Here is a 144,179-nt window from a genome sequence, read left to right on the forward strand (position 1 = left end):
GTTCAACTGCCCAAGGAAAGTTTACACAATGTTCAAGACACTTGTGGCAGCAGCAAAACTTTTCTGACCAGGAAAATAGCACAAAAGTATATAAAAATTAAAAGTAGAAGTACTCTTTCTGTGAAAGAATCTGCCTTTCACTTTTCTCTATATCCATATTGTAGGCAGTCCAAACACCTCATCTGAGAACCAGAGTTATGCACTTTTTAGATGTTTATTTTTCAATGTACAATAATATCTATAGAAGAATAGTAGTCCTGTTTACCTCATCACAAATACTAAATAAGACATAATACCATTCACAGAAAAGACTTGTCTTTTTTTTAACTTTTTAATATAAAATAACTTTATTGCAATAAACTAAGAAATAAAGCATCATGTGTCCAGTTTCAGGTAACCACTCAAAGCAACATTCTTCAGTCCTCAACAGCTCAGGGAGCTTCTATACAGCTGAAATAACCATTCTGAAATGCTGCAACTCTCCAGCCTCATCTAACACTTTTCTCAGGTGTTCACTCTCTAACTTCTTGGTTTGGCTTTCATTTCCCTTTCTCTCACTCTCTCTACCTCCTCTCTCCTGCACTCTTCCTCCTCCTCAGTCTATCTTCGTTTCAGTTTCTTTCCTCAAAATCCTTACTGGCAGAGTATCATTTTTTTAACTTTTTGGATGATTTCAATACTTTCTAAATATATGTCTGCCTAATCTCCAAATTATTGTAGGCTCTTTCAATAATTAGTTGTCATCATCTTTTTTTCCCTTTTCTCACTTTTTTTTATTGAGACAATGATAAAAAAGAAAACAAGTTTCCACCTCCCCCCAGTCTCCCATTTCCCTCCCCCTCCTCCCACCCTTCTCCCCCTCCTCCCACCCTTCTCCCCCTCCCTTCACTTCTTTCCCCTTCCCTCTCCAGTCCAGAGAGCACTCAGGGTTCCCTGCCCTGTGGTAAGTCCTAGGTCCTCCCCTCTCCGTCCATATCTAGGAAGGTGAACATCCAAACTGGCTAGGCTACCACAAAGCCAGCACATTACGTAAGATCAAAACCCCTTGCCATTGTCCCTGGCGTCTCATCAGCTCTCATTGTTCGCCATGTTCAGAGAGTCCAGTTTTATCCCATGCGTTTTCAGTCACAGTCCACCTGGCCTTGGTGAGCTCCCAATAGATCAGCTCCACTGTCTCAGTGGGTGGGTGGAAACAACCTAGATGCCCTTCAATGGAAGAATGGATGAAGAAAGTGTGGAATATCTACACATTAGAGTACTATGCTGCGGTAAAAATCAATGACTTCTCGAATTTTGCATACAAAAGACTTGTCTTATATTTCCTAAATTCTCTATAGGCATATCCACTGAAAGATGAGCATTGGCCCACACTCATAAAAACACTCTCCCATTATTGGAAGGAGTCTGCCTGGTGGTTTTGGTCACCTGGCTATCTTAGTCCTGAAATAATCACACAGAAAAAGTATTATTTAAATCACTGCTTGGCCCATTAGCTTTAGCTTCTTATTTGCTGACTCTTACATATTAATTTAGCATGTCTCCATTAATCTGTGTATCACCTTGTGACAGTGGCTTTCCAACAAAGTTCTCAGACCTCTGTCTCTGGTGGCAGCAGCTCCATGATGTTCTTCTGACTCTGCCTACTTCCTCCCAGCATTCTGTTCCATTTTCTCCTCCTACATAAGTTCTGACCTATCAACAAGTCAAGGGAGTTTCTTTATTCATTAATGGTAATCACAGTACATAGATAGGATTCCCACATCACCTGGTGTCAGAAGTGGGATACAAGCAGTTCCTTGCAATAATTAATTGATCTGCCAATCTTGTGGACTAAATCTATGTAAAACCTGAAAATGCTTTAACAAAAACCAAAAGAACAGCATTAAGCATGGTTTTGTAGTGGCATTTTTTTGGATGGGTTCTCTTTGCTAAAGCCAGGCAGAGGCATGGCTTCTTTGGGAAAGAATTTCCTGGTTTGGTCCATAGCAAGTAATAAAAGCCAAGCAGTTTTGAAGTGCAGCTTCCTGGGCCATGCTTCCAGCACAAACTCTGGCTTTGGAGCATTTCAACAGTATTTTGGGGCCTGGGTGTTTGTGTGCCCACTCAGAGTTGGAAGGCAAGTGGATGAGACTATGTCCGTGGCTCTGCGCTCTCTGCCTAGGCAGGTGGAAGTATCATGTTTACTAGACTTGTACAGGTGGGAGGGCAATTTTGACTATTATATATGATTATCTATTAATCTGTATCTCTTAATTATACATTACATATTTGATGAGCTATACAGACAGAATGCTTTAATCAAGATCAGAAATACATATACATACAACACTGTAGCAGGAGATGACTTATTAAATAAAACCCCATTCTATTTCAGTTATTATCATCCTAAGTGGGCCCAAGTAAATGCCATAGATTACAATAATTGATGGACATTCATCAATGTGTAGGTTCTAAAGCTTGTACTAGGGCAACTAATATTTGTAACACACCAAGCTGTGAAGAGTTTTCACATAGACAGACAGTTACTCTCTTGAATGATCTGATGTGGTTCCATTATCCTCAAACTGCATCAAGATTGGAAGCAAGAGACCTGTGCATTGTAAACATCATAAGTGTTCCTATTTCTCCATACTTCATTTACATACATTAAAATCACTGCCCTTTAATCTCAAAGTTCACTTCACTCTGGTTTTGCTAAAAAAGGAATTATGAACTGTGAAATATATGCTTTCATTCTTTGAAAGGTGTGATTGACTCTTTCATTTTCTCTTCCTTGATTGACAGCCCTGGTGTGTGATGGTTAGCAACACATTAGAGAGGGAATAGGGCAGTTACATACTAACACATCTTTGCCATAATTTTAAAAACAAAGGTATTGTCTCTCTGTATCTAAATTGTTTATTTTCTGACACTTATTTCCCATGTATCTCTTAAATTTGTTTTCAGTAATTTTGCTAATTATAACTCTTTATTTTACCAATGTGGAGACTACACACATTTTAATTTTTCGTATTGTTAATAGTTGTTATCAAACACAGAAATTTAGTGCACTGGGAACTCTAACTGCTCAAGGGATTTATATTTCTTAATGTTTGGGAGACAGGAATTGGTGTTTGGGCTTCACAAGATCTAGTCTCAAATGCCTCTTGTGTGTTACTAAAATTTTCAATGACACTTTTTCTGAGTGGTAATAAAAATATTCAAAAATAATTTTGAAAATATATATGTAAATACATAAAGAAATTATAGTAGTACAATATTTAAGTGGGAAATAGGTTCATTTTACTCTGTTTGAATCATTTAGAATGAAGAAGTATGATTAATGTTCATTGGTCAGATTATATGAAATGACTAGGAAGAGACAGAAGTTACTGCTCTTCCAAAAAAAATAAACACAAATTGGTGTTATTCACTCCCAACTTACTTATTACCCACTTATATTACAGAAAGCCTCATAAACATTTTCCTCAGATTTTATTACTTATCATCTTCTGTTTTACAAAGATGTTAAACTGGCATATACAAATTAATGTAGGATGCTATTGTTGTGTTAGTGTAACTGTAAATGTAGTCAAAGAAGGTTTGTAGTATAAAAAACAATTGGTCAGAAGTCTCCAGTTGGAATATATGACATTCTGTGTAAACATAAATTAGGTGGAGAGTACTTAGAAAGTAGTACATGGCCTTAATCTCTGCAAGAAGAACCTGGAGCTGGTGTATCTTTGTACTTTTGAGGCCAGTCTAAGCTGTGGCAAATTGTTGTTCAAAATCTTGGAATCCATTCTCTATTAATTAACCACATTAACATTAATACTGTCTATATACATGGTGAACACATACATACGGCGTTACAAAATACATCTTTGGTATTTAAATTTTACACCTCCATTAGATAAATTAGTAAAAAAAGAATAACACAAAGATCAAGGGCATATATTAACTATAATGCCCAGTGCTTATAAAGAATTGAAAGCATAAGAGCCAAATGTTTCCCATACTATTGTACACTCAACAGGCATTATTTGACAGTTTTATCAAATTTAGTTAATTTCATAAGAAAATATGATAAACTCATAGGCTCACATGTCTCTTCATTTTTTTTTTTTGCTTTTTTCTAGACAGTGTTTCTCTATGGTTTGGAGCCTGTCCTGGAACTAGCTCTTGTAGACCAGGCTGGTGTAGAACTCAGAGATCCGCCTGCCTCTGCATCCCAAGTGCTGGGATTAAAGGCGTGCACCACCACGGCCCTGTGTCTCGTGAATTTTTCACATTGATCAATGATTTAAAAATGAATATATGAATAAGTTTATTGTTTGGTTAAAGCCTCCGCCATTGTCTTTATCTTAAAAGTAAGCATTTAAAAATAAGAAATTGAAATCACACTCTTTGAAAGGTGATGATGCCTCACTTTATTCATGGAAGATACACTCTAATGAACTTTTAAAGCTTTTCACAAGCTTCCAGCTACTTATATTATTCTAATCTCACAGCATAGGCCACTTGTAACATTATTGGCAGTGGTTGAGAATATGGTACAGTACATAATAATCCATCTATTGACTACTCAGGATCATCTGTAGATCTCTGTCCATATTAATCACCATACCATTTTACAGAACAACAACTAAAAACTTCCAGTTTATACTGGCCTTAGCTTTTTCCATGGATGAAGTCAACAGGAACCCTGATCTTCTACCAAATTCATCATTTGTATGTGAATGTTCAGAGGATGGTTGTGCAACTCGGACAAAATTACATAGTCACTCTCACTTGTCTGAAATAGTTCGTGATATCCCTCCTAATTATATGTGTCATAAACAGCCTGAGTGTATCGTGGTGCTTACAGGACCAAATTTGGCAATATCTGTGTTGACTGGGATCTTGGTCCACATCTTCAACCCTCAACAGGTGAGATTTTTGTTGTGACATCTGCAAGAAATTCTAACACTGCTCTTATAATCCTAGTTGCTAAGAAGATTCTGAGTAGGATACTACTGTTAAATTTGTGTTAAACGGTGTCATTCACAATTTTATTCATTTGTGACGGGTCTCATTTCCTTTTTTGAAATTGAAATGAGGGAAGAAGTAACAGATAAGGAGTTTTTGAAGGAAGTCTTGACCTAAAGTATGTTTACAAGTTCTTATGTACATGTGCTACCTCATGCTGCTCCCTGTGTTGTAGGTCCTTCAGATTACCTATGGACCTTTCCATCCCATCCTGAGCAATCGTGAACAATTTCCCTTTCTGTATCAGATGGCTGCCAAGGACACATCTTTAGCCCTGGCCATGATCTCTTTGATGCTTTACTTCAACTGGAACTGGATTGGACTGGCCATCTCAGACAATGATCAGGGCACTCAATTTCTCACACTATTAAGAGGAGAGATGGAAAAAATTACAGTCTGCTTTGCTTTTGTGAGTGTGATCCCAGTCAAGATGCATTTATTCTTGACAAGAGTTGAAGTTTATTATAACCAAATATTGACATCATCCACTAATGTGGTTATCATTTATGGTGACCCAGAGAGTTCTCTAGCTGTGGGCTTTAGAAGGTGGCAATCTCTAGGTTTACAGAGAATATGGGTCACCACCTCACAGTGGGATGGCACTGCACCTAAGAATGACTTCCCACTTGATTCATTCAATGGAAAAATAACTTTTGCACACCATCATGCTGAGATTTCTCATTTTAAAACATTTGTCCAGACATTGAACCCTCTCAAATACACAGACGAATTCCTGGCCAGGCTGGAGTGGATGAACTTGAACTGCAATGTCTCAGCTTCTATGTGTAAGACCCTGAAGAACTGCTTATCCAATGCCTCATTGCAATGGCTAAAAGCACAGACTTTTGACATGGCCTTTAGTGATGAGAGTTATAACATATATAATGCGGTGTATGCTGTGGCCCATGGCCTCCAGGAAATGCTTCTTCAGCATGTATATAATCAACCCATGGATAATGGAGGACATTATGCTCACTGCTTGAAGGTAGTGTTTCCTCTTTAATATCAAATTTGATGTCATCAATGTCAATGTCTTTAAATGTCTGTCAAAAGTCCCAATTTACTAAATTAGGGAATATTTCATACAATAGAAAGATCTATGGAAATTTTTCTCCATAATGATGTAAATCTGGATGCTGGTATAAATCTTAATGGTGTGGAAGGTACAATTTGTAAAAAATACACTGATTTTGTTAAAGAGTACCTGACTATCACCACAGCTATTCTAAAACTGTAAGCCCAAGTCCTTCCTTCTTAATCCTCTTCCTAATGAGAAGATGAATCCTTGCATATTTATTTTCAAATATGTGATAATCCGTTTATGAGATGATTTTCACAAGTGTTCGAAACTGAATCTGCTCACACTCTAGGCACTTGGGACCTCATTTCTCATCCTGAGTAAAAGTAATTACACAGTAAACAGTGTCATCCTTCAGTTAAGACATACATTTGTGTACATAAGTATGAATGCATGGTTCTTCTTGTATATGGTTTCACGTTTTTGTGTTTCCAGGTATCTCTTATTGTATCTGTGTTAGTGTGTGTGTATGTGTGTGTGTGTGTGTGTGCGTGTGTGTGTGGTTCTGTACATCCACATATCTATCTGTTTGAGGAACTGAAAATAAATTTCTTTTGTACCAATGTCTTTCTGTATGGGAGTTTGTTTCTGTTCATAACTTCTGTGTTTCTTCAGTGCATGTTTATATGTGTTGGGTTCATTGTGTATATTGCTTGAACATATGTATATCTTTGTTTTTGTTTGTCTGTCTGTCTGTTTCTCTCAATCTATCTGTGTATATGAGCATAAATCCATCAATATCAATAGCTCTCTATGTAGGTGTTTTTGTCTGTGAGTGTCTTCTTGTGTGTATTTGTAATTTAATTTGTGCATGTATTTGTGGCCCTCTTTATGTGTTTCACAGCTTTCTGTTATTATGTGTCTGTTTTGGTGCATATGTTTGACTGTGTGTATCATTGTTTTCATGTGTAAGTGTTGGCATTTGTGTGCATGTCTGTGTGAAATGTATGTAGATGCATTATGTATGTCTATATGGAAGTGAATCTCTGACTGGTTGTCTCCGTCTCTCTTTCTTATGGTGTGTGTGTATGTTTTCATATAGGTGTTTTGTATCTGCGTATATGTCTGTGATTCTGTTTGGTGCTTTTTTCTGAAAGAACTTAAATTCTAGGAACATTATGATAACTTTATTTGTCCACATGTTTTATTGTTATTTCTCCTCTGGACACCTTCAGTAATACTGCCTTTAAGATGAAATAAAATACATTTATGAATTCAAGAAAGGACACACACACTATAGAATGGTGTATCTTTTTCAGCTGCACTCCTTTCTGAGGAAAACACGCCTCACTAATCCAGTTGGAGACAGAATGATTATGAACCAGAAAGAAAATCTTCAGGAAGACTATGGCATTTTTCAGATTTGGAATTTCCCATATGGTCTTGGACTTAAGGTGAAAATAGGCGAGTTTAGCTCATATTTTCCATATGGTCAACAGCTGCATATATATGAAGACATGATAGAGCATGCAACAGGAAGTAGACAGGTGGGTCTGACTTAACTGCATTCTTTTGCATTACACAGCAGTAACACAGACAATGGGATTGATTTGTGCTGTCTTATAATGAACTAAAAATAATTAGTTACAAAGCATTTAAATTCCTCCTATTGTATGATTCTACATGTATATTAGATGTGACAATTTATTAGTACTTTAAGAATTTCAGATATGCATACAATGAATATTTATCATTCCAGAATATCTTTCTTTTCCTCTAATATATAATGTATAACGACTGTTACTACTGTGCTATGTTTTTATTGATTTTTATTGAGCTCTACATTTTTCTCTGCTTCCCTTTCTGCTCTTCCTCTCCCGTTCTTCCCTCCCCCCAAAAGTACCCATGCTTTCAATTTACTTAGGAGATATTGTCTTTTTCTACTTCCTGTGTAGATTAGATCTATGTATGTCTCTCCTATCATCCTCATTGTTGTCTAAGTTCTCTGGGATTGTGGTTTGTAAGCTGGTTTTCTTAGCTACTTGTTTAAAAACCACATCTAAGGGAGTACATATGATAACTGTCTTTTTGTGTCTGTGTTGCCACACTTAAAATGATGTTTCCTAGCTCCATCCATTTTCGTGAAAATTTTAAGATGTCGTTATCTTTTTCTGCTGTGTAGTACTGCAGTGTGTAAATGTACCACTTTTTTTAATCCATTTTTGGTAAGGGGCATTTAGGCTGTTTCCAGGTTCTGGTATGAGAAACAATGCTGCTATGGACATAGTTGATGATATATCCTTGTGGCACAATAAACATCTTTGGTTAAATACCCCAAAGTGGTATTACTGGGATTTAGGAAAGGTTTTATTTCCTACTTTTCGAGAAATCATCATACTGGCTTCTAAATGGGTTGTACCATCTTGCATTCCCACCAGCAATTCAAAAATGCTCGCTTTACCCCACACCTCTCCAGCATAAGTAGTCATCAGTGTTTTTGATCTTTGCCATTCTTACAATTGTAAGATGGACTCTCATCACAAAGCCTGACACACCTAACTTTATAGAAGAGGAAGTGAAAAGTACATTTGAACGCATTGGCAATGGAGACCACGTCCTAAATATAACCCCAGCAGCACAGACACTAAGAGAAAAAATAAATAAATGGGACCACCTTACACTGTATAGCTTCTGTAAAGCAAAGAACACTGTCAATAATATAAAACAGCCTACAGAATGGGGAAAAAAACTTCACTAATCCCACATCAGACAGAGATCTGGTCTCCCAAATATAAAAATCTCAAGAAAATATTCATCAAGAGAACAAATAATTCAAATCAAAGTTTTATTCAGGTTCCTCAAATATGTGGAGGATTTGTAAAGCATTTACTCCTCAGGAAACACCATTCTTTCCAGCTCAATAGATATCCGTTATGCCCTTTCTCACTCTGCCTATTTAGCTGTATTTTTCTTTATAATAAGTCAGGCTTTGCAGTGCTGTTTTTAGAGTTCATGTGTGCTATATGACGTTTTATGAGACATTCCCTCTATTTCAGATATCTGTTCACCTTTGTGTTCTGTGACGTTGCTGTGATTAAATATTGACCAAAATCTTATAGAGGAGAAGGTTTGATTGGGGTCATGAATTACAGCAAAGAAATGACAAGGCAGGCAGGTATAAGGAGACGGCTTCTAAATCACAGAATCTGAAGGAATATAGCTTACTGGTTTTCTCTGAATTCTCACACAGCCCTGACTAGGGACAGCACTGCCCACAGTGGGCTGGGTAGCCCTATATCAACTACCCATTAATAAAATGCTTAAATAATTTGACAGCATGCTAATGCAATAGAGAAAAATATTATAGTTAAGGTTCCCTCTAACTTATTAATGTGCTTTGTGTCACTGTGATGAATATTAAGTAGAAAAACCACTTTGAAAGCTCTACAGTGTTTGTTCATATAAAAAAAATTCTCCCTCCTGAATTTCTAGATATGGGAAGCTACTCAAATTTACATCAGTTTGTTTCCATACATTTGTATGCCTGGTATTATAAAATGTATTAAGCTTAATCTGATAACTCTTTTGGTGTATATAAAACTAGCTAATTGGTATATCAACATGATAATGAAATATATTTATAGAAGTAGGTAAAACTCCTGACACCAGCATGTATCTGATTTTTCACAGATGCCGCCCTCTGTGTGCAGTGCTGATTGTGGTCCTGGATTCAGAAAATTCTGGCAGGAGGGAATGGCAGCCTGCTGTTTTGATTGCAGTCCCTGCCCACAAAATGAAGTTTCTAATGAGACCAGTGAGTGTTTGCTATTTAGATAAATCCTTCACATCACATAGATCACCTTCTCTCAGTCATACTGAGTTGATCAATGGACCAAAAGATAATTGAAGAAATAAAATATATTGCTTTCCTAAGTTGATTCTTATTGTTCTATGATTATTAACAAATTCATTTTAAAAAACTTGTTATACTATTAGAGTGGCATTTCAATTGTATTTTAATAAATAAAAACTATCTGAAGATCTAAGCGTAAAACAGTCCCACCGGTCAGCCTTACAGACCACATTATGGTAACATACACCTTTAATCCCAGTAGCCACAATGGCATGTGCACATTTAATCCCAGTCACTACACTAGCTGATATAGAAATCAGGGGTGCATACCATTAGTTCCAGTGCTATATGCATTTACTCTGAGCCAAAGAGAGGGAGATGTAAAGTTCTCAGACATGATCTGTAATTTTTTATATATCACATTTGTTTTATTTTTGTATATCGTAGACAAATTTTGAATATTGATACCAATTTTGTATATTGATACACATTTCAGATTAATTTTGTTAAAACATATTGTACATGCATTCTGAATCTTGTTCAAGGTATTGAACCTATACACCTCATTTAACAATATAATGCTAATTTATAGTCCTTGAAAATTTGTATTATCAACTGTTTAGGAAAATAGAGCAGACCAATCTACTCCAGAGAATATAATGTATAGTGAAAAAACTCCACATGGAGTTTACTTTCTTTGTGGCAAAATTAAGTCATTGATGGAAAGTAAATTAGCTATAAGCCTTTGGACTCACCAAGATAAGCTACATACTAAATATTTTTCTCAATATGTCAAATGCAAATGGAATCCATATTTTGGATATATTTCTTCCCTATACATATTATATATAGTCATTGTACTTATTGTATATAGTTTTTATATTAATTATAGCCTTCTTTTTATTATTTTTTGACAAAAAAGGGAAATGTAGAGGCATTTCAATTGTACTTTAATAAATAAAGACTGTCTGAAGATCTGAGAGTAAAATTGTTTTACTTTTCAGCGTTATCAAAGAGATTATGGTAAACAAAACAACCATGTTTAATTCCGGTAGCCACCCTAGTTTATACAGAAATCTGGTGTTGCATGTTTTCATCCCAGTGTTGCATGCCTTTAATTCGAAACCTAGAAGCAAATATAAAATGGGGTGGGGAGACAGCTCTAAGACACAGTCTCTTTCTCAGATTCCAAGAGGCAAGATTGCCATTTCAGACTGAGGTCAAAGTAAGAACCAGTGACTGGGTGTTTTTCTTTCCAATCTTCAGGTTGAGATCCAATTTCTGACCCAAAGTTTTTACTAATTGTGCTTCATAGCATGACATACATCTTTGATTCCTTGAAAGTCTGAATTTGCTAGACTTCTCTCAAAGAAACAGTTTTGACAGTCATACAACATTGTGACTGAATTCTACCCAAGTGTGTAATGTTCTATAGATGTCTTTTAAATCCATTTGATTAATTACATGTGTTAGTTTTCTTATTTCTCTGTTAAGTTTCCATCTGGTTGTCCGGTGCATTGGTAAGAGAGGAGTCTTGAAATCTCCTGCTATTACTGTGTGGGGTTTGATGTGTGAATTGAGTTCTAGTAATGTTTCTTTTATATATATGGCTGCTTTTATATTAGGGACATAGATATTCAGGATTGAGACTTTATCTTGATAATGTTTTCCTGTTATGAGTATAAAGTGTCCTTCTCCATCTCTTCTGTCTGATTTTAGTTTGAAATCAATTTTGTTAGATATTAGAATAGCCACACGCACTTGTTTCCTAGATCTCTTTGATTAGAAAATCTTTTCCCAAACCTTTATTTGAAGTAGTGTCTCTTTGAAGTTGAGGTGTGTTTCTTGTAAACAGTAAAATGTTGGTTCCTGCTTTCCTTACCATTCTCTTAACCTGTGCCTTTTTATAGGTGAATTGAATCCTTTGCTATTAAATGATGTTAATGACCAGTGGTTGTGAACTATGGTTATTTATTTGGTGGTAGTGTTTGTGTGTTTCCCCTATTTGAGTTGTGTTGGTGGAGGGTTGTCAGATGTCTGCTATTGTGGGTGTTTCAGACTTCTTTGGGTTGAGGTTTTCCTTCTACTACTTTCTGTAAGGCTGAGTTTGTAGATACATATTATTTAAACCCGTTTTTTGTCATGGAATGTCTTCTTTTCTCTGTCGATGGTGAAAGAAAGCTGTACTGGGTATAGTAATCTGGGCTTGCATCCATGGTATGTTAAGGTCTGCATCACATCTATCCAAGATCTTCTGCTTTACGTGGTTTCCTTTGAGAAGTCAGGTGAAATTCTGATAGGTTTACCTATTTATGTTACTTGACCTTCTTCCTCTGCAGCTCTTAATATTCTTTCTGTATTTAGTATGTTTTTTTTGTTTTGATTAATATATGGCAAGGGGATTGTTTTGATCCAATCTATTTGGTGATCTCTAACCTTTATCTACCTTTGGAGGGAAGGAAATTCACAGTGAGATCATTTATTTTCCATTGCCTAGGAATCAAAGATATAGAATATTCAGCTCCCTCTCCTGCACCATGTCTTTCTCCATGACAGTTTGTCCCAGGATGATAATAATGGACTTAGCCCCCAAACTATAGGACATCCATTTAAATGTTATTGAAGTCTATTGAGCAAAAAAGTGTTTTATGACTGTCCAAATTAACCTGTTCAATCAAAATTAAATTATTTGTCCTATCAGAGGGTTCTGCTTTTACCTTTATAAACTGCTATTTTCCTACAGGCCACACCTTTCTCCTCTAACCAGAGGCAGTGCTATGTCCTCCCGGATCAAAACCCGTTCCCTCCTCCCTTGTTGACATACCCCTATTCATTCTCTATCTCCTGTGTTTGTTTCTTTTTCTCTACCAATTGTCCTCTTGGACACATAGAACCTTTTGGTTGAGAACTTGATCTTGAAGTGTGAAGACTCCAAGGGTCTCTACAGATTATGTTTCCTGTTTCTTGTATGTCAGTCTGTTTTGGCTGGTGAATTCATACAAGAAAATATCACATAACTTGTCCTGTAGAAGACATAATCTCCATCTATTTCAGGGAAATGATTCATAAAACAGAAAGACATCAAAAATCTCTCTAACAACGGGATCTGAGATATTAAATACACTCTGTGCAATACAGTGATTAATCATTTTAATCTCTGAAAACTCACTAGTTTCAGTCGATTCATCATAGCATTCAGAAAGGACTGAAAATATCTGCGTTTTCTGATAATATAAAATGATATCACCAAGACAAAGTTAAATAGACAACATATTATTATATTTCATTTCCCATATTTATAATGAATATTAAGAAATGAAAGTATTGCTATGCTGCAGTGTCTCTCAGCTACAGCATCAACAAACATTCAGATATCACAATGTTTACTCAACACAGTGAATTGAAATATTCTGTCAATAAAAGGCAGTAGTTGTAGTAATCATGCTTTTTTCTCTCCAGAAGATGTGGATAAATGTGTGAGGTGTCCTGAGGACCAGTATGCCAACAGAGAACAGAACCAATGTATTCAAAAGGCTGTGGTCTTTCTGAACTACAAAGACACCTTAGGGATGGTTCTTACCTTAATGGCCTTGTTCTTCTCTGCCTTCACAACTGTGGTTCTTGGGATATTTGTGAAGCATCATGACACTCCCATTGTGAAGGCCAACAACCAGAATCTCAGCTACATCTTGCTCATTTCACTCATCTTCTGTTTCCTGTGTCCCTTGCTTTTCATTGGGCATCCCAACTCAGCTACTTGTGTTCTGCAACATATTACATTTGGAGTTGTATTCACTGTGGCTGTTTCTACTGTGTTGGCCAAAACGGTGACTGTGCTGCTTGCTTTCAAAGTCACAGCCCCTGGAAGAAGGATGAGGTATTTTCTGGTTTCTGGTGTTCCCAACTACATCATTGCCATCTGTACGCTCATCCAAATTATTCTCTGTACAATCTGGTTGCAATTTTCTCCTCCTTTTATTGACAAAGATGTGCACTCTGAGCATGGCCAAATCATCATTGTGTGCAACAAGGGCTCAGTTACTGCATTCTACTGTGTCCTGGGATACCATGGCTCCCTTGCAATCATGAGCTTCATTGTTGCTTTCTTAGCCAGGAATCTCCCTGACACATTCAATGAAGCCAAGTTGCTAACCTTCAGCATGCTGTTGTTTTGCGGTGTCTGGATATCCTTCCTTCCCGTCTACCATAGCACCAAGGGCAAGATAATGGTGGCTGTGGAGGTCTTGTCCATCTTGGCTTCCAGTGCAGGCCTACTGGGATGCATTTTTATCCCCAAGTGCTACATAATTTTGTTAAGACCAGAGAGAAATTCTCTTCAAAAGATAAGGGAGAAAACATCTTCCTGAACACACATTTCATGAATTTATCTGACAACTACAAAACTGACACAGAATCACCAAATACAATACAATGGAAACTATATGAATGGCTAATGATTCTCATCATTTCTTCTAATGAGGAGGCACAGCAGTGTCATGTACACTACTTTTCTGTACAATTTTATCTATAATGATCCACACAGCCAATTATTTTATAAGATTCAATTTTTTACAATTAGTGTACAGAGATGTATTCCTTAATCCCTCAATCCCGGCAACATTAAAATAAATGCTAACTAATTCTACTGATAAAGAAGTGAATGTGGAACTTTGAATGCAAATGAAAACAGAGAAATCTTTTAGTAGAGTTAAGTACTGCTATGAGATGGTAAAACTAATAAGGTCCTTTTTGGAGCAAGAAAAGTGAATACCATTGCATCCTAGGAGTTAGGGGAGTAGAATATGATAAATAGATATAATGGATATTCAGGAAGATGAAATGTTTCTCGGCATTTAAATTCTTATGTGTTATTTCTCAGGAAATGAATTCACTATCCATTCCCCACAACTTGCAGTCCCTATAACAATAGCTCTAATGAAAGAGCTGCACTCTTCTGACTTCCAAGAACACCTACATTTTGAGGTGCACAAAATAACACACTCAAAAAACTAACATACTCCTAATTGATGTTAAAATAAATTTTAGAATTGAATTTATAAATCACTGAAATGGAACACTGGTTTATTTTTTCCCCTTCATTAAAAATATTATTCCCACAATATAGTCTCTGATTATGGCTTCTCCTGCCTTTATTTCTTTATTCTTCCATATTCCTTCCCATAACCCCTTTATGTTATTTTATCCACCGCTTCTATCTCTCACTGCAAAATAGTTTTCTATGGGAAAGTAAAAAATTAATACTAAGATTCAGAAAAGCTAACGCATTTTTAGGTCAAAATTAGAAACATGAGGAAATATCTAAAGAGAATCAATGCGAATCAGTCCCATGCATTTGCACACTCATGAATCCTATAAAATTTAACCTGAAACATATAATAAATATTCAAAGTATCAGTAGGTTAAAAAGAGGGAATTGTTATACATATGTACTACATATATATATGTATATATATATACATACACACATATATATAATGTATGTATTGGTTGATGTATATGTTATGACAAGCTAACAATTAGAGACAAGGGGGAAACTCTGACAAAACACTGGGAAACAAGGACATCCAAGAATTAGGTTGAGTGAATTTTCTGCTCACATCTCTTTCTGGGCATTCAAATTCTTTATTGAGACTTTTAGGAGGAAAGGCAATTATCATTAGTCAGTGATTATAAACTGGATTTTATTTCAGGATTAAGGATGAAGTCTGTGTTTACTTATAATTTCAGGTATGTAACCGCCACTGAGAAACACACATGTAAGAACTGTGCCTGCTGCTCCAGGTTCTGTGATTTCTTCATGTTTCAATCCTGTTTATATAGAAGGCCTGTTTTCTTTGGTGTCTTCCATCCAGCCTGGCTTTAATATACTGTATATCATCTTCCATACTATTTTCTGTGGCTTGCAGGAAGAAATGTGAAGGAAACGATTCTTTTAAATTTAGATTTACTTTTCTCACCACCATGTCCAGTTGTTGGTTTCTATATTTGTTTGTTTCTGATGCTGAAAGTTTCTCTGATGATGTCAAAGCAAGGCCTTGATCTATAATTGTAACACAATGCCAATGCAAGACACTTGTTCTTTTTTTTTACATTAGGATTTGATTTTAATGTAGATAACTAGACCATCTAGTCTGTGATTTTTCTTCACCCAAGTAGTTTCTGGTTGGTCAATTTAGTGGATCTGGTATTCAATCGAACCTGATATTGATTACTTACTCTTAGAAATTTTGTGCAACCATTCTTTCATCTATCTTGCGGGCAGGATATCTTTGTAGATCAAAAGGATTTGGGGTGAGTTTTCATCTACAGTTTATGTTTGGTACAGGATAAAGTGTATTTCAGTACCAAAGACACTAGAATGCTGGGTTAAAGCTCAATGAAAGCACCAGGTCAACTTCAGCATGTTCAATCTGTTGTGAAGTTGAAGTTGTTTAGGTTTTATTAAAAAGGTCTTGCCATTAATCTGTGGATGATCATCTATAATCTTGTCTGTAAATGGGGTGGTTGGTGACAGCCAGTGTATCACTTTTAGGCAATAACTCTATTGGATATAACCATATGATAAAAACTCTGCCTCACTTATTCATTAGTAAATTCATTTAGATCTCCTTCAGAGATGTATATCATTTAGGAAGGTTCATCGGTATATGCTTTCTACAGTACTAATCATTAATTTTAGCAGTCTTGACAGAAAGAACCAAAAGGTGAATGTCTGCACACATGGTTGGACACCCCACTTTCAAGTCCCCTCATACCTGGGAAAAACCCTGGGTCCCTTCTCCAGTTGTGATATAGCTGCCCTCATTCCCCTTGACTGACAGCAGAACTTCCTTGTGGTCTGTAATTGACAAGGATGTTTGTGTTCTTTCTGGCTGGTGGTTTTCCACAGAAGCTTTGTAAAGGTATAAAAGGCTTTAGCTTTGGAGAAATAAAGGTTGTTGTGATTTCACCTGAAAAGAAGCCTTCTTGTCTCAATCCTGTCACCACCCACCTGTCTATGCCTCCAGGCTACACTGGCGCAGACCCTCCCACCTGCGTCAGCTTCTCTAGCCAGCCATCAGGAAAAGTTCCTGCAGGTGGGCTGCTCAAATACCCCATCCCATCCATCAGAACCTGAAATCTACAAGTCCCACTCCACCCCAAAACTTCCTATTACCCCATCACAACCTCAGTGGAAGTCTGAAACACAGCCTGCTACTAGACACGGAGGACCAACAAGGAACAATTAAGCACAAATTGTGATTGCACAGAGTGGACCAAGAGAACAGGCCCAAGAATGAACGCCGTGGCTACCTGAGACTCAGAGAACAACAGTACAGAGCAGACTAAGAACAGTTTCAAAAGACACAGACAGCCACACCAAGGATTGGAATAACATACAAAGACACTGCTTGGACCAACTGGAGTAAGAGATTTGTAGGGGCCAATAGAAAAATTTATCAAAAGCCTAAAAAGCAACATGGGACATCAGAACTCAGTGATACAGAAAGACTTTATCATGCCAAACAAAAACAGGAGAAGAATATGATTTTAAAGATAACTTTATGGTGATGAAGGAGAACTTTAAAGAGGAGATAAAAAGTTCCCTTAAAATGGTGGAAAAGATAAAAAATCAAGAAATCGTTCAAATAGCAGAAAATGAGGACTGCTGAGAAGTCAAGAACAATGGCACTGGGTTTTGATCCTAGTGCACATACTGCCTTGTGGGAGCCTAGGCTGTTGGGATGCTCACCTTACTAGACCTGCAGGGAGGTGGGAGGTCCTTGGACTCCCCACAGGGCAGGGAAACTGGTAAGCTCTTCTGGCTTATGAGAGAGGGGGAGTTGATTGGACGGGGGGCAGAGATATGGGAGGCAATGGCCGGGAAGAGACAGAAATCTTTAATAAATAAATAAGTAATAATAATAAATAAAATTCTAAAAAAGAAATTGTTCAAAAAAAACCAATAAAAAGCAATTGGAGAAGCACACAGTTCATAAGTTTAAGACTTGAAGATTGAAGTACAAGTAATCAAGGAAACATGAACCAAAGAAATTCTGGACGTGGGAAATCTGGGTAAATGAACAGAAACAAAGAAGCAAGCTTAACCAACAAAATACATCAGATGGAAAATATAATCTCATGTTTTGAAGATACTATTGAGCAAATAGTATCACTGGTCAAATAAAACATTAAATACAATAAATTCTTACCACAGAACAGTCAGGAAATATGTGACGCCATAAAAAGACCAAACATAAGAATAATAGAGATAAAAGACTGAGAGCTCCAGCTCAAAGGCACAGAAAATACATTCAACAAAATCATAGAAGAAAACGTTTTCAACCTAAAGAAGGATATCCCTATGAAGGCTCAAGAAATATACAGAACAACAATAAACTTGACAAAAAAGTACTCTTGTCATGTAATAATCAAAACACAAAACATACAAACAAAGAAAAAATGTTCATAGTGTCAAAGGAAAAAGTTCAAGAAACATATAAAGTCAGACATGAAAGCCTGAAGGTCCTGGACACACAGACTGCAGACAAGACACTAAGAGACCATGGATGAAAGCCCAGACTAAGCTGTTTTCACTACTGAAGCTCTGTAATAGAGTTTGAAGTCAGGGATTGTAATGCCTCCAGAAGTTCCTTTATTGTATAAGATTGTTTTGGCTATCCTGTGCTTGTTTTCCATATAAAGTTGATTAATGTCCTTTCAAGATCTGTGAAGAATTTTGATGGTATTTTAATGGGTATTGCATTGAATCTATAAATTGCCCTTGGTAGAATTGCCATTTTTACTATGTTGATCCTCCCAATCCAAGAGCAAGGGAGATCCTTCCATTTTCTGGTATCCTCCTGTTGTAATAGGATCGGCGGGGCTGCACCCCCAGCATCCCAGCCGCCTGCTAGCTTATGCCCGAAATAACAAAACACAAACTGTATTCATTTAAACACTGCGTGGCCCATTTCTATCTAGCCTCTTCTAGGCTAATTCTCACATATTAATTTTGCCCATTTCTAATCATCTGTGTGTAGCACCCCAAGGTGCGCTTACCGGGAAGATTCTAGCCTACGTCCATCCTGGGTTGGAGCTTCACGTGAGTGCCTCAGAGAGCAGAGCTATCACGTCTACCCAGGAGAGGGGAGCATGGCGTCTCTGAGCTCACTTCCTCTTCCTCCCAGCATTCTGTTCTGATTACTCCTCCCACCTATGTTTTAACCTATGAGGCCAAGCAGATTCTTTATTACTTAACCAATGACCTTCCTCCATCTTCCTCCTCAATTTCTTTCTTCAAAGTCTTAAAGTGCTTGTCAAATAGATCTTCCACTTCCGGGTTTAGAGTTACCCCAAGATATTTTATGCTATTTCTGGCTATCGTGAACGGTGATGCTTCCCTGATTTCCCTCTCTGCTTCTTTATCCTTTGTGTTCAGGAGGGCAACTGATTTTTTTGGAGTTGATCTTGTGTCCTGCCACGCTACTAAAGGTGTTTATCAGCTGTAGGAGTTCTTTGGTGGAGTTTTTGGGGTCCGTTACGTACACTATCATATCATCTGCAAATAATGAAAGGTTAACTTCTTCCTTTCCATTTTGAATCCCTTGATCCCATTATGTCATCTTATTGCTATTGCTAGAACTTCAAGCAATATATTGTAGAGGTATGGAGAGAGTGGACAACCTTGGCGTGTTAGTGATTTTAGTGGGATGTCTTTGAGTTTCTCTCCATTTAATTTGATGTTAGCTGTTGCCTTGCTGTAAATAGCTTTTATTATATTTAGGTATGATCCTTGTATCGATAATCTCTCCAAGACTATTATCAGAAACGGATGTTGAATTTTGTCAAATGCTTTTTAAGCATCAAATAAACATAAGAAAACAATATAGAGGAAGCCAAAAGTCAAAATGAATTCAAATGGAGAGAAACTCAAAGTAATTATACTAAAATGAAGAACAAGATAAGGCTGTCCACTCTCTCTATAGCTATTCAACATGGTACTCGAAGTTCTTTTTTTTTAATTAATTAATTTATTTATTAAATATTTCTGTCTCTTCACTGCCACCACCTCCCATTTCCGTCCCCCTCCCCTAATCAAGTTCCCCTCCCGTGTCAGCCCAAAGAGCAATCAGGGTTCCCTGCCCTGTGGGAAGTCCAAGGACTACCCACCTCCATCCAGGTCTAGTAAGGTAAGCATCCGAACTGCCTAGGCTCCCAAAAAGCCAGTACGTGCAGTAGGATCAAAAACCCATTGCCATTGTTCTTGAGTTCTCAGTAGTCCTTGTTGTCCGCTCTGTTCAGCAAGTCCGGTTTTATCCCAGATTTTTGCAGACCCAGGCCAGCTGGCCTTGGTGAGTTCCTTATAGAACATCCCCATTGTCTCAGTGTGTGGGTGCACCCCTCGCGGTTCTAATTTCCTTGCTTGTGCTCTCTCTCCTTCTGCTCCTGATTTGGACCTTGAGATTTCTGTCCGGTGCTCCAATGTGGGTCTTTGTCTCTGTCTCCTTTCATCGCCTGATGAAGGTTCATATTCAGGAGGATGCCTATGTGTTTGTCTTTGGGTTCTCTTTCTTATTAGAATTCTCTAGGATCACTAATATAGGCTCAATGTCCTTTATTTATGGCTAGAAACCAAATATGATTGAATACATCCCATGTTCCTCTTTTTGGGTCTGTCTTACCTCACTCAGGATAGTGTTTTCTATTTCCATCCATTTGCATGCAAAATTCAAGAAGTCCTTGTTTTTTACTGCTGAGTAGTACTCTAATATGTATATATTCCATACTTTCTTCATCCATTCTTCCATTGAAGGGCATCTAGGTTGTTTCCAGGTTCTGGCTATTACAAACAATGCTTCTATGAACATAGTAGAGCATATACTTTTGTTGTATGATAAGGCGTCTCTTGGGTATATTCCCAAGAGTGGTATTGCTGGGTCCAGGGGTAGGTTGATCCCGAATTTCCTGAGAAACCGCCACACTGCTTTCCAAAATGGTTGCACAAGTTTGCATTCCCACCAGCAATGGATGAGTGTACCCCTTTCTCCAGAACCTCTCCAGCAAAGGCTATCATTGCTGTTTGTGATTTTAGCCATTCTAACAGGTGTAAGATGGAATCTTATAGTTGTCTTGATTTGCATTTCCCTGATCACTAAGAAAGTTGAGCATGAAGTTAAGTGTCTTTTGGCCATTTGAACTTCTTCTGTTGAGAATTCTCTTGTTCAGCTCAGTGCCCCATTTTATAACTGGGTTGAATAGCCTTTTGCGGTCTAGTTTTTGAGTTCTTTATATATTTTGGAGATCAGACCTTGGTCAGTTGTGGGGATGGTGAAGATTTTCTCCTAGTCAGTGGGTAGCCTTTTTATCTTAGTGACAATGTCCTTTGCTTTTCAGAAGCTTCGCAGTCTCAGAAGTTCCCATTTATTCAATGAGGCCCTTAATGTCTCTGCTGTTGGGGTTATACGTAGGAAGTGGTCTCCTGTGCCCATGTGTTGTAGAGTACTTCCCACTTTCTCTTTTATCAGGTTCAGTGTGTTTGGACTGATATTAGGTCTTTAATCCGTTTGACTTGAGTTTTGTGCATGGTAATAGATATGGATCTATTTTCATTCTTCTGCAGAGTGACATCCAGTTATGCCAGCACCATTTGTTGTAGATGCTCTCTTTTTTCCACTGTATACTTTTAGCTCCTTTATCGAAAATCATGTGTTCATAGGTTTGTGGGTTAAGGTCAGGGTCTTCTATTCGATTCCATTGGTTGACTTCTCTGTTTTTATGCCAATACCAAGCTGTTTTCATTACTGTACCTCTGTAAAAGAGTTTGAAGTCAGGGATGGTAATGCCTCCAGAAGATCCTTTATTGTATAAGAGTGTTCTGGCTATCCTGGGTTTTTTGTATTTCAATATAAAGTTAATTATTGTCTTCTCCAGATCTGTGAAGAATTTTGATGGGATTTTGATGGGGATTGCATTGAATCTATAGATTGCTTTTGGTAGAATTGCCATTGTTACTATGTTGATCCTCCCATTCCAAGAGCAGGGGAGATCCTTCCATTTTCTGGTGTCCTCTTCAATTTCTTTCTTCAAAGACTTAAAGTTCTTGTCAAAAAGATCTTTCACTTCCTTGGTCAGAGTTACTCCAAGATATTTTATGCTGTTTGTGGCTATCGTGAAATGTGATGTTTCTCTGATTTCCTTCTCAGATTCCTTATCCTTAGTGTATAGGAATAGAACTTATTTTTTGGCGTTGATCTTGTAACCTGCCACATTACTAAAGGTGTTTATCATTTATAGGAGTTCTTTGGTAGAGATCTCTTTAATCAGATTAATGACTACCTTCATTGTCATCATAGAACCTTCATCCAACAACAAATAGAAGCAGATACAGAGATCCACAGTAAAACATTGGGCCTAGCTTCTGAAGACCAATTCATGAGAGGGAGGAATGATAATGTGAGCAAAGGGGTCTGGTGTGTGATGTTGATACCCACAGAAAAAGCTGACATAAGCTCGTGATACCTCATTGAATCTGGACTGATTGTGAGGGAACCTGTATAGGATCAACCTAGGACCACATATGCACAGGAGAGCTGTGAGACTTAGAGAGTTTGTGGGATGATTGGCAATGAACAAGGATTATTCCCTTGAACTGGCTTCAACTGGCATCTTGGAGCACATTCATTTTGGAGGAATACCTTGCTCAGTCTCGATATAGAGCAGAGGGCCCTGGTCTTGCCTCAAAGTGAAGTCTCAGTTTTTATTGACTCGCCATGGGAAGCCTTGCCCATTGTGGGGATTAGATGGCAGCTTGGCAGGGAAGGGTGGAATACAAGGATTAGAAGAAACATTGTGTTAAAACATTCTTGATAGAAAAAAGAAAAGTAAATAAATAGGCACCATACAATTCAGTAACTATTGAAACCAATGATGAAATTAAACATATTTGATTGCTGGATTCACACTTCTCTTACATATATTGGAATAAGATTAAAGCTTCATGAGATTTAATTTCACATAAGGGGCTTCTCCTCAACCTGGAAGAATTCCATGATGTCATTAGAAGGAATGGGAGGGGCACCTAGTGAAACATCATTGTGGTGAGTGAGTGATGCGGCACTCGGGAACAGCCTGCCTACACTTCCTGGTCATCCTACAGGGGCTATACTGCCCAATACCTCCTCTATCTTCCTACACCATCCAGCTTACATCCAGATCCCCCCACCCCCTGTCTCCCTCCATCCCTCCCTTCTTTGGTGGCAGAGCGCCTCCCAGCCCAGCGTGCTTGGGCGCTGGGACCTAACCCGAAGCGGAGGGCAAAGGGGAGCGTGGTAGCTCCAATGTCCCCATAGCCTGCCTGTGGCAAGCAGGGTGGGCCCTTTGTTTGCGAGCTAACCAAGCAGAACGGAGTTTCGATCTGGGCACCTAGTGAAACATCATTGTGGTGAGTGAGTGCTGGGGCACTCGGGAACAGCCCGCCTACACTTCCTGGTCATCCTACAGGGGCTATACTGCCCAATACCTCCTCTCTCTTCCTACCCCATCCAGCTTACATCCAGATCCCCCCAACCCCTGTCTCCCTCCCTCCCTTCTTTGGCAGCATAGCACCTCCCTGCTCAGCCTGCTTGGGTGCTGGGACTGAACCCAAAGCGGAGGGCAATGGGGAAGGCGGTAGCTCCTTTGTCTCCATAGCCTGCCTGCAGCAAGCAGGGTGGGCCCGTTGTTTGCCAGCTAACCAAGCAGCAAGGAGATCCGATCTGGACACCAGGAGAAACATCACTGGGGAGTGACATCAATGGGAAGGTACATCAGTCGGCAAGAAGACCTGATCCTGTAAAAGAAGATCCATAGGAGAATATTGGGAGGAAGAGATGGGGAGACGCCAATGAAAGAATTCACCCAACAATCTGAAAAACAACATGAAACCACCAGAAGACAGCGACCTCACAACAGGAGGACATGAACACCTTAATCAAGAAGAAGTACAAAAATCTGACTTCATGATAGTGATTGACACCCTTAAACAGAATATAAAAAACGCCCTTGTAGAAATGGATGAGAAGTATAACAGAAAGTTCGAGGAATTGAGTAAATCAGTGAATGATACCATAGGAAACCAAGGAAAAACAATCAAGCAGATAATGGAAACAGTTCATGACTTGAAAACTGAAATGGAGGCAAAGAAGAAAACACAAACAGAGGGCCGGCTGGACATGGAAAATCTAGGTAAATGAATAGAGACTACAGAAACAAGCATAACCAGCAGAATACAAGAGATAGAAGAAAGAATCTCAGATTCTGAGGATAACATAGAGAAAATAAACGCACTGATCAAAGAAAACAGCAAGTCCAACAAACTCTCATCACAAAACATTCAGGAAATATGGGACACAATAAAAAGAACAAACCTAAGAATAATTGGAGTAGAAAAAGGAGAAGAAGTGCAGCTCAACGGTCCAGAAAATATACTTAACAAAATTATAGAAGAAAACTTTCCCAACCTGAAGAAGGATATACCTATGAAGGTTCAAGAAGAATACAGAACACCAAATAGGCTGGATCAAAAAAAAATCCCCTCGCCATATAATAATCAAAACACAAAATATACAGAATAAAGAAAGATTATTAAAAGCCGCAAAGGAAAAAGGCCAAGTTACTCATAATGGTAAACCTATCAGACTTACACCTGACTTCTCTATGGAAACCATGAAAGCCATAAGGTCCTGGATAGATGTACTGCAAAAAGTAAGAGACCATGGATGCAAGCCCAGACTACTATATCCAGCCAAGCTTTCATTCACTATAAATGGAGAAAACAAAATTTTCCAGGATAAAAACAAATTTAAGTAATACGTAGCCACAAATCCAGCCTTACAGAAAATAATAGAAGGAAAATCACTAACCAAGGAGTCCAACAATGATCACAATATCTCAAACATCTAGAGACCCTTCACCAGCACAACTCAAAGAAGGGAAACACACAAACCCTACTACTAAAAAAGTGACCGGAGTTAACAACCACTGGTCATTAATATCACTTAATGTCAATGGGCTCAACTCACCTATAAACAGGCACAGGCTAAGAGACTGGATACGAAAAGAGGATCCAACATTCTGCTGTCTACAAGAAACACACCTCAACCACAAAGACAGGCACCTACTCAGAGTAAAGGGCTGGGAAAAGGCTTATCAAGCAAATGGACCTAAGAAACAAGCAGGTGTGGCCATACTAATTTCTAACAAAGTTGACTTCAAACTTAAATCAATCAGAGGAGATGGAGAGGGACATTTTATACTCATAACAGAAACAATTCATCAGGAAGAAGTCTCAATCCTGAATATCTATGCCCCTAATATAAAAGCACACACTTACGTAAAAGAAACATTGCTAAAATTCAAGGCAGCCATCAAACCACACACACTAATAGTAGGAGACTTCAACACTCCTCTCTCACCATTGGACAGGTCAATCAGACAGAAACCTAACAGAGAAATTAGAGAATTAATGGAGGTAATGAAGCAAATGGACTTAACAGACACCTATAGATTATTCCACCCAAAGAGGCAAGAATATACCTTCTTCTCTGCAGCTCATGGAACCTTCTCGAAAATTGACCACATACTGTGTAACTTACACAGTTACAAAAATATATTGCTAACCACCTGTGTCTAATCAGATCACCATGGATTAAAGTTAGAATTCAACAACAATGCTACCCCCAGAAAGCTTACAAACTCATGGAAACAGAACAGTCAACTACTGAACCATACCTGGATTAAAGAAGAAATAAAGAAAGAAATTGAAGTCTTCCTTGAATTCAATAAAATAAAGAAACAACATACTCGAACTTATGGGACACTATGAAGGCAGTCCTAAGAGGAAAGTTCATAGCACTAAGTGCCCACTTAAAAAAACAGAGAAAGCACATATTGGAGACTTAACAGCCCACCTGAAAGCTCTAGAAAAAAAAGAAGCAGACTCACCTAGGAGGAGTAGAAGACTGGAGATAATCAAACTGAGGGCTGAAATCAACAAAATAGAAACACAGAAAACAATCCAAAGAATCAATGAATCAAGAAGCTGGTTCCTGGAGAAAATCAACAATATTGACAAACCCCTATCCAAACTAGTCAAACGGCAGAGAGAAAATTTGCAAATTAATAAGATCAGAAATGAAAAGGGGGAAATAATCACAAACACAGAGGAAATTCAGAGAGTCATTAGATCTTACTACAAAAGCCTGTATAACACAAAACTGGAAAGTGTAAAAGAAATGGACACGTTTTTAGATAAATACCATTTACCAAAATTAACCCAGGACCAGGTGAACAATCTAAACAGACCTGTCAGTCGCGAGAATTAGAAGCTGTTATCAAAAACCTCCCTACCAAAAAGAGCCCAGGGCCAGATGGTTTCAATGCGGAATTCTACCAGAACTTCCAAGAAGACCTAATACCTATACTCCTCAATGTATTCCACAATTTAGAAACAGAAGGGTCATTACCAAATTCCTTTTATGAAGCTACAGTTACTCTGATACCAAAACCACACAAAGACTCAACCAGGAAAGAGAATTACAGGCCAATCTCACTCATGAATATCGACGCAAAAAACCTCAAAAAAATACTGGCAACCCGAATCCAAGAACACATCCGAAAAATTATCCATTATGATCAAGTAGGCTTCATTCCTGAGATGCAGGGCTGGTTCAACATACGAAAATCTATCAATGTAATCCAGCATATAAATAAACTGAAAGAAAAAACCATATGATCGTTTCATTAGATGCTGAAAAAGCATTTGACAAAATTCAACATCCATTTATGTTAAAAGTCTTGGAGAGATTAGGGATACATGGGTCTTACCTAAATATAATAAAAGCTATATACAGCAAGCCGACAGCTAACATCAAATTAAACGGAGAAATGCAAAGCCGTCCCGCTTAACTCAGGAACACTACAAGGCTGTCCACTTTCGCCATACCTCTTCAATATAGTGCTTGAAGTTCTAGCAATAGCAATAAGACAACATAATGGGAACAAGGGGATTCAAAATGGAAAGGAAGAAATTAAACTTTCGTTATTTGCAGATGATATGATAGTGTACATAAGCGACCCCCAAAACTCCACCAAAGAACTCTTACAGCTGATAAACAGCTTTAGTCATGTGGCAGGATACAAGATCAACTCCAAAAAAGCAGTCGCCCTCTTATACACAAAGGATATGGAAGCAGAGAGGGAAATCAGAGAAGCTTCTCCATTCACGATAGCTACAAACAGCATAAAATATCTTGGGGTAAATCTAACCAAGGAAGTGAAAGATCTATTTGACAAGAACTTTAAGGCATTGAAGAAAGAAATTGAAAGGATACCAAAAAAAAAAAAATGGATGGACCTCCCTTGCTCTTGGATTGGGAGGATCAACATAGTAACAATGGCAATTCCACCAAAGGCAAAGTATAGATTCAATGCAATCCCGATCAAGATCCCATCAAAATTCTTCACAGATCTGGAGAGGACAATAATCAACTTTATATGGAAAAACAAAAAACCCAGGATAGGGAAAATAATCCTATACAATAAAGGATCTTCTGGAGGCATTACCATCCCTGACTTCAAACTCTATTACAGAGCTACAGTAATGAAAACAGGGTGGTACTGGCATAAAAACAGAGAAGTCGACCAATGGAATTGTATAGAAGACCCGGATTTTATCCCACAAACCTATGAACACCTCATTTTCGATAAAGGAGCTAAAAGTATACAATGGAAGAAAGAAAGCATATTCAACAAATGGTGCTGGCACAACTGGATGTCAACCTGTAGAAGAATGAAAATAGTCCCATATCTATCACCATGCAAAAACTCAAGTAAAAATGGATTAAAGACCTCAATATCAGCCCGAAAACACTGAACCTGATATAAGAGAAAGTTGGAAATACCCTACAACAGATGGGCACAGGTGATTGCTTCTTAGGTATAACCCCAGAAGCACAGACATTAAGGGCAACATTGAATAAATGGGACCTACTAAAACTGCGAAGCTTCTGTAAAGCAAAGGACACTGTCACTAAGACACAAAGGCAACCTACTGACTGGGAGAAGATCTTCACCAACCCCGCAACAGACAAAGGTCTGATCTCTAAAATATATAGAGAACTCAAGAAACTAGACTTTAAAATGCTAATTAACCCAATTAAAAAATGGGGCACAGAACTGAACAGAGAATTCTCAACAGAAGAAGTTCAAATGGCCAAAAGACACTTAAGGTCGTGCTCAATTTCCTTAGCAATCAGGGAAATGCAAATCAAAACAACTTTGAGATATCATCTTACACCTGTCATAATGGCTAAAGTCAAAAACACCAAGGATAGCCTTTGCTGGAGAGGCTGTGGAGGAAGGGGTACCCTCATCCATTGCTGGTGGGAATGCAATCTTGTGCAACCATTTTGGTAAGCAGTGTAGCAGTTTCTCAGGAAATTCGGGATCAACCTACCCCTGGACCCAGCAATACCACTCTTGGGAATATACCCAAGAGATGCTCTATCATATGACAAAAGCATTTGTTCAACTATGTTCATAGCAGTATTATTTGTCATACCCAGAACCTGGAAACAACCTAGATGCCCTTCAATGGAAAAATGGATGAAGAAAGTATGGAATATATACACACTAGAGTACTACGCTGCGGTAAAAAACAATGACTTCTCGAATTTTGCATGCAAATGGATGGATATAGAAAACACTATCCTGAGTGAGGTATCCCAGACCCAAAAAATGAACATGGGATGTACTCACTCATAATTGGGTTCTAGCCATAAATAGGGCTCACGGAGTCTACAATAGGTGAACCTAAAGAAGCTAAGTTAGAAGGTGAACCTAAGGAAAAGCATATAGTTATCCTCTTGGCTAAGGGAAGTAGACAAAATTGCCAGGGAGAAAATTGGGATCTTGGGAGTGGGGTGGGAGGGGGGTAAGGGGAGATGGGGAGAGAAAAGGTAGAAGGGAAGGAGGGGGGACTTGGGGAAAAAGGAGGATTGGGATAAAGGAAGGTTGGATAGGGGAGCACGGAACCACAATTCTTAGTTAAGGGAGCCACTTTAGGATGGGCAAGAGACTTGACCCTAGACGGGCTCCCAGGTGCCTAAGCTGAGGTCCCCAGTTAGTTCCTTGGGCAGCTGAGGATAGGGAACCTGAAATGACCCTATCCTAGAGCAATACTGACGAATATCTTGCATATCATCATAGAACCTTCATCTGGTGATGGATGGAGATAGAGACAGAGACACACACTAGAGCAACGGACTGAGCTCCCAAGGTCCCAATGAGGAGCAGAAGGAGGGAGAACATGAGCAAAGAAGTCGGGACCACGAGGGGTGCACCCACCCACTGAGACAGTGGAGCTGAGCTACTGGGAGCTCACCAAGGCCAGCTGGACTGTTACCGAGAAAGCATGGGATAAAACTGGACTCTCTGAACATGGCGAACAATGAGGGCTGATGAGACGCCAAGGACAAAGGCACAGGGTTTTGATCCTACTTAATGTGCTGGCTTTGTGGGAGCCTAGCCAGTTTGGATGTTCACCTTCCTAGATATGGACGGAGCAGGGAGGACCCTGACTGCTCTTTGGACTGGAGAGGGAGGAGGAGAGGAGTGGGGGGAAGGGGAGAGGGGTGGGAGGAAGGGGAGAAGAGTGGGAGGAGGGGGAGAAGAGTGTGAGGAGGGGGAGGGAAATGGGAGGCTGGGAGGAGGTGGAAATTTGTTGTTTTTTTTTTATTCTCCTTTTATCAATAAAAAAAAAGAAGAAGGAATGGGATCATCATATTATCTGACCAGACTCCAGAAATGCAGATTTTTCACAGATTCAATATGTACCAGTGAGTGTGTGTGTGTGTGTGTGTGTGTGTGTGTGTTTATTCAAAGAAAGAAGGAAAGGTATTATTTGAATTGTAAATGCATGAAAAAAAATTTGTTAAAATACCCCCTAAAGCCAGTTTGAAGAAAATATAACACTTGTATGCTAAGCTGGACAAGTACACACAACCATTAAGTGAGAAGAAAGTTTTGTGAACTGAAGAATAAAATTGGTAGTAAGTTAAGCAGAAGTGCGCTGCAGAGGTGTAAATACTAAGGAAGGTCATACAACATGTATGTGAGTGTGATATGATGGAATCTCTTAGGTTATCTATTAATTAAAACAATAGTAATTATTACACATAAAACAAAACTGGGTACACAGCCAAACCTATACTGATGTAAATTTTACTTGCTATCTTGAAGGCTGATTTTTCTGATTCTCAAGTTAGAATAATTTTCAATTTTCTGAGAAAGGGGCTGTTCAAACTTCTTTGCAGGATTTTGAGATCATACTCCTCATACTATATCACCTTGACTATCCTTAACAAGGCAAGGTGTTTATTCTTGCTACAAATTGGAATCCTATGTCACATTGATATCCATGGGAGGGCTGACATTTTCTGAATGGAAACAGAGAAGGAGGAGATTGTGGATATAGGCAGATGGGAGGCAGGGGAGGTCTGAGAAAATGGGAGGGAGATGAAACTGTAGCTGGGATATAGAATAAATAAATACATTAGAGGAAGTTGATTTGCTTTGTGTTCCTTTGAGAGAATCTTCCTGTGATATCCTTCTCTGTCACATCTTAGTCCCCCAGGACAGCTCATTACAGAATCAGAGGTCATGTCCTTTTACATGTCTATCTTTAAATGTACTAAGTTCAAAAGGAGAACTCCAGTCCTGTTTACCTCATATTAAATGCTAAGTAAATCTTACAACCAAGCAGAGAAAGATTTGCCCAACTGTTGGGGACCAGCCTCAACAAAAGTACCACTTGTCAGGGTAGTAGTGTGGAGATTTAGGAAAATTTGTAAAGAATACTGACCAATATATCTGTGTAATTGTATCACACATGAAAATTTTTATGACTACCATTGAAATCAAGACACAGAAGCCATCCAGCAGTGCAAAGAGATCTACTTCATGGCTCATATGTGGCCATGTCTACCCCCTTATTCCCCAGCATCCAAACACCTGGCAACTTTGAATCTGCTTTCCACCACACAATTTTCTCTTCATGGTCATACGCAAACCAACTGAGACATTAAAAGATTTACTGAAGAATCCTTGAGATCCATCCAAGTTGTCATATATATCACTAATTTATTTTTTTCCTAGTTGTTCAGTAGTTTCCATGGTGTGTTCATATCATATTTACATTATTATATTTGAGTGAGTTCTTTATCAAGAGTATATAGTGGGATCATATTTTACAGATTCAATCAGTTGATTTGTGTATTTTGAGTATATTTTATACAATAAAAAAGAATACAAAGATGCATTTTAAAATAATAAAACAGAATAGTACTGAGAGGGAGTTCCAATATGTACTGAAATTGCTCACATATAATTTCCAATTGGTTAAAATATTCCAGGCTCCAAAAACTATGAGAAAGATTTAATAAAACTGTATTATCATGATACAAGAAAATGAATAGAACAGTTGAAGTTCTTTGGCTATTTCCACAGTTAAATATTCTGCTGCTAGAGCAAAGCAGGCCTTGCTTACACCCTATCTCAAAACATTCTATAGGCAAACTACTCCCTGGTTGGAATCCAATGATACCTCCTTAAAGGAAATGGAACCTTAGTTGGATCCTGAGACTTTTGTTTGAGGGAGAAGCATATCTACCTCTATTCCTGAAATACAAGGACTGGCTATTAGCAACGCATGTTGAGAATAACCTTGTGAATGCAGAACTCTCTGATCTAAATCTAAATGGGACATTTGTTTGAGGTAGAAACACAATAACCTTGAAGGAATAGAGATACGTTTCAACTCTCTGACTTTTGGTCAATTTGGAAATAAGCTAGTATTTTTGGGCCTCCATGCCCTATTTTTGTTCTGCTTTAACTGCAGTCCATATCCATCCACTGAAAGAGACTCATCAGCTCACACTCATCAATGCACCCTCACAGTGGCAATGCACAGTCTAGAAGGCAAGCGAAACAGTTGAGTTGGAAAATGGTATAAGAAGAATTTATGAGTAACTAACCTGGAATGTTTCCAGATGTTGGTCTTCAGCAAATTCTATCATGGTCAATATGCAATTTTTTTAAAACAGCTTGCTTAAATGCAGGCAAAAAAAATAATATATGCCTTGAGCTGATGGTCACTTCACAGTATCTTTCCTTTGCAGATTTTCACAAGACATATTCACAACGACTACAAAATCTAAAGAGAGAAAAAAACTGTAGTAAATCATAGATAAAGCAGGAAAAATTGTCAAATGACTAATTGATCTATGAAAACTGATACTCATGGAGGGAGATATGAGGGAGATTATGTTATAGACAAAATATTTGCCTTATCTTCTATTTATTATATGTTGTATGAAGGAAGTATAAAAGATATTATTGAGTGTTTGAAATGTAGAACACAGAATCTGTAGTGATCTTGTTAAATATCCAAAAACATTTTATAACACTATAAATGTAACTGATTCTATGGTGATTTGGATGATTGTAGAACAGCAGGATTCAGAAAAATTTAGAATTGCAGCCGATTATTTGTTCTCAGACAATGGAAGCACAGTATTTGGTAGATATTCTGTTACTGTCAGTCCTGTAGTATAAGCCCCACTGTGCGAGCTGTGTGAACCTCAATTTCTCTAACCATGGAACTGTTGTTCCCTGACAGGGATTTTGTGAAAGAATTCCCAGTGTGCAACTAGGAACTTTGACTTTTTGTGTCCTTCCTGTCTCAATGTGGATCATCTAACGAAAGCCACTGACATCATTTCTAAAGGCATTAACATAAAAATATTGTTCTGGCAGTCATGGCTCCAAATTTTCTCAAAATGACATCCCCCATGGAGCCGTAATTTCCACAAAATTGAATGATGTCATGAAACTACCTGAATTTTCCTCATATATACTTCTGAATTATATTTGCATCATATGCATATCAGGTGCACAGCCATAGGGGAAGAAAGTGTCCAATTTTCCCCAGAGACGAGGAATCCCTTGGGAAATAGAGGGATCATGAATACACAAATAGCCTCTGCTTTTGCTGCAGAAATAAAAGTAGGTGGGAAAATATGGGCACCCATATAATATGCTGATCTGAAGAGCACACACTGCCTAGGCTTCAACGAGGACAAAGATGGCCGCTTTGATTTTTCTCTTCTTTTTCCTGAACATTCCACTTCTTGCGTCCAGGTTCACTCAACCCAGGTGCTTTTGGAGAATGTATGAGAATAAAGATAAGGATGAAGATTGGTTGACAGGTTGGGCCTTTGTCCTTAAAACAGAGCAACGGCCTGTGGAGAAAGATTATTTCAACCATATTCTGAATATACAGTAAGTTTCTTTGAATTTTCTGTGTAAATGTCACCATAAATATTTCATATGGGGATAGAAGTATTTGTACATCCACAGGCCTTTATTTCCATAGGACAGTGTTCACTGTCTCTTTAAAGTAAGAATTTTTTTGTTGTATAAATGTTATGTTTGGACATTTAAACTATTGAGCTTGTGACTAATCGTAAGTAGTCAGCGCACGACCAGCTTATCAGAACTCTATTGATCAATGTTAAAATGCTGAACTTTGAAATCTTGGTGTAACAATAGCATAGAAGGGGAAAGAAATCCGAACCATTTCCCATTTTTCAAATGTCTTAAATCATCTTCTTCGACTTTGACAACTTGCATTGACACACCGTAAAGCATTTTCTCTGACCCTTAGAACTTACTAAGCTCTCACACCCTCACACTTTTATACACCTCATCACTTAGACCCTCGGCATAGACTTTGACCCTTTCTCTTCCCATTTAATCATTTGCCAGAGACACAAGTAGTCATTGCTGAGAGCAGTCATTGACAAGCAAGTTGTTTTAAATAAAGGAATAGTAAGAGTTACACCTGAGACCCGTTTATCCTTTGCTAGGAAGCCTGTTAATAAGACAAACCTGCCGGACTGGTAAAACTGCCTGTGTCAAATCTGGACAGAGGAGAAAAGAACGTTCATGGGTTTTAGCCCAAAGCTATAGATTTTGCTGTGACTCAAAGGTGTGAATCTACTCCAGCTGTTATATAGACACCTGTTAGCTGCCTTTTCTACAATGTGGATTTCAGTACAGATTAATGCTAACTCATCTAAAGCTTTTACCTCTTTTGTAAACTGAAAAATTCATGTAAGTTTTAGGGATGGGCACAAGGGTGAGAGGGTGGACTTGGGAGAAATAAAAAGCAAGTGTGGTTGGTGCATTATATGAAGTTCCCAAATAATCAATAAAAATATTATGTTGGAGGGGGAAAAAATGATATGTTTGCATTCTTTGAAATATGAGTTGTCACTAATAGTGGTGACTGCTTCCTTTCTTTGCACTTGCCTGTTTGCAGCTGCAGCATGTGATACTTTTCAACACTTGAGAAAGGTATCTACTAGCTCTTTGTAATTATTTAAGAAGCACGCGTCTCTTCTGTATAGATCTAAACAGGTTACTCACTGTCAACACTATTTAATTTATGTCTTATTTTCTCTTCAATAATTTTACTAATTACAGCTTTGTCATTTACCAATTTGTGCACTATGCACTTTTGATTTTGTGCATTGTTGGTTGTTCTTTTCAAATATTGCACTATGCCACCCCCAGAGCTGAAATCATTGACAATTCCTAATGTTTAGTCTGCAGGAGTTAATGCTTCACTTCCATAAGTTCTTATCTCAAGTTCCTGTTGAGTATTAACAAAACTTTTGATGGCATTTTCAGCAAGGTAATAGCAAATATTTTAAGATTGTTTTTTATTTCAACATGTAGAGGTAAATACTTATATTTATTCATAAAGATACCACAAGGGTAAGAAATCAAACTAGAAAATAGATTCTTTTTAAGTCTGAATGCATCATTCAGTGTTAAAATGAATGTTTGAGTTTGTTGTTTATTGTTCATATGATAGGTATTGTGTAAAGAAATATTATTTATTAGTTAATATTATTTAAGGGTAAAAATAAACACAAAATGGTATTGTTGACTATTTATATTATAAAAATTTATAAATATTTTCCATACATTGCACACTTTATATTATTGTAGTTTAAAAGCTTGTAATATTGGCACAAATGAATCTCACTGCAATTTCCAGATGTACATAGTTCTCAATTGCATGCCAGTGTTGTGAGATTATAACTGGAAATGTAGACAAAAGGTGCTCTGTACAAGACAATTTAAGTTGTGCAAATATACAAGGTACAATTACATAGAACATACCTATGTAAGCATTAAATATTTGGACAATATTGTGGTTTAGGCCCTTAATCTCTGCATTTATGAAATGGAGTAGGTGTATCATTATGCATTCAAGGTCAGTGGCAAATAAAAACCAGTTTTACTGAAAATTGTGAAATCCATTCCCTTTTATTGTCTATATGAGTGTTTCTCATTTTCATACACACAAATCAATTTATTTACCAAACGTAGTCTGATAGTTAAATGTATTAAAAATTAAATATTTAAAGAACATTTTGTAGCTTTAATTGATAAACGAGAAAGATAAAAATACAAGATAGTGATGGTAGACATGAGGGAATATATTAACTATAATGTCCACTAAATATGAAAGAATTATTAGTACAGGAACCAAACCTTAAGCCCAAGAGACCACTGTGCACTTACCAGTAATTCCTTGAATGCTTCCTCCAGTTAAGTTTGTTTCATAAAACTTACCTGAATCTTGTCTAACGCATTACGTGTACTTTTAATATTGCTCAATTATTTCAAACTGAATATCTGATCAGGTGTTCTGTATCACCCAAGCCTGTACCTTTTATTTATCCATTGTGCAAACACTAAAAAACCAGAGCTGCATGGCCTTTTCTGTGAAAGTTGCAAATGGCTCATCTTATTTATGTTAGATTTACTTTCATGAACTTTTAAAGTGTTTTTAACCTTCCAGCACCTTATGTCATTCCAAACCCACAACTTGGGACATTTCCTTCAATTATTGTGGGAGGTTGGGAATATTGTCCAGTATGGGATAATCCTTCCTTTTACTACAAATAATCATATGTAGATCTCTGTCCATAATAAACACTGTTGCCTTTTATAGAACACAAACTGAAAACTGCCAGTTTTCGCTGTTCTTGAATTTTTGCATTGGTGACTTAGCAAGAACCCTGATATTTTACCAACTATGTCACTAGTATTTTATTTACCATCAGAAGTGTTATAATATTGGGTCACAATTACACGGCCTCATTCATTTGATCTGAACAAAAAAAGAATCCCCACCCAATTATGTCTGTAACGACAAGATCAGGTGTACTATGGCACTTAGAAGGCCTTATTGAACAACATCTATCATAATAGGATTCGTCACAGGTTCTACAAATCTCAGCAGGTGAGTATTTTGGGATTTGCATTTTTTTATTAATTTTTTATTGAGGAAAATAGTTTCCGCCTCTCCCAGCCTCCCATTTCCCTCCCCCTAATCCCGCCCTTCTCCCTCTCCCCCCACTCCTCTGCCCCTCCCTCTCCAGTCCAAAGAGTAGTCAGAGTTCCCTGCCCCTAGGAAAGTCCAAGGTCCTCCCCGATCTGTCCATGTCCAGGAAGGTGAACATCCAATCTGGCTAGGATCAAACAAAGCCAGAACATGAAGTAGGATCAAAATCTCGGGCCATTGTCCTTGGCTTCTCATCAGCCCTTATTGTTCGCCATGTTCAGAGAGTCCGGTTTTATCCCATGCTTTTTCAGTCACAGTCCAGCTGGCCATGGTGAGCTCTCAATAGATCAGCCCCACCAACTCAGTGGGTGGGTGCACCCTCGTGGTCCTGACTTCCTTGCTCGTGCTCTCCCTCCCTCTGCTCCTCATTGGGACCTTGGGAGCTCAGTCCGGTGCTCCAGTGTGGGTCTCTGTCTCTATATCCATCCATGGCCAGATGAAGGTTCTATGGTGGTATGCAAGATATTCATCAGTGTGGCTATAGTAAAGGGTCATTTCATGTTCCCTATCCTCAGCTGCCCAAGGAACTAACTGGGAACCTCGGCTTGGGCTCCTGGGAGCCACTCTAGGTTCAAGTCTCTTGCCAACCCTAAGGTGGCTCCCTTAACTAAGAATTGTGCTTCCCTGCTCCCCTATCCAACCTTCCTTTTTCCCAATCATCCCGTTTCCACAAGTTCCCCCATCCTCCCCGTCTCACTTCTCTCTCCCCATCTCCCCCTACCCCCATTCTACCTCACCCCCAAGATCCCAATTCCCTGCCCAGCAATTTTGTCTACTTCCCATAGCCAGGAGGATAACTATATGTTTTTCTTTGGGTTCACCTTCTTATTTAGCTTCTTTAGGATCACAAATTATAGACTCAGTGACCTTTATTTATGGCTAGAAACCAATTATGAGTGAGCACATCCCATGTTCAACTTTTTGGGTCTGGGTTACCTCACTCAGGATATGTTTTCTATTTCCATCCATTTGCATGCAAAATTCGAGAAGTCATTGTTTTTTACTGCAGCGTAGTACTCTAATGTGTATATATTCCACACTTTCTTCATGCATTCTTCCATTGAAGGACATCTAGACTGTTTCCAGAAAGAAATCCTTGTCTTCATTTGTAGTATTCCCAGATGCTAAGAAAAGTGTGAGGAAGATAATGGCCACACAGGCATGTCAAAATATAGGCTACTATTCAGAGACTTGATGGAGCTTTTACATTTCCTTGTGTGTAACATAGATGAGAAAAGATTAACAAGTGAGGGGTTTTTCTAGAACACTTGGCAGAACAGTGTTTTTAAGTTCTTAGGAGTGTATGCTACTCTAGCTGCTCCCTGTGTTCATTCAGCTTACCCATGCACTGCAGGTCATTGATTCAGTTTTCCTATGCACCTGTCCATCCTATCCTAAGTGACTGTGTTCAGTTTCTCGCTCTGTGGCAGATGGCCCACAATGATGCATCTTTAGTTCTGGCCATGATTCCTTTCATGCTTCACTTGAACTAGAATTGGGTTGGGGCCCAACTCAGACAATGAAGATGGTGCTCAGTTTCTCTCATAATTGAAAAAAAATTATATTAAATATACAGTCTGAGAAAGCGCCGAATCCTAACCACTAGACCACCAGGGAAGTTGACGGTTTCTCAGGAAATTTGGGATCAACCTACCCCTGGACCCAGCAATACCACTCCTGGGAATATACCCAAGAGATGCCCTATCATATGACAAGAGCATTTGTTCAACCATGTTCATAGCAGTATTATTTGTAATAGCCAGAACCTGGAAACAACATAGATGCCCTTCAAAGGAAGAATGGATGAAGAAAGTGTGAGATATCTACACATAGGGTATTATGCTGCGGTAAAAAACAATGATTTCTCGAATTTTGCATGCAAATGGATGGAAATAGAAAACACTATCCTGAGTGAGGTAATCCAGACCCAAAAAGATGAAAATGGGATGTACTCACTCATAATTGGTTTCTAGCCATAAATAAGGGACATGGAGCCTACAATTGGTGATCCTAAAGAAGCTAAGTAAGAAGAGCTTTCATCTGGCGATGGATGGAGTTAGAGACAGAGACCCACACTGGAGCACCGGACTGAGCTCCCGAGGTCCCAATGAGGAGCAGAAGGAGGGAGAACAAGAGCAAAGTAGTCGGGACCACGAGGGGTGCACCCACCCACTGAGACAGTGGAGCTGATCTACTGGGAGCTCACCAAGGCCAGCTGGACTGTGACTGAAAAGGCATGGGTTAAAACTGGACTCTCTGAACATGGCGAACAATAAGAGCTGGTGAGACGCCAAGGACAATGGCAAGGGGTTTTGATCCTACGTAATGTGCTGGCTTAGTGGCAGCCTACCCAGTCTGGATGTTCACCTTCCTAGATATGGAAGGAGGGGTGAGGTCCTAGGACTTATCACAGGGAAGGGAACCCTGACTGCTCTTTGGACTGGAGAGGGAGGGGGAAAGGAGTGGGGGGAGGGGGAGAAGGGAGGGAGTAGGGGGAGAAGGGTGGGAGGAGGGAAGGGAAATGGGAGGCTGGGAGGAGGTGGAAATTTGTTTTTTTCTCATTTTCTCAATAAAAAAAAAGATTTAAAAAAAACAACAACAACAAAATAAATAAATAAATTTACAAAACAAAAATAAATAAAATAAATAAATATACGGTCTGTTTTGACTTTATAAATATGATCACATTCAACATGCAATTATACTTGTCAAGACCTGAAATATATGATAACCAAATTATGACATCATCTACATTTTATTTTTCATTTATGGTCACACAGACAGTTCTCTATCTTGTGCTTTAGAATGTAAGAATCATTAGGTATACAAAGAATATAGGTCACCACCTCACAGAAGGTTGGATGTCTCTATAAGAAATAGAGACTTCACAATAGACTCATCCCTTGGGATGTTAACTTTTGCAAACCTACCTGCTGAGATTTATGCTTTTTAAATTTTGACCTTACTTGGACCAATCTCAAATACTCAGATGAATACCTGGCAAACTAGGTAGATGAAGTTTAGAAGTATCAGCTTCTAAGTGTCAGACACTGAAGAACTTCTCATTCAATGCCTCATTGGAATGACTAATGGTACAGACTTTTGACATGGCCTTTAGTGAACTTTGATATTCATTCTTTTAGTCTGTATCTTTTTATTTTGGAGCCAATACCACTTAATATCAATTTCCAGTGATTTTTAAATATCTGTTTTATTATTTTTATTGTTGATGGCAGCAGTGGTGGTCTTGGTGGTGGTGGTTTGTGTGGATGTTTCCTGTTCCTGCTTTCCTAGGAAATGGCTCTTTATTTCCTGTGTTTTCGTGCATGTAATTAACCTCTCAGGTTTGAATTCTCCTTGTTTTACCTTCTGTAGTTCTCTATTTGCGGATAGACACTGTTTAAATTTATATATCAAGGATATCTTTTCTCAGCCACTGAGGATTGAATATTTGTATGGTATAGTTGTATGGGTTGAAATCTGTGCTCTCTTGGTGTCTGCAGGTAAATTGAACACACCATTCTGTCTTTTATACTCATCATTGGAAAATCCGGTGAAATTCAGATAAGTCTACATTTATATGTTACTTGATGTTTCTACCTTGTAGCATTCAATATTGTTTTTTTTCTGTTTATTTAACATTTTAATTACTATTTTGTGAAGGCATTTGTTTTCTGTTCGAATCTGTTAAGTATTTTGTAAATTTTTGTACCTTTTTCGGGTTCACCTTTTCTAGTTTATGAAAAATTTCTTCTATAATATAAAAGATATTTTCTGGGAATTTGTGATGAGATTCTTCTCATACTTCTATTTCTATTATTCTTCTATTTGATCTCTACAAAACATTTCAGAAATCTTGGATGCTCCATGTCAATGATTTTTTTTATATTTAACATCTCCTTTGATAATTGTTTCTATTTTTTATATCTTGTATTCTATTGGAGATCATTGTGTCTGTAGTTTTTGTTTCTAGACCTTCCTTTTGCACAATTCCCTAGCTTTTGTTTTATTTATCGTATATACTTCCTATTTTAGGTAAACATTTTTATTCATTTCTTTCAATTGATTGTGTTTTCTTTGCTTTCTTTTTTCTTTATTTATTATTTATTTATTAAAGATTTCTGCTTCCTCCCCGCGACCGCCTCCCATTTCCCTCCCCCTCCCGCAATCAAGTCCCCCGATCTCATCAGCCCAAAGAGCAATCAGGGTTTCCTGACCTGTGGGAAGTCCAAGGACCATCCACCTCCATCCAGGTCTAGTAATGTAGCATCCCAACTTCCTAGGCTCCACCAAAGCCAGTACGAGCGATAGGATCAAAAACCCATTGCCATTGTTCTTTGCTTTCTTTAGGGAATTTATTTCATTTACTTCATTTTTGAGTTGTTCTTTCCTCAATTTCTTTCATGTATTTATTTATTTTCTCATTAAGCTCCTTGGTGTAGGAGGTCCTTGTGTATTTGTGTTGTTTTCACTGGTTAATATAGAAACTGCTTTGGATCTGGTGATAGAGCAGAACTTAGGTAGGAAGGGAGACAGAATTGAATGTGGGAGGAAAAAAGCAGAGTCAGGGAGATGCCATTGATTGTCCACCCGAGACAGACATTGGTTAGAATTTTTTCTGATAAGCCACTGCCACATGGCGATATACACATTAATTGAAATTGGTTAAATAAAGTTGTGAGAGTTAGCCAATAAGAGGCTAAAGATAATGGGACAAGCAGTGATTTAATTAATACAATTTCTGTGAGGTTATTTTGGGGCTAAGCTAGGCAGGCAGCTGGGACAAAAAAGCGGGCCCCACCTTGCAACAGGTCCTCAATCAAACTCATTAAGTTGGTTTTAAGGTCTTTTGTTATATTTCACTTGTGCTGGATGTCAAGTCTTGTAGTAAGATACCTGGCTTTGGTAGTGACATATTCCCTTGGCTGTTGCTGATAGAACACTAACACGGGTGTCTAGGAATCTGACTTTGTGGTGAATATAGACCTAGGTGCTTGTTTACAAGTTCATCTTTGGATACATGCTTTATTCCTTTGTTTATGTTTCCTCTTTTGTCATCTCACACTTTGCCTAAAGATTTTAAATGTATCTCCACTCAAGTCAGAGGATGCATGTCTGGTGGCAATATTGACCCATGGTCCAGCAGTGAGGCTTTCCCTATGTTGAGGCTGGGACTGTTTGATTCATGGAGGTTTTGTGGATTATATGGTAGGGCACTAAACTGTGGGATTGTATGGGGCTAGGCCATCAATGTCAACCTCTAACATTCCTGTATGTTCTCTGGTTGAGTAGAGACTCTCTTCCAGTGTTAAAGGACTGACGCACTCTGGTCTGGAGGTTTGGGGATGGGCAATCACATTTGGGGAATATGGAAAGTGGGTGACATTCAAATGTGAGTGTCCAATCTAGAATACTAGCAGCCATTGCAGTTTTTGGTAGAGCTGGAAAAGTGTCCTTTTGCAGGCTGGGGTAATGTAGAAGGGGCAATCAAAGATATGAAATATGATGAACAGGTGCAGAGAGAGTGAGAGCCTTGGGAAATTCAATATGCAAATCTCCTACATGGACTTATGTTGGCAAGCATGTTCCCAGGTAAAGATTTGATAAACCAATGCAAGATTGTGTTAAGTCATTGACTTCTCTGTCATTGATGCTTTCTCTGTGGAGAATAGCCATCTGTTCAACTGCCCAAGGAAAGTTTACACAATGTTCAAGACACTTGTGGCAGCAGTAAAACTTTTCTGACCAGGAAAATAGCACAAAAGTATGTAAAATTAAAAGTAGAAGTACTCTTTCTGTGAAAGAATCTGCCTTTCACTTTTCTCTATATCCATATTGTAGGCAGTCCAAACAGCTCATCTGAGAACCAGAGTTATGCACTTTTTAGATCTTTATTTTTCAATGTACAATAATATCTATAGAAGAATAGTAGTCCTGTTACATCATCACAAATACTAAATAAGACATAATACCATTCACAGGAAAGACTTGTCTTATATTTCCTAAATTCTCTATAGGCATATCTACTGAAAGATGGGCATTGGCCCACACTCATAAAAACACTCTCCCATTATTGGAAGGAGTCTGCTTGGTGGTTCCTGGTCACCTGGCTATCTTAGTCCTGAAATAATCACACAGAAAAAGTATTATTTAAATCACTGCTTGACCCATTAGCTTTAGCTTCTTATTTGCTGACTCTTACATATTAATTTAGCATGTCTCCATTAATCTGTGTATCACCTTGTGACAGTAGCTTTCCAGCAAAGTTCTCAGACCTCTGTCTCTGGTGGCAGCAGCTCCATGATGTTCTTCTGACTCTGCCTACTTCCTCCCAGCATTCTGTTCCATTTTCTCCTCCTACCTAAGTTCTGACCTATCAACAGCTCAAGGGAGTTTCTTTATTCATTAATGGTAATCACAGTACACAGATAGGATTCCCACATCACCTGGTGTCAGAAGTGGGATACATGCAGTTCCTTGCAATAATTAATTGATCTGCCAATCTTGTGGACTAAATCTATGTAAAACCTGAAAATGCTTTAAAAAAAACCAAAAGAACAGCATTAAGCATGATTTTGTAGTGGCATTTTCTTGGATGGGCTCTGTTTGACAAAGGCAGGCAGAGGCATGGCTTCTTTGGGAACGAATTTCCTGGTTTGGTCCATAGCAAGTAATAAAAGCCAAGCAGTTTTGAAGTGCAGCTTCCTGGGCCATGCTTCCAGCACAAACTCTGGCTTTGGAGCATTTCAACAGTATTTTGGGGCCTGGGTGTTTGTGTGCCCACTCAGAGTTGGAAGGCAAGTGGATGAGACTATGTCCGTGGCTCTGGGCTCTCTGCCTAGGCAGGTGGAAGTATCATGTTTACTAGACTTGTACAGGTGGGAGGGCAATTTTGACTATTATATATGATTATTTATTAATCTGTATCTCTTAATTATACATTACATTTTTGATGAGCTATACAGATAGAATGCTATAATCAAGATCAGAAATACATATACATACAACACTGTAGCAGGAGATGACTTATTAAATAAAACCCCATTCTATTTCAGTTATTATCATCCTAAGTGGGCCCAAGTAAATGCCATAGATTACAATAATTGATGGACATTCATCAATGTGTAGGTTCTAAAGCTTGTACTAGGGCAACTAATATTTGTAAGACACCAAGCTGTGAAGAGTTTTCACATAGACAGACAGTTACTCTCTTGAATGATCTGATGTGGTTCCATTATCCTCAAACTGCATCAAGATTGGAAGCAAGAGACCTGTGCATTGTAAACATCATATGTGTTCCTATTTCTCCATACTTCATTTACATACATTAAAATCACTGCCCTTTAATCTCAAAGTTCACTTCTCATTCTAGTTTTGCTAAAAATGGAATTATGAACTGTGAAATATATGCTTTCATTTTTGAAAGGAGTGATTGACTCTTTCATTTTCTCTTCCTTGATTGACAGCCCTGGTGTGTGATGGTTAGCAACACATTAGAGAGGGAATAGGGCAGTTACATACTAACACATCTTTGCCATTATTTGAAAAACAAAGGTATTGTCTCTCTGTATCTAAATTGTTTATTTTCTGACACTTATTTCCCATGTATCTCTTAAATTTGTTTTTAGTAATTTTGCTAATTATAACTCTTTATTTTACCAATGTGGAGACTACACACATTTGAATTTTTCATATTGTTAATAGTTGTGATCAAACACAGAAATTTAGTGCACTGGGAACTCTAACTGCTCAAGGGATTTTTGTTTCTTAATGTTTGGGAGACAGGAATTGGTTTTTGGGCTTCACAAGATCTAGTCTCAAATGCCTCTTGTGTGTTACTAAAATTTTCAATGACACTTTTTCTGTGTGGTAATAAAAATATTCAAAAATAATTTTGAAAATATATATGTAAATACATAAAGAAATCATAGCAGTACAATATTTAAGTGGGAAATAGGTTCATTTTACTCTGTTTGAATCATTTAGAATGAAGAAGTATGATTAATGTTCATTGGTCAGATTATATGAAATGACTAGGAAGAGACAGAAGTTACTGCTCTTCCAAAAAAATAAACACAGATTGGTGTTATTCACTCCCAACTTGCTTATTACCCACTTATATTACAGAAAGCCTCATAAACATTTTCCTCAGATTTTATTACTTATCATCTTCTGTTTTACAAAGATGTTAAACTGGCATATACAAATTAATGTAGGATGCTATTGTTGTGTTAGTGTAACTGTAAATGTAGTCAAAGCAGTTTTATAGTATAAAAAACAATTGGTCAGAAGTCTCCAGTTGGAATATATGACATTCTGTGTAAACATAAATTAGGTGGAGAGTACTTAGAAGATAGTACATGGCCTTAATCTCTGCAAGAAGAACCTGGAGCTGGTGTATCTTTGTACTTTTGAGGCCAGTCTAAGCTGTAGCAAATTGTTGTTCAAAACCTTGGAATCCATTCTCTATTAATTACCCACATTAACATTGATACTGTCTATATACATGTTGAACACATACATACGGCGTTACAAAATACATCTTTGGTATTTAAATTTTACACCTCCATTAGATAAATTAGTACAAAAAGAATAACACAAAGATCAAGGGCATATATTAACTATAATGCCCAGTGATTATAAAGAATTGAAAGCATAACAGCCAAATGTTTCCCATACTATTGTACGCTCAACAGGCATTATTTGACAGTTTTATCAAATTTAGTTAATTTCATGAGAAAATATGATGAACTCATAGGCTCACATGTCTCTTGAATTTTTTTTTTTGCTTTTTTCGAGACAGGTTTTCTCTGTGGTTTGGAGCCTGTCCTGCAACTAGCTCTTGTAGACAAGGCTGGTCTAGAACTCAGAGATCCGCCTGCCTCTGCATCCCAAGTGCTGGGATTAAAGGCGTCCGCCACCACGGCCCTGTGTCTCTTGAATTTTTCACATTGATCAATGATTTAAAAATGAATATATGAATAAGTTTATTGTTTGGTTAAAGCCTCTGCCATTGTCTTTATCTTAAAAGTAAGCATTTAAAAATAAGAAATTGAAATCACACTCTTTGAAAGGTGTTGATGCCTCACTTTATTTATGGAAGATACACTCTAATGAACTTTTAAAGCTTTTCACAAGCTTCCAGCTACTTATATTATTCTAATCTAACAGCATAGGCCACTTGTAACATTATTGGCAGTGGTTGAGAATATGGTACAGTACATAATAATCCATCTATTGACTACTCAGGATCATCTGTAGATCTCTGTCCATATTAACCACCATACCATTTTACAGAACAACAACTAAAAACTTCCAGTTTATACTGGCCTTAGCTTTTTCCATGGATGAAGTCAACAGGAACCCTGATCTTCTACCAAATTCATCATTTGTATGTGAATGTTCAGAGGATGGTTGTGCAACTCGGACAAAATTACATAGACGCTCTAACTTGTCTGAAGTAGTTCATGATTACCCTCCTAATTATATGTGTTATAAACAGCCTGAGTGTATCGTGGTGCTTACAGGACCAAATTTGGCAACATCTGTGTTGACTGGGTCCTCAATCTACGTCTTCAATCCTCAACAGGTGAGTTTTCTGTTGTGACTTTGCAAGAAATTCTAACACTGCTCTTATAATCCTAGTTGCTAAGAAGATTCTGAGTAGGATACTTCTGTTAAATTTGTGTTAAACGGTGTTGTTCATAATTTTATTCATTTGTGACAGGTCTCATTTCCTTTTTTGAAATTGAAATGAGGGAAGAAGTAACAAATAAGGAGTTTTTGAAGGAAGTCTTGACCTAAAGTAAGTTTACAAGTTCTTATGTACATGTGCTACCTCATGCTGCTCCTTGTGTTGTAGGTCCTTCAGATTACCTATGGACCTTTCCATCCTATTCTGAGCAATCGTGAACAATTTCCCTTTCTGTATCAGATGGCTGCCAAGGACACATCTTTAGCCCTGGCCATGATCTCTTTGATGCTTTACTTCAACTGGAACTGGATTGGACTGGCCATCTCAGACAATGATCAGGGTACTCAATTTCTCACACAATTAAGAGGAGAGATGGAAAAAACTACAGTCTGCTTTGCTTTTGTGAGTGTGATCCCAGTCAAGATGCATTTATTCTTGACAAGACTTGAAGTTTATTATAACCAAATAGTGACATCGTCCACTAATGTGGTTATCATTTATGGTGACCCAGAGAGTTCTCTAGCTGTGGGCTTTAGAAGGTGGCGATCTCTAGGTTTACAGAGAATATGGGTCACCACCTCACAGTGGGATGGCACTGCAACTAAGCATGACTTCCCACTTGATTCATTCAATGGGAAAATAACTTTTGCACACCATCATGCTGAGGTTTCTCATTTTAAAACATTTGTCCAGACATTGAACCATCTCAAATACACAGACGAATTCTTGGCCAGGCTGGAGTGGATGAACTTGAACTGCAATGTCTCAGCTTCTATGTGTAAGACCCTGAAGAACTGCTTATCCAATGCCTCATTGCAATGGCTAAAAGCACAGACTTTTGACATGGCCTTTAGTGATGAGAGTTATGACATATATAATGCGGTGTATGCTGTGGCCCATGGCCTCCAGGAAATGCTTCTTCAGCATGTATATAATCAACCCATGGATAATGGAGGACATTATGGTAACTGCTTGAAGGTAGTGTTTCCTCTTTAATATCAAATTTGATGTCATCAATGTCAATGTCTCTAAATGTCTGTCAAATGTCCCAATTTACTAAATTAGGGAATATTTCATACAATATAAAGATTTATGGAAATTTTTCTTCATAATGATGTAAATCTGGATGCTGGTATAAATCTTAATGGTGTGGAAAGTACAATTTGTAAAAAATACACTGATTTTGTTAAAGAGTATCTGACTATCACCACAGCTATTCTAAAACTGTAAGCCCAAGTCCTTCCTTCTTAATCCTCTTCCTAATGAGAAGATGAATCCTTGCATATTTATTTTCAAATATGTGATAATCCGTTTATGAGATGATTTTCATTAGTGTTCTAAACTGAATCTGCTCACACTGTAGGCACTTGGGACCTCATTTCTCATCCTGAGTGAAAGTAATTACACAGTAAACAGTGTCATCCTTCAGTTAAGACATACATTTGTGTACATAAGTATGAATGCATGGTTCTTCTTGTATATGGTTTCACGTTTTTGTGTTTCCAGGAATCTCTTATTGTATCTGTGTTAGTTGTGTTAGTGTGTGTGTGTGTGTGTGTGTGTGAATGTGTGTGTGTGTGTGTGTGTGTGAATGTGTGTGTGTGTGTGGTTCTGTACATCCACATATCTATCTGTTTGAGGAACTGAAAATAAATTTCTTTTGTACCAATGTCTTTCTGTATGGGAGTTTGTTTCTGTGCATAACTTCTGTGTTTCTTCAGTGCATGTTTATATGTGTTGGGTTCATTGTGTATATTGCTTGAACATATGTATATCTATGTTTTTGTTTGTCTGTCTGTCTGTTTCTCTCAATCTATCTTTGTATATGAGCATAAATCCATCAACATCAATAGCTCTCTATGTAGGTGTTTTTGTCTGTGAGTGTCTCCTTGTGTGTATTTTTAATTTAATTTGTGCATGTATTTGTGGCCCTCTTTATGTGTTTCAGAGCTTTCTGTTTCTGTGTGTCTGTTTTGGTGCATATGTCTCACTGTGTGTATCATTGTTTTCATGTGTAAGTGTTGGCATTTGTGTGTATGTCTGTATGAAATGTATGTAGATGCATTATGTATGTCTCTATGGAAGTGAATCTCTGACTGTATGTCTCCGTCTCTCTTTCTTATGGTGTGTGTGTGTGTTTTCATATAGGTGTTTTGTATCTGCATATATGTATGTGATTCTGTTTGATGCTTTTTTCTGAAAGAACTTAAATTCTAGGAACATTATGATAACTTTATTTGTCCACATGTTTTCCTGTTATTTCTCCTCTGGACACCTTCAGTAATACTGCCTTTAAGATGAAATAAAATACATTTATGAATTCAAGAAAGGACACACACACTATAGAATGGTGTATCTTTTTCAGCTGCACTCCTTTCTGAGGAAAACACGCCTCACTAATCCAGTTGGAGACAGAATGATTATGAACCAGAAAGAAAATCTTCAGGAAGACTATGGCATTTTTCAGATTTGGAATTTCCCATATGGTCTTGGACTTAAGGTGAAAATAGGCGAGTTTAGCTCATATTTTCCATATGGTCAACAGCTGCATATATATGAAGACATGATAGAGCATGCAACAGGAAGTAGACAGGTGGGTCTGACTTAACTGCAATCTTTTGCATTACACAGCAGTAACACAGACAATGGGATTGATTTGTGCTGTCTTATAATGAACTAAAAATAATTAGTCACATTACAAAGCATTTTCATTCCTCCTATTGTATGATTCTACATGTTTTTTTGATGTGACAATTTATTAGTACTTTAAGAATTTCAGATATGCATACAATGAATATTTATCATTCCAGAATATCTTTCTTTTCCTCTAATATATAATGTATAATGACTGTTACTACTGTGCTATGTTTTTATTGATTTTTATTGAGCTCTACATTTTTCTCTGCTTCCCTTTCTGCTCTTCCTCTCCCGTTCATCCCTCCCCCCAAAAGTACCCATGCTTTTAATTTACTTAGGAGATATTATCTTTTTCTATTTCCTGTGTAGATTAGATCTATGTATGTCTCTCCTACCATACTCATTGTTGTCTAAGTTCTCTGGGATTGTGGTTTGTAAGCTGGTTTTCTTAGCTTCTTGTTTAAAAACCACGTCTAAGGGAGTACATATGATAACTGTCTTTCTGTGCCTGATTGCCACACTTAAAATGATGTTTCCTAGCTCCATCCATTTTCGTGAATATTTTAAGATGTCATTATCTTTTTCTGCTGTGTAGTACTGCAGTGTGTAAATGTACCACTTTTTTTTAATCCATTTTTGGTAAGGGGCATTTAGGCTGTTTCCAGGTTCTGGTATGAGAAACAATGCTGCTATGGACATAGTTGATGATATATCCTTGTGGCACAATAAACATCTTTGGATAAATACCCCAAAGTGGTATTCCTGGGATTTAGGAAAGGTTTTATTTCCTATTTTTCGAGAAATCATCATACTGGCTTCTAAATGGGTTGTACCATCTTGCATTCCCACCAGCAATTCAAAAGTGCTCGCTTTACCCCACACCTCTCCAGCATAAGTAGTCATCAGTGTTTTTGATCTTTGCCATTCTTACAATTGTAACATGGACTCTCATCACAAAGCCAGACACACCTAACTTTATAGAAGAGAAAGTGAAAAGTACATTTAAACGCATTGGCAATGGAGACCACGTCCTAAATATAACCCCAGCAGCACAGAAACTAAGAGAAAAAATAAATAAATGGGACCGCCTGACACTGTATAGCTTCTGTAAAGCAAAGAACACTGTCAATAATATAAAACAGCCTACAGAATGGGAAAAAAAACTTCACTAACCCCACATCAGACAGAGATCTGGTCTCCCAAATATAAAAATCTCAAGAAAATATTCATCAAGAGAACAAATAATTCAAATCAAAGTTTTACTCAGGTTCCTCAAATATGTGGAGGATTTGTAAAGCATTTACGCCTCAGGAAACACCATTCTTTTCAGCTCAATAGATATCCATTATGCCCTTTCTCACTCTGCCTATTTAGTTGTATTTTTCTTTATAATAAGTCAGGCTTTGCAGTGCTGTTTTTAGAGTTCATGTGTGCTATATGACATTTTATGAGACATTCCCTCTATTTCAGATATCTGTTCATCTTTGTGTTCTGTGATGTTGCTGTGATTAAATATTGACCAAAATCTTATAGAGGAGAAGGTTTAATTGGGATCATGAATTACAGCAAAGAAATGACAAGGCAGGCAGGTATAAGGAGACGGCTTCTAAATCACAGAATCTGAAGGAACATAGCTTATAGGTTTTCTCTGAATTCTCACACAGCCCTGACTAGGGACAGCACTGCCCACAGTAGGCTGGGTAGTCCTATACCAACTACCTATTAATAAAATGCTTAAATAATTTGAGAGCATGCTAATTCAATAGAGAAAAAATATTATAGTTAAGGTTCCCTCTAACTTATTAATGTGCTTTGTGTCACTGTGATGAAAATTAAGTAGAAAAACCACTTTGAAAGCTCTACACTGTTTGTTCATTTCAAAAAACAATTCTCCCTCCTGAATTTCTAGATATGGGAAGCTACTCAAATTTACATCCGTTTGTTTCCATACATTTGTATGCCTGGTATTATAAAATGTATTAAGCTTAATCTGATAACTCTTTTGGTGTATATAAAACTAGCTAATTGGTATATCAAAATGATAATGAAATATATTTATAGAAGTAGGTAAAACTCCCGACACCAGCATGTATCTGATTTTTCACAGATGCCGCCGTCTGTGTGCAGTGCTGATTGTGGTCCTGGATTCAGAAAATTCTGGCAGGAGGGAATGGCAGCCTGCTGTTTTGATTGCAGTCCCTGCCCACAAAATGAAGTTTCTAATGAGACCAGTGAGTGTTTGCTATTAAGATAAATCCTACACATCACATAGATCACCTTCTCTCAGTCATACTGAGCTGATCAATGGACCAAAAGATAATTGAAGAAATAAAATATATTGCTTTCCTAAGTTGATTCTTATTGTTCTATGATTATTAACAAATTCATTTTAAAAAACTTGTTATACCATTATAGTGGCATTTCAATTGTATTTTAATAAATAAAAACTATCTGAAGATCTAAGAGTAAAACAGTCCCACCGGTCAGCCTTACAGACCCCATTATGGTAAATACACCTTTAATCCCAGTAGCCACAATGGCATGTGCACATTTAATCCCAGTCACTACACTAGCTGATATAGAAATCAGGGGGTGCATACCGTTAGTTCCAGTGCTATATGCCTTTAGTCTGAGCCCACGAGAGGGAGATGTAAAGTTCTCAGACATGATCTGTTAGTTTTTCATATTTCACATTTGTTTTATTTTTGTATATCATAGAAAAATTTTGAATATTGATACCAATTTTGTATATTGATACATATTTCAGATTAATTTTGTTAAAACGTATTGTACATACATTTTGAATCTTGTTCAAGGTATTGAACCTATACAGCTCATTTAACAATATAATGCTAATTTATAGTCCTTGAAAATTTGTATTATCAACTGTTTAGGAAAATAGAGCAGACCAATCTACTCCAGAGAAGATAATGGATATCGAAGAAACTCCACATGGAGTTTACTTTCTTAGTTTCAAAAGAAAGTCATTGATGGAAAGCAAATTAGCTATAAGCCTTTGGACTCACAAAGATATGCTACATACTAAATATTTTTCTCAATATGTCAAATGCAAATGGACTCCATATTGTGGATATATTTCTTCCCTATACATATTATATATAGTCATTGTACTTATTGTATATAGTTTTTATATTAATTATAGCCTTCTTTTTATTATTTTTTGTCAAAAAAGGGAAATGTAGAGGCATTTCAATTGTACTTTAATAAAATAAAGACTGTCTGAAGATCTGAGAGTAAAATTGTTGTATTTTCAGTGTAATAAGAGAGATTATAGTAAACAAAACAACCACCTTTAATTCCGGTAGCCACCCTAGTTTATACAGAAATCTGGTGTTGCATGTTTTTATCCCAGTGTTGCATGCCTGTAATTCGAAACCTAGAAGGAAATATAAAATGGGGTGGGGAGACAGCTCTCAGACTCTGTCTCTTTCTAAGATTCCAAGAGGCAAGATTGCCATTTCAGACTGAGGTCAATGTAAGAGCCAGTGATTGGGTGTTTTTCTTTCTAATCTTCAGGTTGAGACCCAATTTCTGACCCAAAGTTTTTACTAATTGTGCTTCATAGCATGACATACATCTTTGATTCCTTGAAAGTCTGAATTTGCTAGACTTCTCTCAAAGAAACAGTTTTGACAGTCATACAACATTGTGAATGAATTTTACCCAAGTGTGGAATGTTCTATAGATGTCTTTTAAGTCCATTTGATTAATTACATGTGTTAGTTTTCTTATTTCTCTGTTAAGTTTCCATCTGGTTGTCCGGTGCATTGGTAAGAGAGGAGTCTTGAAATCTCCTGCTATTACTGTGTGGGGTTTGATGTGTGAATTGAGTTCTAGTAATGTTTCTTTTACATAAATGGCTGCTTTTATATTAGGGATATAAATATTCAGTATTGAGACTTTATCATGATAACTTTTTCCTGTTATGAGTATAAAGTGTCCTTCTCCATCTCTTCTGTCTGATTTTAGTTTGAAATCAATTTTGTTAGATATTAGAATAGCCACATGCTAGATCTCTTTGATTAGAAAATCTTTTCCCAAACCTTTACTTGAAGTAGTGTCTCTCTTTGAGGTTGAGGTGTGTTTCTTGTAAACAATAAAATGTTGGTTCCTGCTTTCGTTACCATTCTCTTAACCTGTGCCTTTTTATAGGTGAATTGAATCCATTGCTATTAAATGATGTTAATGACCAGTGGTTGTGAACTCTGGTTATTTTTTTGGTGGTAGTGTTTGTGTGTTTCCCCTCTTTGAGTCGTGTTGGTGGAGGGTTGTCAGATGTCTTTGCTATTGTGGGTGTTTCAGAATTCTTTGGGTTGAGGTTTTCCTTCTACTACTTTCTGGAAGGCTGGGTTTGTAGATACGTATTGTTTAAATCCGTTTTTTGTCATGGAATGTCTTCTTTTCTCCGTCGATGGTGAAAGAAAGCTGTACTGAGTATAGAAATCTGGGCTTGCATCCATGGTATGTTAAGGTCTGCATCACATCTATCCAAGATCTTCTGCTTTACGTGGTTTCCTTTGAGAAGTTAGGTGAAATTCTGATAGGTTTACCTATTTATGTTACTTGACCTTCTTCCTTTGAAGCTCTTAATATTCTTTCTGTTTTAGTATGTTTTTTAGTTTTGATTATGATATGGCAAGGGGATTTTTTTGATCCCATCTATTTGGTGATCTCTAAGCTTTTTCTACCTTCAGAGGGAAGGCCATTCACAGTGAGATCATTTACTTTCCATTGCCTAGGAATCAAAGATATAGAATATTCAGCTCCCTCTCCTGCACCATGTCTTTCTCCATGACAGTTTGTCCCAGGATGATAATAATGGACTTAGCCCCCAAACTATAGGACATCCATTTAAATGTTATTGAAGTCTATTGAACAAAAAAGTGTTTTATGACTGTCCAAATTAACCTATTCAATCAAAATTAAATTATTTGTCCTATCAGAGGGTTCTGCTTTTACCTTTATAAACTGCTATTTTCCTACAGGCCATACCTGTCTCCTCGAACCAGAGGCAGTGCTATGTCCTCCCTGATCAAAACCCGTTTTCTCCTCCCTTGTTGACTTACCCCTATTCATTCTCTATCTCCTCTGTTTGATTCTTTTCCCTACCCATTGTCCTCTTGGACACATAGATCCTTTTGGTTGAGAACTTGATCTTGAAGTGTGAAGACTCCAAGGGTCACTACAGATTACGTTTTCTGTTTCTTGTATGTCAGTCTGTTTTGGAGGGTGAATTCATACAAGAAAATATCACATAACTTGTCCTATAGAAGACATGATCTCCATCTATTTCAGGAAACGATTCATAAAACAGAAAGAAATCAAAAATCTCTCTAAACACGGGATCTGAGATATTAAATACACTCTGTGCAATACAGTGATTAATCATTTTAATCTCTGAAAACTCACTAGTTTCAGTCGATTCTTCATACCATTCAGAAAGGACTGGAAATATCTGTGTTTTCTGATAATATAAAATGATATCACCAAGACAAAGTTAAATAGACAACATATTATATTTCATTTCCCACATTTATAATGAATATTAAGAAATGAAAGTAATGCTATGCAGCAGTGTCTCTCAGCTACAGCATCAACAAAGGATTCAGATATCACAATGTTTACTCAACACAGTGAATTGAAATATTCTGTCAATAAAAGGCAGTAGTTGTAGTAATCATGCTTTTTTCTCTCCAGAAGATGTGGATAAATGTGTGAGGTGTCCTGAGGACCAGTATGCCAACAGAGAACAGAACCAATGTATTCAAAAGGCTGTGGTCTTTCTGAACTACAAAGACACCTTAGGGATGGTTCTTACCTTAATGGCCTTGTTCTTCTCTGCCTTCACAACTGTGGTTCTTGGGATATTTGTGAAGCATCATGACACTCCCATTGTGAAGGCCAACAACCAGAATCTCAGCTACATCTTGCTCATTTCACTCATCTTCTGTTTCCTGTGTCCCTTGCTTTTCATTGGGCATCCCAACTCAGCTACCTGTGTTCTGCAACATATTACATTTGGAGTTGTATTTACTCTGGCTGTTTCTACTGTGTTGGCCAAAACGGTGACTGTGCTGCTTGCTTTCAAAGTCACAGCCCCTGGAAGAAGGATGAGGTATTTTCTGGTTTCTGGTGTTCCCAACTACATCATTGCCATCTGTACGCTCATCCAAATTATTCTCTGTACAATCTGGCTGCAATTTTCTCCTCCTTTTATTGACAAAGATGTGCACTCTGAGCATGGCCAAATTATCATTGTGTGCAACAAGGGCTCAGTTACTGCATTCTACTGTGTCCTGGGATACCATGGCTCCCTTGCAATCATAAGCTTCATTGTTGCCTTCTTAGCCAGGAATCTCCCTGACACATTCAATGAAGCCAAATTGCTGACCTTCAGCATGCTGTTGTTTTGTGGTGTCTGGATATCCTTCCTTCCCGTATACCATAGCACCAAGGGCAAGATAATGGTGGCTGTGGAGGTCTTGTCCATCTTGGCTTCCAGTGCAGGCCTACTGGGATGCATTTTTATCCCCAAGTGCTACATAATTTTGGTAAGACCAGAGAGAAATTCTCTTCAAAAGATAAGGGAGAAAACATCTTCCTGAACACACATTTCACAAATTTATCTGACAACTACAGAACTGGCACAGAACCACCAAATACAATGCAATGGAAACTGTATGAATGGCTAATGATTCTCATGATTTCTTCTAATGAGGAGGCACAGCAGTGTCATGTAAACTACTTTTCTGTACAATTTCATCTATAATGATCCACACAGCCAATTATTTTATAAGATTCAATTTTTTACAATTAGTGTACAGAGATGTATTCCTTAATTCCTCAATCCCGGCAACATTAAAATGAATGCTAAGTAATTCTACTGATAAAAAAGTGAATGTGGAACTTTGAATGCAAATGAAAACAGAGAAATCTTTTAGTAGAGTTAACTATTGCTATCAGATGGTAAAACTAATAAGGTCCTTTTTGGAGCAAGAAAAGTGAATACCATTGCATCCTAGGAGTTAGAGGAGTAGAATTTAGGAGAGAGAAAAATGTATGATAAATACATATAATGGATATTGAGGAAGATGAAATGTTTCTCTGCATTTAAATTCATGTGTGTTATTTCTGAGGAAATGAGTTCACTATCCATTCCCCACAACTTGCAGTCCCTATAACAATAGCTCTAATGAAAGAGTTGCACTCTTCTGACTTCCAAGAACACCTACATTCCGAGGTGCACAAAATAACACACTCAAAAAACTAACATACTCCTAATTGAAGTTAAAATAAATTTTAGAATTGAATTTATAAATCACTGAAATGGAACACTGGTTTATTTTTTCCCCTTCATTGAAAATATTATTCCCACATAAAAGTCCCTGATTATGGCATCTCCTGACTTTATTCCTTTATTCTTCCATACTCCTTCCCATAACCCCTTTATGTTATTTTATCCACCGCTTCTATCTCTCACTGCAAAATAGTTTTCTATGGGAAAGTAAAAAATTAATACTAAGATTAAGAAAAGCTAACACATTATGTTATGTCAAAATTAGAAACATGAGGAAATATCTAAAGAGAATCAATGCGAATCAGTCCCATGCATTTGCACACTCATGAATCCAATAAAATTTAACCTGACACATATAATCAATATTGAAAGTATCAGTGGGTTAAAAAGAGGGTATTGTTATACATATGTACTACATATATATATATGTGTGTATATATATATATATATATATATATATATATATATATAGTAGGTATTGCTTAATATATATGTTATGACAAGCTAACAATTAGAGACAAGGGGGAAACTCTGACACAACACTGGGAGACAAGGACATCCAAGAATTAGGTTGAGTGAATTTTCTGTTCACATGTCTTTCTGGGCATTCAAATTCTTTATTGAGACTTTTAGGAAGAAAGGCAATTATCATTAGTCAGTGATTATAAACGGGATTTTATTTCAGGATTAAGGATGAAGCCTGTGTTTACTTATACTTTCAGATATGTAACCGCCACTGAGAAACACACAGTAAGAACTGTGCCTGCTGCTCCAGGTTCTGTGATTTCTTCATGTTTCAATCCTGTTTATATAGAAGGCCTTTTTTCTTTGGTGTCCTCCATCCAGCCTGGCTTTAATATACTGTATATCATCTTCCATGCTATTTTATGTGGCTTGCAGGAAGAAATGTGAAGGAAACAATTCTTTTAAATTTAGATTTACTTTTCTCAACACCATGTCCATTTGTTGGTTTCTATATTTGTTTGTTTCTGCTGCTGAAAGTTTCTCTGATGATGTCAAAGCAAGGCCCTGATATATAATTGTAACATAATGCCATTGCAAGACACTTGTTCTTTTTTTTTGTACATTAGGATTTGGTTTTACTGTAGATAACTAGACCATCTAGTCTGTGATTTTTATTCACCCAAGTAGTTTCTGGTTGGTCAATTTAGTGGATCTGGTATTCAATCGAACCTGATATTGATTACTTACTCTTAGAAATTTTGTGCAACCATTCTTTCATCTATCTTGCGGGCAGGATATCTTTGTAGATCAAAAGAATTTGGGACGAGTTTTCATCTACAGTTTATGTTTGGTACAGGATAAAGTGTATTTCAGTACCAAAGACACTAGAATGCTGGGTTAAAGCTCAATGAAAGTACCAGGTCAACTTCAGCATGTTCAATCTGTTGTGAAGTTGAAGTTCTTTAGGTTTTATTAAAAAGGTCTTGCCATTAATCTGTGGATGATCATCTATAATCTTGTCTGTAAATGGGGTGTTTGGTGACAGCCAGTGTATCACTTTTAGGCAATAACTCTATTGGATGTAACCTTATGATAAAAATTCTGCCTCACTTATTCATTAGTAAATTCATTTAGATCTCCTTCAGAGCTGTATATCATTTAGGAACGTTCATCTTTATATGTTTTCCACAGTACTAATCATTAATTTTAGCAGTCTTGACAGAAAGAACCAAAAGGTGAATGTCTGCATACATGGTTGGACACACCACTTTCAAGTCCCCTCATACCTGGGAAAAACCCTGGGTCCATTCTCCTGTTGTGATGTAGCTGTCCTCATTCCCCTTGACTGACAGCAGAACTTCCTTGTGGTCTGTAATTGACAAGGATGTTTGTGTTCTTTCTGGCTGGTGGTTTTCCACAGAAGCTTTGTAAAGGTATAAAAGGCTTTAGCTCTGGAGAAATAAAGGTTGTTGTGCTTACACCTGAAAAGAAGCCTTCTTGTCTCAAGCCCATCACCACCCACCTGTATAGGCCTCCAGGCTGAACTGGCACAGACCACTCCCCACCTGCGTCAGCTTCTCTAGCCAGTCATCAGGAAAAGTTCCTGCAGGTGGGCTGCTCAAATACCCCATCACATCCATCAGAACCTGAAATCTACAAGTCCCACTCCACCACAAAACTTCCTATTACCTCACCACAACCTCAGTGGAAGTCTGAAACACAGCCTGCTACTAGACACAGAGGACCAAGAAAGGAACAATTAAGCACAAATTGTGATTGCACAGAGTGGACCAAGAGAACAGGCCCAAGAGAGAATACTGTGGCTACCTGAGACTCAGAGAACAACAGTACAGAGCAGACTAAGAACAGTTTCAAAAGACACAGACAGCCACACCAAGGATTGGAATAACATACAAAGACACTGCTTGGACCAACTGGAATAAGAGATTTGTAGGGGCCAATAGAAAAATTTATCAAAAAGCCTAAAAAGGAACATGGGACATCAGAACTCAGTGATACAGAAAGACTTTATCATGCCAAACCAAAACAGGAAAAGAATATGATTATAAAGATAACTTTATGATGATGAAGGAGAACTTTAAAGAGGAGATAAAAAGTTCCCTTAAAATGGTGGAAAAGCCAAAAAATCAAGAAATCGTTCAAAGAGCAGAAAAAGAGGACTGCTGAGAAGACAAGAAGAATGGCACTGGGTTTTGATCCTAGTGCACATATTGGCTTTGTGGGAGCCTAGGCTGTTTGGATGCTCACCTTACTAGACCTGGAAAGAGGTGGGAGGCCCTTGGACTCCCCACAGTGCAGGGAACCTGGTCTGCTCTTCTGGCTGATGAGAGAGGTGGAGTCGATTGGGGTGGGGCAGGGATATGGGAGGCAATGGGAGGAACAGACAAAAATTTTTAATAAATAAATACCTAATAATAATAAATAAATATAAATAAAATTCTAAAAAAGAAATCGTTCAAAAAAACAATAAAGAAACAAGAGAAGCACGCAGCTCATAAGTTCAAGACTTGAAGATTGAAATACAAGCAATAAAGGAAACGTGAACCAAAGGAATTCTGGACAAGGGAAATCTGGGTAAATGAACAGAAACAACAGAAGCAAGCTTAACCAACAAAATACATCAGATGGAAAAGATAATCTCATGTTTCGAAGATACTATTGAGCAAATAGAATCACTGGTCAAATAAAACATTAAATCCAATAAATTCTTACCACAGAACAGACAGGAAATATGGGATACCATAAAAAGACCAAACATAAGAATAATAGAGATAAAAGACTGAGAGCTCCAGCTCAAAGGCACAGAAAATACATTCAACAAAATAATAGAAGAAAACTTTTTCAACCTAAAGAAGGATATCCCTATGAAGGCTCAAGAAATATATGGAACAACAATAAACTTGACAAAAAAGTACTCTTGTCATGTAATAATTGAAACACAAAACATACAAACAAAGAAAAAATGTTCATAGTGTCAAAGGAAAAGTTCAAGTAACATATAAAGTCAGAGATGAAAGCCTGAAGGTCCTGGACACACAGACTGCAGACAAGACACTAAGAGACCATGGATGAAAGCCCAGACTAAGCTGTTTTCACTACTGAAGCTCTGTAATAAAGTTTGAAGTCAGTGATGGTAATGCCTCCAGAAGTTCCTTTATTGTATAAGATTGTTTTGGCTACCCTGTGTTTTCTATATAAAGTTGATTAATGTCTTTTCAAGATCTGTGAAGAATTTTGATGGTATTTTAATGGGTATTGCATTGAATCTATAAATTGCCCTTGGTAAATTGCCATTTTTACTATATTGATCCTCCCAATCCAAGAGCAAGGGAGATCCTTCCATTTTCTGGTATCCTCCTGTTGTAATAGGATCGGCGGGGCTGCATCCCCAGCACCCCGGCCGCCTGCAAGCTTATGCCCGAAATAACAACACACAAACTGTATTCATTTAAACACTGCTTGGCCCATTTCTATCTAGCCTCTTCTAGGCTAATTCTCACATATTAATTTCGCCCATTTCTAATCATCTGTGTGTAGCACCCCAAGGTGCATATACCGGGAAGATTCTAGCCTAGGTCCATCATGGGTTGGAGCTTCATAGCGAGTGCGTCAGAGAGCAGAGCTATCACGTCTACCCAGGAGAGGGGAGCATGGCGTCTCTGAGCTCACTTCCTCTTCCTCCCAGCATTCTGTTCTGTTTACTCCTCCCACCTATGTTTTAACCTATGAGGCCAAGCAGATTCTGTGTTACTTAACCAATGACCTTCCTCCATCATTTCCCCTTTTTCTGTTTCAACAAAAAGGAAAGGCTTTAACTTTAACATAGCCAAATTACATATAACAAAACAGTTATCAAGCAAGAATTATAGTTACCATATTTATATCTATTTTATCTCTTATCATAACAATGGAAAACTATAACTATAACTATCTATCTTTCTGCAACTCCATCAAAGACGCCAGAAGAATACAATATTACCTAAGCAAACAGAAAGTAAGCAATTTCCAAATTCTAGAAATGACAGAGCCATCTCACTGCCTGTACAGTCACCCAAAGTTCCTCTGTACCGTTGGGGCATCAATCTTCAGCCTTCAGGCTCATAGTATCCAGCAGACATTTTCATGAAGCAGGAAAACTCAAAGTCAGTTCAGTCACTATCTGTTGTGTCCTGCAGAATGTCTTGCAGACTCCTTCATGAACCAGGAAGCCCGAAAGACCATCTCACCTTTAGGCAAGTTGAGCAGTCCTCTCTCTGTGGGTTCTCAGTGTCCAGTTTATGCAATAGTCCAGGCAAGAATAGTTTCTGCTCAAATGGCTATCAAACTCTATAAGGATCCTCTTTGATGCCCATCTTCTTCTTGAAGTAGATTGGTGCTGCCAGGAGGAGAATGTCTCATTGTCATGAAAAGTTAAGTTATTAAAACATTAAATGCCATATTCTGCAGTCTTTGAAAGATATGAAGAATGTCTGTCTATCTAACTGAAATGTATCTCTCAGTATCTAGAAAATCTAACTAACATGACGACAAGCTTGACTATTACTAATGATTATCCATTAACCTATATTTCTTAATTATACACTACATTTATTAATGAAATACACAATCACAATATCTTAATCAATAGCAGAAATATGCATATACATATAACAAAATTGACCTTAAATCTCTATCAATAAAGCAAAATCTATACTAATACAAATTATTCATATCTATATCATATCCCCCTTTAAATGTAAAAGAACATTTATAAACCTTATTTGGGAACATGGGCGCAGGTTTTTCTCTTCAAACTGCTTCCTGCTGAATGGGGTCGTCGTTAATTAGGTCTTTCATGGTATAACCTGCGTGCTAGTTTCATCTCAGTTGGCAGTTAAGGGAAGCAATTTTCTGAAGATGTTCACAGCAACCCTTCAGGAGGGCGTGGTCCATCATACCATATCGGAATAGAAGAAATGAACAGGGTCTCATCCTCTGTGAAAACAAAATAAGAAACTCCTTTCCAAGGCATCATGTCCTTAGATCCAAATTTCAAAGTCAAGGCATTTTCAAAATATCTATGTTGGATTAGTTCAGCAGCATTTATAAACAAATATCTTTTAGCAGCTGTTGCTCTTTTCTCAGTATTCAAACAATTCAAAGAGAGCATAAAAGCATACAGTATCACGATTCTCTGTTTATTTTCCATCTTTGTACAGCTTTATTTTAACTCTATTTTATTTATTTTTAATTTTATTTTTTTGCTTTTTGAGACAGGTTCTCTGTATCTTTGACCTGGAATAACTCTGTAGACCAGGGTGTCCTTGAACTCTCAGAGATCCACCAGTCTCTGCCTCCCAGGCATTGGGATTAAAGGTGCATGCTACTACACCTTGAACTCACAGAGATCTGTTTGTCTCTGCCTTCTAGGCACTGGGATTAAAGGCGTGTGCTACCACACTTTGAAATCACAGAGGTCAATCTCCCTTTGCCTCCCAAGTGTTGGGATTAAAGGTGTGTACTACCACACCCAACTCCTCTCTTTCTTCCTTATTTTTGTTTTTTATTTTAAGAATTTTAATTTTTAGCCTGCATATATTTGTAACACACAGTAAGCCATTTAGAAGTTTTCATTGTCTTTGAATCTCTCTTTACTATAAATCTCTCTTTTTCTGACCACATGAGTCTTTAATTTACTAAGCAATATCAGTAGGCTTTGATGGCTGGATCCAGCCCATTCCTTAGCTTTCCAGAGTCATGGCTGAGGTACTGGCTGTAGTCATGTTTACTGCCACAACTCTATGGCATTTCAAGGTTTCTGCCAGAAAGTAAGTTGCAGCATTATGTCCACAGACAACACACAAGTCCTCTCTCTGTAGTCGGCCCTCCTGCCTCAAACAGTCAGAGTTTGCCATGGCAGGACGGCCCAGAAAGTCGGCATTTTAAAACAACACAGGTTTTTTTCCGGCTGCTGAGTCAGGAAAATTTCAAAATGGAGGACTTACCATTTTCTGCTAGCTCTGGGGCCACCAGGTAGAGGCGGCACTCAGCACTTTAATTCTGAGACTGAGCATGCAGCACAGAAATTCTTTCCATCCAAGTTACGTCCAAATCTGACACACAGAGCACTGCGCAGTCTAAAAACACGGCTCTGTATGCCATGCTATCCTGCCTGCTTAAGCCTGTTTCTGCCTTCTGCCCAGGTGCAGGTGGGGAGCGCTGAGCCAGCAGCATGTCTCAGAGCACTCTCCTTCTGATCCCAAGTGGGAACACAAACATCCAGTCCCATAAAAGCCACTGTAATGTTTCAAAGTCAGAGTTCACACTGGCAGCACAATCCCAAGAAGCTGTGCTTTAAATTGACACAGGGTTTTTTCTGCTGCTGTTGCCAAATCAGGAAATCTCTCTACAGCACGCCACCAACAAACAGCAAAAATCTGTGTTAAACTCTCTCTCCCTTATTTTTAAGCCTTCTCAGGTTTTTAAGTGGATTTAGTCCATCACGTTGGGCACCATTTTGTTGTAATAGGATCGGTGGGGCTGCATCCCCAGAACCCCGGCCACCTGCTAGCTTATGGCCAAAATAACAACACACAAACTGTATTCATTTAAACACTGCTTGGCCCATTTCTATCTAGCCTCTTCTAGGCTAATTCTCACATATTAATTTAGCCCAATTCTAATCATCTGTGTGGAGCACCCCAAGGTGGGCATACCAGGATGATTCTGGCCTACGTCCATCCTGGGTTGGAGCTTCATCACAAGTGCCTCAGAGAGCAGAGCTATCACATCTACCCAGGAGAGGGGAGCATGGCATCTCTGAGCTCACTTCCTCTTCCTCCCAGCATTCTGTTCTGTTTACTCCTCCCACCTATGTGTTAACCTATGAGGCCATGGAGATTCTTTATTACTTAACCAATGACCTTCCTCCATCCTCCTCCTCAATTTCTTTCTTCAAAGTGTTAAAGTTCTTGTCAAATAGATCTTTCACTTCCTGGTTTAGTGTTACCCCAAGATATTTTATGCTATTTGTGGCTATCGTGAACGGTGATGCTTCTCTGATTTCCCTCTCTGCTTCTTTATCCTTTGTGTACAGGAGGGCAACTGATTTTTTTGGAGTTGATTTTGTGTCCTGCCATGCTACTAAAGGTGTTTATCAGCTGTAGGAGTTCTTTGGTGGAGTTTTTGGGGTCCCTTACGTACATTATCATATCATCTGCAAATAATGAAAGGTTAACTTCTTCCTTCCCATTTCCAATCCCTTTGATTCCCTTATGTCATCTTATTGCTATTCCTAGAACTTCAAGCAGTATACTGAGGAGGTATGAAGAGAGTGGACAACCTTGGCGTGTTCTTGATTTTAGTGGGATGTCTTTGAGTTTCTCTCCATTTAATTTGCTGTTAGCTGTTGCCTTGCTGTAAATAGCTTTTATTATATTTAGGTATGATCATTGTATCGATAATCTCTCCAAGACTATTATCCGAAAGGGATGTTGAATTTTCTCAAATGCTTTTTCAGCATCTAATAAACGTAAGAAAACAATATAGTGGAAGCCAAGAGTCAAAATGAATTCAAATGGAGAGAAACTCAAAGTAATTATACTAAAATGAAGAACAAGATAAGGCTGTCCACTCTCTCTATAGCTATTCAACATGGTACTCGAAGTTCTTTTTTCAATTAATTTATTTATTTATTAAAGATTTCTGTCTCTTCCCCGCAACCACCTTCCATTTCCGTCCCCGTCCCCCAATCAAGTTCCCCTCCCTCGTCAGCCCAAAGAGCAATCAGGGTTCCCTGCCCTGTGGGAAGTCCAAGGACCACCCACCTCCATCCAGGTCTAGAAAGGTGAGCACCGAACTGCCTAGGCTCCCAAAAAGCCAGTATGTGCAGTAGGATAAAAAAACCCATTGCCATTGTTCTTGAGTTCTCAGTAGTCCTTGTTGTCCGCTATGTTCAGCAAGTCCGGTTTTATCCCAGGCTTTCAAAGACTCAGGCCAGCTGGCCTTGGTGAGTTCCCTATAGAATATCCCCATTGTCTCAGTGTGTGGCTTCACCCCTCACGGTCCTAATTTCCTTGCTTGTGCTCTCTCCTTCTGCTCCTGATTTGGACCTTGAGATTTCTGTCCGGTGCTCCAATGTGGGTCTTTGTCTCTGTCTACTTTCATCACCTGATGAAGATTAATATTCAGGAGGATGGCTATGTGTTTGTCCTTGGGTTCTCTTTCTTATTAGGCTTCCCTAGGATCACTAATATAGGCACAATGTCCTTTATTTATGGCTAGAAACCAAATGTGAGTGAATACATCCCATGTTCCTCTTTTTGGGTCTGGCTTACCTCACTCAGGATAGTGTTTCCTATTTCCACCCATTTGCATGCAAAATTCAAGAAGTCCTTGTTTTTACTGCTGAGTAGTACTCTAATATGTATATATTCCATACTTTCTTCATCCATTCTTCCATTGAAGGGCATCTAGATTGTTTCCAGGTTCTGGCTATTACAAACAATGCTGCTATGAACATAGTAGAGCGTATACTTTTGTTGTATGATAAGGCATCTCTTGGGTATATTCCCAAGAGTGGTATTGCTGGGTCCAGGAGTAGGTTGATCCCGAATTTCCTAAGAAACTGCCACACTGTTTCCAAAATGGTTGCTCAAGTTTGCATTCCCACCAGCAATGGATGAGGGTACCCCTTTCTCCAGAACCTCTCCAGCAAAGGCTATCATTGGTGTTTTTGATTTTAGACATTGTAACAGGCGAAAGATGGTATCTTAAAGTTGTCTTGATTTGCATTTCCCTGATCACTAAGAAAGTTGAGCATTAACTTTAGTGTCTTTTGGCCATTTGAACTTCTTCTGTTGAGAATTCTCTTGTTCAGCTCAGTGCCCCATTTTATAATTGGGTTGATTAGCCTTTGGCGGTCTAGTTTTTTGAGTTCTTTATATATTTTGGAGATCAGACCTTGGTCAGTTGTGGGGTTGGTGAAGATCTTCTCCCAGTCAGTGGGTAGCCTTTTTGTCTTAGTGACAATGTGCTTTGCTTTACAGAAGCTTCGCAGTCTCAGAAGGTCCCATTTATTCAATGAGGCCCTTAATGTCTGTGCTGTTGGGGTTATACGTAGAAAGTGGTCTCCTGTGCCCATGTGTTGTAGAGTACTTCCCACTTTCTCTTCTATCAGGTTCAGTGTGTTCGGACTGATATTAAGGTCTTTAATCCATTTGACTTGAGTTTTGTGTGTGGTGATAGATATGGATCTATTTTCATTCTTCTGCAGATTGACATCCAGTTATGCCAGCACAATTTGTTGATCATGCTCTCTTTCTTCCACTGTATACTTTTAGCTCCTTTATCGAAAATCATGTGTTCATAGGTTTGTGGGTTAAGGTCAGGGTCTTCTATTCGATTCCATGGGTCGACTTCTCTGTTTTTATACCAATACCAAGCTGTTTTCAACACTGTACCTCTATAGAAGAGTTTGAAGTCAGGGATGGTAATGCTTCCAGACGATCCTTTATTGTATAAGACTGTTTTGGCAATCCTGGGTTTTTTGTTTTTCTATATAAAGTTGATTACTGTCTTCTCCAGATCTTTGAAGAATTTTGATGGGATTTTGATGGGGATTGCATTGAATCAATAGATTGCTTTTGTTAGAATTGCCATTTTTACTATGTTGATCCTCCCAATCCAAGAGCAGGGAAGATCCTTCCATTTTCTGGTGTCCTCTTCAATTTCTTTCTTCAAAGACTTAAAGTGCTTGTCAAATAGATCTTTCACTTCCTTGGTCAGAGTTACTCCAAGATATTTTATGCTGTTTGTGGCTATTGTGAAAGGTGATGTTTCTCTGATTTCCTTCTCAGATTCCTTATCCTTAGTGTATAGGAATGCAACATATTTTTTGCAGTTGATCTTGTATCCTGCCACATTACTAAAGGTGTTTATCAGCTGTAGGAGTTCTTTGGTAGAGATCTCTTTAATCAGATTAATGACTACCTTCAATGTCATCATAGAATCTTCATCCAACAACAAATAGAAGCAGATACAGAGATCCACAGTAAAATATTGGGCCTAGCTTCTGAAGACCAATTCATGAGAGGGAAGAATGATAATGTGAGCAAAGGGGTCTGGTGTGTGATGTTGATAACAACAGAAAAAGCTGACATAAGCTCGTGATACCTCATTGAATCTGGACTGATTGTGAGGGAACCTGCATAGGATCAACCTAGGACCACTTATGCAGAGGACAACTGTGAGACTCAGAGACTTTGTGGGATGATTGGCAATGAACAAGGATTATTCCCTTGAACTGGCTTCCACTGGCATCTTGGAGCACATTCGTTTTGGAGGAATACTTTGCTCAGTCTCGATATAGAGCAGAGGGCCCTGGTCTTGCCTCAAAGTGAAGTCTCAGTTTTTATTGACTCGCCATGGGAAGCCTTGCCCATTGTGGGGATTAGATGGCAGCTTGGCAGGGAAGGGTGGAATACAAGGATTAGAAGAACTATTGTGTTAAAACATTCTTGATAGAAAAAAGAAAAGTAAATAAATAGGCACCATACAATTCAGTAACTATTGAAACCAATGATGAAATTAAACATATTTGATTGCTGGATTCATACTTCTCTTACATATATTGGAATAAGATTAAAGCTTCATGAGATTTAATTTCACATAAGGGGCTTCTCCTCAACCTGGAAGAATTCCATGATGTCATTAGAAGGAATGGGATCATCATATTATCTGAACAGACTCCAGAAATGCAGATTTTTCACAGATTCAATATGTACCAGTGAGAATGTGTGTGTGTGTGTGCTTGTGTGTGTGTGTATTCAAATAAAGTAGGAAAGGTATTATTTGGGTTGTAAATGCATGAAAAAATTTTGTTAAAATATCCCCTAAAGCCAGTTTGAAGAAAATATAACACTTGTATTTTAAGCTGGACAAGGACACACAACCATTAAGTGAGAAGAAAGTTTTGTGAACTGAAGAAGAAAATTGGTAGTAAGTTAAGCAGAAGTGCGCTGCAGAGGTGTAAATACTAAGGAAGGTCATACAACATGTATGTGAGTGTGATGTGATGGAATTTCTTAGGTTATCTTTTAATTAAAACAATAGTAATTATTACACATAAAACAAAACTGGGTACACAGCCAAACCTATACTGATGTAAATTTCACTTGCTATCTTGAAGGCTGATTTTTCTGATTCTCAAGTTAGAATAATTTTCAATTTTCTGAGAAAAGGGCTGTTCAAACTTCTTTGCAGGATTTTGAGATCATACTCCTCATACTATATCACCTTGACTATCCTTAACAAGGCAAGGTGTTTATACTTGCTACAAATTGGAATCCTATGTCACATTGATATCCATGGGAGGGCTGATATTTTCTGAATGGAAACAGAGAAGGAGGAGATTGTGGATATAGGCAGATGGGAGGCAGGGGAGGTCTGAGAAAATGGGAGGGAGATGGAACTGTAGCTGGGATATAAAATAAATAAATACATAAAGAGGAAGTTGATTTGCTTTGTGTTCCTTTGAGAGACTCTTCCTGTGATATCCTTCTCTGTCACATCTTAGTCACCCAGGACAGCTCATTACAGAATCAGAGGTCATGTCCTTTTACATGTCTGTCTTTAAATGTACTAAGTTCAAAAGGAGAACTCCAGTCCTGTTTACCTCATATTAAATGCTAAGTAAATCTTACAACCAAGCAGAGAAAGATTTGCCCAACTGTTGGGGACCAGCCTCAACAAAAGTACCACTTGTCAGGGTAGTAGTGTGGAGATTTAGGAAAATTTGTAAAGAATACTGACCAATATATCTGTGTAATTGTATCACACATGAAAATTTTTATGACTACCATTGAAATCAAGACACAGAAGCCATCCAGCAGTGCAAAGAGATCTACTACATGGCTCATATGTGGCCATGTCTACCCCTTTATTCCCCAGCATCCAAACACCTGGCAACTTTGAATCTGCTTTCCACCACACAATTTTCTCTTCATGGTCATATGCAAACCAACTGAGACATTAAAAGATTTACTGAAGAGTCCTTGAGATCCATCCAAGTTGTCATATGTATCACTAATTTATTTTTTTCTTAGTTGTTGAGTAGTTTTCATGGTGTGTTCATATCATATTTACATTATTATATATGAGTGAGTTCTTTATCAATAGTATATAGTGGGATCATCTTTTACAGATTCAATCAGTTGATTTGTGTATTTTGAGTATATTTTATACAATAAAAAAAGAATACAAAGATGCATTTTAAAATAATAAAACAGAATAGTACTGAGAGGGAGTTCCAATAAGTACTGAAATTGCTCACATATAATTTCCAATTGGTTAAAATATTCCAGGCTCCAAAAAGTATGAGTAAGATTTAATAAAACTGTATTATCATGATACAAGAAAATGAATAGAACAGTTGAAGTTCTTTGGTTATTTCCACAGTTAAATATTCTGCTGCTAGAGCAAAGCAGGCCTTGCTTACACCCTATCTCAAAACATTCTATAGGCAAACTACTCCCTGGTTGGAATCCAATGATACCTCCTTAAAGGAAATGGAACCTTAGTTGGATCCTGAGACTTTTGTTTGAGGGAGAAGCATATCTACCTCTATTCCTGAAATACAAGGACTGGCTATTAGCAACGCATGTTGAGAATAACCTTGTGAATGCAGAACTCTCTGATCTAAATCTAAATGGGACATTTGTTTGAGGTAGAAACACAATAACCTTGAAGGAATAGAGATACGTTTCAACTCTCTGACTTTTGGTCAATTTGGAAATAAGCTAGTATTTTTGGGCCTCCATGCCCTATTTTTGTTCTGCTTTAACTGCAGTCCATATCCATCCACTGAAAGAGACTCATCAGTTCACACTCATCAATGCACCCTCACAGTGGCAATGCACAGTCTAGAAGGCAAGCGAAACAGTTGAGTTGGAAAATGGTATAAGAAGAATTTATGAGTAAGTAACCTGGAATGTTTCCAGATGTTGGTCCTCAAGAAATTCTATCATGGTCAATATGTAATTTTTTAAAAAAGCTTGCTTAAATTCAGGCAAAAAAAATAATATATGCCTTGAACTGATGGTCACTTCACAGTATCTTTCCTTTGCAGATTTTCACAAGACATATTCACAACGACTACAGAATCTAAAGTGAGACAAAAACTGTAGTAAATCAAAGATAAAGCAGGAAAAATTGTCAAATGACTAATTGATCTATGAAAACTGATACTCATGGAGGGAGATATGAGGGAGATTATGTAATAGACAAAATATTTGCCTTATCTTCTATTTATTATATGTTGTATGAAGGAAGTATAAAAGATATTATTGAGTGTTTGAAATGTAGAACACAGAATCTGTAGTGATCTTGTTAAATATCCAAAAACATTTTATAACACTATAAATGTAACTGATTCAATGGTGGTTTGGATGATTGTAGAACAGCAGGATTCAGAAAAATTTAGAATTGCAGCCGATTATTTGTTTTCAAGACAATGGAAGCACAGTATTTGGTAGATATTCTGTTACTGTCAGTCCTGTAGTATAAGCCCCACTGTGCGAGCTGTGTGAACCTCAATTTCTCTAACCATGGAACTGTTGTTCCCTGACAGGGATTTTGTGAAAGAATTCCAAGTGTGCAACTAGGAACTTTGACTTTTTGTGTCCTTCCTGTCTCAATGTGGATCATCTAACAAAAGCCACTGACATCATTTCTAAAGGCATTAACATAAAAATATTGTTCTGGCAGTCATGGCCCCAAATTTTTCTCAAAATGACATCCCCCATGGAGCCGTAATTTCCACAAAATTGAATGATGTCATGAAACTACCTGAATTTTCCTCATATATACTTCTGAATTATATTTGCATCATATGCATATCAGGTGCACAGCCATAGGGGAAGAAAGTGTCCAATTTTCCCCAGAGGCGAGGAATCCCCTGGGAAATAAAGGGATCATGAATACACAAATAGCCTCTGCTTTTGCTGCAGAAATAAAAGTAGGTGAGAAAATATGGGCACCCATATAATATGCTGATCTGAAGAGCACACACTGCCAAGGCTTCAACGAGGACAAAGATGGCCGGTTTGATTTTACTCTTCTTTTTCCTGAACATTCCACTTCTTGCGTCCAGGTTCACTCAACCCAGGTGCTTTTGGAGAATGTATGAGGATAAAGATAAGGATGAAGATTGGTTGACAGGTTGGGTCTTTGTCCTTAAAACAGAGCAGCGGCCTGTGGAGAAAGATTATTTCAACCATATTCTGAATATAGAGTAAGTTTCTTTGAATTTTCTGTGTAAATGTCACCATAAATATTTCATATGGGGATAGAAGTATTTGTACATCCACAGGCCTTTATTTCCATAGGACAGTGTTCACTGTCTCTTTAAAGTAAGAATTTTTTGTTGTATAAATGTTATGTTTGGACATTTAAAGTATTGAGCTTGTGACTAATCGTAAGTAGTCAGCGCACGACCAGCTTATCAGAACTCTATTGATCAATGTTAAAATGCTGAACTTTGAAATCTTGGTGTAACAATAGCATAGAAGGGGAAAGAAATCCGAACCATTTCCCATTTTTCATATGTCTTAAATCCTCTTCTTCGACTTTGACAACTTGCATTGACACACCGTAAAGCATTTTCTCTGACCCTTAGAACTTACTAAGCTCTCACACCCTCAGACTTTTATATACCTCATCACTTAGACCCTCAGCATAGACTTTGTCCCTTTCTCTTCCCATTTAATCATTTGCCAGAGACACAAGTAGTCATTGCTGAGAGCAGTCATTGACAAGCAAGTTGTTTTAAATAAAGGAATAGTAAGAGTTACACCTGAGACCCGTTTATCCTTTGCTAGGAAGCCTGTTAATAAGACAAACCTGCCGGACTGGTAAAACTGCCTGTGTCAAATCTGGACAGAGGAGAAAAGAACGTTCATGGGTTTTAGCCCAAAGCTATAGATTTTGCTGTGACTCAAAGGTGTGAATCTACTCCAGCTGTTATATAGACACCTGTTAGCTGCCTTTTCTACAATGTGGATTTCAGTACAGATTAATGCTAACTCATCTAAAGCTTTTACCTCTTTTGTAAACTGAAAAATTCATGTAAGTTTTAGGGATGGGCACAAGGGTGAGAGGGTGGACTTGGGAGAAATAAAAAGCAAGTGTGATTGGTGCATTATATGAAGTTCCCAAATAATCAATAAAAATATTATGTTGGAGGGGGAAAATAAATGATATGTTTGCATTCTTTGAAATATGAGTTGTCACTAATAGTGGTGACTGCTTCCTTTCTTTGCACTTGCCTGTTTGCAGCTGCAGCATGTGATACTTTTCAACACTTGAGAAAGGTATCTACTAGCTCTTTGTAATTATTTAAGAAGCACGCGTCTCTTCTGTATAGATCTAAACTGGTTACTCACTGTCAACACTATTTAATTTATGTCTTATTTTCTCTTCAATAATTTTACTAATTACAGCTTTGTCATTTACCAATTTGTGCACTATGCACTTTTGATTTTGTGCATTGTTGGTTGTTCTTTTCAAATATTGCACTATGCCACCCCCAGAGCTGAAATCATTGACAATTCCTAATGTTTAGTCTGCAGGAGTTAATGTTTCACTTCCATAAGTTCTTATCTCAAGTTCCTGTTGAGTATTAAAAAAACTTTTGATGGCATTTTCAGCAAGGTAATAGCAAATATTTTAAGATTGTTTTTTATTTCAACATGTAGAGGTAAATACTTATATTTATTCATAAAGATACCACAAGAGTAAGAAATCAAACTAGAAAATAGATTCTTTTTAAGTCTGAATGCATCATTCAGTGTTAAAATGAATGTTTGAGTTTGTTGTTTATTGTTCATATGATAGGTATTGTGTAAAAAAATATTATTTATTAGTTAATATTATTAAAGGGTAAACATAAACACAAAATGGTATTGTTGACTATTTATATTATAAAAATTTATAAATATTTTCCATACATTGCACACTTTATATTATTGTAGTTTAAAAGCTTGTAATATTGGCACAAATGAATCTCACTGCAATTTCCAGATGTACATAGTTCTCAATTGCATGCCAGTGTTGTGAGTTTATAACTGGAAATGTAGACAAAAGGTGCTCTGTACAAGACAATTTAAGTTGTGCAAATATACCAGGTACAATTACATCGAACATACCTATGTAAGCATTAAATATTTGGACAATATTGTGGTTTAGGCCCTTAATCTCTGCATTTATGAAATGGAGTAGGTGTATCATTATGCATTCAAGGTCAGTGGCAAATAAAAACCAGTTTTACTGAAAATTGTGAAATCCATTCCCTTTTATTGTCTATATGAGTGTTTCTCATTTTCATACACACAAATCAATTTATTTACCAAATGTAGTCTGATAGTTAAATGTATTAAAAATTAAATATTTAAAGAACATTTTGTAGCTTTAATTGATAAATGAGAAAGATAAAAATACAAGATAGTGATGGTAGACATGAGGGAATATATTAACTATATTGTCCACTAAATATGAAAGAATTATTAGTACAGGAACCAAACATTAACCCCAAGAGACCACTGTGCACTTACCAGTAATTCCTTGAATGCTTCCTCCATTTAAGTTTGTTTCATAAAACTTACCTGAATCTCGTCTAATGCATTACGTGTACTTTTAATATTGCTCAATTATTTCAAACTGAATATCTGATCAGGTGTTCTGTATCACCCAAGCCTGTACCTTTTATTTATCCATTGTGCAAACACTAAAAAACCAGAGCTGCATGGCCTTTTCTGTGAAAGTTGCAAATGGCTCATCTTATTTATGTTAGATTTACTTTCATGAACTTTTAAAGTGTTTTTAACCTTCCAGCACCTTATGTCATTCCAAACCCACAACTTGGGACATTGCTTCAATTATTGAGGGAGGTTGGGAATATTGTCCAGTATGGGATAATCCTTCCTTTTACTACAAATAATCGTATGTAGATCTCTGTCCATAATAAACAGTGTTGCCTTTTATAGAACACAAACTGAAAACTGCCAGTTTTCTCAGTTCTTGAATTTTTGCATTGGTGACATAGGAAGAACCCTGATATTTTACCAACTATGTCACTAGTATTTTATTTACCATCAGAAGTGTTATAATATTGGGTCACAATTACACAGCCTCATTCATTTGATCCGAACAAATAAAGAAGCCCCACCCAATTATGTCTGTAACGACAAGATCAAGTGTACTATGGCAGTTAGAAGACGTTATTGAAAAACATCTATCAATAAGGATTCGTCACAGGTCTCTACAAATCTCAGCAGGTGAGTATTTTGGGATTTGTATTTTTTTATTAATTTTTTTATTGAGGAAAAAAGTTTCCGCCTCCTCCCAGCCTCCCATTTCCCTCCCCCTCCTCCCGCCCTTTTCCCTCTCCCCCCACTCCTCTGGCCCTCCATCTCCAGTCCAAAGAGTAGTCAGGGTTCCCTGCCCCGAGGAAAGTCCAAGGTCCTCCCCGCTCTGTCCATGTCCAGGAAGGTGAACATCCAATCTGGCTAGGATGAAACAAAGCCAGAACATGAAGTAGGATCAAAATCCCGGGCCATTGTCCTTGGCTTCTCATCAGCCCTTATTGTTCGCCATGTTCAGAGAGTCCGGTTTTATCCCATGCTTTTTCAGTCACAGTCCAGCTGGCCATGGTGAGCTCTCAATAGATCAGCCCCACCATCTCAGTGCGTGGGTGCACACTCGTGGTCCTGACTTCCTTGCTCGTGCTCTCCCTCCCTCTGCTCCTCATTGGGACCTTGGGAGCTCAGTCCGGTGCTCCAGTGTGGGTCTCTGTCTCTATATCCATCCATCGCCAGATGAAGGTTCTATGGTGGTATGCAAGATATTCATCAGTGTGGCTATAGTAAAGGGTCATTTCAGGTTCCCTATCCTCAGCTGCCCAAGGAACTAACTGGAGACATCGCCTTGGGCTCCTGGGAGCCACTCTAGGTTCAAGTCTCTTGCCAACCCTACGGTGGCTCCCTTAACTAAGAATTGTGCTTCCCTGCTCCCCTATCCAACCTTCCTTTTTCCCAATCATCCCATTTCCACAAGTTCCCCCACCTCCCCTTCTCACACCCTCTCCCCATCTCCCCCTACCCCCATTCTACCCCACCCCCAAGATCCCAATTCCCTGCCCAGCAATTTTGTCTACTTCCTATAGCCAGGAGGATAACTATATGTTTTTCTTTGGGTTCACCTTCTTATTTAGCTTCTTTAGGATCACAAATTATAGACTCAGTGACATTTATTTATGGCTAGAAACCAATTATGAGTGAACACATCCCATGTTCATCTTTTTGGGTCTGGGTTACCTCACTCAGGATATGTTTTCTATTTCCATCCATTTGCATGCAAAATTCGAGAAGTCATTGTTTTTTACTGCAGCGTAGTACTCTAATGTGTATATATTGCACACTTTCTTCATGCATTCTTCCATTGAAGGACATCTAGGCTGTTTCCGGAAAGAAATCCTTGTCTTCATTTGTAGTATTCCCAGATGCTAAGAAAAGTGTGAGGAAGATAATGGCCACACAGGGATGTCAAAATATAGGCTACTATTCAGAGACTTGATGGGGCTTTCACATTTCCTTGTGTGTAACAGAGATGAGAAAAGATTAACAAGTGAGGGGCTTTTCTAGAACACTTGGCAGAACAGTGTTTTTACGTTCTTAGGAGTGCATGCTACTCTAGCTGCTCCCTGTATCCATTCAGCTTACCCATGCACTGCAGGTCATTGATTCATCTTTCCTATGCACCTGTCCATCCTATCCTAAGTGACTGTGTTCAGTTTCCCGCTCTGTGTCAGATGGCCCACAATGATGCATCTTTAGTTTTGGCCATGATTCCTTTCATGCTTCACTTGAACTAGAATTGGGTTGGGGGCCCATCTCAGACAATGAAGACGGTGCTCAGTTTCTCTCATAATTGAAAAAAAGTTATATTAAATATACAGTCTGTTTTGACTTTATAAATATGATCACAGTCAACATGCAATTATACTTGTCAAGACCTGAAATATATGATAACCAAATTATGACATCATCTACAATTTATTTTTCATTTATGGTCACACAGACAGTTCTCTATCTGTGTGCTTTAGAATGTAAGAATCATTAGGTATACAAAGAATATAAGTCACCACCTCACAGAAGGTTGGATGTCTCTATAAGAAATAGAGACTTCACAATAGACTCATCCCTTGGGATGTTAACTTTTGCAAACCTACCTGCTGAGATTTATGCTTTTTAAATTTTGACCTTACTTGGACCAATCTCAAATACTCAGATGAATACCTGGCAAAAGAGGTAGATGAAGTTTAGAAGTATCAGCTTCTAAGTGTCAGACACTGAAGAACTTCTCATTCAATGCCTCATTGGAACGACTAATGGTACAGACTTTTGACATGGCCTTTAGTGAACTTTGATATTCATTCTTTTAGTCTGTATCTTTTTATTTTGGAGCCAATACCACTTAATATCAATTTCCAGTGATTTTTAAATATCTGTTTTATTATTTTTATTGTTGATGGCAGCAGTGGTGGTCTTGGTGGTGGTGGTTTGTGTGGATGTTTCCTGTTCCTGCTTTCCTAGGAAGTGGCTCTTTATTTCCTGTGTTTTCGTGCATGTAATTAACCTCTCAGGTTTGAATTCTCCTTGTGGTACCTTCTGTAGTTCTCTATTTGTGGATAGACACTGTTTAAATTTATATATCAAGGATATCTTTTCTCAGTCACTGAGGATTGAATATTTGTATGGTATAGTAGTATGGGTTGAAATCTGTGCTCTCTTGGTGTCTGCAGGTAAATTGAACACACCGTTCTGTCTTTTATACTCATCATTGGAAAATCCGGTGAAATTCAGATAAGTCTACATTTATATGTTACTTGATGTTTCTACCTTGTAGCATTTAATATTGTTTTTTTGTTCTGTTTATTTAACATTTTAATTACTAATTTGTGAAGGCATTTGTTTTCTGTTCCAATCTGTTAAGTATTTTGTAAATTTTTGTACCTTTTTCGGGTTCACCTTTTCTAGTTTATGAAAAATTTTTTCTATAATATAAAAGATATTTTCTGGGAATTTGTGATGAGATTCTTCTCATACTTCTATTTCTATTATTCTTCTATTTGATCTCTACAAAACATTTCAGAATTCTTGGATGCTCCATGTCAATGATTTTTTTTATATTTAACATCTCCTTTGATAATTGTTTCTATTTTTTATATCTTGTATTCTATTGGAGATCATTGTGCCTGTAGTTTTTGTTTCTAGACCTTCCTTTTGCACAATTCCCTAGCTTTTGTTTTATTTATAGTATATACTTCCTATTTTAGGTAAACATTTTTATTCATTTCTTTCAATTGATTGTGTTTTCTTTGCTTTCTTTTTTCTTTATTTATTATTTATTTATTAAAGATTTCTGCTTCCTCCCCGCGACGGCCTCCCATTTCCCTCCCCCTGCCCCAATCAAGTCCCCCTATCTCATCAGCCCAAAGAGCAATCAGGGTTTCCTGACCTGTGGGAAGTCCAAGGACCATCCACCTCCATCCAGGTCTAGTAAGGTGAGCATCCCAACTTCCTAGGCTCCCCCAAAGCCAGTACGAGCGATAGGATCAAAAACCCATTGCCATTGTTCTTTGCTTTCTTTATGGATTTTATTTCATTTACTTCATTTTTGAGTTGTTCTTTCCTCAATTTCTTTCATGTATTTATTTATTTTCTCTTTAAGCTCCTTGGTGTAGGAGGTCCTTGTGTATTTGTGTTGTTTTCACTGGTTAATATAGAAACTGCTTTGGATCTGGTGATAGAGCAGAACTTACGTAGGAAGGGAGACAGAATTGAATTGTGGGAGGAAAAAAGCAGAGTCAGGGAGATGCCATTGATTGTCCACCCGAGACAGACATTGGTTAGAATTTTTTCTGATAAGCCACTGCCACATGGCGATATACATATTAATTGAAATTTGTTAAATAAAGTTGTGAGAGTTAGCCAATAAGAGGCTAAAGATAATGGGACAAGCAGTGATTTAATTAATACAATTTCTGTGAGGTTATTTTGGGGCTAAGCTAGCCAGGCGGCTGGGACAAAAAAGCAGGCCCCAACTTGCAACAGGTCCTCAATCAAACTCATTAAGTTGGTTTTAAGGTCTTTTGTTACATTTCACTTGTGCTGGATGTCAAGTCTTGTAGTAAGATAACTGGCTTTGGTAGTGACATATTCCCTTGGCTGTTGCTGATAGAACACTAACACTGGTGTCTAGGAATCTGACTTTGTGGTGAATATAGACCTAGGTGCTTGTTTACAAGTTCATCTTTGGATACATGCTTTATTCCTTTGTTTATGTTTCCTCTTTTGTCATCTCACACTTTGCCTAAAGATTTTAAATGTATCTCCACTCAAGTCAGAGGATGCATGTCTGGTGGCAATATTGACCCATGGTCCAGCAGTGAGGCTTTCCCTATGTTGAGGCTGGGGCTGTTTGATTCATGGAGGTTTTGTGGAGAATATGGTAGGGCACCAAATTGTGGATTGTATGGGGCTAGGCCATCAATGTCAACCTCTAACATTCCTGTATGTTCTCTGGTTGAGTAGAGACTCTCTTCCAGTGATAAAGGACTGAAGCCCTCTGGTCTGGAGGTTTGGGGATGGGCAATCACATTTGGGGTATATGGAAAATGGGTGACATTCAAATGTGAGTGTCCAATCTGGAATACTAGCGGCCATTGTGGTTTTTATAGAGCTGGAAAAGTGTCCTTTTGCAGGCTGGGGTAATGTAGAAGGGGCGATCAAAGATATGAGATATGATGAACAGGTGCAGAGAGAGTGAGAGCCTTGGGAAATTCAATATGCAAATCTCCTACATGGACTTATGTTGGCAAGCATGTTCCCAGGTAAAGATTTGATAAACCAATGCAAGATTGTGTTAAGTCATTGACTTCTCTGTCATTGATGCTTTCTCTGTGGAGAATAGCCATCTGCTCAACTGCCCAAGGAAAGTTTACACAATGTTCAAGACACTTGTGGCAGCAGTAAAACTTTTCTGACCAGGAAAATAGCACAAAAGTATGTAAAAATTAAAAGTAGAAGTACTCTTTCTGTGAAAGAATCTGCCTTTCACTTTTCTCTATATCCATATTGTAGGCAGTCCAAACAGCTCATCTGAGAACCAGAGTTATGCACTTTTTAGATCTTTATTTTTCAATGTACAATAATATCTATAGAAGAATAGTAGTCCTGTTTACCTCATCACAAATACTAAATAATACATAATACCATTCACAGGAAAGACTTGTCTTATATTTCCTAAATTCTCTATAGGCATATCCACTGAAAGATGGGCATTGGCCCACACTCATAAAAACACTCTCCCATTATTGGAAGGAGTCTGCTTGGTGGTTCCTGGTCACCTGGCTATCTTAGTCCTGAAATAATCACACAGAAAAAGTATTATTTAAATCACTGTTTGACCCATTAGCTTTAACTCTTATTTGCTGACTCTTACATATTAATTTAGCACGTCTCCATTAATCTGTGTATCACCTTGTGACAGTGGCTTTCCAACAAAGTTCTCAGACCTCTGTCTCTGGTGGCAGCAGCTCCATGATGTTCTTCTGACTCTGCCTACTTCCTCCCAGCATTCTGTTCCATTTCCCCCTCCTTCCTCAGTTCTGACCTATCAACAGGTCAAGGGAGTTTCTTTATTCATTAATGGTAATCACAGTACACAGATAGGATTCCCACATCACCTGGTGTCAGAAGTGGGATACAAGCAGTTCCTTGCAATAATTAATTGATCTGCCAATCTTGTGGACTAAATCTATGTAAAACCTGAAAATGCTTTAACAAAAACCAAAAGAACAGCATTAAGCATGGTTTTGTAGTGGCATTTTCTTGGATGGGCTCTGTTTGCTAAAGGCAGGCAGAGGCATGGCTTCTTTGGGAAAGAATTTCCTGGTTTGGTCCATAGCAAGTAATAAAAGCCAAGCAGTTTTGAAGTGCAGCTTCCTGGGCCATGCTTCCAGCACAAACTCTGGCTTTGGAGCATTTCAACAGTATTTTGGGGCCTGGGTGTTTGTGGGCCCACTCAGAGTTGGAAGGCAAGTGGATTAGACTATGTCCGTGGCTCTGCGCTCTCTGCCTAGGCAGGTGGAAGTATCATGTTTACTAGACTTGTACAGGTGGGAGGGCAATTTTGACTATTATATATGATTATCTATTAATCTGTATCTCTTAATTATACATTACATTTTTGATGAGCTATACAGACAGAATGCTTTAATCAAGATCAGAAATACATATACATACAACACTGTAGCAGGAGATGACTTATTAAATAAAACCCCATTCTATTTCAGTTATTATCATCCTAAGTGGGCCCAAGTAAATGCCATAGATTACAATAATTGATGGACATTCATCAATGTGTAGGTTCTAAAGCTTGTACTAGGGCAACTAATATTTGTAACACACCAAGCTGTGAAGAGTTTTCACATAGACATACAGTTACTCTCTTGAATGATCTGATGTGGTTCCATTATCCTCAAACTGCATCAATATTGGAAACAAGAGAGCTATCCATTGTAAACATCATATGTGTTCCTATTTCTCCATACGTCATTTACATACATTAAAATCACTGCCCTTTAATCTCAAAGTTCACTTCTTATTCTGGTTTTGCTAAAAATGGAATTATGAACTGTGAAATATATGCTTTCATTTTTGAAAGGTGTGATTGACTCTTTCATTTTCTCTTCCTTGATTGACAGCCCTGGTGTGTGATTGTTAGCAACACATTAGAGAGGGAATAGGGCAGTTACATACTAACACATCCTTGCCATTATTTTAAAAACAATGGTATTGTCTCTCTGTATCTAAATTGTTTATTTTCTGACACTTATTTCCCATGTATCTCTTAAATTTGTTTTCAGTAATTTTGCTAATTATAACTCTTTATTTTACCAATGTGGAGACTACACACATTTTAATTTTTCGTATTGTTAATAGTTGTTATCAAACACAGAAATTTAGTGCACTGGGAACTATAACTGCTCAAGAGATTTATGTTTCTTAATGTTTGGGAGACAGGAATTGGTGTTTGGGCTTCACAAGATCTAGTCTCTAATGCCTTTTGTGTGTTACTAAAATTTTCAATGACACTTTTTCTGTGTGGTAATAAAAATATTCAAAAATAATTTTGAAAATATATATGTAAATACATAAAGAAATCATAGCAGTACAATATTTAAGTGGGAAATAGGTTCATTTTACTCTGTTTGAATCATTTAGAATGAAGAAGTATGATAAATGTTCATTGGTCAGATTATATGAAATGACTAGGAAGAGACAGAAGTTACTGCTCTTCCCAAAAAAATAAACACAAATTGGTGTTATTCACTCCCAACTTGCTTATTACCCACTTATATTACAAAAAGACTCATAAACATTTTCCTCAGATTTTATTACTTATCATCTTCTGTTTTACAAAGATGTTAAACTGGCATATACAAATTAATGTAGGATGCTATTGTTGTGTTAGTGTAACTGTAAATGTAGTCAAAGCAGTTTTGTACTATAAAAAACAATTGGTCAGAAGTCTTCAGTTGGAATATATGACATTCTGTGTAAACATAAATTAGGTGGAGAGTACTTAGAAGGTAGTACATGGCCTTAATCTCTGCAAGAAGAACCTGGAGCTGGTGTATCTTTGTACTTTTGAGGCCAGTCTAAGCTGTAGCAAATTGTTGTTCAAAACCTTGGAATCCATTCTCTATTAATTACCCACATTAACATTGATACTGTCTATATACATGGTGAACACATACATACGGCGTTACAAAATACATCTTTGGTATTTAAATTTTACACCTCCATTAGATAAATTAGTAAAAAAAGAATAACACAAAGATCAAGGGCATATATTAACTATAATGCCCAGTGATTATAAAGAATTGAAGGCATAACAGCCAAATGTTTTCCATACTATTGTGCACTCAACAGGCATTATTTGACAGTTTTATCAAATTTAGTTAATTTTATGAGAAAATATGATAAACTCATAGGCTCACATGTCTCTTGAATTTTTTTTTTGCTTTTTTCAACACAGGGTTTCTCTGTGGTTTGGAGCCTGTCCTGCAACTAGCTCTTGTAGACAAGGCTGGTGTAGAACTCAGAGATCCGCCTGCCTCTGCATCCCAAGTGCTGGGATTAAAGGCGTCTGCCACCACGGCCCTGTGTCTCGTGAATTTTCAATGATTTAAAAATGAATATATGAATAAGTTTATTGTTTGGTTAAAGACTCCGCCATTGTCTTTATCTTAAAAGTAAGCATTTAAAAATAAGAAATTGAAATCACACTCTTTGAAAGGTGTTGATGCCTCACTTTATTTATGGAAGATACACTCTAATGAACTTTTAAAGCTTTTCACAAGCTTCCAGCTACTTATATTATTCTAATCTCACAGCATAGGCCACTTGTAACATTATTGGCAGTGGTTGAGAATATGGTACAGTACATAATAATCCATCTATTGACTACTCAGGATCATCTGTAGATCTCTGTCCATATTAATCACCATACCATTTTACAGAACAACAACTAAAAACTTCCAGTTTATACTGGCCTTAGCTTTTTCCATGGATGAAGTCAACAGGAACCCTGATCTTCTACCAAATTCATCATTTGTATGTGAATGTTCAGAGGATGGTTGTGCAATTCAGACAAAATTACATAGACCCGCTAACTTGTCTGAAGTAGTTCATAATTACCCTCCTAATTATATGTGTTATAAACAGCCTGAGTGTATCGTGGTGCTTACAGGACCAAATTGGGAAATATCTGTGATGACTGGGTCCTTGTTCTACATCTTCAATCCTCAACAGGTGAGATTTTTGTTGTGACTTTGCAAGAAATTCTAACACTGCTCTTATAATCCTAGTTGCTAAGAAGATTCTGAGTAGGATACTACTGTTAAATTTGTGTTAAACGGTGTCGTTCACAATTTTATTCATTTGTGACGGGTCTCCTTTCCTTTTTTGAAATTGAAATGAGGGAAGAAGGAACAGATAAGGAGTTTTTTAAGGAACTCTTGACCTAAAGTATGTTTACAAGCTCTTATGTACGTGTGCAACCTCATGCTGCTCCCTGTGTTGTAGGTCCTTCAGATTACCTATGGACCTTTCCATTCTATTCTGAGCAATCGTGAACAATTTCCCCTTCTGTATCAGATGGCTGCCAAGGACACATCTTTAGCCCTGGCCATGATCTCTTTGATGCTTTACTTCAACTGGAACTGGATTGGACTGGCCATCTCAGACAATGATCAGGGTACTCAATTTCTCACACAATTAAGAGGAGAGATGGAAAAAATTACAGTCTGCTTTGCTTTTGTGAGTGTGATCCCAGTCAAGATGCAATTATTCTTGCAAAGAGCTGAAGTGTATTATAACCAAATAGTGACATCATCCACTAATGTGGTTATCATTTATGGTGACCCAGAGAGTTCTCTAGCTGTGGGCTTTAGAAGGTGGCAATCTCTAGGTTTACAGAGAATATGGGTCACCACCTCACAGTGGGATGGCACTGCACCTAAGAATGACTTCCCACTTGATTCATTCAATGGGAAAATAACTTTTGCACACCATCATGCTGAGATTTCTCATTTTAAAACATTTGTCCAGACATTGAACCCTCTCAAATACACAGAAGATTTCCTGGCCAGGCTGGAGTGGATGAACTTGAACTGCAATGTCTCAGCTTCTATGTGTAAGACCCTGAAGAACTGCTTATCCAATGCCTCATTGCAATGGCTAAAAGCACAGACTTTTGACATGGCCTTTAGTGATGAGAGTTATAACATATATAATGCGGTGTATGCTGTGGCCCATGGCCTCCAGGAAATGCTTCCTCAGCATGTATATAATCAACCCATGGATAATGGAGGAGTTTATGGTAACTGCTTGAAGGTAGTGTTTCCTCTTTAATATCAAATTTGATGTTGTAAATGTCAATGTCTTTAAATGTCTGTCAAAAGTCCCAATTTACTAAATTAGGGAATATTTCATACAATAGAAAGATTTATGGAAATTTTTCTTCATAATGATGTAAATCTGGATGCTGGTATAAATCTTAATGGTGTGGAAGGTACAATTTGTAAAAAATACACTGATTTTGTTAAAGAGTACCTGACTATCACCACAGCTATTCTAAAACTGTAAGCCCAAGTCCTTCCTTCTTAATCCTCTTCCTAATGAGAAGATGAATCCTTGCATATTTATATTCAAATATGTGATAATCCGTTTATGAGATGATTTTCACAAGTGTTCGAAACTGAATCTGCTCACACTGTAGGCACTTGGGACCACATTTCTCATCCTGAGTGAACGTAATTACACAGTAAACGGTGTCATCCTTCAGTTAAGACATACATTTGTGTACATAAGTATGAATGCATGGTTCTTCTTGTATATGGTTTCACGTTTTTGTGTTTCCAGGAATCTCTTATTGTATCTGTGTTAGTGTGTGTGTGTGTGTGTGTGTGTCTGTGTGTGTGTGTCTGTGTGTGTGTGAATGTGTGTGTGTGTGTGTGTGTGTGTGGTTCTGTACATCCACATATCTATCTGTTTGAGGAACTGAAAATAAATTTCTTTTGTACCAATGTCTTTCTGTATGGGAGTTTGTTTCTGTGCATAACTTCTGTGTTTCTTCAGTGCATGTTTATATGTGTTGGGTTCCTTGTGTTTATTGCTTGAACATATGTATATCTTTGTTTTTGTTTGTCTGTCTGTCTGTTTCTCTCAATCTATCTGTGTATATGAGCATAAGTCCATCAATATCAATAGCTCTCTATGTAGGTGTTTTTGTCTGTGAGTGTCTTCTTGTGTGTATTTGTAATTTAATTTGTGCATGTATTTGTGGCCCTCTTTATGTGTTTCAGAGCTTTCTGTTTCTGTGTGTCTGTTTTGGTGCATATGTCTCACTGTGAGTATCATTGTTTTCATGTGTAAGTGTTGGCATTTGTGTGTATGTCTGTGTGACATGTATGTAGATGCATTATGTATGTATATATATATGGAAGTGAATCTCTGACTGTATGTCTCCGTCTCTCTTTCTTATGGTGTGTGTGTGTGTTTTCATATAGGTGTTTTGTATCTGCATATATGTCTGTGATTCTGTTTGGTGCTTTTTTTCTGAAAGAACTTAAATTCTAGGAACATTATGATAACTTTATTTGTCCACATGTTTTCCTGTTATTTCTCCTCTGGACACCTTCAGTAATACTGCCTTTAAGATGAAATAAAATACATTTATGAATTCAAGAAAGGACACACACACTATAGAATGGTGTATCTTTTTCAGCTGCACTCCTTTCTGAGGAAAACACGCCTCACTAATCCAGTTGGAGACAGAATGATTATGAACCAGAAAGAAAATCTTCAGGAAGACTATGGCATTTTTCAGATTTGGAATTTCCCATATGGTCTTGGACTTAAGGTGAAAATAGGCGAGTTTAGCTCATATTTTCCATATGGTCAACAGCTGCATATATATGAAGACATGATAGAGCATGCAACAGGAAGTAGACAGGTGGGTCGGACTTAACTGCATTCTTTTGCATTACACAGCAGTAACACAGACAATGGGATTGATTTGTGCTGTCTTATAATGAACTAAAAATAATTAGTCACATTACAAAGCATTTACATTCATCCTATTGTATGATTCTACATGTATATTTGATGTGACAATTTATTAGTACTTTAAGAATTTCAGATATGCATACAATGAATATTTATCATTCCAGAATATCTTTCTTTTCCTCTAATATATAATGTATAATGACTGTTACTACTGTGCTATGTTTTTATTGATTTTTATTGAGCTCTACATTTTTATCTGCGTCCCTTTCTGCTCTTCCTCTCCCATTCATCCCTCCCCCCAAAAGTACCCATGGTTTCAATTTACTTAGAAGATATTGTCTTTTTCTACTTCCTGTGTAGATTAGATCTATGTATGTCTCTCCTACCATACTCATTGTTTTCTAAGTTCTCTGGGATTGTGGTTTGTAAGCTGGTTTTCTTAGCTTCTTGTTTAAAAACCACGTCTAAGGGAGTACATATGATAACTGTCTTTCTGTGTCTGGGTTACCTCACTCAAAATGATGTTTCCTAGCTCCATCCATTTTCCTGAAAATTTTAAGATGTCGTTATCTTTTTCTGCTGTGTAGTACTGCAGTGTGTAAATGTACCACTTTTTTTTAATCCATTTTTGGTAAGGGGCATTTAGGCTGTTTCCAGGTTCTGGTATGAGAAACAATGCTGCTATGGACATAGTTGATGATATATCCTTGTGGCACAATAAACATCTTTGGATAAATACCCCAAAGTGGTATTCCTGGGATTTAGGAAAGGTTTTATTTCCTATTTTTCGAGAAATCATCATACTGGCTTCTAAATGGGTTGTACCATCTTGCATTCCCACCAGCAATTCAAAAGTGCTCCCTTTACCCCACACCTCTCCAGCATAAGTAGTCATCAGTGTTTTTGATCTTTGCCATTCTTACAATTGTAAGATGGATTCTAATCACAAAGCCAGACACACCTAACTTTATAGAAGAGAAAGTGAAAAGTACATTTGAACGCATTGGCAATGGAGACCACGTCCTAAATATAACCCCAGCAGCACAGACACTAAGAGAAAACATAAATAAATGGGACCGCCTGACACTGTATAGCTTCTGTAAAGCAAAGAACACTGTCAATAATATAAAACAGCCTACAGAATGGGAAAAAAACTTCACTAACCCCATATCAGACAGAGATCTGGTCTCCCAAATATAAAAATCTCAAGAAAATATTTATCAAGAGAACAAATAATTCAAATCAAAGTTTTACTCAGGTTCCTCAAATATGTGGAGGATTTGTAAAGCATTTACGCCTCAGGAAACACCATTCTTTCCAGCTCAATAGATATCCGTTATGTCCTTTCTCACTCTGCCTATTTAGCTGTATTTTTCTTTATAATATGTCAGGCTTTGCAGTGCTGTTTTTAGAGTTCATGTGTGCTAAATGACGTTTTATGAGACATTCCCTCTATTTCAGATATCTGTTCATCTTTGTGTTCTGTGACATTGCTGTGATTAAATATTGACCAAAATCTTATAGAGGAGAAGGTTTGATTGGGATCATGAATTACAGCAAAGAAATGACAAGGCAGGCAGGTATAAGGAGACGGCTTCTAAATCACAGAATCTGAAGGAACATAGCTTACTGGTTTTCTCTGAATTCTCACACAGCCCTGAATAGGGACAGCACTGCCAACAGTGGGCTGGGTAGCCCTATATCAACTGCCCATTAATAAAATGCTTAAATAATTTGACAGCATGCTAATTCAATAGAGAAAAATATTATAGTTAAGGTTCCCTCTAACTTATTAATGTGCTTTGTGTCACTGTGATGAATATTAAGTAGAAATACCACTTTGAAAGCTCTACAGTGTTTGTTCATATCAAAAAAAAATTCTCCCTCCTTAATTTCTAGATATGGGAAGCTACTCAAATTTACATCAGTTTGTTTCCATACATTTGTATGCCTGGTATTATAAAATGTATTAAGCTTAATCTGATAACTCTTTTGGTGTATATAAAACTAGCTAATTGGTATGTCAACATGATAATTAAATATATTTATAGAAGTAGTTAAAACTCCCGACACCAGCATGTATCTGATTTTTCACAGATGCCGCCTTCTGTGTGCAGTGTTGATTGTGGTCCTGGATTCAGAAAATTCTTGCAGGAGGGAATGGCAGCCTGCTGTTTTGATTGCAGCCCCTGCCCACAAAATGAAGTTTCTAATGAGACCAGTGAGTGTTTGCTAATGAGATAAATCCTTTACTTCACATAGATCATCTTCTCTCAGTCATACTGAGTTGATCAATGGACCAAAAGATAATTGAAGAAATAAAATATATTGCTTTCCTAAGTTGATTCTTATTGTTCTATGATTATTAACAAATTCATTTTAAAAAACTTGTTATACCATTATAGTGGCATTTCAATTGTATTTTAATAAATAAAAACTATCTGAAGATCTAAGCGTAAAACAGTCCCACCGGTCAGCCTTACAGACCACATTATGGTAACATACACCTTTAATCCCAGTAGCCACAATGGCATGTGCACATTTAATCCCAGTCACTACACTAGCTGATATTGAAATCAGGGGGTGCATACCGTTAGTTCCAGTGCTATATGCCTTTAGTCTGAGCCCAAGAGAGGGAGATGTAAAGTTCTCAGACATGATCTGTTAGTTTTTCATATTTCACATTTGTTTTATTTTTGTATATCGTAGACAAATTTTGAATATTGATACCAATTTTGTATATTGATACATATTTCAGATTAATTTTGTTAAAACATATGGTACATGCATTCTGAATCTTGTTCAAGGTATTGGACCTATACACCTCATTTAACAATATAAGGCTAATTTATAGTCCTTGAAAATTTGTATTATCAACTGTTTAGGAAAATAGAGCAGACCAATCTACTCCAGAGAATATAATGGATAGTGAAGAAACTCCAAATGGAGTTTACTTTCTTTGTGGCAAAAGTAAGTCATTGATGGAAAGTAAATTAGCTATAAGCCTTTGGACTCACCAAGATAAGCTACAGACTAAATATTTTTCTCAATATGTCAAATGCAAATGGACTCCATATTGTGGATATATTTCTTCCCTATACATATTATGTATAGTCATTGTACTTATTGTATAAAGTTTTTTATATTAATTATAGCCTTCTTTTTATTATTTTTTGACAAAAAAGGGAAATGTAGAGGCATTTCAATTGTACTTTAATAAATAAAGACTGTCTGAAGATCTGAAGGTAAAACTGTTTTACTTTTCAGCGTTATCAAAGAGATTATGGTAAACAAAACAACCATGTTTAATTCCGGTAGCCACCCTAGTTTACACAGAAATCTGGTGTTGCATGTTTTTATCCCAGTGTTGCATGCCTTTAATTCGAAACCTAGAAGGAAATATAAAATGGGGTGGGGAGACAGCTCTCAGACACAGTCTCTTTCTCAGATTCCAAGAGGCAAGATTGCCATTTCAGACTGAGGTCAAAGTAAGAACCGGTGACTGGGTGTTTTTCTTTCCAATCTTCAGGTTGAGACCCAATTTCTGACCGAAAGTTTTTACTAATTGTGCTTCATACCATGACATACATCTTTGATTCCTTGAAAGTCTGAATTTGCTAGATTTCTCTCAAAGAAAAAGTTTTGACAGTCATACAACATTGTGACTGAATTCTACCCAAGTGTAGAATGTTCTATAGATGTATTTTAAGTCCATTTGATTAATTACATGTGTTAGTTTTCTTATTTCTCTGTTAAGTTTCCATCTGGTTGTCCGGTGCATTGGTAAGAGAGGAGTCTTGAAATCTGCTGCTATTAGTGTGTGGGATTTGATGTGTGATTTGAGTTCTAGTAATGTTTCTTTTACATATATGGCTGCTTTTATATTAGGAACATAGATATTCAGGATTGAGACTTTATCTTGATAACTTTTTCCTGTTATGAGTATAAAGAGTCATTCTCCATATCTTCTGTCTGATATTAGTTTGAAATCAATTTTATTAGATATTAGAATAGCCACACGCTAGATCTCTTTGATTAGAAAATCATTTCCCAAACCTTTACTTGAAGTAGTGTCTCTCTTTGAGGTTGAGGTGTGTTTCTTGTAAACAGTAGAATGTTGGTTCCTGCTTTCGTTACCATTCTCTTAACCTGTGCCTTTTTATAGGTGAATTGAATCCATTGCTATTAAATGATGTTAATGACCAGTGGTTGTGAACTCTGGTTATTTTTTTGGTGGTAGTGTTTGTGTGTTTCCCCTATTGGGTCGTGTTGGTGGAGGGTTGTCAGAGGTCTGTGCTATTGTGGGTGTTTCAGACATCTTTGGGTTGAGGTTTTCCTTCTACTACTTTCTGTAAGGCTGAGTTTGTAGATACGTATTGTTTAAACCCGTTTTTTGTCATGGAATGTCTTCTTTTCTCCGTCGATGGTGAAAGAAAGCTGTACTGGGTATAGTAATCTGGGCTTGCATCCATGATATGTTAAGGTCTGCATCACATCTATCCAAGATCTTCTGCTTTACGTGGTTTCCTTTGAGAAGTCAGGTGAAATTCTGATAGGTTTACCTATTTATGTTACTTGACCTTCTTCCTCTGCAGCTCTTAATATTCTTTCTGTATTTAGTATGTTTTTTGTTTTGATTATTATATGGCAAGGGGATTCTTTTGATCCAATCTATTTGGTGATCTCTAAGCTTTTTCTACCTTCAGAGGGAAGGCCATTCACAGTGAGATCATTTACTTTCCATTGCCTAGGAATCAAAGATATAGAATACTCAGCTCCCTCTCCTGCACCATGTCTTTCTCCATGCCAGTATGTCCCAGGATGATAATAATGGACTTAGCCCCCAAACTATAGGACATCCACTTAAATGTTATTGAAGTCTATTGAGCAAAAAAGTATTTTATGACTGTCCAAATTAACCTGTTCAATCAAAATTAAATTATTTGTCCTATCAGAGGGTTCTGCTTTTACCTTTATAAACTGCTATTTTCCTACAGGCCACACCTGTCTCCTCTAACCAGAGACAGTGCTATGTCCTCCCTGATCAAAACCCGTTCCCTCCTCCCTTGTTGACTTACCCCTATTCATTCTCTATCTCCTGTGTTTGGTTCTTTTTCCCTACCCATTGTCCTCTTGGACACATCAATCCTTTTGTTTGAGAACTTTATCTTGGAATGTGAAGAATCCAAGGGTCTCTACAGATTATGTTTCCTGTTTCTTGTATGTCAGTCTGTTTTGGCTGGTGAATTCAAACAAGAAAATATCACATAACATTTCCTGTAGAAGACAAGATCTCCATCTATTTCAGAGAAACGATTCATAAAACAGAAAGACATCAAAAATCACTCTAACAACGGGATCTGAGATATTAAATACACTCTGTGCAATACAGTGATTAATCATTTTAATCTCTGAAAACTCACTAGGTTCAGTCAATTCTTCATAGCATTCAGAAAGGACTGGAAATATCTGTGTTTTCTGATAATATAAAATGATATCACCAAGACAAAGTTAAATAGACAACATATTATTATATTTCATTGTCCATATTTATAATGAATATTAAGAAATGAAAGTATTGCTATGCAGCAGTGTCTCTCAGCTACAGCATCAACAAAGGATTCAGATATCACAATGTTTACTCAACACAGTGAATTGAAATATTCTGTCAATAAAAGGCAGTAGTTGTAGTAATCATGCTTTTTTCTCTCCAGAAGATGTGGATAAATGTGTGAGGTGTCCAGAGGACCAGTATGCCAACAGAGAACAGAACCAATGTATTCAAAAAGCTGTGGTCTTTCTGAACTACAAAGACACCTTAGGGATGGTTCTTACCTTAATGGCCTTGTTCTTCTCTGCCTTCACAACTGTGGTTCTTGGGATATTTGTGAAGCATCATGACACTCCCATTGTGAAGGCCAACAACCAGAATCTCAGCTACATCTTGCTCATTTCACTCATCTTCTGTTTCCTGTGTCCCTTGCTTTTCATTGGGCATCCCAACTCAGCTACCTGTGTTCTGCAACATATTACATTTGGAGTTGTATTTACTCTGGCTGTTTCTACTGTGTTGGCCAAAACAGTGACTGTGCTGCTTGCTTTCAAAGTCACAGCCCCTGGAAGAAGGATGAGGTATTCTCCGGTTTCTGGTGTTCCCAACTACATCATTGCCATCTGTACGCTCATCCAAATTATTCTCTGTACAATCTGGTTGCAATTTTCTCCTCCTTTTATTGACAAAGATGTGCACTCTGAGCATGGCCAAATCATCATTGTGTGCAACAAGGGCTCAGTTACTGCATTCTACTGTGTCCTGGGATACCATGGCTCCCTTGCAATCATGAGCTTCATTGTTGCTTTCTTAGCCAGGAATCTCCCTGACACATTCAATGAAGCCAAGTTGCTAACCTTCAGCATGCTGTTGTTTTGTGGTGTCTGGATATCCTTCCTTCCTGTCTACCATAGCACCAAGGGCAAGATAATGGTGGCTGTGGAGGTCTTGTCCATCTTGGCTTCCAGTGCAGGCCTACTGGGATGCATTTTTATCCCCAAGTGCTACATAATTTTGTTAAGACCAGAGAGAAATTCTCTTCAAAAGATAAGGGAGAAAACATCTTCCTGAACACACATTTCATAAATTTCTCTGACAACTACAGAACTGGCACAGAAACACAAAATACAATGCAATGGAAACTGTATGAATGGCTAATGATTCTCATCATTTCTTCTAATGAGGAGGCACAGCAGTGTCATGTACACTACTTTTCTGTACAATTTTATCTATAATGATCCACACAGCCAATTATTTTATAAGATTCAATTTTTTTACAATTAGTGTACAGAGATGTATTCCTTAATTCCTCAATCCCGGCAACATTAAAATAAATGCTAAGTAATTCTGCTGATAAAGAAGTGAATGTGGAACTTTGAATGCAAATGAAAACAGAGAAATCTTTTAGTAGAGTTAACTATTGCTATCAGATGGTAAAACTAATAAGGTCCTTTTTTGGAGCAAGAAAAGTGAATACCATTGCATCCTAGGAGTTAGAGGAGTAGAATTTAGGAGAGAGAAAAATATATGATAAATACATATAATGGATATTGAGGAAGATTAAATGTTTCTCTGCATTTAAATTCATGTGTGTTATTTCTGAGGAAATGAGTTCACTATCCATTCCCCACAACTTGCAGTCCCTATAACAATAGCTCTAATGAAAGAGTTGCACTCTTCTGACTTCCAAGAACACCTACATTCCGAGGTGCACAAAATAACACACTCAAAAAACTAACATACTCCTAATTGAAGTTAAAATAAACTAGAATTGAATTTATAAATCACTGAAATGGAACACTGGTTTATTTTGTCCCCTTCGTTAAAAATATTATTCCCACATAATAGTCCCTGATTATGGCTTCTCCTGACTTTATTCCTTTATTCTTCCATACTCCTTCCCATAACCCCTTTATGTTATTTTATCCACCGCTTCTATCTCTCACTGCAAAATAGATTTCTATGGGAAAGTAAAAAATTAATACTAAGATTAAGAAAAACTAACGCATTATGTTAGGTCAAAATTAGAAACATGAGGAAGTATGTAAAGAGAATCAATGCGAACAAGTCCCATGCATTTGCACACTCATGAATTCTATAAAATTTAACCTGAAACATATAATAAATATTCAAAGTATCAGTAGGTTAAAAAGAGGGAATTGTTATACATATGTACTACATATATATATATACATACACATATATATAATGTATGTATTGGTTGATGTATATGTTATGACAAGCTAACAATTAGAGACAAGGGGGAAACTCTGACACAACACTGGGAGACAAGGACATCCAAGAATTAGGTTGAGTGAATTTTCTGCTCACATCTCTTTCTGGGCATTCAAATTCTTTATTGAGAATTTTAGGAGGAAAGGCAATTATCATTAGTCAGTGATTATAAACTGGATTTTATTTCAGGATTAAGGATGAAGTCTGTGTTTACTTATAATTTCAGGTATGTAACCGCCACTGAGAAACACACAGTAAGAATTGTGCCTGCTGATCCAGGTTCTATGATTTCTTCGTATTTCAATCCTGTTTATATAGAAGGCCTGTTTTCTTTGGTGTCCTCCATCCAGCCTGGCTTTAATATACTGTATATCATCTTCCATACTATTTCCTGTGGCTTGCAGGAAGAAATGTGAAGGAAACAATTCTTTTAAATTTAGAGTTACTTTTCTCACCACCATGTCCAGTTGTTGGTTTCTATATTTGTTTGTTTCTGCTGCTGAAAGTTTCTCTGATGTCAAAGCAAGGCCCTGATCTATAAGAGTAACACAATGTCGTTGCAAGACACTTGTTCTTTTTTTTGTACATTAGGATTTGGTTTTACTGTAGATAACTAGACCATCTAGTCTGTGATTTTTCTTCACCCAAGAAGTTTCTGGTTGGTCAATTTAGTGGATCTGGTATTCAATCAAACCTGATATTGATTACTTACTCTTAGAAATTTTGTGCAACCATTCTTTCATCTATCTTGCAGGCAGGATATCTTTGTAGATCAAAAGAATTTGGGACGAGTTTTCATCTACAGTTTATGTTTGGTACAGGATAAAGTGTATTTCAGTACCAAAGACACTAGAATGCTGGGTTAAAGCTCAATGAAAGTACCAGGTCAACTTCAGCATGTTCAATCTGTTGTGAAGTTGAAGTTCTTTAGGTTTTATTAAAAAGGTCTTGCCATTAATCTGTGGATGATCATCTATAATCTTGTCTGTAAATGGGGTGTTTGGTGACAGCCAGTGTATCACTTTTAGGCAATAACTCTATTGGATGTAACCATATGATAAAAAGTCTGCCTCACTTATTCATTAGTAAATTCATTTAGATCTCCTTCAGAGATGTATATCATTTAGGAAGGTTCTTCTGTATATGTTTTCTACAGTACTAATCATTAATTTTAGCAGTCTTGACAGAAAGAACCAAAAGGTGAATGTCTGCACACATGGTTGGACACCCCACTTTCAAGTCCCCTCATACCTGGGAAAAACCCTGGGTCCCTTCTCCAGTTGTGATGTAGCTGCCCTCATTCCCCTTGACTGACAGCAGAACTTCCTTGTGGTCTGTAATTGACAAGGATGTTTGTGTTCTTTCTGGCTGGTGGTTTTCCACAGAAGCTTTGTAAAGGTATAAAAGGCTTTAGCTTTGGAGAAATAAAGGTTGTTGTGCTTTCACCTGAAAAGAAGCCTTCTTGTCTCAATCCCGTCACTACCCACCAATCTATGCCTCCAGGCTGAACTGGCGCAGACCCCCCCCCACCTGCGTCAGCTTCTCTAGCCAGCCATCAGGAAAAGTTCCTGCAGGTGGGCTGCTCAAATACCCCATCACATCCATCAGAACCTGAAATCTACAAGTCCCACTCCACCCCAAAACTTCCTATTACCCCATCACAACCTCAGTGGAAGTCTGAAACACAGCCTGCTACTAGACACGGAGGACCAACAAGGAACAATTAAGCACAAATTGTGATTGCACAGAGTGGACCAAGAGAACAGGCCCAAGAGAGAATGCCGTGGCTACCTGAGACACAGAGAACAACAGTACAGAGCAGACTAAGAACAGTTTCAAAAGACACAGACAGCCACACCAAGGATTGGAATAACATACAAAGACACTGCTTGGACCAACTGGAGTAAGAGATTTGTAGGGGCCAATAGAAAAATTTAACAAAAAGCCTAAAAAGCAACATGGGACATCAGAACTCAGTGATACAGAAAGACTTTATCATGCCAAACAAAAACAGGAGAAGAATATGATTTTAAAGATAACTTTATGATGATGAAAGAGAACATTAAAGAGGAGATAAAAAGTTCCCTTAAAATGGTGGAAAAGACAAAAAATCAAGAAATCGTTCAAATAGCAGAAAATGAGGACTGCTGAGAAGTCAAGAACAATGGCACCGGGTTTTGATCCTAGTGCACATACTGGCTTTGTGGGAGCCTAATCTGTTTGGATGCTCACCTTACTAGACTTGGAAGGAGGTGGGAGGTCCTTGGACTCCCCACAGTGCAGGGAAACTGGTCTGCTCTTCTGGCTGATGAGAGAGGGGGAGTTGATTGGGGGAGGGGCAAAGATATGGGAGGCAATGGCCGGGAAGAGACAGAAATCTTTAATAAATAATTAAGTAATAATAATAAATAAAATTCTAAAAAAGAAATTGTTCAAAAAAAACAATAAAAAGCAACAGGAGAAGCACACAGCTCATAAGTTCAAGACTTGAAGATTGAAATGCAAGCAGTAAATGAAACATGAACCAAAAGAATTCTGTACATGGGAAATCTGGGTAAATGAACAGAAACAACAGAAGCAAGCTTAACCAACAAAATACATCAGATGGAAAAGATAATCACATGTTTCAAAGATACTATTGAGCAAATAGAATCACTGGTCAAATAAAACATTAAATCCAATAAATTCTTACCACAGAACAGCCAGAAAATGTGGGACACCATAAAAAGACCAAACATAAGAATAATAGAGATAAAAGACTGAGAGCTCCAGCTCAAAGGCACAGAAAATACATTCAACAAAATAATAGAAGAAAACTTTTTCAACCTAAAGAAGGATATCCCTATGAAGGCTCAAGAAATATATGGTACACCAATAAACTTGACAAAAAAGTACTCTTGTCATGTAATAATCGAAACACAAAACATACAAACAAAGAAAGAATGTTCATAGTGTCAAAGGAAAAGTTCAAGTAACATATAAAGTCAGACATGAAAGCCTGAAGGTCCTGGACACACAGACTGCAGACAAGACACTAAGAGACCATGGATGAAAGCCCAGACTAAGCTGTTTTCACTACTGAAGCTCTGTAATAGAGTTTGAAGTCAGGGATGGTAATGCCTCCAGAAGTTCCTTTATTGTATAAGATAGTTTTGGCTATCTTGTGTTTTTTACGATATGAAGTTGATTAATGTCCTTTCAAGATCTGTGAAGAATTTTGATGGTATTTAATGGGGATTGCATTGAATCTATAAATTGCCCTTGGTAGAACTGCCATTTTTACTATGTTGATCCTCCCAATCCAAGAGCAAGGGAGATCCTTCCATTTTCTGGTATCCTCCTGTTGTAATAGGATCGGCGGGGCTGCATCCCCAGCACCCCGGCCGCCTGCTAGCTTATGCCTGAAATAACAACACACAAACTGTATTCATTTAAACACTGCTTGGCCCATTTCTATCTAGCCTCTACTAGGCTAATTCTCACATATTAATTTCGCCCATTTCTAATCATCTGTGTGTAGCACCCCAAGGTGCGCTTACCGGGAAGATTCTAGCCTACGTCCATCCTGGGTTGGAGCTTCATCGCGAGTGCCTCAGAGAGTAGAGCTATCACGTCTACCCAGGAGAGGGGAGCATGGCGTCTCTGAACTCACTTCCTCTTCCTCCCAGCATTCTGTTCTGTTTACTCCTCCCACCTATGTTTTAACCTATGAGGCCAAGCAGATTCTTTATTACTTAACCAATGACCTTCCTCCATCATTTCCCCTTTTTCTGTTTCAACAAAAAGGAAAGGCTTTAACTTTAACATAGCCAAATTACATATAACAAAACAGTTATCAAGCAAGAATTACAGTTACAATATTTATATCTATTTTATCTCTTATCATAACAATGGAAAACTATAACTATAACTATCTATCTTTCTGCAACTCCATCAAAGACTCTAGAAGAATACAATATTATATAAGCAAACAGAAATTAAGCAATTTTCACAACTCTAGAAATGACAGAGCCATCTCACTGCCTGTACAGTCACCCAAAGTTCCTCTGTACTGTTGGGGCATCAATCTTCAGCCTTCAGGCCCATAGTATCCAGCAGACTTTTTCAAGAAGCAGGAAAATTCAAAGTCAGTTCAGTCACTATCTGTTGTATCCTGCAGAATGTCTTGCAGACTCCTTCATGAACCAGGAAGCCCGAAAGACCATCTCACCTTTAGGCAAGTTTAGCAGTCCTCTCTCTGTGGGTTCTCTGTGTCCAGTTTATGCAATAGTCCAGGCAAGAACAGTTTCTTGCCCAAATGGCTATCAAACTCCATAAGGATCCTCTTCGATGCCAATCTTCTTCTTGAAGTAGATTAGTGCTGCCAGGAGCAGAGTGTCTCATTGTCATGAAAAGTCCTAAGTTATTAAAACATTAAATGCCATATTCTGCAGTCTTTGAAAGATATGAAGAATGTCTGTCTATCTAACTGAAATGTATCTCTCTGTATCTAGAAAATCTAACTAACATGACGACAAGCTTGACTATTACTAATGATTATCCATTAACCTATAGTTCTTAATTATACATTACATTTTTTAATGAAATACACAATCACAATATCTTAATTAATAGGAGAAATGTGCATATACATATAACAAAATTGACCTTAAATCTCTATCAATAATGCAAAATCTATACTAATACAAATTATTCCTATCTATATCATATCCCCCTTTAAATGTAAAAGAACATTTAAAAACCTTATTTGGGAACATGGGTGCAGGTGTTTCTCTCCAAACTGCTTCCTGCTGAATGGGGGCGTCATTAATTAGGTCTTTCATGGTATAACCTGTGTGCTAATTTCATCTCAGTTGGCAGTTAAGCGAAGCAATTTTCTGAAGATGTTCACAGCAACCCTTCAGGAGGGTGTGGTTCATCATACCATATCGGAATAGAAGAAATGAACAGGGTCTCATCCTCTGTGAAAACAAAATAAGAAACTCCTTTCCAAAGCATCATGTCCTTAGATCCAAATTTCAAAGTCAAGGCATTTTCAAAATATCTATGTTGGATTAGTTGAGCAGCATTTATAAACAAATATCTTTTAGCAGCTGTTGCTCTTTTCTCAGTATTCTAACAATTCAAAGAGAGCATAAAAACACACAGTATCACGATTCTCTGTTTATTTTCCATCTTTGTACAGCTTTATTTTAACTCTATTTCATTTATTTTTACTTTTATTTTTTGCTTTTTGAGACAGGTTCTCTGTATCTTTGACCTGGAATAACTCTGTAGACCAGGGTGTCCTTGAACTCTCAGAGATCCACCAGTCTCTGCCTCCCAGGCATTGGGATTAAAGGTGTACACTACTACACCTTGAACTCACAGAGATCTGTTTTTCTCTGTCTTCTAGGCATTAGGATTAAAGGCATGTGCTACCACACCTTGAAGTCAAAGAGGTCAATCTCTTTTTGCCTCCCAAGTGTTGGGATTAAAGGTGTGTACTACCACACCCAACTCCTCTCTTTCTTCCTTATTTTTGTTTTTTATTTTAAGAATTTTAATTTTTAGCCTGCATATATTTGTAACACACAGTAAGCCATTTAGAAGTTTTCATTGTCTTTGAATCTCTCTTTACTATAAATCTCTCTTTTTCTGACCACATGAGTCTTTAATTTACCAAGCAATATGGGTAGGACTAAAGCCGTGGCTTTGACGGCTGGATCCAGCCCATTCCTCAGCTTTCCAGCCTCATGGCTGAGGTACTGGCTGCAGCCATGTTTACTGCCACAACTCTATGGCATTTCAAGGTTCCAGCCAGCAAGTAAGTTGCAGTATTATGTCCACAGACAACACACAAGTCCTCTCTCCATAGTCGGCCCTCCTGCCTCAAACAGTCAGAGTTTGCCATGGCAGGACAGCCCAGAAAGTCAGTATTTTAAAACAACACAGGTTTTTTCCTGCTGCTGAGTCAGGAAAATTTCAAAATGGAGGACTTACCATTTTGTGCTAGCTCTGGGGCCACCAGGTATGAGCAACACTCAGCACTTTAATTCTGAGACTGAGCATGCAGCACAGAAATTCTTTCCATCCAATTTACGTCCAAATCTGACACACAGAGCACTGCCATTTGGCCATTAGAAATTCTTCTGTTGAGAATTTTCTGGTTCAGCTCAGTGCCCCATTTTATAGTTGGGTTGCTTAGCCTTTTGCGGTCTAGTTTTTGAGTTCTTTATATATTTTGGAAATCAGACCTTGGTCAGTTGTCAGGTTGGTGAAGATTTTCTCCCAGTCAGTGGGTAGCCTTTTTGTCTTAGTGACAATGTCCTTTGCTTTTCAGAAGCTTCGCAGTCTCAGAAGGTCCCATTTATTAAATGAGGCCCTTAATGTCTCTGCTGTTGGGGTTATACGTAGGAAGTGGTCTCCTGTGCCCATGTGTTGTAGAGTACTTCCCACTTTCTCTTCTATCAGGTTCAGTGTTTTGGACTGATATTAAGGTCTTTAATCCATTTGACTTGAGTTTTGTGCATGGTGATAGATATGGATCTATTTTCATTCTTCTGCAGATTGACATCCAGTTATGCCAGCACCATTTGTTGTAGATGCTCTCTTTTCTCCACCGTATACTTTCAGCTCCTTTATCGAAAATCATGTGTTCATAGGTTTGTGGGTTAAGGTCAGGGACTTCTATTCGATTCCATTGGTTGACTTCTCTGTTTTTATGCCAATACCAAGCTGTTTTCATTACTGTACCTCTGTAAAAGAGTTTGAAGTCAGGGATGGTAATGCCTCCAGACGATCCTTTATTGTATAAAATTGTTCTGGCTATCCTGGGTTTTTTGTTTTTCAATATAAAGTTAATTATTGTCTTCTCCAGATCTGTGAAGAATTTTGATGGGATTTTGATGGGGATTGCATTGAATCTATAGATTGCTTTTGGTAGAATTGCGATTTTTACTATGTTGATCCTCCCATTCCAAGAGCAGGGGGGATCCTTCCATTTTCTGGTGTCCTCTTCAATTTCTTTCTTCAAAGACTTAAAGTGCTTGTCAAATAGATCTTTCACTTCCTTGGTCAGAGTTACCCCAAGATATTTTATGCTGATTGTGGCTATCGTGAAATGTGATGTTTCTCTGATTTCCTTCTCAGCTTCCTTATCCTTAGTGTATAGGAATGCAACTTATTTTTTGGCGTTGATCTTGTAACCTGCCACATTACTAAAGGTGTTTATCATTTATAGGAGATCTTTGGTAGAGATCTCTTTAATCAGATTAATGACTACCTTCATTGTCATCATAGAACCTTCATCCAACAACAAATAGAAGCAGATACAGAGATCCACAGTAAAACATTGGGCCTAGCTTCTGAAGACCAATTCATGAGAGGGAAGAATGATAATGTGAGCAAAGGGGTCTGGTGTGTGAAGTTGATACCCACAGAAAAAGCTGACATAAGCTCGTGATACCTCATTGAATCTGGACTGATTGTGAGGGAACCTGCATAGGATCAACATAGGACCACTTATGCACAGGACAACTGTGAGACTTAGAGAGTTTGTGGGATCATTGGCAATGAACAAGGATTATTCCCTTGAACTGGCTTCAACTGGCATCTTGGAGCACATTCATTTTGGAGGAATACCTTGCTCAGTCTCGATATAGAGCAGAGGGCCCTGGTCTTGCCTCAAAGTGAAGTCTCAGTTTTTATTGACTCGCCATGGGAAGCCTTGCCCATTGTGGGGATTAGATGGCAGCTTGGCAGGGAAGGGTGGAATACAAGGATTAGAAGAAACATTGTGTTAAAACATTCTTGATAGAAAAAAGAAAAGTAAATAAATAGGCACCATACAATTCAGTAACTATTGAAACCAATGATGAAATTAAACATATTTGATTGCTGGATTCATATATCTCTTACATATATTGGAAAAAGATTAAAGCTTCATGAGATTTAATTTCACATAAGGGGCTCTCCTCAACCTGGAAGAATTCCATGATGTCATTAGAAGGAATGGGAGGGGCTCCTAGTGAAACATCATTGTGGTGAGTGAGTGATGCGGCACTCAGGAACAGCCCGCCTACACTTCCTAATCATCCTACAGGGGCTATACTGCCCAATACCTCCTTTATCTTCCTACCCCATCCAGCTTACATCCAAATCCCCCCACCCCCTGTCTCCCTCCATCCATCCCTTCTTTGGCGGCAGAGTGCCTCCCAGCCCAGGCTGCTTGGGCGCTGGGACCTAACCCAAAGCAGAGGGCAAAGGGGAGCGTGGTAGCTCCAATGTCCCCATAGCCTGCCTGTGGCAAGGAGGGTGGGCCCTTTGTTTGCGAGCTAACCAAGCAGCACGGAGTTTCGATCTGGGCACCAGGAGAAACATCACTGGGGAGTGACATCACTGGGAAGGTACATCAGTCGGCAAGAAGACCTGATCCTGTAAAAGAAGATCCATAGGAGAATATTGGGAGGAAGAGATGGGGAGACGCCAATGCAAGAATTCACCCAACAATCTGAAAAACAACACGAAACCACCAGAAGACAGCGACCTCACAACAGGAGGACATGAACACCTTAATCAAGAAGAAGTAGAAAAAACTGACTTCATGAAAGTGATTGACACACTTAAACAGCATATAAAAAACGCCCTTGTAGAAATGGATGAGAAGTATAACAGAAAGTTCGAGGAATTGAGTAAATCAGTGAATGATACCATAGGAAACCAAGGAAAAACAATCAAGCAGATAATGGAAACAGTTCATGACTTGAAAACTGAAATGGAGGCAAAGAAGAAAACACAAACAGAGGGCCGGCTGGACATGGAAAATCTAGGTAAACGAATAGAGACTACAGAAACAAGTATAACCAGCGGAATACAAGAGATAGAAGAAAGAATCTCAGATTCTGAGGATAACATAGAGAAAATAAACGCACTGATCAAAGAAAACAGCAAGTCCAACAAACTCTCATCACAAAACATTCAGGAAATATGGGACACAATAAAAAGAACAAACCTAAGAATAATTGGAGTAGAAAAAGGAGAAGTGCAGCTCAACGTTCCAGAAAATATACTTAATAAAATTATAGAAGAAAACTTTCCCAACCTGAAGAAGGATGTACCTATGAAGGTTCAAGAAGCATACAGAACACCAAATAGGCTGGATCAAAAAAAAAAAAACATCCCCTCGCCATATAATAATCAAAACACAAAATATATAGAATAAAGAAAGAATATTAAGAGCTGCAAAGGAAAAAGCCCAAGTTACTTATAATGGTAAACCTATCAGACTTACACCTGACTTCTCTATGGAAACCATGAAAGCCATAAGGTCCTGGATAGATGTACTGCAAAAACTAAGAGACCATGGATGCAAGCCCAGACTACTATACCCAGCCAAGCTTTCGTTCACTATAAATGGAGAAAACAAAATTTTCCAGGATAAAAACAAATTTAAGCAATACGTAGCCACAAATCCAGCCTTACAGAAAATAATAGAAGGAAAATCACTAACCAAGGAGTCCAACAATGACCACAATATCTCAAACATCTAGAGACCCTTCACCAGCACAACTCAAAGAAGGGAAACACACAAACCCTACTACTAAAAAAGTGACTGGAGTTAACAACCACTGGTCATTAATATCACTTAATGTCAATGGGCTCAACTCACCTATAAAAAGGCACAGGCTAAGAGATTGGATACGAAAACAGGATCCAACATTCTGCTGTCTACAAGAAACACACCTCAACCACAAAGACAGGCACCTACTCAGAGTAAAGGGCTGGGAAAAGGCTTATCAAGCAAATGGACCTAAGAAACAAGCAGGTGTGGCCATACTAATTTCTAACAAAGTTGACTTCAAACTTAAATCAATCAGAAGAGATGGAGAGGGACATTTTATACTCATAACAGAAACAATTCATCAGGATGAAGTCTCAATCCTGAATATCTATGCCCCTAATATAAAAGCACCCACTTACGTAAAAGAAACATTGCTAAAATTCAAGGCAGCCATCAAACCACACACACTAATAGTAGGAGACTTCAACACTCCTCTCTCACCAATGGACAGGTCAATCAGACAGAAACCTAACAGAGAAATTAGAGAATTAATGGAGGTAATGAAGCAAATGGACTTAACAGACATCTATAGATTATTCCACCCAAAGAGGAAAGAATATACCTTCTTCTCTGCAGCTCATGGAACCTTCTCGAAAATTGACCACATACTGTGTAACTTACACAGTTACAAAAAAAATATTACTAACCACCTGTGTCTAATCAGATCACCATGGATTAAAGTTAGAATTCAACAACAATGCTACCCCCAGAAAGCCTACAACCTCATGGAAACAGAACAGTCAACTACTGAACCATACCTGGATTAAAGAAGAAATAAAGAAAGAAATTAAAGTCTTTCTTGAATTCAATGAAAATAAAGAAACAACATACTCGAACTTATGGGACACTATGAACGCAGTCCTAAGAGGAAAGTTCATAGCACTAAGTGCCCACTTAAAGAAAACAGAGAAAGCACATAATGGAGACTTAACAGACCACCTGAAAGCTCTAGAAAAAAAAAGAAGCAGACTCACCTAGGAGGAGTAGAAGACTGGATATAATCAAACTGAGGGCTGAAATCAACAAAATAGAAACACAGAAAACAATCCAAAGAATCAATGAATCAAAAAGCTGGTTCCTGGAGAAAATCAACAAGATTGACAAACCCCTATCCAAACTAGTCAAACGGCAGAGAGAGAATTTGCAAATTAATAAGATCAGAAATGAAAAGGGGGACATAACCACAGACACAGAGGAAATTCAGAGAATCATTAGATCTTACTACAAAAGCCTGTATAACACAAAACTGGAAAATGTAAAAGAAATGGACACTTTTTTAGATAAATACCATTTACCAAAATTAAACCAGGACCAGGTGAACAATCTAAACAGACCTGTCAGTCGCGAGAATTAGAAGCTGTTACAAAAACCTCCCTACCAAAAAAAGCCCAGGGCCAGATGGTTTCAATGCGGAATTCTACCAGAACTTCCAAGAAGACCTAATACCTATACTCCTCAATATATTCCACAATTTAGAAACAGAAGGGTCATTACCAAATTCCTTTTATGAAGCTACAGTTACTCTGATACCAAAACCACACAAAGACTCAACCAGGAAAGAGAATTACAGGCCAATCTCACTCATGAATATCGATGCAAAAATCCTCAACAAAATACTGGCAACCCGAATCCAAGAACACATCCGAAAAATTATCCATTATGATCAAGTACGCTTCATTCCTGAGATGCAGGGCTGGTTCAACATACGAAAATCTATCAATGTAATCCAGCATATAAATAAACTGAAAGAGAAAACCATATGATCATTTCATTAGATGCTGAAAAAGCATTTGACAAAATTCAACATCCATTTATGTTAAAAGTCTTGGAGAGATTAGGGATACATGGGTCTTACCTAAATATAATAAAAGCTATATACAGCAAGCCGACAGCTAACATCAAATTAAACGGAGAGAAACTCAAAGCCGTCCCGCTTAACTCAGGAACACTACAAGGCTGTCCACTTTCGCCATACCTCTTCAATATAGTGCTGGAAGTTCTAGCAATAGCAATAAGACAACATAATGGGATAAAGGGGATTCAAATTGGAAAGGAAGAAGTTAAACTTTCGTTATTTGCAGACGATATGATAGTGTACATAAGCGACCCCCAAAACTCCACCAAAGAACTCTTACAGCTGATAAACAGCTTTAGTCATGTGGCAGGATACAAGATCAACTCCAAAAAATCAGTCGCCCTCTTATACACAAAGGATATGGAAGCAGAGAGGGAAATCAGAGAAGCTTCTCCATTCACGATAGCTACAAACAGCATAAAATATCTTGGGGTAAATCTAACCAAGGAAGTGAAAGATGTATTTGATAAGAACTTTAAGGCATTGAAGAAAGAAATTGAAGAGGATACCAAAAAAAATGGATGGACATCCCTTGCTCTTGGATGGGGAGGATCAACATAGAAAAATGGCAATTCTACCAAAGGCAATTTATAGATTCAATGCAATCCCTATCAAGATCCCATCAAAATTCTTCACAGATCTGGAGAAGACAATAATCAACTTTATATGGAAAAACAAAAAACCCAGGATAGCCAAAACAATCCTATACAATAAAGGATCTTCTGGAGGCATTACCATCCCTGACTTCAAACTCTGTTACAGAGCTACAGTAATGAAAACAGGGTGGTACTGGCATAAAAACAGAGAAGTCGACCAATGGAATTGTATAGAAGACCCGGATTTTATCCCACAAACCTATGAACACCTCATTTTCGATAAAGGAGCTAAAAGTATACAATGGAAGAAAGAAAGCATCTTCAACAAATGGTGCTGGCACAACTGGATGTCAACCTGTAGAAGAATTAGAATAGACCCATATCTACCATCGTGCACAAAATTCAAGTCCAAATGGATTAAAGACCTCAGTATTTTCGTATTGTTAATAGTTGTTATCAAATGCAGAAATTTAGTGCACTGGGATACTATAACTGCTCAAGGGATTGGTTTCTTAATGTTTGGGAGAAAGGAATTTGTGTTTGGGTTTCACAAGATTTAGTCTCAAGTTCCTGTTGTGTGTTACTGAAATTATCAATGACACTTTTTCTGTGTGGTAATAAAAATATTCAAAAATTATTTTTATATTGAAAATGTATATGTTAATACATAAAGAAATTATAGTGGTACAATATCTAAGTGGGAAATTGGTTCATTTGACTCTGAGTGAATTATTTAGAATGAAGTACGATTAATATTCATTGGTAAAATTATATGAAATGACTAGGAAGAGACAGACGTTACTGCTCTTCCCAAAAAAATAAATACAAATTGGTATTATTCACTCCCAACTTGCTTATTACCCACTTTTCTTACAGAAAGCCTCATAAACATTTTCCTCAGATTTTATTTTTTATCATCTTCTATTTTACAAATATGTTAAACAGGAGTATGCAAATTTATGTAGGATGCTTTGTTGTGTTAATGTAACTGGAAATGTAGTCAAAGCAGTTTTGTAGTATAAAAATCAATTGGTCAGAAGTCTCCAGTGAGGATATATGACATTCTGTGTAAACATAAATTAGGTGAAGAGTACTTAGAAGGTAGAACTTGGCCTTAATCTCTGCAATAAGAACCTGGAGCTGGTGTATCTTTGTACTTTTGAGGCCAGCCTAATCTGTAGCAAATTGTTATTCAAAACCTTGGAATCCATTCTCTATTAATTACCCGCATTAACATTAATACTGTCTATATACATGGGGAATACATACATATAGCTTTACAAAATACATCTTTTGTATTTAAATTCATTTAAATATAAGTCTTAAAAAGAGATTTTACACCTCCATTAGATAAATCAGATAAAAAGAATGATGGAGGAGGGTCATCTGTCTACATGTTGTTTCATTGGTTGATTAATAAAGAAAACTGCTTGGCATGATAGATCAGAACTTAGATAGGTGGAGTAGACATAACAGAATTCTGGGAAAAGAAAGCTGAGTCAAGCAGCCGCTATAGCTCTCCTCTCCAAGATGGACACAGGTTAAGATCCTTCCTGGTAAGCCACTACCTCATGGTGCTACACAGATTATTAGAAATGGGTTAATCAAGATGTGAGAATTAGCCAATAAGAGGCTAGAACTAACGGGGCAGGAAGTGTTTAAAAGAATACAGTTTTTGTGTAATTATTTTGGGTAAAGCTAGCCAGGTGGTGGGAAGTGACCTGCCACTCCTATATCTACAGAATAACACAAAGATCAAGGGCATATGTTAACTATAATGCCCACTCACTATAAAGAATTGAAAGCATAACAGCCAAATGTTTCCCATACTATTGTACACTCAACAGGCATTATTTGACAGTTTTATCAAATTCAGTTAATTTGTGAGAAAATATGATAAACACATAGGCACACATGTCTCTTGAATTTTTCACATTAATCAATGATTTTAAAATGAATATATGAATAAGTTTACTGTTTGGTTAAAGCCTCTGCCATTGTCTTTATCTTTAGAGTAAGCACTCAAAAACCAGAAATTGAAAACACACTCTTTAAAAGGTGCTGACGTATCACTTTATTTATGGAAGATGCACTCTAATGAACTTTTAAAGCTTTTTACAAGCTTCCAGCTACTTATATTATTCTAATCTAACAGCATAGGCCATTTGTATCAATATTGGCAGTGGTTGATAATATGGTAGAGCTCATAATACTCTCTGTCTGTTGACTACTCAGGATCATCTGTAGATCTCTGTCCATATTAATCACCATACCCTTTTACAGAACAACAACTAAATACTTCCAGTTTTTACTGGCCTTAGCTTTCTCCATCGATGAAGTCAACAGGAACCCTGATGTTCTACCAAATTCTTCATTCGTGTTTGAATGTCCAGAGGGTGGTTGTGCAACTAGGACAAACATAGATAGTCACTTTGACTTTACTGAAGAAGTTCGTGATTTGCCCCCTAATTATATGTGTCATGAACAGACTATGTGTATCGTGGTCCTTACAGGACCAAATTTGGCAAAATCTATAAAGAATGGGATCATGTTCAACTTCCTCAAACCTCAACAGGTAAGATTTTGTGTTGTAACTTTGCAAGAAATTCTAACTGTACTCTTATAACCATAGAAGCTAAGAAGATTATAAGGAGGATACTACTGTCAAATTTGTGTTAAACAATGACGTTCAAGGATTTATTCATTTGTGGTGGGGCCTAATTTCCCTTTTTGAAATTGAGATGAGGGAAGAACTAATAGATAAGGAGTTTTTTGAGGAACTCTTGACCTAAAAGGTCTTTACAAGTTTTTATGTACATGTGCTGCCTCATGCTACTCCCTGTGTTGTAGGTCCTTCAGATTACCTATGGACCTTTCCATCCCATTCTGAGCAATCGTGAACAATTTCCTTCTCTGCATCAGATGGCTGTCAAAGACAAATCTTTAGCCCTGGCCATGATCTCTTTGATGCTTTACTTCAACTGGAACTGGATTGGACTGGCCATCTCAGACAATGATCAGGGTACTCAATTTCTCACACAATTAAGAGGAGAGATGGAAAAAATTACAGTCTGCTTTGCCTTTGTGAGTGTGATCCCAGTCAAGATGCATTTATTCTTGACAAGAATTGAAGTTTATTATAACCAAATATTGACATCATCCACAAATGTGGTTATCGTTTATGGTGACCCAGAGAGTTCTCTAGCTGTGGGCTTTAGAAGGTGGCAATCTCTAGGTTTACAGAGAATATGGGTCACCACCTCACAGTGGGATGGCACTGCAACTAAGCATGACTTTCCACTTGATGCATTCAATGGGAAAATAACTTTTGCACACCATCATGCTGAGATTTCTCATTTTAAAACATTTGTCCAGACATTGAACCCTCTCAAATACACAGACGAATTCCTGGCCAGGCTGGAGTGGATGAACTTCAACTGCAAAGTCTCAGCTTCTATGTGTAAGACTCTGAAGAACTGCTTATCCAATGCCTCATTGCAATGGCTAAAAGCACAGACTTTTGACATGGCCTTTAGTGATGAGAGTTATGACATATATAATGCGGTGTATGCTGTGGCCCATGCCTTCCATGAAATGCTTCTTCAGCATGTACATAATCAACCCATGGATAATGGAAAAGGACATTATGCTCACTGCTTGAAGGTAGTGTTTCCTCTTTTGGATGAAATTTGATATCATCAAAGTCAACGTCTTTAAATGTCTATCAAATGTCCCAATTTACTAAATTAGGGAATATTTCATACAATATAAAGATTTATGGAAATTTTTCTTCATAATGATGTAAATCTGGATGCTGGTATAAATCTTAATGCAAAAGCAATGGTGTGGAAGTTACAATTTGTAAAGGAAGTACACTGATTTTGTTACAGACTGCCTGACTATCACCACAGCTTTCCTAAAACTGTAAGCCTAAGTCCTTCCTCCTTAATCCTCTTCCTAATGAGAAGATGAATCCTTGCATATTCATTGTCAAATATGTGATAATCAGCTTATGAGATGATTTTCACTTGTCTTCTAAACTGAATCTGCTCACACTGTAGGCACTTGGGACCTCATTTCTCATCCTGAGTGAAAGTAATTACACAGTAAACAGTGTCATTCTTCAGTTAAGACATACATTTGTGTACATAAGTATGAATGCATGGTTCTTCTTGTGTATGGTTTCATGTTTTTTGTTTCTAGGTATCTCTTATTGTATCTGTGTTAGTGTATATAAACATATGTGTGTGTGTGTGTTTCTGTATATCTGCATATCTATCTGTTTGAGGAACTGAAAATAAATTTCTCTTGTATCAATGTCTTTCTGTATGAGAGTTTCTTTCTGTAAATAACTTTTTGTGTATTTTTTTCAGTGCATGTATTTATATCTGTTGACTTCACAGTTGCATATTGCTTGAACATATGTATATCTTTTTTGTTTGTCTGTCTGTCTGTTTCTCTCAATAGATCTTTGTATATGAGCATAAATCCATCAATATCAATAGCTCTCTGCGTATTTGTTTTTGTCTGTGAGTGTCTTCTTTTGTCTATTTGTAATTTAATTTGTGCATGTATTTGTGGCCCTCTTTATGTGTTTCACAGCTTTCTGGTTTTGTGTGTCTGTTTTGGTGCATATGTTTTACTGTGTGTATCATTGTTTTCATGTGTAAGTGTTGGCATTTGTGTGTGTCTATATAAAATGTATGTAGATGCATTATGTATGTATATATATATGGAAGTGAATCTCTGACTGTATGTCTCCGTCTCTCTTTCTTATGGGGTGTGTGTGTTTTCATATAGGTGTTTTGTATCTTCATATAGGTCTGTGTTTCTTTTTGGTACTTTTTTCTGAAAGAACTTTAATTCTAGGAACATTATGATAATTTTATTTATCCACATGTTTTACTGTTATTTCTCCCCTGAACACCTTCAATAATACTGCCTATTAGATAAAATAAAATGCATTTTATGAATTCAAGGAAGAGCACACACACTACAGAACAGTGTGTCTCTTTCAGGTGCACTCCTTTCTGAGGAAAACATGCTTCACTAATCCAGCTGGAGACAAAGTGATTATGAACCAGAAAGACAAACTTTAGGAAGAGTATGACATTTTTCAGATTTGGAATTTCCCATACGGTCTTAGACTTAAGGTGAAAATAGGCGAGTTTAGCTCATATTTTCCATATGGTCAACAGCTGCATATATATGAAGACATGATAGAGAATGCAACAGGAAGTAGACAGGTGGGTCTGATTTAACTGCAATCTTTTGCATTACACAGCAGTAACACAGATAATGGGATTGATTTGTGCTGTCTTATAATGAACTAAAAATAATTAGTCACATTACAAAGCATTTACATTACTCCTATTGTATGTTTCTACATCCATTTTTGATGTGACATTTTATAAATACTTTAAGGATTTCAGATATGTGTACAATGAATTTTTATCAATTTAGAATATCTTTCTTTTTCAATATATAATGTATAATGAGTGTTACTACTGTGCTATACTTTTATTGATTTTTATTGAACTCTACATTTTTCTCTGCTCCACTCTCTGCTCTTCCTCTCACATACAACCCTCCCCTCAAAAGTACCCATGGTTTCAATTTACTCAGGAGATATTGTCTTTTTCTACTTCCTGTGTAGATTGGATCTATGTATGTCTCTCCTACCGGCCTCATTGTTGTCAAATTTCTCTTGGATTGTGGTTTTTAAGCTGGTTTTCTTAGCTTCTTGTTTAAAAACCACTTCTCTTTTTCCATATAAAGTTGACTATTGTCTTCTCGAGATCTGTGAAGAATTTTGATGAGATTTTGATGGAGATTGCATTGAATCCATAGATCACTTTTGGTAGAATTGCCATTTTTACTATGTTGATCCTCCCAATCCAAAAGCAAGGGAGATCAGGAAAATGCAAATCAAGACAACTTTAAGATACCATCTTACACCTGTCAGAATGGCTAAAATAAAAAACACCAATGATAGCCTTTGAGGGAGAGGTTGTAGAGAAAGGGGTACACTCATCCATTGCTGGTGGGAATGCAAACTTGTGCAACCACTTTGGAAAGCAGTGTGGTGGTTTCTCGGGAAATTCGGGATCAACCTACCCCTGGATCCAGCAATACCACTCTTGGAATATACCCAAGAGACGCCTTATCATAAAACAAAAGTATATGCTCTACTATGTTCATAGCAGCATTGTTTGTAATAGCCATAACCTGGAAACAACCTAGATGCCCTTCAATGGAAGAATGGATGAGGAAAGTATGGAATATATACATATTAGAGTTCTACTCAGCAGTAAAAATCAAGGACTTCTTGAATTTTGCATGCAAATGAATGGAAATAGAAAACACTATCCTGAGTGAGGTAAGCCAGACCCAAAATGAGGAACATGGGATGTATTCACTCATATTTGGTTTCTAGCCATAAATAAAGGACATTGAGCCTATAATTCGAAATCCTAGAGAAGCTAAATATAAAGGAGAACCCAAAGACAAACATATAGGCATCCTCCTGAGTATTAACCTCATCAAGCGATGAAAGGAGACAGAGACAGAGACCCACATTGGAGCACTGGACAGAAATCTCAAGGTCCAAATCAGGACAGAAGAAGAGAGAGCACAAGCAAGGAACTCAGGACTGCGAGGGGTGCACCCACACACTGAGACAATGGGAATGATCTATCGGGTACTCACCAAGGCTAGCTGGCCTGGGTCTGAAAAAGCATGGAATAAAACCGGACTCGCTGATCAAAGCGGACAATGAGGACTGCTGAGAACTCAAGAACAATGGCAATGGGTTTTTGATCCTACTGCACGTACTGGCTTTGTGGGCGCCTAGGCAGTTTGGATGCTCACCTTATTAGACCTGGATGGAGGTGGGTGGTCCTTGAACTTCCCACAGGGCAGGGCTGAAGAGGGAGGGGGACTTGATTGGGGGAGCGGGAGGGAACTGGGAGACGGTGGCGGGGAAGAGACAGAAATCTTAAATTAATTAATTAATTAATTAATTTTTAAAAAATCCACTTCTGAGCGAGTACATATGATAACTGTCTTTCTGTGTCTGGGTTACCTAACTCAAAATAATGTTTACTAGCTCCATACATTTTCCTGAAAATTTTAAGATGTTATTTTTTCTGCTGTGTACTACTCCATTGTGAAAATGTACCACCTTTTTAAAATTCATTCTTTGGTAAGGGGCATTTAGGCTGTCCAGGTTCTGGGATGACAAACAATGCTGCTATGGATATAGCTGATTATATGTCCTTGTGGTTACAATTGAGCATCTTTGGATAAATACCCCAAATCGGTATTACTGGGTTTTAGGGAAGGTTTTATTTCCTACTTTTCTGAGAAATCATCATACTTGCTTCCAAATGAGTTGTACCATCTTGCATACCCACCAGCAATTCAAAAGTGCTCCCTTTACCCCACACCTCTCCAGCATAAGTAGTCATCAGTGTTTTTGATCTTTGCCATTCTTACAGTTGTACTATCATCATAAAGCCAAAAAAACCAAACCTTATAGAAGAGAAAGTCGGAAGTACATTTGAATGCATTGGCAAAGGAGACCACGTCCTAAATATAACCCCAGCAGTACAGACACTGAGAGAAACAATTAATAAATGGGACCTCGTGAAACTCTATAGCTTCTGTAAAGCAAAGGACATTGTCAATGAGATAAAACATCCTACAGAATAGGAAAAAAATCTTCACTAACTCCACATCAGACAGAGGTCTGGTCTCCAAAATATACTAAAATCTCAAGAAACTGGTCATCAAGAGAACAAATAATTCAAATCAAACTTTTACTCAAGTTCCTCAAATATGTGGAGGATTTGTAAAGCATTTACACCTCGGGAAACACCGTTCTTTTCAGCTCAATAGATATCAGTTATGCCCTCCCTCACTCTAGTTAGTTAGCTGTATTTTTCTTTATAATATGTCATGCTTTGCAGTGCTGTTTTTTAGAGTACATGTGTGCTACCTGATATTTTAAGAGCTATTCCCCTATTCCAGATATCTGTTCATCTAAGCTTTCTGTGAGGTTGCTGTGATTAAATATTGACCAAAATCTTATTGAGGAGAAGGTTTGACTGGGATCATGAATTACAGCAAAGAAATGACAAGGTAGGCAGGCATATGGAGACTGCATCTAAATCACAGAATCTGAAGGAACATAGCTTACTGGTTTTCTCTAAATTCTCACACAGCCTGGACTAGGGACAGCACTGCCAACAGTGGGCAGGGCAGTCCTATATCAACTACCCATTAATAAAATGCTTAAATAATTTGAAAAATGTTGCCAGGTACCACAAAAGTAACAGACTGTGCTGTTTTCTGGAATTTTGTTTTTTACTTTTTTTTTAAATGGAGTGTGCTGGATGTCTCTACAAGTTTGTTCAAATGACTGCAGAACCTGGAAAAGCTGTTGCTTCTATTGATGCATAACATACTGCTATTATTGGTCTTTTATATAAATATAAATATACATATATAATTTGAATTTTTGGAAACTTTAGCTGTGCTCTCAACTTTGGAAAAAAGTATCCCAGTTTACTGTGTTGAGTTGGCATTGTACAGAAATTAACAGCCATATTGTTCTAGAAATGTTGAACTTAATTTTTTTCCCATTTGTACAGGGGTAAAGCACTGTATTAGATATGTAAGGTCTTATCTACGTGGGTTTGATTACAAAAACTAATAAAGTATTCTCTAAATAATGAAAAAAATAATTTGACAGCAGGCGAATTCAATGGAGAGAAATATTTTAGTTAAGGTTCGCTCTAACTTCTTAATGTACTTTGTGTCACTGTGATGAAAGTTAAGTAGAAAAACCACTTTGTAAGCTCTACAGTGTTTGTTCATATAAAAAAAAAATTCTTCCTCCTAAATTTCTAGGTTTGGGAAGCTACTCAAATTTACATCAGTTTGTTTCCATACATTTGCATGCGTGGTATTATAAAAGATATTAAGCTTAATCTGATAACTCTTTTGGTGTATATAAAATTAGCTAATTGGTATATCAACATGATGATAAAATATAGTTATAGAAGTAGGTAAAACTCCTGACACCAGCATGTATCTGATTTTTCACAGATGCCGCCCTCTGTGTGCAGTGCTGATTGTGGTCCTGGATTCAGAAAATTCTGGCAGGAAGGAATGACAGCCTGCTGTTTTGATTGCAGTCCCTGCCCACAAAATGAAGTTTCTAATGAGACCAGTGAGTGTTTGCTAGTGAGATAAATCCTTCACATCACATAGATCATCTTCTCTCAGTCTTACTGAGTTGATCAAATGGACCAAAAGACAATTGAAGAAATAAAATATATTACTTTCCTAAGTTAATTTTTATAGGACTATGATTATTAACAAATTCATTTTAAAAAACTTGTTATACCATTATACTGGCACTTCAATTGTATTTTAATAAATAAAGACTGTCTGAAGATCTAAGAGTAAAACAGTCCCACCAGTCAGCCTTACAGACCACATTATGGTAACATACACCTTTAATCCCAGTAGCCATAATGGCATGCATGTTTAATCTCAGTCACTACCCTACCTAGTATAGAAATCAGGGGGTGCATAACTTTAATCCCAGTGCTATATGCCTTTAGTCAGAGCCTTAGAGAGGAAGATGGACTGTTCTCAGACATGGTCTGTTAGTTTTACGTATTTCACATTTGTTTTATTTTTTTGTATATTGTATACAAATTTTGAATATTGATACCAATTTTGTATATTGATACAAATTTGAGATTAATTTTGTGAAAGCATATTGTACATGCATTTTGAATCTTGTTCAATGTATTGTACCTATACAGCTCATTTAACAATGTAATGCTAATTTCTAGTCCTTGAAAATTTGTATTATCAATAGTTTAGGAAAATAGAGCAGAACAATCTATTCCAAAGAACATAATGGATATTGGAGAAACTCCACATGGAGTTTACTTTCCTTGTTGCAAAAGTAAGTCACTGATAGAAAGTAAATTAGCTATAAGCCTTTGGACTCACCAGGATAAGCTACATACTAAATATTTTTTTCTCAATATGTCAAATGAAAATGGGCTCGATATTGTGGATATATTTCTTCCCTGTATATATTATATATAGTCATTGTACTTATTGTATATAGTTTTATATTAATTATAGCCTTTTATTATTTTTTGACAAAAAAGGTAAATGTAGAGGCATTTCAAATGTACTTTAATAAATAAAGACTGTCTGAAGATATGGGGGTAAAACTGTTTTACTTTTCAGTGTTATTGAAGAGATTATGGTAAGAAAAAACACCTTTAATCCCAGTAGCCACCCTGGTTAATATAGAAATTGGGTTTTACATGCCTTTATCCCAGTGTTGCATGCTTTGAATCCCATACCTAGATTGAAATATAAAATGGGGTGGGAAGATAGCTCTCAGACACAGTCTCTTTCTGAGATTGCCATTTCAGACTGAGGTCAAGGTAAGAGCCAGTGACTGGGTGTTTTGCTTTTCAGATCTTCAGGTTGAACCTCAATTTCTGACCCAGAGTTTTTACTAATCGAGCTTCATACCATGGCATACATCTTTGATTCCTTGAAAGTCTGTATTAGCTGGACTTTTCTCAAAGAAACAGTTTTGACAGTCATACAACATAGTGACCAAATTCTACACAAGTGTGGAATGTTCTATAGATGTCTCTTAAGTCCATTTGATTAATAACATCTGTTAGTTTTCTTATTTCTCTGTTAAGTTTCTATCTGGTTGTCCTGTGCATTGGTGAGAGAGGAGTGTTGAAATCTCCTCCTATTAGTGTGTGGGGTTTGATGTGTGATTTGATTCTAGTAATGTTTCTTTTATATATGTGGGTGCTTTTATATTAGGGGCATAGATATTCAGGATTGAGACGTCATCTTGATGAATTTTTCCTGTTATGAGCATAAAGTGCCCTTTTGCATCTCTTCTGACTGATTTTAGTTTGAAATAAATTTTATTAGATATTAGGATAGCCACAGGCACTTGTTTCCTAGGTCTGTTTGATTGGAAAATCTTTTCACAACCCTATACTCTGAAATAGTGTTTGTCTTTGAAGTTGACGTGTGTTTCTTGTAAACAGCAGAATGTTGGGTCCTGTTTTCATTACCATTCTCTTAACCTGTGCCTTTTTACTGGTGAATCGAATCCATTGCTATTAAACGATATTAATGACCAGTGGTTCTTAACTCCGATTATTTTTTTTTGGTGGTAGTGTTTGTGTGTTTCCCCTCTTTGAGTTGTGTTGGTGGAGGGTTGTCAGATGTCTGTGCTGTTGTGGGTGTTGTTGGCTTCATTGGGTTGTGGTTTTCCTTCTAGTACTTTCTGTAAGGCTGGGTTTGTGTATACATATTGTTTAAATCTGTTTTTGTCCTGGAATATCTTGTTTTCTCCATCGATGGTGAAAGAAAGCTTTGTGGGGTATAGTAGCCAGTGCTTGCATCCATGGTCTGTTAGGGTCTGCAGCACATCTATCCAAGACCTTCTGGCTTTCATGGTTTCCTTTGAGAAGTCGGGTGTAATTCTGATAGGTTTACCTATTTATGTTACTAGACTTTCTTCCTTTGAAGCTCTTAATATTCTTTCTTTATTCAGTATGTTTTGTGTTTTGATTATTTTTATGGCAAGCGGATTTTTTTTTGATCCAGTCTATTTGGTAATCTCTAAGCTTCTTGTACTTTCATAGGGAAGGCCATTCACAGTGAGACCATTTACTTCCCGTTGCCTATGGATCAAAGACCTAGAATACTCAACTCCCTCTCCAGCACCATGTCTCCTTCATGTTTGCATGTCCCAGGATCATAATAATGGAATTAGCCTCCAAACTATAAGATATCCAATTAAATGTTATTGAAGTCCAGTGAGCAAAAAAGGTGTTTTATGACTGTCCGAATTAACCTGTTCAATCAAAATTAAATTATTTGTCCTATCAGGGGGTTCTGCTTTTACCTTTATAAACTGCTATGTTCATACTGGCCACACCTGTCTCCTCTAACCAGAGGCAGTGCTATGTCCTCCTTGACCAAAACCCTTTTCCTCCTCTCTTTTTGACTTACTCCTATTCATTCTCTATCTCCTGTTTTTGATTCTTTTTCCCTACCCATTGTCCTCTTGGACAAATCAATCTCCTTTTAGTTGACAACTTGATCTTATTATTTTGTTCCCTACAGATTCTGTTTCCTGTTTCGTATATGTCAGAGTGTTCAGGCTGGTGAATTTATATTAGAAAATGTATCACATAACTTGTCATATAAAAGACATGATCTCCATCTATTTCAGGAAAACCATTCATAAAACAGAAAGACATCAAAAATCTCTCTAACCCTGGGTTCTGAGATATTAAAATACACTCTGTGCAATACAGTGATTAATCATTTTAATCTCTGTAAACTCACTAGTTTCAATCAATTCATCATAGCATTTAGAAAGTATTGAAAATATCTGTCTTTTCTGATAATATAAAATTGTATCATCAACACATAGTTAGATAGAAAACATATTATTTTATTTCATTTCCCATAAATATAATGAATATTCTGAAATGAAAGTATTGCTATGCAGCTGGGTCTCTCAGCTACATCATCAGCAAAGATGTAGATATTGCAATGTTACTCAACACACTGAATCGAAATATTCTGTCAATAAATGGCAGAAGTTGTACTAATCATGCTTTTTTCTCTCCAGAAGATGTGGATAAATGTGTGAGGTGTCCAGAGGACCAGTATGCCAACAGAGAGCAGAACCAGGGTATTCAAAAAGATGTGGTCTTCCTGAACTACAATGACACCTTAGGGATGGTTCTTACCTTAATGGCCTTGTTCTTCTCTGCATTCACAACTGTGGTTCTTGGGGTTTTTGTGAAGTATCATGACACTCCAATTGTGAAGGCCAACAACCAGAATCTCAGCTACATCTTGCTCATTTCACTCATCTTCTGTTTCCTGTGTCCCTTGCTTTTCATTGGGCATCCCAACTCAGCTACCTGTGTTCTGCAACAAATCACATTTGGAGTTGTATTTACTCTGGCTGTTTCCACTGTGTTGGCCAAAACAGTGACTGTGCTGCTTGCTTTCAAAGTCACAGTTCCTGGAACAAGGATAAGATATTTTCTGGTTTCTGGTGTTCCCAACTACATCATTGCCATCTGTACGCTCATCCAAATTATTCTCTGTACAATCTGGCTGCAATTTTCTCCTCCTTTTATTGACAAAGATGTGCACTCTGAGCATGGCCAAATCATCATTGTGTGCAACAAGGGCTCAGTTACTGCATTCTACTGTGTCCTGGGATACGATGGCTCCCTTGCATTAGGAAGCTTCCTTGTTGCATTCTTGGCCAGGAATCTCCCTGACACATTCAATGAAGCCAAGTTGCTGACCTTCAGCATCCTGTTGTTTTGCGGTGTCTGGATATCGTTCCTTCCCATCTACCATAGCACCAAGGGCAAGATAATGGTGGCTGTGGAGGTCTTGTCCATCTTGGCTTCCAGTGAAGGCCTACTGGGATGCATTTTTATCCCCAAGTGCTACATAATTTTGTTAAGACCAGAGAGAAATTCTCTTCAAAAGTTAAGGGAGAAAACATCTTCCTGAACACACATTTCATAAATTGTAACTGACAACTACAGTATTGGCACAGAACTACCTAATACAATACAGTGTAAACTGTATTAATGGCTAATGATTATCATCATTTCTTCTAATGAGGAGGCACAGCAGTGTCATTTACACTACTTTTCTGTACATTGTCATCTATAATCATCCACACAGCCACTTTCTTTATTAGATCCATTTCTTGAACATTGACACATAGGAGATGTTTTCCTTTATTTCACAATTGCACAGTAAGATTTGACATAAACTCCCAGTAATACTATTGATATCTGAGTGAATGTGAGACTTTAAATGCAAATGAAAACAGAGAAATCTTATAGTAGAATAAAAATTCTTTCAGATGGTGGAACAAATTTTCCCTCTTTTATGGAAATAAAAGAGAATCCTGTTTTATCCTGGGAGTAACAAGAGTAGAATTTAGGAGAGAGAAAGAAATGTTTTAATAAAGAGATATAAAGGATATTGAGAAAGATGAAAAGGTGTCCCAGAATTTAATGTCATATGTGTTTTCTTCAAGGATATGAGTTCACTATCCATTCTCTGAAACTTGCAGTTGACACTTTCCTATAACAATAGCTCCAATGAAAGGGTTGCACTCTTCTTGCTTTCAAGGACATGTACATTCAGATATGCACATAATAATACATTCAAAAAGCACAATATAACTAATTGAAATTAAATTATTTTTAAATTTATGAATCTCTTATTTGCAGATAATATAATAACAATGAAAATTAAATTTTAATTTTAAATTGCCTGAATTTAAATATGGTGCAATTAAACAATACATGCTTATATCATACATGATACAGTAAAGAACAATGTATAAAATATCTACACAATTATTTTCTATTGATTCCATTATGGTAATAGAGACTTTTATGAAATATATTTCTCATTTATTGTTTTGAATAGGAAAATATAAAACTATATATTCTGTATATTAGATTCAATATACTGAATTCATAACTATACTATTTTTACTTTTTAAAACAGAGAAGAAAAAATAAAATATATCTATCCATATTTATCTAGATAGATGTAGATATATAGATAGATATCTTTCCCTGGTAAACATTAGACTTTGGCAAACTTAAATCATGAAACTGAAATGTTTTAACAGTAGTTCCCAGAAGATGCTAAGTTAGTGTGATGACCACTTGATTTTGTCTGTCACATGAGTTTATTTTCTCTTTTTGCTGTCTTCCTTTAATATTTGGGCATAGAAACACAGCCCACAGATTTTCCTATAATGTTCATTGTTAGCTCTACATAATACAACTCATTCTTCTCCCCTCCCTATTGTGAGTATAGATTGTATTAAAAGATAATGTTCATCTTAAAATTGAATTTTACAAAACAATGAAATAGAACACTGGTTTTATTTTTTTCCTTCATCAAAAATATTTTTCCACATAATATCCCTTGGTTAGGGCTTCTCCTGCCCTTATTTCTTTATTCTTTTACAATACTTTCCATAACCCCTTTATGTCATCTTATCCACCCCTTTCTATCTCTCATTGAAAAACCATTTCTACAGGGAAGAAATAAAAAAATACACTAAGATTAAGAAAAGCTAAATGCATTATGTTAGGTCAAAATGAGGAAACATAAAGAAAAGATCCAAAAAAATAGATGGGAATCTGAAAAATTGGGTTGCACACTCAAGAATTCCATAAAAATTTAACCTGAGTGGGACCTTAGTGGTGCACACCTTTAATACTAGCACTCAAGGGTCAGAGACAGGTAAATCACTGTGAATTTGAGGCCAGCCTGGTCTAAAAGTGCTAGTTCCAGGACAGAGCTAGGGACACAGGGAAATGCTGTCTCAATAAACCAAAAAAAATTAACCTGAAACTTATAATATATATGCAAAGTATATATATATGTTAAAATGTGGGAATTGTTATATATATGTACATTATATATGTGTGCGTGTATGTATTGAATAATAGATATGATATGACAAGCCAAACAATTAAAGAGAAGGGGAAATTCTGACACAACATTATAAGACAAGGACATCTGAAAATGAGGCTTAGTGAATTATCTGTTCACATCTACTTCTGGGCATGCAAATTTCCCTATTGAGACTCTTTGGAGGAAAAGCAATTATCATTAGTCAGTGATTATAAATTGGATATTGCTTCAGGAATAGGGATAAAGCTTCTGTTTACTTCTACTTTCAGGTCTGGGACCCCAACTGGGAAACACACATGTAAGAACTGTGCCTGTTACCTCAGGTTCTGTAATTTCTTTTGTGTTTAAAGACCTTTTTCTTTGGTGTCCTCCATCCACCTTGGATTTTATACTCTGTACATAATCTTCCATACTATATTCAGAGGCTTGCAGGGAGATATGTGAAGGAAAGAACTTTTTTAAACTTTAAAGGGGAAATGGAAAAATCCCTTAAAAATGGAGGAAAATACAAACAAAAAAATCAATAAATCACACACCCAAAAATAAGAAAACCAAGAAGAAAACAAACAATAGAAACAAGCAGCTCAAACAGTTCAAGACTTGAAGACTGAAATACAGGCAATAAAGAAAACACAAATAGAGGGAATTCTGGATATGGGAAATTTGGGTAAATGAACAGAAAAAAACAGAAGCAAGCTTAGCCAACAGAATACATGAGATGGAAGAGATAATCTCAGGTGTTGAAAATATATTAGAAAAAATAGAATCAATGGTCAAAGAAAACATTAAATTCAGTAAATTCTTAATACAAATTATCCAGGAAATATGGGACACCATGAAAAGATCAAGCATAACAATAATAGAAATAGAAGATTGAGAGCGCCAGCTCAAAGGCACAGACACTATATTAAACAAAATCAAAGAAGAAAACTTTCCCAACCTGAAGTAAAATATTCCTATGCAGGTACAAGAAACTTGCAGAACACCAATAGACTCAACATAAAAAGTACCCTTGTCATGTAATAATCAAAGCACAAAACATACCAAACAAAGAAAGAATATTAAGAGCTGCAAAGGAAAAAAATCAAGTAACATATAAACTCAGACCTGAATTCTCAATGGAAAACAAAAATGCCTGAAGATCCTATGGTTTTATAGGCTACTTACGGATGATTAGGGGCACTGATAATCTTTTGGGAACCCAAAGAAAAAATGTGATTATGGTCAAGTCCTTACTGGAGTATGTTGTGAGGCTGGATCATATCAACCAGCAGTTGTGAAGCTGTTCTGGATGTTGAACTCAGAGGAAACTGCAACAAATGTACTCTGAAATGTTGGATTGTATGGTTCATGTGTTCCCACAGGAGATTTTCCAGAGGGTGTTTTTCAATCAAACCATATTTTTCTTAATCCAAGAATAAATCCATGGCTGATTAAACCTTAACTTTTTATCCAACATTGAATCCACAGACTCTCATTTCCTATAGAAAGAAAAGCAAAACCTCTTCTCCAAAGTAACATATGTTTTGACTTAAATTTTGAAGTTAAGGCATTTTCATCAAACCTTATTTTTCTTAATGCAGAATGAATACACAGCCTTTTACTTTTTTTTTTTGCAAAAGCAAAACCTCTTCAAAGTAGCACATCACTTTTTTTTATTAAAAATTTCTGCCTCCTCCCCACCTCCCATTTCCCTCCCACTCCCCCATCCCTCTTCCCCTCCCTCTCCAGTACAAAGAGCAGTCACAGTTCCCTGCCCTGTGGGAAGTCCAAGGTCCTCTCCACTCCATCCAGGTCTAGGAATGTGGGCATCCAAACAGGCTAGGCTCCCACAAAGCCAGTGCATGCAGTAGGATCAAAACCCAGTGCCGTTGTCCTTGGCTTTTCAGTGAGCCCTCATTTTCCGCCACATTCAGAGATTCCGGTTTGATCACATGCTCCATCAGACCCATTCCAGCTGACCTTGATGAGCTCCCAATAGATCAGCCCCACCGTCTAAGTGGGTGGGCGAACCCCTCACGGTCCTGACTTCCTTGCTCATGTTATCCCTCCTTCTGCTCCTCATTTGGACCTTGGGAGCTCAGTCTGGTGCTCCAGTGTGGGTCTCTGTCTCTTATCTCATCCATCACCAGATGAAGGGGCAAAAAAGAAATGAGAAAAAAATAATAAAACAATAAAGTAGCACATCATTTGACTTAAATTTTAAAGTCAAGGCATTTTCAAAATATATAGGTTGGATTAATCCAGCAGCATTTATAATCAAATGTTTTTTAGCAGCTGTTGCCTCTTTCTCAATTCAAAGACTACACAATAATGTATTGATTACAGATTCTCTGTGTATTTTCCATCATTACATAAAAGCTAAGTCGGATAAGATGGGAGCTCAGAGTACTAGTTTTTTTTTTCCTGAACCCAGGTGGCTAGGTTTGTGTTCCAATTCCTAGAAATAGAATTCTAATCCCTGCTCTGGCTTAGGATGGAGGCAAGAAAGCCTCAGGCAAATATTTTTTTCATAAATTTGTGATCCAAAGGTTGGATGCCAAATGAAGCATAAATAATAAAAACTCAGGGTAATAATTTGGGTTCAACCTGAAGATCAGAAAAGCAAAACATTCAGCCACTGGTTTCTTACTTTAATCTCAGTCAGAAATGGTGATCCTGCCTCCTGGAATCTCAGAATGAGAATTTGTGATGAGAGCTATTTTCTCACATTTTATAATCTTCCCTAGTGCTGGGATGAAAGGTATGCACCACCATGATTGAAGGCATATACCACCCAATTGCTGTGAGACAATGATCTGTATCCTGTCACATATATTTTCAATAAATGCTGATTGGCCTAGTAGCTCAGACTTCTTATTATATCTTATAACTTATATTAACCCATTATACTTGTCTATGTTAGGCATGTGACTGGATACCATATTTGGCAAGATATTATGCTTTTCTGTGGCTGTATCACAGCTGCAGACTGTACTTCCTTCTTCCCAGAATTCTCATTGCCCCACATCTACTTCCCGTCTGGTCACCCTACTTATACTTCCTGCCTGGCTACTGGCCAATCAGCATCTATTTAAAATATAAGTGATGGATTACAGACCATTGTCCCACATCACTTCCCCCTTTAAAAGAAAAAACCAAGAACTCTGTATCTAATATACGTTGTTTAGCTTTTCTTCTGACCATTATCTATAACAACTTGTAACCAACATTCTAAACAAAGGACAGTATCCATAGTCTATTTTTTGGAAATGTGGACACACATTTCCAGGCTACTCTCTGCTGATTGGGGGAGCTGATAATTTTATGGAGACCTAAAGAAATTTAGAATTATGATCAAGTTATGGCTGGAGTATCCTGTGAGGCTTAATTATCTCAGACAACAGTCTTGAATCTGTTCTGATTGTAGAACTCAGACATCTGGGCCATCTGCTCCTACCAGAGATTTCAAGGGGGTCTTCCTTGATCAAAACTGATTTTTCATAACTCAGAATAATCCACAGCCTCTCATTTCCTGTGGAAACAAAAATAGAACCTCTTCTCCAAAGTAACATACCTTTTTACTTCAATTTTGGAGTCGAGGTATTTTCAATATACCTATCTTGGAATAATTCAGCATCATTTATAAACAGATATCTTTTGGTAGCTCTTGCTCCTTCCTCAGCATTCAAACAATTTAGAGAGTACATAAAAACATACAGTATCCAGACTTTCTGTGTATTTCTCATATTTACATGGCTTTATTTTAACCTCTACTTTTTTATTTTTATTTTTTTAATTTTTGGCTTTGAGACAGGGTTTTTCTGTGTATCTTTATCCTGGAACTCATTTTGTAGACCAGGCTGTCTTTGGACTCACAGAGATCTGCCCACCCCTGCCTCCCAAGTGCTAGGGTTAAAAGTGTGTGCCAACACACTTTGAATTTAGAGAGGTCTGTCTGCCTCTGACTCCCAAGTGTTGGAATTAAAGGTGTGTGCCACCACACCCAACCACTGTCTTTCTTTCTTTTGTATTTTAAATACTTTAACCTTTTTTCCTTTCTCTTCAAAGTCTACATAATATTTTACAGTCTACACACTGTAAACTGTTTAGAGGCTTTTTCTTTCTGAAACTATCTTTACTGTATCTCTCCTTTTCTGACCACATGAATCTTTAATTTGCTAAACAATATGGCTAGGATTAAACCTGTGGCTTTGATGGCTGGATCCAGCCCATTCCTTAGCTTTATACTCTGCTTCACCTTTGAGAACATTATACCAGGTACGTATCAAGAGCTGAAGTGTATTAAAACCAAAACATGACATTGACTTGCTCCACAAATGTTGTGATCATTTATTTTGACACAGGCAGTACTCTAGCTATGAGTTTAGGATGTGAGAATCACTAGGAATACAGAGAATATGGGTCACCACCTCACAGGGGGCTGTCCCTACAAGTAAGTGCGACTGTGCACTTGACTCTAGATTTTAAACAACACAATGCTGAGATTTCTAATTTTAAAAACTTTTTCTAGATATTGAACTCCCTCAAATACTCAGATGACTACTTTGCAAAGCTAGAGTGGATAAAATTCAACTGTGAAATCTCAACTTCTAAGGGTAAGACACAGTACTGCCCATCCAAATTTTCAATGGAATGGCTAACGGTATAGACTTCTGAAATGGCTTTTACAGATAACAGTTATGCTAATACAATTCTGTGTGTACTGTGACACATGCTCTTTGTGAGATGCTTATTCATTCATTAGAAAATGGAAAAGAATCACTTTCTAAGTTCTTTTTTAAATGATCTCATGTATTTTATTAAGCTTCTTTTTGGAAGCATTTTTATCTTTGTAGATAGTTAAGAAGAAGGAAACAATATGGACTTTCACTGCACTACCTTTGCTCACTTACACAGCTTGTTGCAATTGTTTTTTTTCCATTTTTATTACTTAAAAAATACCAATCCAAATTCCCACTCCCTCCCCTCCTCCTAGTCCCCTCCCTCTCCCTCCACAGACCCTTCCCCACCCCTCCAACCCTAAGGGAGTGCCATGTACCCTTCCCTGTGGAAAGTCCAAGGCCCTCCCTACTACATCTAGGTTGAGCAAGATTTACATTCAAAGATCCCATGAAACCGGTATATGCAAGTAGAGATACATCCCAGTGTCACTATCAGTGGCCCCTCAATCTGCCCCAGCTGTCAACTCCCTTCAGAGGGGCTTGGTTGTTCCCATGCTCATTCAATCTCAGTCCACTTGGATTTGGTGAGCTACCATTAGCTCAAGCAAACTGTCTCAGTGGATGACTTCATGCTATGGAATTCCTTGCTCATACTCTCCCTCCCTCCAATCTTCAACTGGATCTTGGGAGTGCAGTCAAGTGCTCTGATGCTGGTCATTGCCTTTATTCCCCATCTGTTGTTGGATGAAGATTCTATGGTGATATTTACGATAATCATTAGTCTGACTACAGGGTAAAGTCAGTTCAGAGACCCTCTCTTCTATTGCTTAGGGTCACAGCTGAATTCATTCCTGTGGGTTCTTGGGTATTTTTCTAGAGCCAGGTTTCTTGCTAACTCCATAGTGGCTCTCTCAATCAAGGTATCTCTTTCCTTGCTCTCATATCTGTCCTTCCTCCATCTCAGCCACCCCATTCTCTCAAGTTCTCCTCTACCCCCTTCTCCACTCTATATTCCCCACCCCCCTGCTCCCAAATTTTTGTCTAATTCCAATTTACAGGTGGGTCTCTATATGTTTTTCTTTTGGTTCACCTTATTACTTAGTTTCTCTAGGATCCTGAGCTATAGGCTCATTGCCCTTTGTTTATGACTAGTATCCACTTATGAGTGAGTACATACCATATTCATTTTGGGGGGTCTGGGGTTACCTCACTCAGGATGATGTTTTCTAATTCCATCTATTTGCATGCAATATTCAAGGTGTCACTATTTTTTACTGCTGAGTAGTACTTTAATGTGTAGATGTGCCACACTTTATCCATTCTTCAGTTGAGGGGATACTGGGTTGTTTCCACGTCCTGGCTATTACAAATAATGCTGCTATGAACATAGTTGAACAAATGCTTTTGTAGTATGATTGAGCATCTTTTGGATATATTCCCAAGAGTGGAATTGCTGGATCCTGAGGTAGGTTGATTCCCAGTTTTCTGAGGCACAGCCACACTGATTTCCAAAGTGGTTGCACAAGTTTGCATTCCCACCAGCAATGGATGAATGTTCCCCTTGCTCAACAACCTCTCCAGCATAAGCTATCAGTGTTTTTGATCTTAGCCATTCAAACAGGTTGTAAGATGGTATCTCAAGGTTATTTTAATTTGCATTTCCCTGATAGCTAAGGATGAAGAACATGTCCTTAAGTATCTTTTGGATGTTTGAATCTGTTTTTTTCTTCCTGTGTGTTTACCTATGCATTTGTGAGCATTTTTGTTGACTAAGGTTTCTGTCTCTACCAGGACTCTGTCAAAAGAATGGTGCCAATGTAGACAACTATATCCCATATAAGACCTGAGAGAGCTTGGGAAGTTGTTCTAGACACAATAGAACAACACAATAGAAAAGAATAGAGTTAAGCATGGTTTCTTGGTAGCATTTCCTCAGATGGGCAGGCAGATCTCTGTGAGTCCAAGGACAGCCTCACCTACAGAGTGAGTTCCAGGACAGGCAAAGTTACACAGAGAAACCTTGTCTCAAAAAAATTAAAAGGAAAAGAAAAGAAATAGAGTTTAAAATAAAACCACACAAAAATGGGAAATAAACAGAGAGTCTAGATACTGTATATTATTGTGCTGTCTTTGAATTGTATGACTGGCTAAAAAAAAAGTAGCAACCGATGCTAAAAGGCATTTGAATTTAAATGCTGCTAGATTAATCAAACATATATATTTTGAAAATGCCTTACTTCAAAATTTAAGTCAAAAGATATGTTACTTGGAGATGACTTTTTACTTTTCCTTCCACAGGAAATGAGAGGCTGTGGATTCATTCTGAGCTAAGAAAAATCAGTTTGTATTAAGGAAGACCCCCTGAGAAATCACTGATAGGAGCAGAAGGCCCAGATGTCTGAGTTCTACCTCCAGAACAGCCTCAATACTGTTGCCTGAGATGATCAAGCCTCACAGAATACTCTAGTCAGTACTTGATTATAATTCTAAATTTTCTTTAGGTCCCCATAAGTTTTTCAGTGCCCCAAACAGCAGAAATTAGCCTAAAAAACTATATCCACATTCCCAAAAAAAGGATTATGGATGTTTGACTTTGTTTTGGAAAGTGGGTTCTTATGTTTTGGAAAGAAAGTTCTCATGGTAATGTTCAAGAGAAAAGCTTTTTTAAAAAAAGGATTCAATTCAGAGTTGCTTTGAAAAGAAACGGGAGAGGGGAAGTGCTGTGGGACTATGGTCTGTACCCTGCCATTTGTATTAAAAAAAAAAAAAAACACTGATTGGCCAATAGCCAGGCAGGAAATACAGGTGGGGCAGCCAGGCCAGAAGGAGAGGTGGGACAAAGAGAACAGGAGAATTCTGGATAGCTGAAATACCCAGTCTGCAGTCCTCACCCAGATATAGAGGAAACAAGATGAGAATGACTTGCTGAAAAAGGTACCAAGCCACGAGGCTAACATAAACAAAAATAATGGGCTAATTTGAGATATAAGGGAAAAGTCAATAAGAAGCCTGAGATATTAGGTGAACCAGGTTATGACTAAGGTAGACCTCTGAATGTTTTGTTGGGACTGAATGGTTGCAGAACAAAACCTCTATCAAGAGGTTAGTCTGCAACTGCGCAGGTGTTTTTCAAGTTTCAGTTTTTGTGTGTCTGTTTGAGTGAATTAAACTGCCTGTGTGTCTGTATCTTTTTTTTTTTTTTTTTTTGGTTTTTCTAGACAGGGTTTCTCTGTGGCTTTGGAGCCTGTCCTGGAACTAGCTCTGTAGACCAGGCTTTGGAGCCTGTCCTGGAACTAGCTCTGTAGACCAGGCTGGTCTTGAACTCACAGAGATCCGCCTGCCTCTGCCTCCCGAGTACTGGGATTAAAGGCGTGCGCCACCACCTCCCGGCTGTGTCTGTAACTTCATACTGTGTTTTGACTTGCATATGTATGTGTGTGTAAATATTATGTGGCTGTATCATGCATGTATCTCTGTAAGGATATCAATTGCTCGCTCTCTCTCTGAACATATTCCATATTTTATGTTTGGTGTCTGCATCATGTTTGTGTTTGTCCTTGGCAGTTTCTTCTGAGAGAGTTAAATTCTAGGAATATTATGATAATTTTATTAATCCACTTGATTTCCTTTTGATCCCCCCCCCACGCCGGGAACCTTCACCTAAGTTTAGTTCAAGATAAAATCCGAATATGTTTTCTGACTTCACAGAAGGGTACATGCACTCTAGAAAGCTATTTGTCGTTCACCTGCACTCCTTTCTGAGGAAGACCCACTTCACTAATCCTGTTGAGGACAGTGTGAATATGAACCAGCAAGAAAAATTTCAGGATGAATATGACATTTTCCAGATTTGGAATTTCCCATATGGTCTTAGAATTAAAGTGAAGATAGGAACGTTTAGCACATATTTTCCACATGATCAACAGCTCCATTTATATGGAGAAATGATAGAGGGGTCCACAGGAAGTAGACAGGTGGGTCTGACCCCACTGTACTGATTTCCATTACTCTGCAGTAATACTTTCAATTTGTCCATTTTTTGCTTCTTTGTAACTTAGTGAAATAAAATATATAGTCAGAGTAGAAAACCTATTTCTACCCAATATTTCTTCTTTTCACATTTGATATGACATTTGATTAATTTATTCAGGATTTCTGATATTCATACAGTAAATTTTCATCAATAAAGTATATTCTTCTGGTTTTAATATAAATATAAAGCTTGTTGTTACCACCATTTGGATATTATTTACAGAAAAGTGAGCAATATTCTCTTGGTAATGCTATGATTCCTACACAGTGAATTTCTTCTTTTCTACTGAACTTCTGAGAGAGATACTGAAAGATAATGCTAATTGTAAGGGATGAGTAAATTAAACATATCAAATTATTAATTTTCATTAAATAATTTGGCTTAAGCCTTTTTAAAACCGGTACTAAATTGCTAACTTTTCTATACATAGGTTTACATAATATTTTCATGATCCATTTAGATACCTTATCAAATACAACCTAATTTTTTTCTGTATTTTTTTATGAGGGTATGGGTGCTTTGGCTGCATGCATAGCTTGCAACATTGGAATGCATGCTGTACATAGATGCCAGAACAATAATTTGGCTCTCTGGGAACTAGAGACAGCTTAGTACCACACATATTGAATACTAGAAATCAAACTTGAGCCCTGTTTATTAGCAGCAATTGTTGAGGACAGCTGAGACATTTGTCCAGCCCTGAGGCTTATTCTGTTAAAAAAAAAATTTTACTCACCAAACTACATCTATAATTTACTAAAACCACAAACTGGAAGACACACTTGTGATGGATTTTGGTTTAATTTGAAGTAGGAAGATCACCTTGCTATCCAGATACTTGAGATAAGAAGATATGCCTTATACCTGGAAGTGGTGGGTTATTCAGAACTTCAATCCCAGCAATCAAGAGGCAGAAGGAGATGGATATCTGAGTTAAGCAAAGCCTGTTCTAAAGGACAAGTTATAGAACAGCCAGAACTATAAAAAGAAACCTTGTCTCTAAAAACTATCCAAAATGAATAAATAAATAAAAATAGAAAAAAAATATAAATGAATGCCTTTATTTGAGATCTTTTAAACTGAGAAGCAATACATCTTTTATCTGGATCTTAAGTTGGAAAGACACAAATTAACCCAACTCAATTGATCTTAGAAATCCCAAATATAATCTGGAATACACCCACTACTGGAAGCATAAATAACAACATAGAAAAAAGAAGGTTATGATATTTGTTTGGTCTCAAATTGCTAACTGTAGGAGGAAGTCCTACGTGTTCTTCCTGGTCACCCAGTGAGCTTAGCCCTGAAATAGTCAGACAGAAACTGTATTAATTCAATTACTGCTTGGCCCATTAGCTATAACTTCTCAATGGCTAACATTTCCATACTAACTTAACCCATTTTTATTGATCTGTGTTTCACCACGAGGTCATGGCATACCAGCAAAGTCTCAGCACATATATCCCCAGTGGCAGGTCCATGATGATTCTCGACTCTGTATTATAGATATGACAACAGGCTAGTACAATGGAGAACTTTTAGTTAACATTCCCTCTAAATTTTAATGTACTTTCTATAAAGTTGAAAAAAAATTAACTAGAAAAGCAAGTTTGCAAGCTCCATATTGTGTGAACAGAGCAAACAACCCATGTTTCTTTCAAAATCTCTAGCATTGTGAAGCTACTCAACTTTATATCAATTTGTTTCCACATATTCATATAATTGATAATATATAATATACTAAGTGAAATGTGGTCACTTATTTGGTAAATATAAAATAAACTTAATATTTAAACATACTCATATAGTATAATTATGGAAGGATTAGGTAAAAGTTCTAATATCAGCATGTGTCTAATTTTCCTCAGATGCCTTCCTCTGCGGGCAATGCTAATTGTGATCCTGAATTCAGAAGATTATGGCAGGAAGAAATGGCCACCTGCAGTTTTGATTGTAGCCGCAGCCCAGCAAATGAAGTTTCTAGTGACAAAGTGAATGTTTGTTTCTGAGAAAAATCCTTCACATTCCTCAGTCTTGGTAATCCACATGGGGTTGATCAAATGGTTGAGAAGTCCAATTAACAAGTCAAATATACCAAATACCTACATTAGTTATTATAAGAATGTGATCAATAACAATGTCCCTTTAAGTAACGCCATATGCCAGCTGTTCTTTTGTATTGTTAGGTATAGAATTGTGTCCCATTGTCTTTATTATGTGAATGTATATTCCTTTTGTTGTCACATTCTTGCAAATGTGATATTTAGCCGTAGGCTTTTTGTATCTATTGATACCATCCTGTTTCTTCTCTTACTGTCTCTCCATATTTGGTGTCTTACATTGATCAGTTCATAGGGGTTGAAGCTGACTTGCATTCTTTGCATTAAATCAGCTTGCATTCTCTTTCCATGTAATTTAGGGACAATCTCTGTGTTTGTGTCCACCCTGGGAACTTGTCTGTGATTTTCCTTTGCTTATATTTGCTTGGGTCACCTGCTTTGGGTGTTGAGGGAAAACTGGCTTTCTATGATGACTTTCTACAATTCCTTTTCTTTGTGTTTAATGCAATATTCTCCTTGTGGCATTACCATCGGGTTTGTCTAAAAGAAAGGAGAATTTTGTTCTGAGTCTGTCCAGTTCTCAGACACTGTTAGAGGAAACTCTTCCTGTTTCAGTCTCAGCAGTGCTTAATGCCCTTTCTAGTTTTATAACATAGAGGGTTGAATTGTTCACTCGTTTCTAGGATCTTGTCCTATTCTTCAGTTCAAATTTCTTTGCATGTGACCATCCACAGTACTCCATAAGGTAACACTGATGTCATTGGCATACATTGCAATATCCTCTTTTCAATTGCAGTACTATTCAATTCCAGTATTTGGTGATTCATTCCTTTAGTTTGGATTAGGTGGGGAAAAAAATGCTTTATCCGTACTTTTGTCAGTGCTCGTGTGAGAGTAAATGTGAACCTGGATATGTGATTTCAAATGGCCAAGATGAAAAAATAAATGTCACGTCGGTGACAGGTAATAGTTTTTATTGTTTGTGAATTTCATCCTTGTATATATCATGTGTTTGATAAATCAAATTCACACCCATCCCTCAGCTCTTATTACCCACTCCCAATATGCTTTTTCACATCTCCATATTTACAATTTTTTTTAAAGTACTGAGTTCATGCAAGTTACCTGTATGTGCCTGATCAACATATCCCAAGAAAACTGTCTCTTCCAAGGCTGAGAGTTGCCTTTATCTCAGGTAGTGTTGTGATGATCCCTTTCAACCCTGCTGGGATTTGAGTTAGGTTCATCTTGTACATGGTTTTTCATGTAGTTACAGCTGCCATGGAATCAGTTATGCAATGACATTCATGTGACAGATATGGAAACGTGATCAGCTGTGTTGTAATTTCATCACAACCAGAATGCCATGGCAACATAAACACACAATTCATATCACAGCAGCACGGATCTGGAGAAAGTCAGCATTCAGCTGGGTAGTGGTGGGAACCACAGCCAGCAATCTTGAAGCTTTTCAGGTCAGAGAAGCTTCGGTGCTAGGAAATAGGTGTGAACATAATCCAAAGTTTGGTTCTCTCTCTTCTGCTGCTTATAACAACATGGAGTCTGGCTGGGCGGTGGTGGCACATGCCTTTAATCCGAGAACTCAGCAGGCAGAAGCAGTCGGATCTCTGAGAGTTCGAAGCCAGCCTGGTATACTGAGTTAGTCCCAGGACAATCTCCAAAGCTACACAGAGAAATCCTGTCTCAAAAGAAAAAGCAAGCAAACAAACGAACAAACGAACGAACAGCAACAACAAAAGTACCTGGAGTCTGATATTCTACTATTGATATCTTAATCCTGTTGGTAAATTTAGATCGTGTGAACTTATCCTGATGTTTGCATTCACATTATAATTGCCAGGATATTTACAAAAGCATGATCTAGTAGAGAACTTGCATTATATGTTTTCTTTGTTACATGGTACTCTGTTATTGTGGTAATTCCAAAGCTCCTCGAATTGAAATTCATCCATTCTTTCTAACTCCTGTTTTTACAGTTGGCTACTAAAGAGTGGTCTTTCCCCACGACACCTAGGCTTTCCCAGAGAGATTTTTGGAAATCATTCACATAAGGAGCCACTGCAGTTTTCACTAAATCAGGAAGTATGTTTTAGTAAGCTAAAAGGCCATTGTTGTAAAGATTATCATTTTCTAAGCAAACTGTTTTCTTCCCCTCAGTTTCCAACTGAGAATTATGTTCTAATTCAGGTTATGATGTAAGTACAGTATTCTGAAATGTGGTTTTGTATATGTAGTGCTTAGTATTACACCCTAGAGTATGGAAGAGTACAGTGTGTGTGTATGCTGTCAGACGGTATCAGGCCACACTGCTTTGACAGTCACAATATGCACTGTAGGTTAGGATAAAATTAAAGAGTATCTGTTAAATAATTCTTATCACTCAAGTGTATGAGAAAAATTGACACCAGCTGTCTTTTGTCTCCTTGTTTGAAGGAAAGCACTCTTCCCATAACACATGACCAAACTGGCATGGTGATGTTTGGATTTGGCTTTATTTTGTTGAGTCTGGCTCAGATTTCACCATGTACACCAACCTGGTCCCACCAGGTCCCAGCCTGTCTGCCTCTGCCTTCTGAGTGCTGGAATTAAAGTGTGCAGGAACTGAGTTAGGCTCAAGACCCACTTCTTTTGTTTTTAATTTCATGATTTGTTGATAGGCAGGGCTGTGACTGTGGACTGCTCTCAGGAGGAGGGCAATGCTTGAGCTTCCTCAGCTGCCTTTGTCCAGAGATTGGATCTCCTAGGACTGCAGCAGTCTGTTTTTTGTGCGTGAGAATAGTTTTTTTCCATCTCCATTGCCCCTCCTCAGGATTCCAGGGAAAACTACCCTGCAAGTATTGAGGTTTGTGTGAATGAGTCTCACATCCAACAGTGGAAAGTGAAATTCTCACAAGAGGAAAGTGTAACGGTTAGAGTTCTATGGGGAAAGTTTTCCCCAGTGGAGGTGTCACAGTTCTGAAGGGAAAGGCACAAGTACTACAACTCAATGGTGGAAGGTTTCTCAGTACAAACATTACGTCTCTGAGAGAAAAGGTTTTCTAACTGAAGCTGATACAGGTCTGCTCCCACTGGGAGGGTTTCCCCAGTGCAGGTTGTTTCTGTTATGAAGGGAAAGGTATTCCTGTAATTTGGAGTCAAGGGATAGCACAAGGTTTGTACAACAAACCTCACAGAAGAGATTTTTTTTAAAGGGGAAAACGTCAAGAGTCTGTCTGTTTCTCCTCTGACAAGAAGCATCTGAGAATTGAGCAGAAGGCAGTATTTATCTAAAATTTCTTTGGCCCACGTGGAGCTTTCCACGGTGGCATTTGGTGTGTTTTCAAGTTCAGAGCTTGGGCCTTCTACTTTGTATGGCGGAGCTTGGCTGCCTGTATCTGAAGGGGCTTTGTCTGCCTATTAGGGCAGTTAGAGTGACCTCGGTATGGACTCTGGTGGTTGGAGATCCTCAGTAGTAGTGTCTGGCCAAAAGCATGCTTCAAGGAGCTCACATTCCTTTTTTTTTTTTTTTTTTTTTTTTTTTTGCTTACTAGTGATTATTGATGGTCAGGGTTGGAAAGGTTTGTGACATTATCATTAGACTGCTTCCTGCTTCATAGAGGGATTAAACTCCTTGGGGTAGGTGCACCCCTCGCGGTCCTGAGTTCCTTGCTCGTGCTCCGTCTCCTTCTGCTCCTGATTTGGACCTTGAGATTTCTGTCCCGTGCTCCTCTGTCTCTGTCTCCTTTCATCGCCTGATGAAGGTTAATATTCATGAGGATGCCTATGTGTTTGTCTTTGGGTTCACCTTCTTACTTAGCTTCTCTAGGAACATGCATTATAAGCCCAATGTCCTTTATTTATGGCTAGAAACCAAATATGAGTGAGTACATCCCATGTTCCTCTTTTTGGGTCTAGCTTACCTCACTCAGGATAGTGTTTTCTATTTCCATCCATTTGTGCACCCACACACTGAGACAATGGGGATGTTCTATCAGGAACTCACCAAGGCCAGCTGGCCTGGGTCTGAAAAAGCATGGGATAAATCCGGACTAGCTGAACATAGAGGACAATGAGGAATACTGAGAACTCAAGAACAATCGCAGTGGGTTTTTGATCCTACTGCACGTACTGGCTTTGTGGGAGCCTAGGCAGTTTGGATGCTCACCTTAGGAGACCTGGATAGAGGTGGGCGGTCCTTGGGCTTCCCACAGGTCAGGGAACCCTGATTGCTCTTCGAGCAGATGAGGGAGGGTGACTTGATCGGGGGAGGGGGAGAGAAATGGGAGGTGGTTGCCGGGAGGAGGCAGAAATCCTTAATAAATAAATAAATTTTTAAAAAAAATAGGTAATATATAACTAAATGAAAAGACATAGACTATGGTTTAAAGCTTCAAAATTTATCAGAAAAAGATTTAATATTTACATCATAAAAAAAAAAACTCCTTGGGGTAGTCTTGACCTTGACCAGGGTATAAGCCTCTGGCGCCAAACCTACGGGCTGATAATCCTGTAATATTATTAAAAGTCTGTTTAGAAATCTTTGGGTTCTTTTTGTGAAGAAATCAAAGAGAAGTTTCTAAAGTAGTGTATGACTAGTAGTACTTAAAAAAGGAGGAAAGGAGATAAAAGTGGTCATATCCAGCTCCATTTTGGGCTTTCAGTTGTTCCCTGGCCAGAGGCTTCAAGCTGTCTTATGTTTTTAGAGACCCATCTGGACTTGTATATTATCTTTTGCTATACCTGACTGATTGACATAGAAGTAACATTGCTTCCTGAGAAAGACAAAGATGACCTTGCTATAGTGTTGGTAAATCTAACGTAGCCAACTACGTAGAACTAACGTAGAACTCTGGTGACCAGTGAATCTGTTCGGCCTTGGAGGGTAAGGATGTCCTGAGGCACTTAATGAAGTTCCAGGATGAATTTAGATGAAAACTAATGGTAAATAGGGAAGTAGTTAGTTCTGCTACTCCAGTTGCAATGCTCTCAGGGCTTTTTGCAGAGATCTCCTGCTGTAGTTCCTCAGCAGTCTAGATTGTGAGGGTGAGAATGATTTTCAAGTCTCCCTTGCTCCCCTTCAGGGTTCCTGGGCAGACTTCTGCATGAGCATGAGCTGTGTGTGAATGAGTCTCACATCTCACAGAGTAAAGTGAAATCCTCAGAGAAAGAGACATTTGTCTTGATATTTTTCTCTTTCCTTCATATTTATCCTTTTGGCAGATATTAGCATCTCTTATTTTTGTTTCCAGGTGTTTTCTGAAGAACCACTTTTTCATATGCAGTCTCTCATTGTTCAGTAAGCCCTGCTCACCTGCGAAGCAGAACAGAGAGCCCTGGATAGAGATGAGAGAGGAGACAGTAGGGTCAAGGTATGTTATAGGGATTGAGGAAGAGATGAAAGGACGGGGAAGGGCTCAAGGCAGAGTAGAACCAGGACATTGGTTTTGCCACATTTTCTGTTATTAGAAATGATTCTAGAGAATTCCACTGAGAATAATCTCAAGATTGTCCCATTGTAGATGTTTGAAGACTGTGTGTTAGGGTTTTTTTTTATTGTTTTGTTGTTGTTGTTTTGAGACAGGCTTTCTATGTGTTGCTTTTTGGGCCTGCTTTTTGGGAACTTTCTCTGTGAACCAGTCTGGCCTCGAACTCAGAGAGATCTGCCTGTCTCTGCTTCCCAAGTGCTGGGATTAAAGGTGTGTGCCACTATCACCTGGCTGTGTATAAGTATTAATACTCAGAGGCAAATACATTTTTCTTTGACTATACATGGGAATGATGTTGTCCCTCTTCTATTCACAATGCTAGTTATGTTTTATACCACTACTAAGTGGTTTCATTATTACAGTTTTAAAAAGGTATTTAGTTAGGATCATTGAAGCTTCTTTGTCCTGCACATACAGTTTTTGGAGCATCTCATTGTTACTCCAGGTTTTGCATCTTTTAGGATTGAATTCGCTGTTTTCTAAAATAATGCCAGCAGGATTTTTTTTTTATTTTTCTAGACAGGGTTTCTCCGTAGCTTTTTGGTTCCTGTCCTGGCACTAACTCTTTCTAGACCAGGCTGGCCTGGAACTCACAGAGATCCTCCTGCCTCTGCCTCCCGAGTGCTGGGATTAAAGGCGTGTGCCACCACCGCCCAGCTGCCAGCAGGGTTTTGATAAGATTTGTTTATTACCTCTGGTGAGTACTAAACTCCACCTACATTGTCTTCTCTTCGATATCCACCATCTGCTTTTGACACTCCATGGTTTGCATTGCTAAAATTTTTATATATTTTGAAATGACCTCTGGGTTTAATCCCTCTCATAATTTTTAAAATCTGTGGTTTCACACAATTTTATAAATCTTAGGAAGAATTTCTCCATATATAAACAAAATGCCCGTAGAGCTTGCTACAAATTACTTAGAATGTTTGTAGACTATAAGCATTCTTTTTTCATGTTTGAATAAGAACATACTATCAATGAGTCAATATTTTTATGTCTTTTTTTAATTCTTTTCTTCTGTCTACTACTGATGTCATCATTTAGCTTTTTTTTTTTAATTTCAAGTAAAGGCAGATAGAAAAAAGGGATCCCAGGCCAGCGCAAATACTGGCCAACCCTCCCCCAAGAACAAGGATAGGAGGTGGTTCTACACCCTTTTCCCATCAAAATGGGCCCCCTCCTCACTCTTCCGGAACATCCAAGAGGCAGGGCCCCATCTTCCCTGGTGTGAGGTGGTTGGTAACCAGGCTGCTGTGCCCCAACCCCTTTCACCCTAGAGTGTCTTGGGGAGAATGCAGGCAGAACAGGAGGATAAACTTTTGGCGCTGGTAGCAGCAGCAATGGTGGATGTCTAAAAATGAACACTGAACAAGAAAACAACACAACTGTCCAGAGGTAGTTTGTGAACAGGGGAAAAGATGGAACCAGAACCTTGGGGGGTAGAAAGGAGCAAAAGGAGGGGGGCAAGACTAGCTCCTTAGTGCCCTGCTGGAGGAAAGCTAACAGCCTAGGGTGGGAGTGGGCGAGGCAAGTTAATACCTCATCTGCCTTAGGTGAATGCCAGAAAATAGGACCTCACCCTGGAGATGGGTGGTGACCCCTATCTGTCACAGTATTGGGTCCCAGATGAGAACAGGTGGGTGGGACCATCATGTCCTACTTCCTGTAGTCCAAGGGGCTTTAACCAACCTAGTTGCAGGGTCAGGAGGGTAAGTTGGGGCAGACTTGACTGAGAAACTCACCTGGTGACAGCTCGGTGGGGGGGGGCGGTCATACTGGGATCTAAGTATCCCTGCACCGACCACACCTGCTGTGGCCAGGTCAGCCAATGGGGCTTGTCTGAATTAAGATGGGGATGTGGCCCTTTAAGGCCAGGGAATGTTCCCAGGCCCTATTCAAAGAAGCCAGGAACAGCAGAGCAGAAGCGACCTGAAAACCAAGAGCCCAGAGACAGTTTGGTGGGAAAACCAAACTAAACAATCTGGGATGAATAAGAGTACAATCAGAAGAGTCCCAGACACAGAATGAGTTGGACACACAAAATGGGATGGAAGTAAAGCCACCAGCCTCAAGGCAGCACAGAGATTAAGAGAAATGGGTTAAGTTGTGAGAGTTAGATATTGACAATCCTGAGCTCTCAAATGAACATTTACATTTAATATTAATTCTCTGGGTTGTTTATTTGGGAAATGGGTGCCAGGACAGGAATATTTCCACCTACAAATGACTTTCAAACATGTATCAACTATATCCACATAAAACCTGAGAGAGCTTGTGAAAGGGTTCTATATGCACAGAAACAGAGCCAAGAGTGACTTTTTAGTCTCATGCCAGCTAAGGCTGCTGCCTACAGGCTTGAACCTCTAGCTCACCATAAGATAAGCTCCATAGCGGCTTTCTGTAGTCTCTTACATTGGCTATGAGTTTAGCTATGTGGCAGGTTCCTGACATCTCTCATGCAAGCCACCTCTCCTGAGAGCTGCCCCCAACCGTCACACACTACCATCATCCACTATGCTGAGAAATGGCAGTAGCTGATGTGGGATTCTCCTCTGTTTGCTGTGATTACCATTAATGAATAAAGAAACTTCTTTGGACCTATAGTAGAGCAGAACTTAGCTAGGTGGGTAAAACTAAACTGAATGATGGGAGGAAGAAGGCAGAATCAGAGAAAAGCCATGTAGCCCTGATGGAGACAGATGCTGGAACTTTAACAGGTAAGCCAGAGCCACGTGGCAATACACAGACTAATAGAAGTGGGTTAAATTAACATGTAAGAGCCAATAAGAAGCTAGAGCTAATGGGCCAAGCAGTGATTTAATTAAGGCAGTTGCTGTGTGATTATTTTGGAGCTGAGCTGCCAGGTAGATAAGAAACAAACAAGTGGCCTCTTTACAACAAGTAGCTAACATACCAGTTTAAAATATGACTCACGTGATCAAAAATACTAAATACACAATTAATACAGATTCGGATGGAATAAAAAAACTGATTGAGTTACAGTGTATTTAAAAATATGCATAGATGTGGGAGAGAGAAGAGAAAGAGTATATAAAAATTAGTTTAAGAATCGAATCACAAAATCTTTTAAAAAGGAATAAAATGATATAAAAATATAATAAGAAAAAATATAATAAGACATATAAAGATGGAAAATACACAGAATCTTGGTTCTGTATGTTATTGTTTCCTTTCAAATTTTTGACTGCAGAACCAGGAGGTGTGATGCACACCTTAATCCCAGCACTCAGGATGCAGGCAGATAACTGTAAATTCTAGTCCAGTGTGGTCTACAGAGTGTGTCCCAGTACAGGCTCCAAAGCTTCACAGAGAAACTCTGCTTTGAAAAACTAAAAAAAAAAAAAAAATCCTGCTTAGAGATGCTTCAAAAAAAAAAAAACAATATGGCATTTAGTATATTAAATAATCTAACGCTTTTCCTGACAGTGAGACACATCTACTCTTGGCAGTACCCATTCACTTCAAAGGAATGTAAAGGAACTGAAGAACCTCTATTGCTGTGGGACAATAGTTTGTACCCTGTCACTTATATTTTAAATAAACTCTGATTGGCCAGTAGCCAGGGAGGAAGTATAGGCAGGGTGACCAGGCAGGAAGTAGAGGTGGAACAACAAGAATTCTGGGAAGAGGGAAGCTTCAGTCTGCTGTCACCACCCAGACACAGAGGAAGCAAGATGTGACCGCCTTGCTGAAAAAGGTACCAAGCCACGTGGCTAACACAGACAAGAATAATGGGCTAATATAACATGTAAGAAAGAGTTAATAAGAAGCCTGAGATAATAGGCCAATCAGTTTATAATTAATATAGGCTTTTGTGTGTTTATTTCAGACTAAATGGATGTGGGACTCAGGCAGGACAGAAAACCTCTGTTAACACTCCATATGGAATTTCTTTGGTTTATGACAAAAGCTAGCCATTTGTGCAAAAAAAAAAATTACTCTCTCTTCAATTGGCTAACAATGTACTGTTCAAAGTGGACCAGCAGGATGCAAGAAAGGCAACTGCCAAACTTTGCTAAGACTGGTAGGACAGTTCTTCAGAATTCCCTGCTTCACAGTTTATTTCTGTCAGATATGCTAAGCTTGAAGGCCAGAGTTGGATGTCCCAATGATGCAGAGGAAACTTTGGGTGTCTGGCAAGGAAGCCTGATGTCCCTATTTCGTCCTAAAGACTAAATAGTTACACTTATAGTTTTCCTTAGTTATGATAGAAAGCATATTAAGTATAAACTTTGGAGACTCACAAAGATAGAATGATCGTGGATTATTTCTCTGATTATGCCAAATCCAAATGGACTGGAAATAGTAACTGTGATTCTTGATAAAAGTTTTGTTGCATATAATTTTACTAGGTTAAAATTAAAACATTCCTTTTTTATTAGACAAAAGCAATAAATGCTGTGGAACAATCTTTGTACACTGCAAATATGCTCTCATTATTAATAAAAAGCAGATTGGCCAGTATCCAGGCAGGAAGTACATGCAGATAAAACAAACTAATGGTGCTGGGAAGAAGGACAGTGGAGTCAGAGGAAGCATCAGCCAGATGCAGAATGAGCTTGATACACAAAATGGGATAAAAGTAAAATCTGTGAGCCTTGGGGCAGCACAATGATTAATAGAAATGAGTGAAGTTGTAAGAGTAATTTAGCAATAAGCCTGAGCTATCAGCTGAGCATTTATAACTAATATTAGGTCTCCAATTTGGTTATTTGGGACTTGGCTGCCAGAACAGACAGAATTCCGCCTGCAATATGACATTTTTTGAGCCAGATCTCCTGAGCCCATCATTCCAGTCTCCTTTTCTCTGACCCTCTGTACCTTCCTCTTCAGAAAGCTATCTGTCACTGAAGAACAATTTCCTGGTCCGCGTCAAAGGAACACTCTAGAAGACATAGTGGAAAGCCGGGTGGTGGTGGCGCATGCCTTTAATCCCAGCACTCGGGAGGCAGAGGCAGGCGGATCTCTGTGAGTTTGAGGCCAGCCTGGTCTAGAATAGCTAGTTCCAGGACAGGAACCAAAAGCTACCGAGAAACCCTGTCTCGAAAATCAAAATAAAAAAAAAGACACAGTAGAAAACTGGCAAAAACAGAGCCAGAGAATGGGGAAGAATGCAGTCTCTGATGGTAAATTTACAATGAGCAAAACTATGCTTCCAAATCAGCCAGCTCTACATTAAATCTCTGCGGTGCATATCTACTCATCAAAAGTATCTTATAGCAAGAAATTGAGGGCAGGAGTGAGTATAAGGGATTAATCATTACGTTGGATCATCACCCAACCCTAGCAAGGAAGGTACATGAGGTAGTAACAATTGGTCTGCTTTGTATTTTTGGCCTAAGCCAAAATACAAATGTGTCCTTTTGAACTTTAGATTGTTTTCTAGGAATTTTCATCTCAAAGCTTTTATCAAAGCATATGATCTAACCGGCAGTCATTTTATGGCTTTGTTTCAGCTAATAATGCACACTGAAACCTATGACTATGTCTTTCAGCATTAAGACTGAAGGAATTTAAACTAGGCTGGCCCCTGGAACTCAATTGTTTTTCTTTCTTTTTTTTTTTAATATTTATTTATTTATTATGTATACAATATTCTGTCTGTGTGTATGCCTGCAGGCCAGAAGAGGGCACCAGACCTCGTCACAGATGGTTGTGAGCCACCATGTGGTTGCTGGGAACTGAACCCAGGACCCCCGGAAGAGCAGGCAGCGCTCCCAACCTCTGAGCCATCTCTCCAGCCCTCAATTGTTTTTCTTAATCATTAACTTGAACTATGATTTATGTAGCTCCTTAAGTGAAACTCATGACACGTCTTTGTATTTGTTTTTTAATTATCAAAACTCTGTGCATGTTAACATTATTATTAATTAGACCCAATAGCTTTGGGAGGAATCATCTTCATAAGCCACAGGTAAAAAATGCCCAGTAGAATAGAATGTTTCCATGGGTTAAACACTACATTACAGGCAGCAAAGTTCTCCCTACACCCATCCACACCATGCAGATATCAAAGAAAGATAGCAGCAGCAAACATGTAAAGGAACAGAAGAAGCAAAAGATGTTCTAGGGTCTAGGGTTTCAGGGCCTTGCCCCTCCAGGTTTACTATCAGGGAGTTGCCTTCTGGTGGGAATATACCTTGAACATCCATTGCTCCTCTGATCTGGTCACTAGTACGTGGTCACATAAATTATATTTCCTTTCAGTATTTTCACATTTTACATAGTTAATAATTTGCACAATGCAATAATCATTAGATTATTTATAGCAGAATCATCCAGAACTGTATCTCTAGAAACAGAATATAGCAAAATCAATGTCATGTCCCATATGCGCCTTTTATTTTAAAACTTTCATTAGGTATTTTCATTTCAACTTATTAGTAGGAATGATTTGCAGCATGTGTGCCTGTGTTCTGTATTTTTGCCAGGTGCCTGCTAAGGTGCGAGAAAGGCATCAGATCTCCTGCAACTGAACTTATGAATCAGAAGTTGTCAACCGGTGGGTCTTGTCCTCAAAAGAGATAACATAACAACTTTAGAAAACACATATTTCTGATGGTCTTAGGAACTGAGACACCACTGCTCTATCAGTAGGCAGGTCTGCCCCCATGCAGGTATGCCCACATGTAGACACATGGAACTCTATTAAATGGCAAGAGCATTAAGAAGGTTGCTTTTCAGCCAACATGTAGGTGCTGAGAACTCACTTATAGACAAGCAGGTGCTACTGACAGTTGAGCCATCACTTCAAGGCTCCTCCCCATTCCATTTCTACTGTTCCTAAAACTCTCCACCAACCTTCCTTCAACTCCTCCAAAATACCTGGTCCTCTTGCTACATCCCCCCTTTGTCTACATCTTCAAATTCCATTTTTCTGCTTCACACTTGTGCAGATCACGCTTAGTCATGATACCTCCATATAACAAAAGATTCTTCAGAAAGCACCGGGATCTCTAACACAGTTCTCTGCTCAGTAATAAAGTAGCAAACTAAACAGAAAATGCTACAAATGGTTCACTAACTGTTGTCCAGTATAAGGAGACTTAAAATTCTTTGTAATCATAACTTGAATTCCAGCACTTCTAATCACAGCTCAATGAAAACTAAAGAGAACCAAAAAGGAACTGAATGATTGGAATGACAATATCTTACACTCCTGAGTTTCTTAATGTATAATGGAAAAAAAGTACTTCCCAAAACAAACAACATGAAGAACAAACAAAATACCACGCAGGACCTTTCTATCTTCCCAGGACGTCATTTTACTTTGTGAGAGGTGAGACTCATTCACACAAAGTTCATA

General features: G+C 37.8%; 3 protein-coding genes and 1 pseudogene across 5 annotated transcripts in view; all 4 read left to right on the forward strand.

Moving 5' to 3' along the window:
* LOC142842473 (vomeronasal type-2 receptor 116-like) overlaps positions 1–14,245 on the forward strand; it is a 25,587-nt gene extending 11,342 nt beyond the window's left edge. The window contains exons 2-6 of one of the 2 annotated variants that reach the window (XM_075959204.1): positions 4,617–4,908; positions 5,183–5,992; positions 7,345–7,572; positions 9,716–9,839; positions 13,341–14,245. In XM_075959204.1, coding sequence (XP_075815319.1) covers positions 4,617–4,908; positions 5,183–5,992; positions 7,345–7,572; positions 9,716–9,839; positions 13,341–14,245 — 2,359 coding nt within the window. The remainder of the gene's footprint in view (positions 1–4,616; positions 4,909–5,182; positions 5,993–7,344; positions 7,573–9,715; positions 9,840–13,340) is intronic. The other variant, XM_075959205.1, reaches the window with a different exon arrangement.
* Positions 14,246–33,060: 18,815 nt separating this feature from the next.
* LOC142842474 (vomeronasal type-2 receptor 116-like) lies at positions 33,061–55,356 on the forward strand. Of its 2 annotated transcripts, XM_075959207.1 has the most exons (6): positions 33,061–33,257; positions 45,697–45,988; positions 46,262–47,071; positions 48,459–48,686; positions 50,838–50,961; positions 54,452–55,356. In XM_075959207.1, the coding sequence occupies exons 1-6, from the start codon at positions 33,061–33,063 to the stop codon at positions 55,354–55,356; spliced, it is 2,556 nt and encodes an 851-aa protein (XP_075815322.1). The 2 variants fall into 2 exon arrangements, with proteins under 2 accessions (XP_075815322.1, XP_075815323.1); XM_075959208.1 differs by lacking the exons at positions 33,061–33,257; positions 45,697–45,988 and having other exon boundaries at positions 46,319–47,071; positions 54,449–55,356.
* Positions 55,357–70,606: 15,250 nt separating this feature from the next.
* LOC142842475 (vomeronasal type-2 receptor 116-like) lies at positions 70,607–91,826 on the forward strand. Its single transcript, XM_075959209.1, has 6 exons — positions 70,607–70,803; positions 82,156–82,447; positions 82,721–83,530; positions 84,924–85,151; positions 87,302–87,425; positions 90,922–91,826. The coding sequence occupies exons 1-6, from the start codon at positions 70,607–70,609 to the stop codon at positions 91,824–91,826; spliced, it is 2,556 nt and encodes an 851-aa protein (XP_075815324.1).
* A 1,361-nt stretch (positions 91,827–93,187) lies between these two features.
* On the forward strand, positions 93,188–118,665 carry LOC142858971 (vomeronasal type-2 receptor 116-like; annotated as a pseudogene).
* The last annotated feature ends 25,514 nt before the right edge of the window (positions 118,666–144,179 follow it).

Source organism: Microtus pennsylvanicus, chromosome 1 (genome assembly GCF_037038515.1).
Source record: "Microtus pennsylvanicus isolate mMicPen1 chromosome 1, mMicPen1.hap1, whole genome shotgun sequence".
In the NCBI taxonomy this organism is placed as follows: domain Eukaryota; kingdom Metazoa; phylum Chordata; class Mammalia; order Rodentia; family Cricetidae; genus Microtus; species Microtus pennsylvanicus.

Bases quoted from the DNA above. Each gene is read 5' to 3' on its own strand.
- LOC142842474 (XM_075959207.1), top strand. From the start codon at position 33,061: ATGGCCGCTTTGATTTTTCTCTTCTTTTTCCTGAACATTCCACTTCTT. The intron at 47,072-48,458 runs GTAGTGTTTCCT...TATCTTTTTCAG, and splicing joins ATTATGGTAACTGCTTGAAG to CTGCACTCCTTTCTGAGGAA. The intron at 48,687-50,837 runs GTGGGTCTGACT...GATTTTTCACAG, and splicing joins ATGCAACAGGAAGTAGACAG to ATGCCGCCGTCTGTGTGCAG.
- LOC142842475 (XM_075959209.1), top strand. From the start codon at position 70,607: ATGGCCGGTTTGATTTTACTCTTCTTTTTCCTGAACATTCCACTTCTT. The intron at 83,531-84,923 runs GTAGTGTTTCCT...TATCTTTTTCAG, and splicing joins TTTATGGTAACTGCTTGAAG to CTGCACTCCTTTCTGAGGAA. The intron at 85,152-87,301 runs GTGGGTCGGACT...GATTTTTCACAG, and splicing joins ATGCAACAGGAAGTAGACAG to ATGCCGCCTTCTGTGTGCAG.